Source organism: Carcharodon carcharias, chromosome 3 (genome assembly GCF_017639515.1).
Source record: "Carcharodon carcharias isolate sCarCar2 chromosome 3, sCarCar2.pri, whole genome shotgun sequence".
Lineage (NCBI taxonomy): Eukaryota > Metazoa > Chordata > Chondrichthyes > Lamniformes > Lamnidae > Carcharodon > Carcharodon carcharias.
Window position 1 is genome coordinate 139,017,404 of NC_054469.1, and position 144,179 is coordinate 139,161,582.

The following is a 144,179-nucleotide window of genomic DNA, read 5'->3' on the forward strand; positions in this document are numbered from 1 at the left end:
GGCCTAGCCTGTTACGTCCACATCCTGTGAATGAATAAAAAAAAATCCACTCCCTCCACCACCGACACATAGTGGCAGCAGAGTGTACCAGCTACAAGATGCACTGCAGGAATTCACCAAGCCTCCTTAGGCAGCACCTTCCAAACCCATGACCACTACCATCTAGAAGGACAAGGGCAGCAGATACATGGGAACACCACCACCTAGAAGTTCCCCTCCAAGCCACTCACTATTCTGACTTCATTGTTGCTAGGTCAAGTCCTAGAATTCCCTCCTTTATAGAACAGTGGGTGTATCTACATGACAGCTGTGGCTGCAGTGCACCACTACCTTCTCAAGGGCAATTATGGATGGGCAAAAAATGCTGGCTTAGCCAGCAACACGCACATCCCTTGAATGAATTAAAAAAATACGTGGGCAATTTGCTGAAAAGTGCAGAAACAATAGAGCAGTAGCAGTAAGGGATTTCAAATACCTGAATAACTGGGATAAAATCAGTGTAAACGGTACAAAGAATGCAGCATTTTTAAAATGCATTTAGGAGAACTTTTCTTTAGCCAGTATGTAGTAAGTCCAACAAGACAAGGGATAATTCTGGTTCAGTTTTAGAAAATGAAGCTGAGCAGGTTGAATGGGTACCACTGGGAGAGCACTTTGTCAGTGGTAATCATAATTCAGTTAGACTTAGCATAATTATGGGAAAGGACAAAGACCAAGGGAAGAATGTTCCCCCTGGCAGGTGGGGGTAGGCACGGACCTGATTGGGGGCGTGCCATCATTTTACGTGGGCAGGCCAATTAAGGCCCTCCCAGAGTGACGAGCGCCTGGAAGCACTGTGCGCTCCCTGTGCGGGTGGCGGGGGGGGATTCTCTGAGTCGGGGCCCGACGTCACCCCGCATCATTTTACACTTTGGAGAGCGGGCCCCGCTCCCGCTCGCCAAGCCAAAAATTCTGGCCCAAGAGTAAAAGTTCTAAATTGAGGAAAGACCAATTTTACATAGTTTAGATCTGATTTACCAAAAGTGCACTGGATACAGTTACTTGAAGGTAGATCACTGTCAGAGAAATATTCAAAGAGCAGATAGAGACAGTTCAGAAAATACATGTCACAAGAAAAAGGGCGGGATTCACAAATCTAGCGGCTCCCTGGATATTAAAGAGCAAACAGAATAGGATAAGTCAAAAAGGGAAGGTTATGTCATATATCAAGAGCTCAATATTGCAGGTAACATAGATGAGTGTGGAAAGTAAAGGGGTGAAAATAAAAAGTAAATTAGGAAAACAAAACAGTGGGCATGAAAAAATATTGACAAGTAAATTCAAGGAAAGCGCAAAGATCTTTTAGAAATATATAAAGAGCAAGAGGATAACTCAGGGAAGAGTTGCATTGATTAGAGACCAAAATGGCAATTTGTGTGTGGGGGTTAGGGGAGGGCATAGTTCGTAATGAATATTTTGTGCCTGCCTTCACAAAAGAGGGAAGCACTGTAGACATTTAGTGAAAGAGCAGGGGCAGGATTTTCCTGTCAATAAGCGGCTGGGGGGTGGGTGGTGGGCGGGGGGGGTGGGGCTGCTCGCTGATGTGTAAAATGATGTGCAGTGATGTTAGGGGGAACTCCTGACATCACTGTGCCCCATTTAAATTTTCAGGAAGGCGGGGACCCAGGAAAATCATTTGCGCACCCGCTGACCTGCCAATGGCCAATTGAGGCCATTGACAGGGACAATTAAGTAATTAAAGGACCTGCCTGTCCAACCTTAAGGTTGGCGGGCAGGCCAGGAGCCCCGGCAGGAACTAGAAAAAGCATGAAACCTCATCCACGGGCGTGAGGAGTTTCATGTAAGTTTTAAAAAATTTTAAAAAGGTTTTGTAAAAATTATGGACATGTCCCAATTCATGTGATATTGTCACATGAGGGGACATGTTAGGGAAATTTTATTTTTCTATTTTTAGGTTTTTAACATTTTGAGCCGATCTCCCTAAGGCTGCACTTAGCCTCAGGGAGATGAGTGCGCTCTTTCATGCGCATGCACGAAAGAGTGCACTCTCAATTTTGGGATTCCCCCCACCCGCACAGGGCGCGCATAGCGCTTTTGTGGGGATGTTGCGCTGGGCGGGCCTTAATTGGCCCGCCCACATAAAATGGCACCGTGCTTCCGATTGGGGGCACTGATAGGAAACCCAATTTTGTGCGCCCACCCATCAACTCCCTGCACCGCCACCTCCCCCCCCCCCCCAACCCCTTCACCCCCCCTGGAACGGGGGGAAAATTCAGCCCCAGGGATGTGAAATAGCGTATGGGATACACATAGTGAGAGAAGAAATACTAAGGTATTTAGGCATCTTTGAAAGTGGATAAATTGCCAGGCCTGAATGAAATGTATCCCAGGCTGCAAAGGGAAACAAAACAGGAAATAACAGAAGCTCAGACCATCATTTTTTAATCCTGTTTGGTTACAGGTGTGGTGCCAGAGGACACTAACATTCTACCATTGTTTAGAAAGTGTAGAAGGGATAGGCTGAGTAATTAACAATCAGTCAGCCTAACCTCAGTGGTAGACAAATTATTTCTGAAATTTATAAATAGTCATTGAGAAAGATATGGATTTATCGAGGGCAGGCAGGATGGATTTGTTAAAGGAAGGTCATATCTGACAAACTTGTTTGACTTTTTTAAGGAGGTAACAATCAAGGTAGCTCATTTGATGCAGTTTACATGAACTTTAGCAAGTTTTTTGACAAGGTCTCATATGGAAGACAGGCCAAAAAGTAAGAGCTTATAGGATCCAAGGAAAATGTCATGCTGATTCCAAAATTGGCTCAGCGGCAGAAAACACAGGGTAATGGTTGACAGGTACTTTTGTGACTAGAATATTATTTCCAGTGGGGTTCCTTTGCTTTTCTTGGTATGTATCAGAGACTTAGGCTTAAATGTAGAGGGCATGATTAAGAAATTTGCAAATGATACAAAAAATGATTATGTGGTTGATAGACTGCAGGGAGATATCAATAGACTGGTCAGGCAGACAAAAAAGTGGCAAATGGTATTCAATTTGGAGAAATATGGGGTAATACAGCTGGGGAGAGCAAACTAGACAAGGGAACACACAATAAATGGGAGAATAATGAGAGGTGTAGAGGAACAGAGGGGCATTGGAATGCATGTCCACAGGCTGCTGAAGGTAGCAGGACAGGTAGATTTGGTGATTAAGAAGGCATATGGGATAAAAAACTGCGGATGCTGGAAATACAAAACAAAAACAGAATTACCTGGAAAAACTCAGCAGGTCTGGCAGCATTGGCGGAGAAGAAAAGAGTTGACGTTTCGAGTCCTCATGACCCTTCAACAGAACTAGGTGAATCCAAGGAAGGGGTGAAGTTAGTTGAGGCATATAATGTTAGAAAAGGGAAGTTATCTTAGAACTATATGAAAGACTAGACCACAGCTGAAGCTGAGCATCCAGTTTTGGCCATCACATTGCAGGAAGGATGTGATCACATGGAGATGATAAAGAGATTTACGAGAATGCTGCAAGAATGGAGAATGTTAGCTGAGGCAAGATTTGATAGGCTAGGTCTACTCCAGTGTTCAGTTCGCTCTCAGTTGACTTTTTGCTCTCTTTCAGTCATGCTTTGCCCTCTGTCAGTTGCCGTTTAGCTCTCTCAGTCTTTCTTAAGTTTTCTCTCAGTGGGTATGTAGCTTAGTCTTGGTCAATGTTTAATTTTGTCTCATTCAATTGTTAGTTCTCTCAAAGTGTAGCCCTTCCACAGTGAGTACGTAGCTTTCTCCCATTCATTTTACACTTTCTGTCAGTTTATTTTTACTCTCTTGCAATAGATGTTCTGCTCTCTCAGTTGCTGCTTAGCTTTCTCCCAGTCTTTGTGTAGATCATGTTTAACTGTATTTCAGTCAGTGTGAGCCTCTTGCTAGATGTGCAGATCTCTGTCAGTCACTTGGGCCAGAATTTTGCCCTTGACGGGCGGGCGGGCTTGACTGACTCGGTGGCGGGCGGGCAGCCGATTGCCGCTGCCGAAATGGGCCGCGTTGCTATTTTCCGCCAGCGGGCCAGTTAAGGCCCGCCCAGCGGGTTAGCGACTCCCGTGGAGAATGGGAAAATAGTCTTACGGGTGGGCATGCTCAGACCACCAGTTCCAATGCTTGAGGCAGTGCACCATGGCTACTCGGGGAGAGAGAGAGGCAGCTGTGGTTCCACAGCAGCATGAGCAGGAGGAGGGGGGGCAGGCTGTAGGAGAGGCCAGCGGGTGGCCACAGAGCCCCTCGCTTCTCTGATGCCTGCCTTGCTGTCCTCCTCCAAGAGGTGTCCAGCTGTCAGGATATATTGTATCTGGCTGATGGGAGGAGGAGGGCCCCCCCATGTCACCAGGCAGGCTTGGGAGGAGGTTGGTGACACTGTTAGTGTCCATGATGATGTGCGCGCACAGGCACCCAGGGCCGCAAGAGATTCAATGATTTGCTGTGTTCTGGAAGGGTGAGTACCATGTCAGCCTTGGCCATTTCACCCAGCAGGTAGCCTTAACCTTTGAGCACCCCCACCACCACCCACCCCCCCCACTTGCTCCCACCACCCTCGTCCCCCCCCCCCCCCCCCCCCCCACCCCCCCCGCCACACCCCCCACCACCGCCCCACATCTTGCTGTCATTACTGCATTGGGCATTTGGCACGCTGGGTGGGCAAACAGATAGTGACCATGCTTACATCAGCCTTCGTGGTTGAGGAGAAGATGGGTTCTCCCCGCAGCATATGTTGGTGTTTTTCGTATTTGAGTAGTCTGGGGGCAACCTGCAGGAAAGGCAGCTAGACACACACTCAGAACTCCAACACATGTCTTATTGATGGTGATGAGATGGTACAAGGTGTGCCTAAGGTGTTGTGGCCAAGTGCCATCTGCGCCTCCTTCCCATGGGTGCTAAGACCCGTGCGTTATTCAAAATGATGGATGCTGAATGTGTCCAAGGTGTCCACTGGGGGAGGGGGTTGGGAGCAGCCATACTATCTTCTGGGGACTGATCACCAGTAGTGTGGACAGGAGCTGCTGGAGGGCTCAGATGGGCCACTGTGGTTGGGGTGCGGCGTGCGCATGCAGAGTACATGAGCAAGCAGCCCTAATAAATCCTCTTCTCTGTTTTGCAGACAAAAACTGAACACAATCAGCGGGAGTGCCACAGGACTGGAGGTGGGTATGCCCTGCTCCAGTGCCTCACAACATTTGAGGAGCAGGCCATGGAGCTGGGCAGGAGTCAGGAGACCAGGGCGGCAGGTGGCGGTGAGGCTGGGGTCCAGCGGCCAGGTGTTTGAGGCCCACAGTCCCATCCACTCTATCTGCCCACCATCCAAAGCACTGATGGTTGCTGCAATCGTTAATGCAGCAACACTGCTCATTCACAGTCTGATACACTCTGATGTGTGGATCATACACAAAGGTCCCACGTCCCCTTGAGGATTCGCGTCTCCACCACTTTCCAAAGTTACCTTATCCATTTGTGATCACTATCCCCATGGCCTAACATGCCAGGGCATCGCTGCTGCACATCCAAAGACTTACTGCATCTTAGGAGGGTTTGTACCTCCACCACCCTTTCAGCCAGTGTGTCCCACATTACTCTGTCCAAAAGGTCCTCAGCACCTCACCTGTCAATCTCATGGGACTCAACTTAAATAAATGCCACCACGTTAGTCATCCCTGCACCAAGGGGAAATGTTGCCTTCTGCCAACTCGGTATATGCTCCTCCTAACGGTGTGAAGGTCAATAATGTGACCTGTCAATCTCCTGTGATCTACGGCAAATGTTGCAAGTGTTTGCGATGTTTCCTCAGCCCCGCAACTATCCAGGCGGCATGCATCCAGGTCAGGAACCTCTGCACTCTCCCCACTCTGATGGTACATAACATGCCACGTGGCATTCCTGAGGCCATCTGACCAGCCTGTCTGTATGCACGTCTAATGGTTGACTCTTTCCCTACCCACCAATGCTCGTCTCTATAGGGTCTTGAAGGATGAGCGACTTATGAGGGTGGGTGGAAAAGGCTGAAAGGTTTAACTGACTGTACGCTAACTGATGCACTGTCCTTGTTGTTAATTTCAGCATCACCACAACATGACTGCGCCCAACGATCCCGCAGCACCCCCTCCATACCTGAGGCCCTACATGTGCAAATTGCGGCACGTCATTTCAGCCAGCCAGGCACCAGCGCAGACACAAACACCTCAGTGGGGAATTTACCGTTGGCAAGTGTCGCAGGTCACAGTGGAGAGGGCACATCATGATCGCAGGAGGAGATGGTAGGGACTGAGAGTGCCGATGGCACCAGAAGCCAGAGGGCTGCATGGGACGAGGCACATGCTGAGTCCGGCACTGGTGACGTGCCTCTGGAGTTGTCACCAATGCAGCAGCTGCAGGACAAGCGTCAGGAAGTGCGTTTGCATCTGGCAGGGTTGCATGAGGGTGTGCTTCAGTTGGTCTCTGCGATGGAGTAGTCCAGGCAGAGTGCACGTGAAGGCATGAACCTCAGGGCAGAGCTTCAGGCTTCCTCCACTGAGAGATTGGCGACTCTCTTGGAGAGGGGGTTCGATCGGATGGAACATCTCATGATTAGGATACGCTCTGAATCTGCAAGCCCTCACAGCAGTACTGGCCATGGGTGGTCATTCCCATTGTGGGTGATGTGGGCACCAAGCGTCGGTGCTCGGTGCCCCTGCATCTGCGGTGAGCAGGGAGGTCCAATTGGACCTCACGTTGGTGCAGCAGCTGCCTGTCGTTGCTGCGACATCCTCTCAGGGTGCTCCGGATGAGGGCAGCAGCTTCTCCATCCCTCTGCCAGTCAACATTGCTTCCGTTGAGGCTGTGACAACTGGGGAGGTGCCAGTTCTGGAAGTGGCCACTCCCTCCCAGATGGGGCCATCACACGCACCACGGGCCAGAGGATAACCGCCAAGGTCATCGAGGCCAATAGGACAGCAGAGTCAGCAGGCTGTCTCACAAGCCACTCCGAGCGATGGGGTGACACCAAGATGTAGCACCGGGAAATGTAAGCATAAGGCACGTTAGGCACTCCACGGGTATGCCACTGGTGATTTTGTGCTGGCCTTAGAATAGGCAATAATATACTTAAGTTTGCAGTAGAGATGTTTCTGTTATATGTTGGATATAATAAAGTCCACTTTTCTGACCATGACTGAGGGTGTTTCCTTTGTGCTTCCTTTGTCTTTTTCACATATTTATCATGAGTGTTTGAGTGGACATTGATGTTTCTGTACTAAGCCCTTAGTTGCAGCTGATGAGGTGGAAGATGTAGCACCTAAGTGCCACGTGTGGAAGCACCAGGCAATGCTGGTCCTGCTGATCAAGGTGTGTGGGGCTAGCTGAAGGTTCATTGGATTAAACTGTCCCAGGTGTCCCTGCCTCCTTGGTGTAGTAGCGGGTTGGCATGCTGCCCCTCATCCTCGCCCTGTGATTCCTCATCCTCTGAGTCACTGCTGGATTCATCATGTGCAGCCTTATCCACTGCCTCAAGGTCTTCATCGTCAACTGCATCCCCCCTTTCCAGGGCAAGATTGTGCAGAGCGCAGCATGCTACCACTATCACAGAGATGCAATCTGCAGGGCACTGGAGTGCGCCCCCGAGAGGTCCAGGCAACGGAAGCGCATCTTGGGAAGACCGATGGTTCTCTCCACCATAGCCTTTGTGGTGCCGTGGCTCCTGTTGTAGTGATCCTCAGCTTCTGTTCTTGAATAGCGGAAAGGTGTCATGAGCCACCTTCTGTTGGGATATCCCTTGTCACCTACCAGCCAAACATCCATCGAGCTGGAGCACTGAAGAGCCCCGGCACCTGGGAGTGTCTGAGGACGTAGGCATCGTGGGAGCTGCCTGGGTACCTTGCACAGACTTGCAGAATCAGCATCCTGTGGTCAATCACTATCTGCACGTTCATGGAGTGGAATCCCTTCCTATTGACGAAGGCACCGGGCTCACCTGCTGGCGCATTGATGGTCACATGTGTACAGCCTATTGCATCCTGGATGCGGGGGAGGCCTCTGGCTCGCTGAGCCTGACTTGCCTGGTCGCAGCGGAAGTGGATGAAGGTCAATGCTCATCTCAACAGGCCGTCAGTAACAGAGTGTACAGCTGATTGGGAGACACTGCAAAGATCGCCCACCGAGCCCTGGAAGGAGCCAGAGGCATAGAAGTGGAGGGCAACTGTGAGCTTCAGAGCCGCTGACATGGGGCATCCACACACGCAGTTAGGGGAGATCTCAGGGCCAATCATCTGACAGATATAGTTGACTGTCTCCCTTGAGAGTCGGAGCATCCTTTGGCACTGCACCTCAGTCATATTGAGGTAGCTGCTTCGCCACCTGTATATCCTGGCAGTGGCGTCTTCTGCGGCCCCTTGCACCTTGGACAACCTCTTGGCCCTGTGCCCCTTGTGCCTGCGCCTGGCCTCCCAAAGGTGGCTCCCCTGGAGGCTGATTGTCCATTCCTGGCCTCCTCCTTATTCTATCCCTCCCTTCCTCCTCAGAGGAGCTGCCTGCAGTGGCGATGTCAGAACCCATACCCCCAGGCTAAATGGAGGCCTTGGAAAGCTGCAGGCCCGATTACTGTCTGCAGACTGGTTTCAAAGTACACAAGAAGCTCTTGGAAATCGATGTGAACTATTAACAATCACACAGGCAACTTTCAAACACTTTCTGCAATTAAAACTTTATGTAAAACATGAACAACCCCTCTGAGTCCACATATCCCGCCAGTGCATGAGTTTTATTTAAAAATCTCCTACCCACCTGCCTGTTGGGCCTGTGGGCCGACCCGAAGTTCGCACGGGCCCCTCAAAATCCTCGACAATTGGCAAGTTAAGGGCCTTAACGAGGCCTTTAATTAATGGCGGGCATGCCCGCTGACCGAAATATCGCGATGCCGCGCGCTGACATCGGGACACTCGCATGACGTCAGCGCGTGACATTTTAAGTGCTGACGCGTGGGCTCCACCCCCCCGCACACCAGCCAGAAGATTCTGCCCCAATGTAGTAATGTTTTAAAAACACAATTTCTCTGCTTACTGCCCAAAGCAGGTGATGATTCAGAGGAGAGTCCAAGTTAGTCTATTGCTTGGTTTGCCTAAAATGCCCTACATGATGATAACCAAAATTATTGGCTTCAGAAATAAGTTTATAAATAACAAAAACATTTATGTATTTGAGAGAGGGAATCACCAGGTCAGGTATATGTCGTTCTTTTGCTTTGTTGCCATCATATCAATCATGGACAATGCATCTGTGGCAGGCAGGTTGTAAGGATGAGGTCAAGTATGTTTTTCCCTCTTGTTGCTTCCTTCACCACCTGCTACAGACCCAGTCTAGCAGCTATGTCCTTTAGGACTCAGCCAGCTCAGTCTGTAGTGATGATACTGAGCCACTTTCAGTGATGGACATTGAAGTCCCCCACCTAGAGTACGTTCTGTGCCCTTGTCACCCTCAGTGATTCCTCCAAGTGATGTTCAACATGGAGGATCACTGATTCAGCAGGTGGTTTCCTTGCCCATGTTTGACTTGATGCCATGAGACTTCAAGGGGTCCAGAGTTGATGTGGAGGACACCTAAGGCAACTCCCTACTGACTGTATACCACTGTGCTGCCACCTCTGCAGGGTCTGTCCTGCCAGTGAGACAAGGCATACCCACGGATGGTGATGGTGGAGTCTGGGACATTATCTGTCAGGTATGATTCCGTGAGGATGACTATCTCAGGCTGTTGCTTGACTAGCCGGTGAGACAACCCTCCCAATTTTGGCACTAGCTCCTAGATGTTAATAAGGAGGACTTTGCAGGGTCAACAGGGCTGAGTTTGCAGTTGTCATTTCCGGTTCCTTGGTCAATGCCGGGTAGTCTGTCGGTTTAATTCCTTTTTTCACATTTTGTAGCGGTTTGATACAATTGAGTGCTTGCTAGTCTGTTTCACAGGGCAGTTAAGAGTTAGCCACGTTGCTATGGGTCTGGAGTCACAAATAGACCAGGTAAGGATGGCAGATTCCCTTCCAGGTGAACCAGGTGGGTTTTTTTACAACAATCAACAATGGTTTCATGGTCATCATTAGACTTTTAATTCCAAATTTTTATTAAATTCAAATTCCACCAGCTGCCTTGGTGGTATTCGAACCCAGGTCCCCAGAGAATTATCCTGGATACCTCTGGCCTACTAACCCAGCAACAATACCACTACACCATCACTTACCCTAGAATGTTAGTGGATGGGGTACCAAACAAGTGAGCTGCTCTGTCCTGGATGTTTCTTGAGTATTGTTGGAGCTGCACAAATCCAGACAAGTGGTGAGTATCCATCACACTCCTGACTTGTGCCTTGTCGATGGTGGACAGGCTTTGGGGAGTCAGGAGGTGAGTTACTCACTGCAGGATTCCTAGCCTCTGACCTGCTCTTTTAGCCACAGTATTTATATCTCAGTCAGTGTGAGCCTCTTGCTAGATGTGCATATCTCTATCAGTCACTTGGTGTAGTAATGTTTTAAAAACACAATTTCTCTGCTTCCTGCCCAAAGCAGGTGATGATTCAGAGGAGAGTCCAAGTTATTCTATTGCTTGATTTGCTTAGTTTGTCCTCCATGTTGATAACTAAAATTATTGGCTTCAGAAATAAGTTTATAAATAACAAAAACGTTTGTGTGTGAGAGAGAGGGAATCCCCAGGTCAGATATATGTCGTTCTGTTGCTTTGGTGTCATTACATCAATTGTTCTCCACAAAGAGACTCCAGATTTAGCTGAATATTGAAGAAATGGAACACAAATTCCGTAAAGGAAGAATGGCACACTTGTGAAAAAAAGATTTTTTTTGGAAAATTTTGACATTATCTAGGCTACTAACTCACTGAACAAAACATATTTGTTTTAGCAATCTAGTGGAAAACAGTTTAGATAGAAAGAATTAACAATAGTTTTACCTAAGTTTATGGCTTGAATCTTCTGGCCAGCTTGTGGGGGTGGGCCCCACACGCCGACGCATAAAATGACACGCGATGATGTCGGGCATGCGATTCGACGTCACCGCGCGTCATACTGATCTTCAGTTCGGCGGGCGCGCACCGGAGTCGGCTCCACGCCTGCTGAACTGTCAAAGGCCTATTAAGGTCATTTAAATACCAATTGTAATAATTAACAGGGCTGCCCATTCAACCTTAAGGTTGGCGGGCAGGCAAAGAACCCAGGCAGCCTTCGCATTTATCATGAAACCTCATCTACGGGCGGGATGAGGTTTCACGAAAGCTTTATAAATCAAAAATTTTTTAATTAAAATTCATTGACATGTCCCAGCTCATGTGACACTGTCACATGAGGGGACATGTCTGAATTATTTTTTCTATTCTTGTTTTGAAGTGTTCAAAATGAAAATAATCTCCCTGAGGGAGTTCCATGTCTCAGGGAGATTTCTTTGCTCTTTTGCATGCCCACACCCGCACCCCCCCTGACCCCCACTCTCGCCCAGCCCGCACAACAGGGAGAAAATTCTCCCCTATGTTACAAGGCACTTTAAAATTTGAATAGAATCCCCTATAGGCAAAAAGCAAGTAAGTAGAACACAAAACCCAGAGAAAATACTTGGCATTCCAAATGTTACATGATTTCCTACTCTTAGAATCAAAGGAACTGGTAAGTGGAGATGCCTTTAGGAAAATTTTAATCCCCTGGCTCCCTCAATTGGCACCCGGAATGGGGGAGGGATTCGAATACATAATGATAGAATTATAAAAACCATCTGTCAACAGTCCACAACACGATCTTATCACTGACCTGAGGAAAGCTGGGCTTTATCATGTACCTGGTACATAGACTTATGTAAAAATATCAAGAACTGGTATCAGTTTCTGCATTTGTGTGTTATATAATGAGACATGACAAAAAGAAAATTATTTTTAAGATACTAGACAAGAGCTAGATTTTAAAAAAATCTTTTACATGAGATACTGAAAATGTTCAATGACTTAAGCATACAGTTCCATCCCATAATGATATTTTATCTTTAGCATTTAATTCTTAACTATATTGTTATATTGCAACATTTTCCTGTTCTTTCTGAAATGTGGTAACTTAAGCTGTGGTAAGGGCCAACCAGCATCCTGCTACCATGCCAAAGTGACCATTCTTCATGAATAAGTTTAAAGAATGAATGGCGGCTATCTATTCAACTTAAGTAGCTAGCATATAGCAGATACCTGTACTCGCCACAACCAATGTTCAGGCCAAGGGTTACAGATAACAATTATTATCATTATATTATACCATATATATAGTGCTATTCCAGTAAGAATTTCAGACCTCATTCTAGAAGTACCAGCACTACTTTTGCTTTTCAAATTCAAATGGAGGTGTTGAAATTGTAAATATTCCAAATCTACACCATACAACATTCACAACTTGTTCAACCACAAAGGCAGAGAGACTCAATGACAAGTTATTTAAAAACAAAGCTGTAAGGGATGGACAAGAAGTCCTCTTGTAAATTGGAGACTAAAGCCTCTATAGCAATAGTCTGAACATTCACAAGAAATAGTCCGCTGGGCTTAAAGCCTGTGTCAATGGGCCTCTGAGGAAGGGTACCCCTGTTGAGTTGCTATATATTCCATTGTAGGCTGCAATATTGTGAAGCCTCCCTGTGTGATTGAAGAGATGTGACTAATGGACTCTTCCACTTTTGGTCGAATTCTGAAGGGTACTTCAGACAAAGCTTAGTGTCAAACCTGCTCAGCCATCGTCTTCTTTAAGCGAACTCTATGAGGCCTGAATCCATTGGAGCCGTGGTAGGTAATGAACTTCGTTGGGCCAATAGGACTTGAGTACAAAAATCAAAACTGAAACTCCAGTGCAGTACTGAAGGAAGTACTGGACTGTCAGAGGCTCCATCTTTCATATGAGACATTAAACTGAGGCCTTGCCTGCCCTGTCAGACAGATGTGAAAGATCCCATGGCACTCAAAGAAGAACAGCAGAGTTATCCCTGGTGTCCTGATCAATAATTATCCCACAAGCAACATCACAGAAACAGATTATCTGGTCATTATCACATTGCTGATTGTGGGAACTTGTTGTATGCCAATTGACTACCGAGTTCCCTACATTACAGCAGTGCCTACACTTCAAAAGTCCTTCATTGGCTGGAAAGTGCTTTGGCATGTCCTCTGATCATTAAAGGTATTGTGTAAATGTAAGTCTTTATTTTATTTCAATAAGTTTCTGCTCATCCTCCACTACCTCCTTTGGTACCAGAGGATGGTCCTTTTCCCCTCACTTCTTGCAACATTAGCTGCTTGATCAATAAGGTGCTATTGTCCGGGAACTTTGACCTCATGCAAATGTGTCACAGGATGGGCATCTGTTTGTGTGTGGCTGTGAACCATGTGTATGCAGTCATGGAGACCACTTGCAGGACACCATTTACCCCCAGTTGGGGAAAAGAAATTTCCAGGTTTTCAATAGAAAGGATTGTTAATCAAAGATCCCTGTTGACAATTGGAGATATACTAGGCATTAACCAAAATGTCCTGTTCTGACCATTGTCCTGCTTTACTAGTGCCGGCTATATACCATTACGCACGAACGATATTAATGGGCTCAGTTTCATTGTTTATTCTTGGCACTGTAGTTTGCTGTTATGCCAAATCAAATACAATAAGTAGCTGTGGTTTTGGGGTATTGGTCCCTGCTTGTTTAACTCAAGAGACAAATTGGCACCAAGCTTTATTACCGAGTCAGACATTTTCTTTCATGGCAGGATGAACATTTCAACTGGGATAAATTAAAAATCTGTTTCATATTACCAGTGAATTCCTCACCAATGTGAGTTTGAGTTCAGGAGCTGGAGGAAATCCCTACAGGAAATAGTCCGATTACACTACAACCACAGGCACAAAAATAAACAAAAGGAGACATAGTTGATAAATTGTACATTAAATCTATGCTGACTTTCCTTAACTAATCCACACATGTCCAAATGACTGTTAATTTTGCCCTGGATTATACTTCAATTATCCTTATATAGACCAGGATAGTAATAGTGTAAAGGGCAGAGAGGGGAACAAGTTTCCGTAGTGTGTTCAGGGGAATTTTCTTGATCAGTACTTTTCCAGCTGAATGAGGCAGGCATTGCTAGAAATGGTTCTGGTGAATGAGGTGGGTCAAGCGAATCAAGTGTCAGCCGAGCAACACTTAGGGAACTGTAACCAAAAGGTTTAGGTTTGCCATGGAGAGGACATGGATCAATCTGGAATAAGGATGCTTAATTTTAGGAGGGCCAATTCCAGTAGGGTGAGAACGCATCTGAACGAGGTAAATTGGAATTGAAGATTGGCAGACAAAACTGTCACAGAATCACAAAATTATTATGGTGCAGAAAGAGGCTATTTGGCCCATTGTGTCTGTACCGGCTCTCTGAATGAGCAATCAACCAGTACTATTCATAGATCGCTCCCTCCGGGACACCCTGGTCCACTCCTCCATCACCCCCTACTCCTCAACCCCCTCCTATGGCACAACCCCTTGCCCACGCAAAAGATGCAACACCTGCCCCTTCACTTCCTCTCTCCTCACCGTCCAAGGACCCAAACACTCCTTTCAAGTGAAGCAGCATTTCACTTGCATTTCCCCCAACTTAGTCTACTGCATTCGTTGCTCCCAATGTGGTCTCCTCTACATTGGAGAGACCAAACGTAAACTGGGTGACCGCTTTGCAGAACACCTGCGGTCTGTCCGCAAGAATGACCCAAACCTCCCTGTCGCTTGCCATTTCAACACTCCACCCTGCTCTCTTGCCCACATGTCTGTCCTTGGCTTGCTGCATTGTTCCAGTGAAGCCCAACGCAAACTGGAGGAACAACACCTCATCTTCCGACTAGGGACTTTACAGCCTTCCGGACTGAATATTGAATTCAACAACTTTAGGTCGTGAGTCCCCACCCCCATCCCCACCCCCTTTCTGTTTCCCCCCTTTTTTTTTTCCCAATAAATTATAAAGATTTTCCTTTTCCCACCTATTTCCATTATATAAAATAAAAAAAAAACCCACTAGAGCTATACCTTGAGTGCCCTACCATCCATTCTTAATTAGCACATTCGTTTAGATAATATCACCAACTTTAACTTTAACACCTATGTGTTCTATTGTACTATTGTTGTTGACATCTTTTGATGATCTGCTTCTATCACTGCTTGTTTGTCGCTACAACCACACCAACCCCCTCCACCTCTCTGTCTCTCTATCTCTCCGCCCCCCACACACACACCTTAAACCAGCTTATATTTCAGCTCTTTCCTGGACTCGAACTCAAGTTCTGTCGAAGGGTCATGAGGACTCGAAACGTCAACTCTTTTCTTCTCCGCCGATGCTGCCAGACCTGCTGAGTTTTTCCAGGTAATTCTGTTTTTGTTTTGGATTTCCAGCATCCGCAGTTTTTTTGTTTTTTTTTTTTTCTTTAGTACTATTCCCCTGCCTTCTTCCCGTAATCTTGCACGTTCTTGCTTTTCAGATAACAGTTTAATTTTAGAGTTGTACCCTTTATTTTATATTGTCTCTCCATGCTCTTTCTATCAAAATGAATCACTTCAAACTTCTCTGCAATGAACTTCATCTGCCACCTGTCTGCCCATTCCACCAAATTGTTTGTGTCACTTTGAAATGCTACACTATCCTCCTCACAGCTCACAATGCTTTCAAGTTTTGTATCATCTGTAAACTTTGAAATTGCACATTGTACACCAAGGTCTAGGTCATTAATTTTTTTTTATTCATTCACGGGAAGTGGGCTTCGTTGGCTAGGCCAGCATTTATTGTCCATCCCTAATTACCCTTGAGAAGGTGATGGTGGGCTGCCTTCTTGAACTGTTGCAGTCCATGTGGTGTAGGTACACCCACAGTGCTGTTAGGCAGGGAGTTCTAGGATTTTGACCCAGTGACAGTGAAGGAACGACAATACATTTCCAAGTCAGGATAGTGAATAGCTTGGAGGAGAACTTCTAGGTGGTGGTGTTCCCATTTATGCTGTCCTTGACCTTCTAGATGGTAGTGATCATGGGTTTGTAAGGTGCTGTCTAAGGAGGTTTGCTGAGTTCCTGCAGCATGCACCTTGTATCTTGTAGAAGGTACCCACTGCTGCCACTGTGTGTTGGTGGTGGAGGGAGTCAATGTTTGTGGATGCAGTGTCAATCAAGTGGGCTTCTTTGTCCTGGATGGCGTCAAGCTTCTTGAGTGTTGTTGGAGCTGTACTCATCCAGGCAAGTGGGGAATATTCCATCACACTTCTGACTTGTGCCTTGTAGGCTTTGGGGAGTCAGGAGGTGAGTTACTCACCACAGGATTCCTAGATTCTAGCCTGCTCTTGCAGCCACAGTATTTACATGGCTGGTCCAGTTCAGTTTCTGGTCAATGGATACTGAGGAAAGTAAGGATGGAAATTATGGAGGGACTGGCCTTAACCTTCCAATCTTCCTTAAATACAGGAGTGGTGCCAGAAGACTGGAGAAGTGCAACAGTTAAACTATTGTTCAATAAAGGGTGCAAGACCAAACCCAATAACTTGGGGGTGGAAAGCTTTTAGAAATGATCATCTGGAACAAGAGTAATGGTCACTTGGACAAATGTGGGTTAATTAAGGAAAGCCAGCACGGTTTTGTTAAAGGCAAACTGTGTTTAACTAACTTGATGGAGTTTTTGATGAGATAACATAGAGGGTTGATGAGGGTAATGTGGTTCATGTAGTGTAAATGGACTTCCAGGCGGCTTTTGATAAAGTTCCACATGATAGACATGTCAGCAAAGTTTTAGCCCAGGGCATAAAAGTAAAAGTTGCAGCAATAGTATGTAGTTGGCTGACTGACGAGAGAGAAAGTGTAGTGGTGAACAGTTGTTTTTCAGAATGGAGGAAGATACGTAGTGGGATTCCCCGGCGATCTGTACTCGCACCACTGCTTCTCTTGCTACACATTAATGACCTAGGGCAGGATTTTCTGGTCCGCCAGCAGTGGGCATTGTCGCGGGCAGGACGACAACATTTGGAGAACTGAGAAAATTAATTTTCTTTTAGCCACTCTCCAAATTTTCCGGTCCTGCCCGTGATGATACCTTCTACTGGTGGCACAGGAAAATCCCAGCCCTAGGTTGGGGTGTGTAGAGCACAATTTCAAAATTAGCATATGATACAAAACTTGAAGGAGGATAGTGATAGACTTCAAGAGTACACAGACAGGCTGCTTGAATGGGTGGATATGTGGCAGATCACATTTAATGCAGAGGAGAGTGAAGTGATAAATTTTGTAGGAAGAATGAGGAGAGGCAACATGAAATAGTGGGTACAATTCTAAAGAGGTGCAGGAGCTGTGAGTATATGTGCACAAATAATTAAAGGTGGCAGGGCATGTTGAGAAAGCGGTTAGTAGGCAGATGGAATCCTTTGTAAATAGAAGCATAGTGTACAAAAGGAAGAAAGTTATGGTGAACCTTTATTAACAACTGGTTCAGCCTAAATTAGAGTATTTTGTGTCTAATTTAGGGCCCCACACTTTTAGAGAGGATGCAAAAAAGATTTATGAGAATGGTTCTGTTGTGGTGTCTCACGGTTTGCTGCCACCATATATGTTGAGGGTCTTGATGTAGACTTCAAGGGATCTGTCTCTATACAATCTATGCTAAGCAAGATATTGAGTCTGATGAGGGTTCTGGTCGATCACAATTACATGAAGTTTATTATAACTGTACACAGCTCTCACAGGCCTTGATCTACTCTGGGCTCTAACAGTTACATAAACTGATTACTTGACTATATGCCTGACTCATAAGGTATACATGAAGTCTTACTGATACAGAGTCACAGTCAGTAGTGAACATCTGCAGTAGAGATCACAGGCAATAGTGAACATCTGACATGGAGGCTGTACCTTTTATCTTCCAGCCTTACACATGGTGATGTCATATTGGCATCACTATGCAGCTTCTCAAAAGTACATGTCATTGTCTGCACACAATATCACAATAGTTTCCAGGGATGAGTGACTTCACTTAGATAGATAGATAGATTGGAGAAGCTGGGGTTGTGCTCCCTAGAAAAGAGAAGGTTGAGCTAAGATTTCATTGAGGTGTTCAAAATGATGAGGTGCCCAGACAGTAAAGAGTGAGAAACTTCCCATTAGTGAAGCGGTTGAGAACCAGACAACCCGATTTAAGGAGAAAGGCAAAAGAACCAAAGGCTTCATATGGAAAATCTTATCTGACACAGCATTTGAATTGGATCTGGAATGCACTGTCTGACAGGGTGTTGGAGACAGATTCAAACGTGGTTTCAAAAGGCTATTGGGTAATTATCTGAAAAGAAATAAATTGCGGGTGTACAGGGAAAGTCGGGGAGAGTGGGAATAGCTGAGTTACTCTTGCAGAGCTGGCACAGGCATGATGGGCCAAATAGCCCCTTCTGTACTGTAACCTAACTATTCTATGATCCTATGATTCTATAAGTCTGATAAAATATGTTAGAGGTTTACATTAAGATATATCTTTTTCCTCTAGAAATATTGTCACCCAATTCTCTCAACACATCTCAATTATACAAGCAGTATTTGGCATGCCTCCAGATGATTTAGTGCCTTAATCAATAATCATGGCGAACAGAAAATGACCATTCAGTATGCACCAGGACTGATACTTGTTTCCTTATTTTCCAGTTTGCAGGAGGATTTGCAGACAAGCAATTCCACATCGGCACATTAGATCATTCTATTAGATCATGGTTAATCTGCACCTTAACTCCATTTACCTGCTTTTACTTCATATGTCTTGATATCCTAACCTAACAAAAATCTATAGACAGACAGGGAGGAGTTCAGAAATCATAACAAAGGCCGCTTACAACTTTGTGATCATGAACTCTATAAGACATGCACAATGAACAGGATGCACTGTTTGGAATCCAGGAGTTGGTCACTAAGTTTGAGTTAGGTTGTCAGCTTGTGCATTTCTATAAGCATATCAATGCTGGCTTAGAAACAAAAAGTCATAGCAGGATGTGAAGGAGTATCATTTCAGGATAGCCACAAAGAGAATGAAACTGCAACTGCTGCTGCCATCACAATGCATTGTGTACACATAATTCAAGCTGATACCTTAAGGTACTGGAAATGTTGCTAAAAGCCACATTTAGCTATGCATTGACACACATATAGACATACAAATGAAAAAGATCTTATAAAATTTGAAAGATATGTGTTATGATAGTACAGGAAATGCAATGCAGCATGAAATAGGTCTTGTTGAATGATCCTACTAATAATCCACTCATGTCTACATCACAGGAAAATGCTGCACATAAGAATCAAAACGAGCACCAATAGGGGCAGTAACATAATGTCCTTTATTTTACCTCCCCCTGCCAGGATTGTTGTTGGCAGGGGGTCATGTAAAATACAGCAGGTGAATACCCCACCAAATTCCCGCCCACCCCTGAGCTCGCACCCATTATATAGTGTGGAGGGGGGCGGGTGGGGGGTGGTGGTGGCGGAGGGGGCCAGTGCTTGCCATATTTAAAGAAATAATCAAGGGTCAGTTGGGCTTGTCTGATGATGACCATGAAACCATTGTCAATTGTCTTAAAAACCCACTTGGTTCACTAATGCCCTTTAGGGAAGGAAATCTGCCATCTTTACCTGTGACTCCAGTCCCTGCCCCTCTGAACAAGCGCAATTAGGGTTGGCCAATAAATCCTGTCCCAGCCAGCGATGCCCACATCCCAAGAATGAATTAAAAAATATAATAAAAAACCCCTGGACCCAGCCTGAAACAGACATTAGGCTTTTTGCATATTTAAATAAAGGGTTTAATTCTGACAGGCCTCCTTTACCAAATTGGGCAGCTCTGAATGCAGCTGGCGCCAGGTCAGCAGAGCTCAAGAAAATCATGTCTACATTCAATCTACCCCGTGGCCCTTAAAGGGGCTGCCACAGGCCAAAAAGGGTAAGTTTTAAAAAATGATTTATCTCAGATATGAGTGTTTTACCCAGCTCCACATTCCCACATCTGGATTGCCGCCTCAAAAACCCTTCCCTCCCTCTCCTGATCATCCTTGTTGCCTTCCCCAGATTACTCCTCCTCTTATAAAACACATCTGAGAGCCATTGCTGGTGAACAGTGACCCAAAATGCCTATGGTCTTCGCGGACAAGCTGCCTGGGGATTCCCAGCAGGCTTCTGCACCTTGCTGGTGCACTGTAATTGTGACTAGAAACTTAGGGCAGGAGCTTGGGTTTTGGGTCAGGACTCCAATGTGAGGATTGAGTGGGAGTCCTGACCCTGCACTGCGGCAAGAGGGTGTGCTCGCCATCCAATTAAGGATGGGGGGTGGGCTCTTGAAGCTGGAGGGCCAATAGGAGCTGCAGTCTGCCATGTCAGGTAAGGAAGAGAGAGGGCGCTTCCATCCTGAGGCACCCTCTGAACAACTTTTAAAACTTTTAAATTAAAAATGACCCCAGCCACTGGACCACCAAATTGGTGGCCGTGGGGGCGGGGCAGGTGGGGATGAGCCACCCCTACAAGGCAGCCTGTGGCCAGAGCTCCACCCAGGGAGCAGCCAGGGCCTCAAAACCTGGAGCACTGACCTCCTGCCTACCATTAGGAGGCTGCCTAGAGACAACCAATCTAGGTCCTGTTGCCATAGGGGCCCACAGGTTAACTTGAAAATTTCAGACAGCCTCTGATAATTGACCTTCATTAGTGTTACCTAATTTGATTGACTACCTGTCTTGTGTGGGTGGTACCCTTTCTGCATCTGATACAACCTCTGGGAAAATGGTTAGGAATGGTGCTGGCAATCTCACATACTAGTTGGCAGTGTGCATTTTAACGCCTGCCTGCCACCATATCCGCCCTCGCCTTATGGGGGTGAAATTTCTGCCCTTAGTTTTAGGTGAGCCTCAAGCTTATCAATTCTACCTCAGGGCAGCTGGTGCCATATCTCTCCTGGCATTCAGATGCTGTGCCCATTTCTGGATCAAGGCTGCGATTAAGTCTGAAGTCAAATTGCTCCAGTGGAACTCAAACCAAGCCTTGTTGAGCAGGCTTTTGGTAAATGCTACATTTGAATACTTCTATCCCCATGCTCCTGGTTGAGAGAAGGCAGGTCGAACAGTCGTTGGTTAGTCTAGATTTATCCTGCTTTTGTGGCTAGAACACACCATGATACTTTTCTTCATAGTCAATCAGATGTCAGCGTCATCACTGTACTGGAACAACTTTCCTCTATGTTGATGTGTTAGATTTTAACACAATGTATATTTATGTAGCGCCTTTAACATAATGAAATGTCCCAAGGCTCTTAACAGGAGCATTACAAAACAAAGTATGACACTGAGCCACATAAGGAGATGCTAGATCAGATGGCCAAAGGATTAGTCAAACAGGTAGGTTTTTAGAAGTGCCTCAAAGGAAGTAAGCAATATGGAGAGGGGGAGAGGTGTAGGGATGGCATTTCAGATCTTGGAACCAAGGCAACTGAAGGCATTGATACCAATTGTAATATAATAATGGGCGGACTTCTCCCATCCGGGACTAAGCCCCATGGCGGCGATGGGGGTGGGGAGCATCGCCGGCTGTGGAGGCCAACAAGAAACCACGCCATATCTTCTGGCCCCTAGGTAATTAATAATGCATCTGGGGGTTTCACGCCATCTTCCGTTGCAGGGCAGGTTTGATGCCATGCGTCCCGCCGTTATACCAGGGCACCATATTTAAAAGGCACCAGACATCCACAATGTCAGACCAAAAATGGAGAGATATCTGCAAGGCCATCTGCCAGCCCCGCTCTGAAATTTAGTGAAGCCTCCCTTCATTTCCTCCTCGACCATGTCGAGGTGCAGGGGAATGTACTCTATCCGCCCGACAGGAGGAGGAGACCAAGCAGGGATACCAATGCTGCAGGGGCATAGCTGGCCAATGACATCGGTGTCCGGGGGTACACAAGAGGTCAGCAACACAGCGTCAGAAAAGGATGAACGACCTTATTCGCTCTGCCAGGGTAAGCCTCATCAGATCGACACATAAACCACAAAGACTCCAATATGCCAGTGTCCAAGGCTAAATGGTAATGGCATATCCTGCCTCACACCCTACCTCAGTGCATCCACATGGTGGTGAAGTGCCCACTGTGCCTTCCTCACCCTTCAGCAGGCATGGAACTCTGCATAGAAAGGGGCTGGGTGTTGATTGAGGGTGAAGGAGAGGAACTGGCTTATGCACAGAAGCAACCAGCAACCTCTGCAAATCAGATGCCTGTCTGAGCTTTCCCTTTGAATGAGGATGGGCTTAGCACTCTTGAGTGAGCTGGTCCACAACCCTTCTGCCCAGTTTGCATCAGTAATGATGTGCCACAAAAGTGGACTAACTTACGAGGGGAGGTATGATAAATGCACTAATTTCCACTGCTCCAATCCATGCAACAAGCAATTCCCCTCAAACGTGTTCTCTTCTTTGAGCAAGAGAAGCTCTGTCACAATTGCCAAGAGATACGCCAGGAGGGAATGGAAGAGGAGAGCTCCCCATTTGTACAGGCATCACAACGGTCACTTGCACCCTCCACCAGCTCAGGAACACACACCTCAGTGGGTATTAGTGCTAGATTAGGAAGGGTCTCACAGTCAGGTGATCGCTGCAGCAGGACTCGTATTGGCGGCAGGAGGAGACAGCTTCAGCTGAGCTTCTTGGCTTTCGGAGGACTTGCTGGGATAGAGGCATCTGTGAGCTTCGAGTCAGATGATGAGCCTCTGGAATCGGCTTCCAGCTCAGGGTGGAGAGTCAGCAGAAGGCGAGGGAACATCATGCAGAACAGTTGGAAGCCCTCAATAGAGTGGCACATGAGTCAGAGGCGTGCATCCGCCTGCTTTCTGATGAAGTGGTTCCCATATGTCCGAACTTCAACATCCCCATGGGGAGGATGGTAGACGCCATGGAGACCCTCTTCCAGCAGAAAGCCCAGTTTCTGCTGGAGATGCATGCAGACCTACACTCCATTGCCGTTGCCATGGATGAGTTCATGCAGTGGCTATGCAAGAGGGAAACAGGGAACCCTCCAGGTGTCCCTTCCCCTCAAGGAGTCAGGCCAAGGCCCTCGGGCATCCAAAGGAAGGAGGAGAAATAGCTGGACATCCATGGGCCATCCACTCAGGACTCTCAGAGGTTGATGCTCCCTCTGACTCCCCTTTGCCTGTGACCCCTTCAACCTCATCCTCTGTCACTGTGGAGGGAGCAGCTGGCCCACATGGGGACAGCTAAATTAAGTCAGGGGCCTCCAGACCTCAACTCTTCAAAAGATGGCCGCCGAAGGCATCAAAGGCATGGGTCAAACAACTCCACAGGCAGCCTACACTCCTCCTGCGGATGTCAGGGTAGCACGTAGAAGAAATGGTAGGCAATGTAAAATCAAAATAATTTGATCTCAAGTGGTTTCACGGGTGAACACTGTCACTGTAATAGCTACAAATATATCCATTCTCACCAAATAATACCTACTTTTGTCATTCAGCATCATTATATAAGCTTCGCAAGACCACCGCCCCCACCACAGTGTCTTGTGTAAGCACTCTCCCACACACACGGAGCTTCATCCATCACACTCATCTTAATGTCCTGAGAACTTTCAATGCTGCCTGGGGCTCTCTTTCAATGTCCATCTGAGCTGAGCTGCATCTCCACCCATCCACTGATCACACTCCCATGCAGCACCTGTGCCCGTCCAATACAAGGCTCATTCCATATAGCAAAGATGGCAGTAGTCAGGTTTCTAATGATCTCCCCCACCATTTCCCCTCCCCTAGTCACCCATGTCCTTTCCCCCATAACAATAGACCCCCTGGCATGATCTTCAACCTCCCCACTGTCATCTTCCAGCCCAAACCCTTCTCATTCCAGCATGTCTAGATGAATGTGCATGTTCCCTACCTTCCAGAGAACCCTACCCCGGTCCACATTGAACTCCCTGACCTCCTCCTTTCCACCCCCTCGATCTGTGTTTGCCTCCATATCCCCACCAACCATCCTTGCCACTCCCACTCTTTCTACCATTACCGACACACTCCAACACACTCCTGACTGGTCCCCCACAGTCTATTCTCTGTAAACTTGAGGTCATCCAAAGCTCAGCTTTCTGTGTTTAAACACACGGCAAATCTCATTTCCATATCACCCCTGTGCTCGCTGACGTACATTGGCTTCTGGTCAAGCAACTTCTCGACTTTAAAATTCTTATCATTGTTTTCAAATCCCTCCATGCGCCTCTCTATCCCTGTAATCTTGTCCAGACCCATAGCCCTCAAAGGTATTTGCGCTCCTCTAATTCTGGTCTCTTGTGCATTCCCAATTATAGGCCGGAATTCTCCCATGCCCTCGCCAGTGGGATCAATGGTGGGCGGGGAGTGGGGGCAGATTTTGGCAAGAGGCCCAAAATTTGGTTGCACGTCAGAGTGAATTACCAACCCCTCCTACCACGCACACCCTCAGTTTGCTCCCCAGGAAGCAGCCATTGACTCCCCAAAGCCCTCCCTTGCATGTTCACCTGGCAATCTCACCCCCCACCAACACTTTCCTCTCACTTACTCCTTCCTCCAGTCTCATTCCTTCCTCACCCCATGCTTGCTTTTTCCCCCGGACACATTAACCCCCTCTGAACTCCCTTCCTTAAACCTTTCTCACTTCTTACACTTACCTCCCCACTTGCACCATTCTTTCCCCTTCACCATCCCCCTTCCGAAATCCCTCTGCCTTCCCACCTTCAACTCCCCACCACCTTCACCGCACCCCCATCCTCACTCCTCCCTGACACCCTTGACGTCCCCCCTCATCTTCACTCCCCCCCAAACCTTCCTCTCCCTTTCAGACCTAAATATTCCTCTTCACTGCCCCCCTCACCGCATCCTTACCAGCCCACGGCGAAGATCCAAAGCCTCAGTGAAGACGAAGCTACTGCATGGAGACCTTGCACCTTCCGAGAGCGGCTTCATGGAGGAGCCATGTGCATGAGGATCCACCCACCATGTGATGCCACGTGTTCCTCCAGGATTCAGTAGCTGTAGGGCTCCAGCATCATCATCTCCTCGGATATCCGCGATCTGAGTAAGGCCCTAAAGGTAAGTCCTGACTTCTGCCCGTCGCACTTGTCCAGACGTGTTCTGGACCAGAATGTTTTCCCACTGGAATAACGGATAATAGGGCATGGGGGGAGTGATTCCGGTTGGGCAATAATTTGTATCCCATTAGCAGGACACAAATTGGCTTCACGCCGGCTTCCAGCGGGATTCGCGATCTGCCATGGTGGGCAACATCAGCAGATCCCGCTGATAATTCATGCTGATGTGCAACCAAATTTTGGGCCTCTTGCCGAATTTTAGTGGCACAATATATTTCCATATCTCATTTTTTCAAAACTGACATTTTAAAAAATTTTACAGGTTACTAAGTGTGTACACATGCTGTCTGGGATGTGCATGCTTCCAGATGTTTAGACTTCAGATCTTATGAAACTACATCTGGTTTTGACCTACTTCTATATCCCAGTACAGTATTTGCAATTGTGCACAAGATATTTTAATTACATTTTTTTATTCCAGTTTGTTATTGTCTAGCAATGTTAAAAATATTAATGTGCCAGGCAAATATGGACTAAGCTTTATGGTTATAATAAGATTGTATCATACAGTGCGTTTAAGAGAAAGCTGGACAAGTATATGAGAAGGGAAGAGAGGGTTACTGTGATAGATTTAGCTGAGGAAGGATAGGAGGCGGTTCAAGTGGAGCATAAGCACTGACATGGGTTGACTGGCCTGTCTCTGTGCCATTTATCTAATGAAATCCTACGTAATAATCAAAAGGGCATAGAATGGCAAATAATTTTGATATGGTTAAGGATACATAAAGAATGCTCTGAAACTTTTAAATATGCTCTTAAATTAAAATAACTTCTCTAATATGGCATATTAGAATTTGATTAGAATTCCTAGTCTGTGACTAGTTGGATTTGAAATTTGTGGTTCTGGGAAACTGGGCTTGAAAGGGGGACCTGTTGCTGCAATGAAATGTCCTGTAGGACAATATTGGATAGATGAGCTCCTACATGATCAAACTGAATGGTCGGAGAGGCACGAGGGGCTGAATGGCTCACCCCTGCTCCCTTGCTTAGGAAGTTGCTTATCTTATGATTTCTGATTATTATGCCTAAGCTATAAATTCGTGAAATTGGGCTCTGTAGCATCATTTGTGCCAGTGCCGCTGAAGACCGATAAACAGTTGGCCAGAATGTTTCAGGGCACAAGCACGGGCATGCCAAGCACGCCACAAACAGGAAGAGGATGGTGATGTCAAACAGCCTCTAATACAGATTTGCCACATAATCTGTCATTGTAATCACATAGGCCCAGTTACCACACTCTTCAAATCACTCTCAGGTGAACATGCGCTCAGCTACAAAAGGGACCTGACATTTGTGTTATTTAAAGGGCTAACCATCCAACTTACAGGTGATGTGTTTTTCATTTACTTTTGCTGGCGCAGAGGTAGTGGAAATACTTTGTTCAATATTCTTCGGAAGAGTTTTGCAAACATTTTGTATTTACAAGGGAATGGTACTGTTAACAAGGTTAACAAGAGGAATTGGTTGTCCTGTCAGGAGAAAGTCTGTGCGATTGTACATGCAGTCTCTCTTGGGCTGAAGAATGACTTGGATTGCAGCACAGACAGCAGAGAGGGGAAGCCATTCACAGACAGGGGAGAATGAGGGTCTCAATCGAAGACCCTACTCACCAAGAATCTTTATGGACCACTTCTCTTACCTCCTTGTCACATAGTAGCAGTATGTGATTTACTTGCCTTTCAACAAATAGGTGGTCACTGAACTGTGCCACTGCTCTAGCCTTACCTGTAGCCTCACAACAGGGCCAGAACAGCGCTGCTAGTGGCTGCCAAAGTCACTGTCACCTTCAATCTTTATGGCAGTGGATCCTCCCAGGCAGGAGCAGTAACATCTCACAACTTACTGTTCATTGGTGACAGTGGCCCTCTGCTTTCTGACTAACAGGAGAGAAGCAGGAGGAGAGAGCATGTGGATTTGCCAGGCTGGCGGCATTCCCAATAGTACAAGGTGCAAATGACTGCAAACATGTGGTACTGGAAGCCACACATGTTAATGGGGTGCAAGGGCTGCAAGGGCTACAATCCTATCAATGTCCAGTTGGTGTGTGACCATGATCAGAAGATCGTCTCAGTGAACACCTGCTGTCCTGTCAGCAGCCACGAATGCCTTAACCTAAGGCAGTCAGTCGTATCTGCCAAGAGCCAGAGGCTAGTGTTGGATGACAAAGGATATCCACCATATATGTGCCTAATGACTCCCCTCTGACATCTGATAATGTATGGACAGTGTGCCAATGGCAAGAGTCATGCAGCACCATGAAAGCCATGGAGCAAACCATTGGCTTCCTGAAGCAACAGTTCTGCTGACTGGACTGCATGGGGGTGGGGGGGCATATTCCATCAATCACCAGTGTGGGTGCCCAAGTTCATTGTGGTCTGCTGCATCCCCCACAATCTCACTATCATGAGGGTACAATCCTAGCTACCAGGCATTTAGATGCCAGCTCAGGAGTATGAGGAAGAGAAGAAAGAAGACAAGGCAGGAAGGAGACATCCAGGACTACTTCACTCTGGATGGGCTATTCCTGAGTAGATACTGAGACTCTGCTCCCTTAAATTATCATCCCAAGATTACAGTTGCCCCACAATTACCTACCTTTCAATCCCTCTGCTACGGACCATCATAGCCTCCTAAGCCAAAATTCTGAATTAAAAAAACTGACAAAAAAAATTCCTTAACAACCTTATCCAGCAATACTTTCAATAATACATTAAAAAACGCAACTATTCGCCCTTGTGTTTTCCCTTAATGTCTGTCTTGCAGGTACCCTTGCCTGTCCTAGTCCTATGCAGTGCTACCTCATTGGCTGCAGCATGGCTGCTGGAAGGTTGCTGACTTTCACTGTAAGATTGCAGATTTTCTTGCAGGACACCCTCGACCAGCTCTCGGCCTTGAGGGCACACGTTTAGGCTGCAGCACCTGAACATCGACAGCAGAAGCGTGGGCTGGCTGGCTGAGAAGCAACAGCAGGGGCACTGGGAGAGTGGCAGCGGTGGGATCATGAATGCGATCATCCTGAGAGAGGGCAGCAGATTCATACACCGCGGAACTACTAGCTTCCCTGAGGCAGAGCATTAGCAATCTTTGTAAACTATTGGAGGATAGATTTCTTGACTTCTGTGTGACCCTGCTTACCTCTTTGAGCACTGATGTCCACTAGGGGCTAATTGGTTTTCAAGGTCCATCCTGAGAAGAAAATGGGAGCAGGTGGCCAGGGAGGCCAGTTCCCAAAGTCTGACTCCAAGGACCTGGTTGAAAGAAGATCAATGACCTCTCACAGCTGGTCAAGGTCAGTGAATGCACCTTCACAGGACATCTCTGACCTACCACACTACCATCCTCTCACACTGCTCAATGCACCGCAACACCATCACTCATCCATCAGAAATCAGGACTCTTGCCTAACATTCAGGAATTTCACAACCCCCTGTGAAAACTAATGGTGGGATTTGAACTCATTCAATACCCATCATTTGCACAGGTTAAATGATGTCTCCCCTCCTTTCCATCTCCTAGACTGACACCTTCAGTGTCACATCAGAAACCTGGGAACCCCCGCTCTTGCCCTTTGCACCATTGCTTGTGCCTTTCCTTCTATCCGTTTTCCAGAGATAGCCTGTGTCAGGTTCTGTACAGTGAGTGCAGCTCCTCTTTAAAAGGGACAGGCTGCCTTTAAAAGGTGCATGTTAGCCATGTGTCATGGGAGTGATACATGTTGCTGGGCTACATGCTGAAATCACGTTTGCGTGCTGCCTGCCTCAACAGGACTGGGTGATTGAACATTACACTTGAACATGGGCCTGAATGAATGTTTTTCCCCACGTATCTATTTCCTCTGCTGCATACACACGATTGGATGCAGAAATAAGCCCTTTTTAAAACAATTACTTCTATTCAGTGACAGAGATGGTTTCATCAAGGCCAGCCCAAAACTGCCAGGGAGATGAAATTCTAAGTGTGCCCATCGGGGCATGGGCCAAATGCAAGGGCAGAAAATTTGTCCTTGATCTACTTTCAAAAAGCACCGCCTGGGATTTTCCACTTGGAGAACAGGAGGCTCGTGCTGTTCCGTGCTACCTTCTATTATGACAACAACATGTATTTATTAATAAAAAATCTGTAAATAAAAAGATGATATCAGTATAAGCGAACATGGGGGAGGATTTTCCCCTTGGGCGGGTGAGGTGGGTGGGCTCGGGAACTGGGCCTGGCTAATTAGTGGCCAGCCAGCGTGAAAGGCACGCAAAGAGCTTCAGTGCTGCCGGGGTGGGGGCGGGAGGAGCGCCTCAGGCACAGAGCTGCCTCAGGGAGCTAAAATAAACATTTTACGTATGATATATACATGTTCCCATGTGTGACTCAGTCACATGAAGAGGGACATGAAAAAAGGATGTTAAAAATGTTTTATTGTTTTATTTAGTAAATGTTGGGAACCTCATCCCGCCTGTGGACGAGGTTTCGTTAATAATGCAAAAGCCACCAGGTCTATTTGTCCTCCTGCCAACTGAACAGTTGAGCGGGCAGTGAAAAATGCAACTTTATTAATTACTTTAGGGCCTTAATAGGCTTCTAAATTGTCGGTGGGCACGCTGCTGCCTTTCGCATGGCTCACCAACCAAAAGACCATGAGAGTGTGCGATGACATTGTGACGCTTGCCTGACAGCATCGTGCACTATTTTACTCTCATTCAGGTTGGGCGCGCACCAGCCTGTGGGACGAGAAATTCGGCCCATGAAGGTGTTGGATTGTTGTAGAAAACTCAGTTGATTCACCCTTGACCTTTAAGGGAGGAAAGCCACTGCCCTTACCCAGTGTGGCCTGTATGTACCTCTAGTCTAACACCAATATGCAACTAAAATCAAGAAAGTCCCATTGATATTTTATTAATACATCAAGAGCAAGAAGATACCTAAGGAAAGAGTAGAGCCTATTAGAGATCAGAAATGTAACCTGAAGGTGGAAGATCTGAGCATGGTTCTGATTGAATACTTTTTTCTGGATTTTTGCCTGGAAAAGGTTGAAAATTCTAAGTCCCACCCCCGAACCCAGCATTTCCCATCTTCGTGGGGGGTGGGACTGGAGTTGGGCTGGAGTTCACGCATGTGCGATTCTGGAGGCAGCTGGCCATTTAAATCACCAGCTGCCTCCACTGAAGTGGGGTTTTCAAAGAACAGGAGGGTGGAATATGGGGTGTGCAAAATAGAATAGATAAGAGGAGGTCTTAACTTATATTAAGTATGGATAAGTAGGGTACCACTTTGGAGAGATTAGATACATCTTTGGATAGGATCCTTGGACACCTTTGGGAGAGGTGAGACACCTTTTGGGATTGCTAAAGTGAACATTATTATGCACTTTTTATGCACAAAATAATTGAATCTGTCAAGCTGTCAACGAGCTGTCCGCTTATTGAGCAGCTTTTAAAGAGCTGTCCAGCTGACAAGGAACTGTTCAACCGTCAAGGAATTGCTAAAGAGCTGTCCAGCTGTCAAACTTGTCAAAGTTATCCAGTAAGTGTCAAAGCTGTCAAAGCTATCCAGGAAATATCAAAGTTGTTAAGAAACTATGCAAGGATACTAGATGAGTTGGCATGGAGGGGGGTAAGGACAAAGGGTGGTGGGTGGGAGGCATGGGTTGGTATAGGTTGGCCTGGAAGGGCAGAGGGAGCATGTGGGAGTTTGAGGGGTGAGGGCAGGAGGAATGTTTTTTGTTTTATTATTACTTTTTATTTATTTAAACACAGTGCCAGGGCACAGAGGCAGGTCTCCACACTTGAAAGCCGCTGCACTCATTCCGGCAAACCAGAGCTGGGACGAAAACCTGGGCCTTTGCGCCTGCCTTCACAACAGAGGAGGTAATGCAGCCATTTTGGGTTTGGGGAGGAGAAGTGTGAAGTATTGGATGGGATAAATGTGGCGAGAAAGGAAATATTAAGGGGGCTAGCAGCATTGACAATAAATAAATCACTAAACCTGGATGAAATGCATCCCAGGCTGTTAAGAGACGCTAGGAAGGAAATAGTGGAGACTATTATTTTCCAATCTTCTCTGGCAACAGGCGTGGTAGAGGGAATGGAGAATTGCTAACCTGGTGTGGGTATTTAAAAATGGGGAAAGGGTTAGACCAAGTAATTACAGATCAGTAAGTACGACCTTGGCAGTAGACAACTTATTGGAAAAACATCTGAGGGACAGTACTAACCATCATTCAGAAAGGCATGGGTTTATTAAGAGAAGGTCATGTCTGACTGCAAGAGCAAAATACTGTTCTGAAAAGAAGTTAATCATCTGAAATGTTAACTCTGCTTCTCTCTCAACAGATCCTGCCTGATGTGCTGAGTATTTCCAGCCATTTTTGTTTTTATTTCATGTCTGGCCCTCTCCTTAACTTGACTGAATGTTTAAGGAGTTAAGGAGAGGGCCAATGGAGGTAGTATGTTTGTTGTAGTACACGTAGATTGCACTAAGTATTTCACTTGGTAGACTGATCAGAGAAGTAAAAGCCCATGAAATTCAAGGGAAAGTAACAAGTTGGATCCAAAATTGTTTCAGTGGCAGGAATCTAAGGGTAATTGTTGAAGGGTGTTTTTGTGACTGGAATATTGTTTTTATTGGGGTTCTGCAGCACTCAGTACTAAGTCTCTTGTTTTTCATGATAGCAATGATTTGGACTTAAAGACAGGGGCCATGAGTAAGAAGTTTGCATTGGGGAGGGCAAACAAGACAAGGGAGTACACAATAAATGGTAAATAACAAAAGGCAAGGCTGAAGCATTTGCAACCACCTTCAGCCAGAAGTGTCAAGTGGATGATCCACCTCATCCATCTATTGAAGAAGAATAAGAAAATTATAGCAAGGAATTTACAGAATTTAGAACCAAAAAGGCTGAATTCATGGAGAGCTGTAGAACTGGAGAAGGTTACAAAAATTGGGAGGGACGAGGCCACAGCAGATTTAAACACGAGGATGAGCATTTTAAATGTCAGGCATTAAGGGCTCAGAGCCAATATAGATCAACAAGTGCACGGGTGACGGTTTAGTGGGACTAGGTGCAAGACAGGATGTGATTGGGGGAATTGTGAATGTGCTGAAGTTTAATGAGTGTGGATGAGGGGAAGCTGACCGGGAGGGAACTGGAATAGTTAAGGCTGGAGATGACAAAGGCATGAATAGAGGTTTCAGCAGCAATGAGATGAGGTGAGTGCAGAGGCAGGCAATGTCATGGAGTTGGAAGTAGGGAGTCTATGTGAAAAAGAGGATAGGAGGTGGAAAATTCAGCACAGGACCAAATCATAAAAGATTATAAAAAGTCCAGTTAATTCTAAAACAGTGCTCAGGGAAGGGGTTGACATCAACAGTAAGGGTAGGGAGTTTGTGGCAGGGATTGAAGACCAATGCTTAACTGGAGGAAATAGCAGTATATTGAGGATCGGTTATTGGACAAACAGTCTGGTAACATAAGCAATGGAGGTGTTAAAAGAGGGGTGTATATGGAAAGCTGGTTATAGAATGAGAAGATGTATATCATCATGGCTTAGCGACTGCTTTAACAGTTTGTGAATATGCAGAACTTTGCATGGCAATGTGCCTGGTGTTTGCTGTTTGCCACATTTAATGCGACACAGGCAATTCATTGGCATGGCAGCTGTACGGAGATGTGGACATGCCTATGCATTTTGAAAGTACATGAACAGTTTTTAGGATTTTGTACATTCTTCCTGTGTGATGCTTCACCAAGCATGCAGTAAATTCTTGTCAGCATGCATTGCGAAAGGCAAAATTCTGATTTTTCTAATTTGTTTGTGGGATTTGTGCATCCCTGGTAAGGCCAGCATTTATTGTCCCAAAGAGCCTTGAGCAGGTTTTGAACTGCTGCAGTCCATGTGGTGTAGGTACATCCACAGTGCTGTTAGAGAGGGAGTTCCAGGATTTTAACCTGGCGACAGTGAAGGAGTCATAGAGTCATAGAGTTTTACAGCACGGAAAGAGGCCCTTCGGCCCATCGCATCCGCTCCGGTCATCAAGCCCCATCTAATCCCATTTTCCAGCACTTTGCCCGTAGCCTTGTATGCTATGGAATTTCAAGTGTTCATCTAGTGTTCATCTTCTTTAATGTTTTGAGGGTTCCCGCCTCTACCACTCTTTCAGGCAGAGTTCCAGATACACCCCAACCTCTGGGTGAAAAAAAATTTCCTCAAATCCCCTCTAAACCTCCTGCTCCTTAGCTTAAATTTATGCCCCCTGGTTATTGGCCCCACCACTAAGAGAAAAAGTTTCTTCCTGTCTACCCTATCTATACCCCTCATAATTTTATATACCTCAATCAGGTCCCCCCTCAGCCTTCTCTGCTCTAAGGGAAACAACCCCAGCTTATCTAGTCTCTCTTCACAGCTGAAATGCTCCAGCCTAGGCAACATCCTGGTGAATCGCCTCTGCACGCTCTCTAGTGCGATCACATTCTTCCTATAGTGTGGTGATCAGAACTGCACATTGTACTCCAGGTGTGGCCTAGCTAATGTTTAATACAGCTTCATCATAACCTCCCTGCTCTTGTATTCGGTGCATTGACTAATAAAGGCAAATATCCCAAATGCCTTCACAACCACCTTATTTACCTGTCCTGCTATCTTCAAGGATCTATGGACATGCATACCAAGGTTCCTCTGATCCTCTGTACTTCCTAAGGCCCTACTATTCATTGTGTACTCCCTTGACTTGTTAGTCCTCCCAAAATGCATCACCTCACACTTTTCAGGATTAAATTCCATTTGCCACTGTTCTACCCATCTGACCAGCCTGTCTATATCATCTTGTAGTCTAAGGCTTTCCTCCTCGATATTTACCACACCAACAATTTTTGTGTCATCTGCAACCTTACAGATCATACCTCCTACATTCATGTCTAGATCATTAGTGAACACTACAAACAACAAGGGGCCCAGCTCCTCACACAGATTGCCACTTTGGTCCTAATGGGCCCTACTCTTTCCTGGTTATTCTCTTGCCCCTAATATACTTCTAAAACGCCTTTGGATTTTCCTTTATTTTAGCCGCCAGTGTTTATTCATGCCCCCTCTTTGCTTTCCTAATTTCCTTTTTAAGTAGCCCCCTGCACTTCCTATATTCCTCTAGGGCTTCCACTGTTTTGAGTCCTCAGTATCTATCATAAGCTTCCCTTTTTTCCCTTATCCTATCCTGTAAATTCCTTGACATCCAGGGCTCTCTGAACTTGTTGGTCCCACCCTTCATCTTTACGGGAACATGTTGGCCCTGCACTCTCACTATTTCCTGTTTGAGTGATTCTCAATACCCTAATGTAGATTTTCTTACAAGTAGCTGCTCTCAGTCCACTTTGGCCAGATCCTGTCTTATCATATTAAAATCGACCTTCCCTCAATTCAGGACTTTTATTTTCAGCCCACCTTTGCCCTTTTCCATAACTACCTTAAATCTTACTGAGTTATGGTCACTATCAACAAAATATTCCCCCACTGACACTTCTACAACTTGCCCGGCTTCATTCCCTAAAATTAGGTCCAGCACTACCTCTCTGTCATGAAACAATTAATGTATATAATGTTATTGGAAATTATTTTTTTAAAGAGGCTTAGTCTGTGGGTGTGCCTGTGTGTGTCTTAATTGGATTAAAGCCAGCTAGTCTGGGTGCTTTGTCATATAGTAGTTTTGAGATATAAACTGAGGTAGAGGTAAAATTGTGTTTTGTCGAATAGAGCATTCAAGAGTGAGAGTGAAATCTTGCACCTAGCTCGGAGACACCAAGCAATATGTTTATATTACTAATAAAATTGGTACTATGAAAGGGGTTTTATTGTTAGAAGAGGTGGAGTTCAAAGACCCTGGCGATACAATGAAAATTTACATTCAAAGAGAAGTGCTGGGTATAACCTGAGGGGAGATGGTGTGTGCAGGGCAGAGGTATTTAACATCAAAGCAGCTGTAAACCTACAACTGTCTGCAAAGGAACCAAATTGAAAGGAACCTCATTTTGAATTCATAAAGTTAAAATGTTTTACTTGGTATCTGTTTAAGTCTATTGGTTATTGTTGCCTTAATGGAGATTAATTTGGGAATTTGTCAAAAGTTATGATAGTAGTCATTTTTAGCCACTTGTGTGTGTTTAATTTGTTGTAACTTAATAAATGTTTCATTTAGTTTGATATAAAAACCTCTCGAGAACTGATGTTCTTATTCCTGAATTTAGAGCTGCAACTCAAAATATACCAATTGAAAATATAGGTTATGACAGTTGTTTAAAGTTTCCCTCTGGGATTTTAACTAAACCAGCCTTTACAAACTGCTGTGTCATAACAATTGGGGGCTTATCTGGGATAAACTTTATAATTCCTTGATTTGTTTGGAATTGATGAATCTTAAACTTACAAGTACGAGGAGCACTTTGAATTCAGGAGTTGGTGAGGTATTTTAGAAGTGGTGAGACTGCAAGGTGGTTCTGGCAATTGCAATGACTTGTCTGGGAGTAGAAGATATAACTCTGATTGGGTTGGAAAACATAACGAAAAGTAAGTTAACAGAGTTGGCAGATAAGTTAAAATTGGGGTTACCTGAGGGTGCTAGGAAATCAGATATAGTTAAAAGTACAGCACAGCATCTACTGTTGGAAGTGAAACCAGACACTAGTGAGTCACAGTTGGAGGTGGCGAGATTTTAGTTACAAATGAAGATGCTTGAATTTGAAAAGCCAAGGAACTGAAAAAGCTTGAATTAGAAGCAAAGGACAGCAAAATGACATTTGTAAGGGAACAGGTAGAAAGGCAGGAGAGAGAAAGAAAACAGGAAAGGGAATTAGAAATTGTGAGATAGAGAAGGCGGAAAGAGAAAGAGAGAGAGAGAGAATTTCAACTGAAAATGTTAGCAGTTAAAAAAGAGACACCAGGAGTGAGGAAGGACTTCTCTCCAGAATAGAACCCAATGGGGAGATTCTTAAATTTGTACAAGCTCTTCCAAAGTTTGAGGAAGAAGATTTGAAGCATTCTTTATTTCATTTGAGAAGCTAGCTAAACAGATGAAATGGCCACAGGAAAACTGGATGTTATTATTACAGTCTAAGTTAGTGTGTAGGGAGCATGAGGTATATGCTTCGCTATCAGAAGAAATGTCGGTAAATTATGATGTGGTGAAAAAGGCTATTTTGAGTGCATATGAGTTGGTTCCTGAAGCATACAGGCAGAAATTTAGGAATATAAGAAAACAGCCTGGGCAAACTTATATTGAGTTTGAAAGAGTAAAACAAAGTAATTTTGACCGGTGGATACCGATGCTAAAGATAGTGACAACCTATGTAGCTCTTAGGGAAGTAATTCTTTTGGAAGAATTTAAAGATTCAATTCCTTTGTTAGTGAGAACTCATGTGGAGAATCAGAGGGTTGAATATGTAAGACAAGCGGCAGATGATGATTATGAGTTAGTTCATAGAACTAAATCTTTTTATTGTCACCCTTTTGAATTGGAAAAGGTTAAAAAGTGGAAGGAAGCGAGGTTGTCAGGGAAGAGGAGTAGCTAGAAGTTCTCAGGAAGTTTTTTTCTCAGAATAAAAAGGAAGGTGTTGAAGGTAGAAATGACATTCATAAATTGAGGTGTTTTCATTTTAATGAAGCAAGGCACAAAAAGTCAGTGTGTTGGATATTGCAGGAAAAATCTGTTGGAATTATTGGGGTACAGAAAAGCTCTGGAAGTAAAAGTACTGTGGCTTTTGAGGTTCAGGCACAGAAACCAGTGATTTGTGTATAGGTGAAACAGGGAGAATCAATGAAAGGTAAAGAAGTGGGAATGTGTTCACAGTTTACTCAAGAGAATTCTGAGGAGCAGGTTGCAGAAATGTTTAAAGATTTTGTGTGTGAAGAGAAAATCTTTCCATGTGAAGAAGGTGGAGTAGGTTAAGATGTTAGAATTTTAAGAGATACAGGTGCTAGTCAATCGTTAATGTTGTGGGATAGTGATATTTGTTGTTCAAAGGGAGTGTTGCAGGAGCAAGTAATAATAAATGGGTTTCATGGAGATGCTAAACCTATCCCATTGTGGAAAGTAAATTTAAAGAGCAAATGGAAGACAGGTGAAATTATACTTGGAGTGATGGAAAAATTGCCCATTGCAGGGGTTCAATTTATTCTGGGTAATGATATAGGTGGATCGCAAATGTGGGAGATGCCTATGGTAGTTGAGCATCCTGTAGAAGTATCTTCAACAGAAGTGCTACAGAAGGAACATCCTGGCTTGTTTTCTGATTGTGTTGCAATGAGGTCAAAGGCTCATAGGGACAAACAAAATAAGCAGGCAGTTCAAAGGCAAGAAGAAGGTGTCGAAATCCAATTAGCTGGCACTAGCTAATGTTTGATAGCATTGTTCAGGAAGAAAGAATTTAGCTGAAGTGTTTAATTCAAGGAGGTTAGTGGAGTTACAGAAAAATGATTTGCAATTAAAGCAGTTATATCAGAAAGCTTATTCAGAAACCAAAGCAAAATCTATTCCAGTATATTATTACCTGTGGGGAGATATTTTAATGAGTAAGTGGAGGTCGAATCATGTCTCAACAAATGAAAGCTGAAGGGAGGTGCATCAGATTGTTATCCCATTAGGGCCAAGAAATGAGATCCCGAGGATTGCTCATGAAATTCCAATAGGGGGACTTTTAGGAATTAGGAAAATACAGGAAAAGATACAGAGGCTTTTTTTTTGGCCAGGATTGCATAGGGATGTAGTCAAATTCCGTAGAACCTGTCATACATGTCAAGTAACAAGAAAATCAAAGCAGTGATTAAGGCTGCACCTTTAATCCCATTACCAGCATTTGGAGAAACTTTTTACCAGGGTCTTGATTGATTGTGTAAAACCCATCCCTAAGACTAAAAGTGGAAATTAGTATCTACTGACAAGAACAGATGTGACTATCGCTTTCCTGAAGCGATACCTTTAAGAAATATTACAAATAAGAAAATTGTAGAGGAGTTAATTACATTTTTTACAAGATATGGGGTGGAATTTTCTGAGCTCGCTGGTGGCGGGCGTGATAGGTGGCGTGTATGGAAAATATGGCAGGACCCACTTCACGACAGCGTGAGGGCAGGATGCAATCTTCCGCTCAGCCTGCCGATGGGGGCCGAGTTTCCCACCATTGGTCACCGAGTAGCTAATTATAAGACATTAGCTTGTAATTAAAAGGCCATCCCGCCAGGCTCTTGGAATCCTGCCGGATCCTCCGTCCACGTGGGTCAGAAAGCATGTCGACGTGTTTCACAACAGCACACAGGCGGCCATCACTTTGGGGAAACTGAAGTGAGTAAGCAGCACCGTTCTCCACAGCTCGCCTGTTAGCAGGCCTCAGGGGTGCCGGGGGTGGGAAGCAACTGATACCCGGTCCCACAGGAGACTGCTGAGGGGCGGGGTATCTGGGGGCAAGTGATGGCCAGCCACGGAGGCAACTGCTGAGGGGTGGGTGGGTGGAGTGGTCAAGCGCTGCCCCGGCGCTGCAGATAATCAAGGTGGGCGGGCAGGGTAACCGAGGGGAGTGGCCACGCATTAGGGACAACTGTATAAACTGACCATTCCTCTGCAACTGAGACAGATCAGGTGCAGCCACAGTGATATGATTGGGATCGGGCTCCTAGCCTGCCTGCTCATGCAAGCAACACGGAGGCACCAAAGGGCCGTCAAGCGCTCCATATCCTACTCCCCATGCGCCCCCCCCCCCCCCCCCCCCCCCACCCCCCCACCCAACCCCGCCTTCAGCACCTCTGCCCTTCAAGAGCTGGTGCACAGCATCACTGGTCACAGATGCTGGTGTGATGGGGGCCAGCCCCAACTTAAAGATGCAGAGAGCACACGGACGGAATGAGAGAACTCTGTGGCGCCTGCCCACTACATTCTGGCAGCAATAACTAGCACTACCGAGGTGCAGACATCAGTAATGTTTCCAGAGAGTGTGAGGCTGGACCATCACTATGGTCTGAAGGCCGCACAGAGCACAGGAAAGAGGCCTTGGACTGAGGCAAGTTACTTTTATCTTATTAAAAACAAAAAAACTGCTGATGCTGGAAATCCAAAACAAAAACAGAATTACCTGGAAAAACTCAGCAGGTCTGGCAGCATCGGCGGAGAAGAAAAGGGTTGACGTTTCGAGTCCTCATGACCCTTCGACAGAACTTGACAGTTCTGTCGAAGGGTCATGAGGACTCGAAACGTCAACCCTTTTCTTCTCCGCCGATGCTGCCAGACCTGCTGAGTTTTTCCAGGTAATTCTGTTTTTGTTCCTTTTATCTTATGCAGAAAGGTTTCACATCTGAGTGACATGAAAACTGCTCATCAGAACAAGGAGCCATAGGCAGGGTGATACCCTTGGGAGTTTATTGACAATAGTGAACATTATGTACAAGTGATTAACACCTGTGCCCAGGCTGTGCGACTAATTCCCCTTAACTTTCCTAAACCTGCCGCTACAGCTTGGTGCTCCCTGGACATCCACAGCAGAGGTGGAAGCAACCTGCTGACTGTGACACCCTGTTTGTGCTGACTTTGGAGGGTGTCCTCTGGTGGGCTGAGACTTGGAGGGTACCGGCCTGCTTTCAGAGTCCTGCTGTGCGGCAGTGGCACCCTCCTCAGTTTATGAAGCTGGATCTGCGGAAGTCACAGGAAGAGGGGAGTCAAATGGGCTGGTCACTCCCAGAGTCACCTGGGTGGATGGCCTCAGAGTGTGCACCTGCTGATCTTCCTCCTAATGGGTGCCCGAGGGCCCCTGGCTGACTCCGTGAGCAGAAGGTGTGGCTGGAGTGAGATCGAGTTGCCCAGCACCCCTCTCGCGTACACACTGTTGGAGGCCAACTATGGTGTCAGCGATGGAGTTGAGCCTGCGCAACTGTGCAGAAATGATGACCTGCACCAAGGTCCCCATGGTGGCTGCCATTCTGCCAGTGTTGACCTCGGTGCATTGCAATGCCGGTGCTATCATCTCAGCCTGAAGACGGATGAACTCCTCCATCGTGCCTTGCAATCTGAGGAGTGAAACGGACATCCCTTCCTGATGCTCCCAAACTTGCCTTTGCAGCCCCAGCAACTGTGACATGATCGAGTCCAGGGGCTCGTCATCTGACTTGGACTCAGCAACCTTCTGGCCTCCAGCAGTCCTCCGAGTGTGGGGACCTGGGAAGTCCCTGCCTTCACCTGCTGTGGATCAGACTGTGTGATGTGCTTACCAGATTGTGATCCCAAGGTTGCTCCAAAGCTAGGTCCCACTGAGGCGTGTGTCTGTGCGCTGGTGGAGGGTGTGGGTGAGCGCTGTGACAGGACTTCAGGGAGGTTGCCTTCAGATTCCTCTTCAGAGGTTTCTTCAGCGCTTGATTGGAGGCTCTGCGTTGTGGACTTTGTCGGCAGTTTCCCAGATGTCCTGCGAAAACAAGGGGAGATAATTAGTACATGACAGTGGCCTGTGAAACAGGGCATATCACTCACAGCCTGGTTGTCTGATGGATGTTGCACTGCTGGATCCTCACTTGGTAGAGCAGCACCGGCCTCACCGTCTGCACAGGACTGGTTCTGGTCATCGCCGGCCAGCTGGATGTTTTCAAATCTGTCAGAGCTTTGATTTCCGGCATCCCTCCACCTGCCTGCGACCTTTCTCTCCTGTTGTGAGCCAGTTCATCCTGTATGGATAGAGGTAGAGAGAGTGCATCATGACGCCTACTGGGCTAGATGATAAGTATGCATGGCTTGTGTGGATGGTGAGTGGTCCCATGGATGAGACAAGGACAATGCTAGTGAGTGTGAGAGAGTGAATAGTGATGTTCCTTGCACTGGCAGTGAGTGAGATTCCTGTGGGTGTGTGATGGGTTTGTGAGAGTGAGAGTTGGGAGTGATGAAAAGAGTGACTTACCCTGGCGGAATGGAAGAGATCATTCAGCCTTTTGCTGCACTGGGTGGCTGTGCTCTTCTGAAGGGTGTTGGCACTGACCACTGCTGCCACTGCTTCCCACGCCAGGTTGGTGACATTGCTGCTCATCTTGCGGCCAGAGCGGGGAGTAGAGCACCTCCTGGCGGGCCTCCACGGCATCTAGCAGTTGCTCGAGGGACCTTTCATTGAAGCGGGGGGGGCTGCAGTCTTTTTTGCCTTTGCTAGCCATGTCTCCCAGGCAGCAGTGGTGAGCTGGTGGCGATGAGCGCTTTGCTGGTGGCTGCCTTTTAAAATGGCAGCCGGGGAGATGCAATAGTGGGGTGATGGCGAGTGGGCGAATGGCAGCCCGCTCATCATGGAAATGGTGTGTTTCACAGGAATTAATATATAATGAGGCTGGCTTGGGAAGATACGGCGTGAAAGCCCGCCACTTTCATTGGCGGGTAGGACACCATTTTACCTACCGCTACAGCACTTAGTGCAATTCAGGGAAAATGTAGCCCATGGTTTACCTAAGGAAACGCAATCAGGTCAGGGTACAAATTTTATTTCACAGCCCTTTAAAGAAGTAATGAACAGTTTGGGGAAAAAACAATTTAAGTCAACAGCTTATCAATCGGAGTTACTGGGAGCTTTGGAAAGATTGAATCAAATTAAAACTATGATGTTAGGATTATCCACAGGATTGGGATACAGGAATTCTTTTTTTGTTATTTGCTAAGAGACTCTCCTAATGCATCAGTTGGTTTTAGGCACTTTGAACTAGTTTATAGTCATGAGGTAGGGGGACCACTGAAATTGATTCATGAGAAATTGGTGGGTCAAAATTCAGAAACTATTCTCCTGGATTATGTATCAAATTTCAGAAAACAATGAACACGGCATGTGAGTTGGCTGGGGAACATTTAAAGATGTCACAGCAAGTGATGAAAGTGAAGGCAGATAAGAAAGCTAAAACTCACACTTATGTTTCTGGGGAGAAAGTTCTAGTTTTGTTACCAGTACTAGATGATTAATTAAATGCAAGATTTAGTGCGCCTTACAGGATTGAAAAGAAATTGAGTGAAGTAAATTATTTAATAAATACTCCAGAAAGAAGAAAGAATCAGAGGCTATGTCATGTAAATATGCTTAAAATGTACTTTGACAGGGAAGAGGAACAAAGAGAGATATAATGATGGCGGATGATAAGAAAGAGGTAGAACTGCAGGACTCTGAAATTGATTTTCCTCCAAATTGGATAATGAGGGGGTGCTTGAAAATTTAAATGAAATATTGAGTTACCTTCCAAACAAGTATCAAAGTGATTTGGAAAAGCTATTGCAGTCACACAAACCTATTTCTGGAAATACATTGGGAAAGACAAATTTAGCTGTACATGATGTGTCTGTAGAAATTTCATCTTCAATAAGGCAACATACTTATAGATTAAATCAGGCAAAAGAAATTGATTTCATGCTTCAAAATGATATCATTGAGTATAGTTGCAGTAACTGGAGTTCGCCAATTGTACTGGTCCCGAAACCAAATGGAACACAAAGATTGTGTGTGGACTATCGAAAAGTGAATGCGGTGACAACAGCAGATTCATATCCTATACCATGGTTGGAGGATTGCATTGAGAAAGTGGAAAAATCAAAATTTATCACAGATTGCCTTGCTAAAAGGGTATGGCAGGTTCCGTTGTCAGAGAGAGCAAAGGAGATATCAGCTTTTGTAATGCCAAGTGGACTATAGTAGTTTAAAGCCATGCCATTTGGTATGAAGAATGCGCCTGCGACATTTCAAAGACTGACAAACAAAGTAATTCTGGGTCTAAGCAATTGTGCTGTTTATATTGATGATCTAATTGTTTTCAGTCAGACATGTAACAGTAACTGGAAGAATTGTATATTCAACTATAAGAAGCTAAATTGTTGATTAACTTGGCTAAAAGTCAATTTGCAAAAGCGCAAGTTATGTATCTAAGCTATACCATTGGACATGGTAAGGTGTCTCCAAGAGATGCGAAAGTCAAGGCTATCGTGGATTTCCCAGTGCCTACATCAAAACGAGAAGTTTTGAGATTTCTAGGTTTAGTGGGTTTTACTGGAAATTTGTACCAAATTTTAGCCCAAGTGGTTGCTCCACTGACTGAACTATTAAAAAAGAACAAGAAGTTTCAATGGACATAGGAGTGTCAGAAGTCATTTGATAGTTTGAAAACTTTATTAACTACGACACCAGTTTTGGCAGTACCCAATTATGCCAAGCAATTCAAGTTGGCCTTTGAAGCTAGTGATATAGGCATTGGGGCTGTACTGTTACAAGAAGATGACACTGTAATTGAAAAACTGATAGGGTATTTTTCGCGGAAGCTGAATGTACAACAGAGAAGATATTCAATGATCGCAAAAGAGATTTTGGGTTTGGTGTTAGCATAGCAGCATTTTGAAATTTATGCTCCAAACACTTTATCAAAAACAATTGTTTCTGCAGACCATAATCCTTTGAAGTTTTTGGACAAATTTCGAAAGAAAAGTGCAAGGATTTTCAGGCGGAGTCTATTATTACAACCATTTAACCTATGGAGTATACATTGCTGGAAGAGAAAATCTGTTCACTGGTGTGTTATCAAGAGTTTGAAGCTTAAAGGAAAATTGGACAGTTTAAAAAACCTGGGCGCTGAACTGGAGTGATTTCTGTTGATACGAAGGACTTGTGTGTGTATATATATATATATATATATATTGTTATGTTAATGCATGCACCTGGTAATGTAATAGAGTAATAAGCATAGGAGATAGTGTGAGATAGGTTCTTAAAAAATGAAGCCATCTTTTAGAATTATGACAGTTCATTTCTCAATAGGAAGGGGGTTGTCATGAAGCTATCAATGTATATAATGTTATTGTAAATTATTTTTTTTTAAATAGAGGTTTAGCCTGTGGGCGTATCTGTGTGTGTCTTAAATGGATTAAAGCCAGCTAGTCTGGGTGCTGGATGTAAACAGAGGTAGACATTTGCATTTTGTTGAACAGAGCATTCAAGAATGGGAGTGCAATTTTGCACCTAGCTAGCTTAGAAACACCAAGCAATATGTTTATATTACTAATAAAATTGGTACTATGAAAGAGGTTTTATTGTTAGAAGAGGTGGAGATCAAAGGGCCTGGTGTACAAAGAAAAATTGCATTGAAAGAGAAGTGCTGGGTATAACCAAAGGGGAGCTTGTGTGTGAAGAGCAGAGACATGTAACGTCAAAGCGGCTGTAAGCCTACAATTGTCTGCCAAAGGAACCTAATTGAAAGGAACTTCATATTGAATTTATAAAGTGAAAATGCTTTGCCTGATGTCTGGTTAAGTCTGTTGGTTATTGTTGCCTTAGTGGAGATTAATTTGGGAATTTGTTAAAAGTTGTGATAGTAGTAATTTGTAGTCATGTGTATGTGTTTAATTTGCTGTAACTTAATAAATATTTAATTTAGTTTGATATAAAAACCTCTCAAGAACTGATGGTCTTATTCCTGAGTTTAGAGCTGCAACTCAAAACATACCAATTGAAAATATAGGTTATAACAGTTGTTTAAAGTTTCCCTCTGGGATTTTAAATAACTTAGCCTTTAGAAACTGCTGTGTCATAACACCCTCTTCCTACGTGCTCTCTTAAGAAGCTCTCCTGGATACATTTTAAGAATTCCACCCCCTCTAAGCCTTTTAAACTTTGCCTTTTGCAGTTAATATTGGGGAAGTTGAAATCCCCTTCTTTATTACCCTGTTATTTTTTCCACTTCTTTGAGATTTGCCCACATATCTGCCCTTCTATCTCTCCCTGACTGTTTGGGGAAATCTAATGTACACTCTCAGCAATACAACTGCCCCAATTTTGTTTTTAAGTTCTACCCATATGGCCTCATTTGAGGAACTTTCTAAGATATCATCCCTCCTTATTGCAGTAATTGACTCCATGGTCAAAATTACGACGCCACCTCCTCTTTTACACCAACCCCCCCATTTCATTGAAGATTCTATACCTTGGAATATTGAGCTGCCAGTCCTGCCCCTCCCTTAACCATGTCTCCAGGATAGCAATGATGTCATATCCCCTTACGTTAATCAACACCCTCAACTCATCTGCCTCACACACAAGACTCCTTGCATTAAAGTAAGTGCCATCCAGCCTTGCCATGCTTCCTTGTGCCTTAACTATGTGCTGGTCCTGCTTTTCAATCTGCTACCTGGCTCCCTAAATTCTCAATGCAGGACCTCATCCTTCTTTCTACCTATGTCGTTGGTACCAATGTGAACCACGGCCCCTGACTGTTTGCTCTCCCCCTTCAGAATGCCCTGCAACCATTCAGTGACATCCTTGACCCTGGCCCCAGGGAGGTAACACATCATCCTGGAGTCAACTTCTGTGGCTGCAGAAATGCCTGCCTGTATCCTTCACTATTGAGTCTCCTACCACTATTGCTTTTCCTCTCTTTCTCCACCCTCCTTGTGCAGCTGGGCTCTGGCTGCACTCCCCAGAGGAACTGTCACTCTCACTGTTTTCCAACACAGAAAAACTGTTCTTGAGTGAGATGCACTCTGGGGCTTTCCTGACTACGTACCTGCCTTCCTTCTTCTGACTGCTGGTCACCCATTCCTTCTCTGACTGCACTTCCTTAAGCTGCGGGGTGACCACGCCTAAAAATGTGCTATCCACTTAACTCTCACCCTCATGGATGCATTGCTGCGCCTCCAGCCGACACTCAAGCTCTGAAACCCGGCACTCAAGCTAGTCAAACTGCTGGCACTTCCTGAAGATGTAGTCATCCAGACTGCAAGGTGCATCTAAAACTTCCCACATTCTGGAGGCTGTGCAACACACGGGACTGAGCTCCCTTGCCATACCTTTAGATAAAATACTTTTACCCTAACTTTAAGCCAAGTTGAAAATTATTTATGCTTCTTTCTTTTTTTAATAAATGGCTAGAACTCTTATCTTCCCTTAATGTAGCTTTAAAATGGAGAAAAACACCTTAACCCCTACCTACCAATCAGCTCTCTGCTTTGCGCTGATGTTACTTTCTTCAGCCCTTTTGAAATCTGGCAGAGTTCCCGTTGGGCCTAGCTGCTGCTCCGACTGGCTCGATCTGGGCCTCAACCCTCAGGGTTTTATTGAGAAGCTCTGCTTGCGCCGTTCACCCCCAGGTTCGCTCAGCTCCCACTGCTGCTCCGGCTGGCTTCTAATAGCAATTATAGTCCCAAGTCAGTGTGGTGTGGTGGTTTTGAGAGGAACTTACAGGCGTTGCTGTTCCCATCATCTACTGCCCTTGTCCTTCTATGCAATAGAGGTCACGGACTAAGAAAGCACAGGTGAAAAAGCATCGGTGAGTTTCTACAATACATTTTGTAGATGGTACACACTGATGTCACTGTGAAATGATGATGGATGAAGTGAAGATTTAAGCTGGTGGATGGGCAGTTGATCAAGTGGGCTGCTTTGGTCTGGATGGTGTTGAGCTTCTTGACTGTTGTTGCAACTGCATTAATCCAGGCAAGTGGGAAGTATTCCACACACGTCAGACTTGTACCTTGTAGAAGGTGGAAAAACTTTGGGTATTCAAGAATTGAGTCATGTGCAGTACAACATCCAACATATGACCTACTCTTGTTGCCATTGTATTTATACGGCTGGTCCAACTAAGCTTCTGGTTAACGGTGACTGTCAGGATGTTAATCATTGGTGATTCAGCAATTGGTAATGCAATTGAATGTCAAGGACGGGTGGTTAGATTCTGTCTTATTGGAGATGGTCATTGCCTGCCATTTGTGTGGTGTAAATGCTCATAAGATCATAAGACCATAAGAAATAGGAGCAACAGTAGGCCATTTGGTCCATCAAGCCTGCTCCACTATTCAATGAGAATATGGCTGATCTGATTTTGGCCTTAATTCCTCTTTCTGCCTGTCCCCCATAACCCTTGAGTCCCTTGTAGATAAGAACTCTGTCAAACTCAGCCTCGAATAGATTTAATGACCCAGCCTCCACTGCTCCCTGGAAAGGAATTCCAAAGATTAATGACCTAGAACAAATTCCTCCTCATCTATGTCTTGAATGGGAGACCCCTTATCTTTAAACTGTGCCACCTAGTTCTAGATTCCCCCATGAGGGGAAATATCATCTCAGCATCTACTCTATAAAACCCCCTTAGAACCTTATATGTTTCAATAGGATCACCTCTTATTCTAAACTCCAATGAGTATAGACCCATCCTGCTCTCGCTTTCCCAATAAGACAACCTCTTTTTCCCAGCAAGCAGCCAAGTGAACCTTCTCTGAACTGCTTCCAATGCAACTATATCCCTCCTTAGGTATGGAATCTAAACTGTACACAATACTTTAGGCGTGGTCTCACCAATGCTCTGTACAGCAATCATTCTTACTCTTATACTCCATCCCCCTTAAAATAAAGGCTGACATTCCATTTGTCTGTTCTGTTGAAGGGTCATGAGGACTCGAAACATCAACACTTTTTTTCTCCACCGATGCTACCAGACCTGCTGAGTTTTTCCAGGTAATTCTGTTTTTGTTTTGGATTTCCAGCATCCGCAGTTTTTTGTTTTTATTCCACTTGTCTTCCTAATTACTTGCATGCCAACTTTCTGTGATTCATGTATGAGGACAACCAAATCTCTCTGTACTGCAGCATTATACAGTCTCTATCCTTTCAAATAATATTCTGCTTTTGCATTCTTCTTCCCAAGGTGCACAACTTTATAGTTGCTCACATTACACTCCATTTGCCAAACTTTTGCCCACTTCCTTATCCTATCTATATCCTTATAATCTTCGCAGCATCATGCTTCTTTAGTTTCAATTTGATACCACCCTTAACTTAATTAGTTAGCCCTTCATCAGCCCAAACCTGAATGTTTGAGTGTTTGAGAAGTTACGAATGGAACTGAATTCTGTGCAATTATCAGCAAACATCTCGCTTCTGGCTTTTGATGGAGAGAAGATCATTGATGAAGCAGCTGAAGTTGATTGGGCTGAGAACATTGACTTGAGGAACTCCTGCAGTGATGTCCTGGACCTGAGATGATTGACCTCCAACAACCATCTTCCTTTGTGCTAGATATGACCTTAATCAGCTCCTTGAAGCTGTACCTGGTTAAGTGCTGCCTTGATGTCAAGGGCAATCACTCTCACCTCACCTCAGGAATTCAACACTTTTGTACGTACTTGGACTGGGGTTGTATTGAGATCTCATGCCAAGTGGCCTGGCAGGACCCAAACTGAGCATTGGTGTGCATGTTATTGCTGTGTAAATGTCACTTGATAGCATTATCAATGACACTTTCCATCATTCTGCTTATAATTATGGATTAGACAGATGGGATAGTAAGTGGCTGGATTGGACCTGGGAAATTTTCCATGTTGTCAGCTAGATGCCAGTGTTGTAGCTGTACTGGAACAGCTTGGCTAGCGGTGTTGCTTGTACTGGAATACAGCTTTTCAGCACTACAGCCTAGATGCTGTTGGGGTTCATAGTCTCTGTTGGATCCAGTGTGCTCAGCTGTTTCTTGACTTCACATAGGGTGAATCAAATTGGCTGAAGTCTGGCATATGTGGTGCTGGAGACCTCAGGAAGAGGTTGAGATTGATCATTAACTTGGCACTTCTGGCTGAAGATAGATGCAAATTCTTTATTTTGGACTTTTGGACTCACAGGCTGGACTAACCCATCATTGAAAGTGGGGATATTTGTGGAACCTTCTCCTCCGATTAATTTTAATTTTCCACCACCATTCACAACTGAATGTGATAGCACAGCAGAGCTCTAATATGATCCATTGATTATGGGATCACCTAACTCTACATCTAGCATGCTACTTCCACTGTTAGGAAGTTTGTGGTCCTATGATGTAGTTTCATCGGGTAATTTTACTCATTTTTAGGTGCTTGGTGCTGCTCCTGGCCTGCTCTTTTATACTCTGCATTGAACCAGGGTTAAACCCCTGGCTTGATGGTAATGGTACAATGAGGGATATGCCAGCCTATGAGGTTACAGATTGTGTTTGAACACAATCCTTCTGCTGCTGATGTCCCACAACTCCTCACAGGTTGGTAAGGGCAAGGTCAAGTAGATTTCTCCCTCATGTTGGTTCTCTCACCACCTGCCACAGGCCCAGTCTGGTTGCTATGTCCTTCAGGACTCAGCCAGCTCACTCAGTAGTGGTGTTACTGAGCCATCCTTGGCGATGGATTCTGAAGTACTCCAAACAGAATAGATTCTATCCTCAGTGCTTCCACTAGGTGGTGTTCAACATGATGGCTACTTATCTATCAGTTGAAGGAGAGCAGTGGATGGTAATCAGCAGGAGGTGTTCTTGCCCATGTTTGACCTGGTGCCATGAGACCTTAATGGGTTCTGGAGATGTTGTTGAGGACTCACAAGGCCACTGCTTCATGACTCCAAACTACTGTGCTGTCACCACTGGTGGGCCTGCCCTGCTGGTGGAACAGGACATACTCAGGGATGGTGAGGGAGGAGTCTGAGATGTTGGACAAATGGTAAGATTTGAAGAAAATGACTATGTCAGGCTAGTCTGAAGGACAGTGCTCGAATTTTGGCTTAAGCCCCCAGACGTTAGTGAGGAAGACCTTTCAGGGTTGACTGAAATGAGTGTGGCTTTGTCGTGTCAAGAGCCTAGATTTACACTGTGGGCATACATCCAGTTTTATTCTTAAATGGCTTTTCCGTAGTGGTTTTACACAACTGAGTGGCTTGTTAGGTCATTTTGGAGGGCAGTTAAAATGTTTAAAAAAAGTGAAGCACTAACCATGGCAACCTGCTAGCATAGGTGAGACAGCATTTAGTCATCTCCATCCAGCTTGCTCGGGTGTTGACCTTCTCTGGAAAGTAGTCCCTGCAGCTCCATTAAAATCTAATGACTACAGCCAGAATTTTACGTGCAGGTGGGCGCGCGCCTGATCCGAATGGGTGTGAAATCGTAGGAGATAGTGTCAGACAAGCATCCCGACGTCATCATGCACTCACGCAATATTTCACTTGGCAGGCGCTCGCTAAAGTCAGAAGAGCGCCCGCCGACAATTAAGAGGGCAATTATGCTCATTAATGGCGCAACTGTCAGCAATCTTTTGTGGCCCGTCCAACCTTACGGTTGGTGCACATGCCAATTGGCCAGGCAGGTTTTACATTTTTGATGAAACCTCATCCAAGGGTGGAAAGAAATCTCCGTTAGGATTTAAAATAAAAATAAATATCTGGGGACATTTTTTAATGAGATCTGCTTTCAGGTGTTTGATTGTGCTGCATGAACATTTTTTGCAGCTTTTTTGGGCTTTCTTTTATTATTTGCAGGTCTGCAGCTCCCTGAGGCATCTGTCTGCCTTCAGGGAATTCACTGGAAATGCTCACCAGCACCCATGGTGATGTCAGCGACTGCCCTCTTCCTGCCCCCACTGGCAGTGCTGAGCCTTTCTCAACCCGCATTTCATGTTGGCTGGCGGTTAATTGGCCAGCAAGGATAAGATCGCGGTTGGGGGCTGATTGCAGGCAGGATCACACTTCTCGTCCACTTCTGGCCCTGCCGATTGTGTGTGCCCAATGAGTTCTGGCCTACATTTCCCTCTGGATACTCCTTCAATAAGATCTTCAAAGGCATTTAATTGAATGAAGCTGCTCTGATGCAAGCCTTTGCAGTGATTCTCCCTTTCTTTATTAAAAGGACAGGTTTAATGGTGACCAGAGCCCTTTTAGACCTGCTGGAACTAGATAAACCCACGCACTGACCCTGGTGCAAACCCAACATATTAACCGCTGTGTGCCTCGGTTGTCCCAATAATATCTTAATGAGCTGACCTTGCACAATGCAAAGACAAATTTGCGCTTGTCACAAATGTGCACTGTGCCCAAACGGTAGGTGTCCCAGTGCCCTTACACTTTGAGCTCATTGTCAGCCCCAGCATTTGAAAATAGATTAAAAACAAAAAACTGCAGATGCTGGAAATCCAAAACAAAAACAAAAATACCTGGAAAAACTCAGCAGGTCTGACTGCATCCACGGAGAGGAGCACAGTTAACGTTTTGAGTCAGAATTCTGTTGAAGGGTCATTCGGACTCGAAATGTTAACTGTGCTCCTCTCCGTGGATGCTGCCAGACCTGCTGAGTCTTTCCGGGTATTCTTGTTTTTGTTTTGAAAATAGATTCATGTTTTGATCAAGACGCTTTATCAACTGAAGGATTTTCTGTGCCTTTCCAGTATTTTTTGCTTTTAACTCAGATTTCTAGAATTCCCAGCTTTCCTTCGCACCAAACAAAGAGCTGCAGTGGCAGAGATTGATTTGATGGATTAGTGCTCCTCTGGCAGTGATTTATACAGGCACAGAAGTTAAAGAACTCTGCACAATGTTCTATCAAGTTTACTAATTTATAAAATTAACTTCCAGCTTTTTGAATTGCTACATGTTTTACCAGATATTCCAGATTTCTTTTCTGAGCTGGATTCACAAGAGCTGTTGCCAGCATGTGGCAGTGACCTTTGGTGATAGCACTGAGAAGCATGAATTTCAATAGTAGGGAGTCAACATGAAAAACAGAACAAAGCTCAGGGGATCCATATTGAGGGTTACTATGCATTCACAGTAGGGTAAGAATAAGGATTCACATTCTCCCAGTTATTTCCTTAGTTTCTCAATGATGTGAAGAACAGTCAATTGTGAATTTGTATTCTGACATACATTCTGCAGAAAAGTGAAATGTTATGTGGTCAGTATTGCTTGTTCTTCCTAGTTATGTGCTCAAGGAAACAGCTTTTCAGCTGAATTACCTGTTTTGTTGGATAAGTGCAAGTGCCATTGTTATGCATTTACATGCAAGGTTTGCCTAAATACTATACCTTTCTTCTCTTTGCTTTGAATGAATACTCGCTTCTAGGAGGTCTTGGCCTTAGGCAGTTGACCTGGATGAATAAAACCATGAGAAAAATGCAACACCTAGGAGATTTCAGTAAACACTAGAACCATTTCGCCTTAATCTGGAGTGAAATGCTAGGAATGCGCGGGCTAGTGATGATGTCTGTATGTCTGACTAAATCTATTTTCTCAGGGTAAGGCAGTGGCTGGGAATGAGGCCAATTGCTTGACATTAACCTTAAAATGATCAGCCAAATGGAGATTATAGCCACTGGGAACTTTGCATTTTCTGTTGGGCACTCTGGAAACAAGGAACCCTTCATCGTGAAGTCAGACAAATACCTCAGATTGCTTTAATGCTACCTTTTCCACTTTTCAGTTTATATGGCATACGCGTTTTTTCCATTTGCACTACACAGCCTGAGAGGCCCATGATTACAGTAACTTGGCAGGGAAAAAAAAATAACTTCACATTTATTTATGCTCCTTTAGATCAGTGGAAGTAACTTGCTTGCTCTCAACAGATGCAAATTGCTTTCATAGAAGGATGGGATAACTGATTTTAAATATTGTCATTAGGGGCTGGACTTGTGGAGGGAAGAAATTGGACATCTATACGGCCATTTTTTTAGGTATGGAATATGGTGAACAAAGTCAAAAATCGGGTTGTCAACTCAAGTGCCCAATTGAACATTGAGTTACACCTCATGCAAAATGGAATAGGACACCTTTTAGTCACAGGGGACAGGCTGATTTGGTTACTCAAATCAGGGCCCAGATATGTACCAATGGTTTTAGGACCCTGATGTGAATTGGCAATTAGATGGAGTTTTGATGGTGCAAGTACCAACTAGTTCTTCTAGGTCTAAAGCAACTTAATCAGCAGTTCTTAATGTTCTTGTATTTTGCGAAACCAGAAGAAGCCGGAAGAATGCTCCTCCTTACTCCACAACTGTGGTCCAAAGGCTGTTGCCTGCTTGATATCTGACCTTGTCATTTAAAGCAGACAAGGTGCAGTGTCAAACTTGGCATGGGCCTTAAACCAGCACAAACCAATAATTAGCTACTGGAGTTCTACTTCAATTCTATATATGGAGACATGAGAAATTTTTGCCCTGATATTAATAGGGACCTCAGGAGAGCCCACAATTGGGCAAAGAACAGACAAGGCTGAGAATATGGAGACCCTTTACTTATCCCTTCATGAGATGTAGATATCACTGGCAAGGCCAGCATTTGTTGCCAATCCCAATTGCCCTTGAACTGAGTGGCTTGCCAGGCTGCTTTAGAGGGCAGGTAAGAGTCAACCATATTGCTGTGGGTCTGGAATCATACGTAGACCAGTCCAGGTAAGGATGGCAGATTTCCCTAAAGTGCATTAGTGATCCAGATGGGTTTTTTTTATGACAATCAATGATAACTTCTTGGTTCCTATTACTGAGACTAATTTTATATTCCAGATTTATTAACTGAATTTAAATTCGATCAGCTACCATGGTGGGATTTGAACTCATGTCCCAAAGCATTAGCCCAGGCCTCTGGATTATTAGTTCAGTGATATTACCACAAAACCATTGTCCCCAATTGTAATAGAAGGACTTTGTGAAAATATTGTTGGCTTGTCTCTATCCAAGGAGTCAGCCAATTTGATAGCCTGTCTGAATCCCAGGCTGGAAGGAAAACTAGGGATAGGTGGCCTCAAATGGGACCCAGTGGGGAAGTAGCACATTATCATTGAGCTGATGAGCTGTGGACAGTAACAGCGGACTGGAATATCAGGGCACTAGGATGCCAGCAATGACTCTCAAGGAAGTAATAAAGGGATGGAGGAATTGACCAGGAAAGGGGCAATTTGAACCGGAGTTATTGAGGGACGTAGCAGTCTGTGTTCTTTGAACATGGGTTTAGCGGGCTGATCACTCTTAGTCATCTCAGCTCCACTTGAAGATAAGTATATTTTAAATTTTACTTTGTTGATTGTGACCTAATATGTGTTTACATATACACCTGCTTTTCCTGAGTTCAGCTGCCACCTTTTGTCTCAGGCAAAAGCATTTCTACAGAGGTGACCTCAGCAGTTGGTAGATTCCTTTGTTGCACATGCAAGAGCCCCAAGTCATGTTTAAGGCCTGTGCTGCACACAAATCTTTTGGCCTTTACCAGTATGGTGGACCCCCTCATTATGAACCTGCACTTCCTGTCATCATATTGGAAGCCTAGGAGGCAATTTAATGATAGGAAAACAAGCACTGCATGGCTGAATTTCTAGACCTGCAACTTTTGTTGAGTTTTGCTTTTAAAATCTTTTATTGCTAACTATCCTCCTCCTGTGCATGTTTCAACAGACATTGCTGCATGTGCATTGACTGCCTTCATTGTGATATCTTCATCACTTAAAACAAGCCACATTTTTATAATGCTTCTCAGGTAGAAGATCACTTAGGGCATCTTACATAGGGAGAAAAGAATGGCAAGCAGGAAATGATGGGAATTAATTGAAAGACAATTGAAACGATAGATTTTAAAGTGATTTTTGAAAGGGAGAAAGAGGCAGTAGGATAAATTGGTGAGTTTCCAAAATCAGGATTATACTCGATGAAGGATGATCCATTAGCAGAGGCAACAGGAAATGTATAAGGTTGAATCATTGAAAGAGTGGCCACTTGTCACAACTACACATGATCCTTCTGGGATCAAAGGCTATTTGCCTTTTGAATCCTAGCCCCAATGTAGTAAACTTTAAAGTTTGGAAAATCAATGTGAACGTGGGCAATTTTTCAACATGCGCTGCCAACATGCACCTGGACTGCAAAAGCAGAGAATTTACTCTTAAATGCTTCACAAGCAGGAATATAAAGGCAGGAGTTGCTAACAGTGGATGGGTAGGGCGCAAAAGGGACTACAACTGGATTAGAAGAGAACGCTGATGAAAGTATGTCGTTTCATGGCCCAAGAGCAGTTTGGTACCTATTCTCCTGGGTCCCTCTCACTCACAGACCCTGAGACTCTATCCCCTCCAATTTTCATCAATCCCCTAATATGTACAGATTCAGCATGCTCCTCAACAACCACAATGCCCCAAACACCCCATGGCAGCTCAGCTGGAACTCAGAACTGTAGCCCCTCCCCACCTACTCCCAGGAACCTCCCTGTGCCCTCAAACCTCTAAACCATATTCCCAGTAGTCATTAATCTAGGATTCTCCCATATCCTAGGTAGAATGTTTCTGTCTATTGTTACTGAAACACAGGGTACCCAGATCCTTGGACCACCTCAAAGTACTGCTAGACCCTAAGATTACATGCTAATACAGTTACACCTGAATTCCACTATTCAAATGCTCTCAGATCTCTGGGCTGACTTGAATGCTGATAAATCTGCATCTCAGATAAGATTACTTGGCATAATGCCTTTCCCTTTTATAAGACTTCCAATTCACCGTGACCAACAGAGCTGGAATCCTGTGATTATATATAAACAAATGATAGAATCCTTAGCAATTAAAGAGCAGGCATTCTGATTGTCAGGCCATAAACCTGTCAAGTTCTGTACCCTTCCCAGTTCCCCAGGACATTGAGCAGGGAGGTGCACATTTCTTAGACCTGACCAATTACAATCCAGCTTTGGAGGCAATTCTGTGGATGCCTCCAACCTACCTTGAGAAATTTGCTCACCTTGTCTTTACTAGAGCCAGTAGATCTTACGCCTTTTCAGAACAGTTGTGGGTCCCTATTTGTAGAGAGAAGGCCTCAGCTTTTAAGAGGAGTGGCCAGAAGGTAAAAGGAAAGTTTAAAAACTCGTTGACATCTCTTCGGCCTGTTTCTGGACTTGGGTTCCCCTTTTGGAAATCCTGCCTTCTCTGATCCAACATTTCAATATTATTGAGGCCTCTGGTAGCCTATGATAGGCAGCCTGAATGCTGCTAAAAAAACTGAGTTAAAATGCTGTAATTCTATTCAGAGCAGAGTCAGCAGTGTCAGTATCTACTGCCCTTGACATCAAGGCAGCTTTTGACAAGTGTGATATCAAATAGCCCTAGCAAAACTGGAGTGAAAAGGAATCGGGGTGGGCGGGGGGCGGGGGATCACTCCACTGGTTGGAGTCATACTTAGCTCAAAGAAAGGTAGTTGTGGTTGTTGGAGGTCAATAGTCTCAGTCCCAGGACATCACTGCAGGAGTTCCTCAGGGTAGTGTCCTAGGCCCAACCATCTTCAGCTGCTTCATCTTCCCTCCATCATAAGATCAGAAATGGGGATGTTTGCTGATGATTGCACAATGTTCAGCATCGTTCATGACTCCTCAGATACTCGAGCAGTCCATGTGTATATGCAGCAAGACTTGGACAACATTCGGGCTTGAATTGATAAGTGGCAATTTACGTTTGCACCACTGAAGTGCCAGACAAAGACCATCTCCAGCAAGAGAGAATCCAACCATCTGCCCTTGACATTCAATGGAATTACCATTCCTGGATCCCCCATTATCAATATCCTGGGGGTTGTCATTGACCTGAAACTGTGGCTACAAAAGCAGGTCAATATTCTGAGGTGAGTAACTAATCTCCTGACTCCAAAAAGCTTGGCCATCATCTGCAAGGCACAAGTCAGACGCGTGAGGGAATAATCTCCACTTGCCTGGATGAGTGCAACTCCCACAACACTCAGGAAGCTCGACACATTCTGGGAAAAAAACAACACGCTTGATTGGCACCCCATCCACCACTGTAAACATCCACTTCCCCCGTCACTGACGCACAGTGGCAGCAGTGCGTACCATCTACAAAATGCACTCCAGCAACTCACCAAGGCTCCTATAACAGTACCTTCCAAACCCATGACCTCTACCACATAAAAGGACAAAGGCAGCAGATGCATGGGAACACTACCACCTGTAAGACACCTCCCCTCCACGCTCGCCATCCCCCCACCCCACCCCCCACAGACACACAAGCCACACACCATCCTAACCTGGAAATATATCACTGTTCCTTCACTGTCGCTGGGTCAAAATCCTGGAACTCCCTCCCTAATGGCATTGTGGGTGTACCTACACCACATGGACTGCAGCAGTTCAAGAAGGTGGCTCACTACCACCTTTGCAAGGGCAATTAAGGATGGAAAACAAAAAGTGCTGGCCAAGCCAGGTATGCCCACCTCCCATGAATGAATAAAAAAAAAAGTGGGAATAGGGTTGATGGGCAGAAGGTTGGCCTCATGGACTAGATGAACTCAGAAGAGGCCATGAGAGGAATTAGGAGAGAAAATAGAGAAATATACAAGTTCAGTGCTAGGGCAGGAGGATCTTTACAGGAAGTTTGGCCTGTTGGCTGGTGGAAGGGAAGAAGGCAGCAGAAGCAACTGATTGGATAGTTTTGATCTTAGTGACAAAGAAATGTATTAGCTCCTTGCACTGATTGTTGGAGATGAGCGTGGAGGAGATAAGGGAGAGAGGTTTAAAAAGATGCTCTGCAGTTGAGTTTCAGCCAAATATTTTGTGCCACCTCAGGACTATTTTATTCCTGTCATTTTGGTTTTTCATATATGCTCTTGGTCATCAAAAACTATCAACACATGGACTTCACAGTTCCTATGTGCCATAGTTTGGGAAGAATTGCTTTCCAAGATTTCCATGGTTTCTTCCACTTGTTGAGTTAAATGTCACATGTCAGGAGTGCTTCCACTTGTTGCTTGTTTGAATTTCTGCAAAATGAATGCATTAATTTAATATGGCAACATCAGGCTCTAAATGAGTGCAGCTTTCAAAGTGTGGAGTGAAATGGCAGGAGCTGCACTGCTACTTGGACATGGGATGGGGATGTGTTGGTTGCCTCCTCCCTTTTCCTTCTTTCTCCTCCTGCCCCTCAGCTGGTTGCCATATTGCTGGTGACATGGCTCTGTTCTTTTGATGGCAACTTGTTCAGCGTTTATCGGACCACCACTTGCTCTGCCAACCACTGCAAGGTGCCTCCAATGTGGTCCAGAGAGTGGAGTGGATGTATTGGGGGGTAGCTTTCCCAGTCAAGCGGATGCTGGTTTCAATGTTTTAATGGAGTAAAGCCCTGAAATTGATGTTGGATTCTGATGACATCCTTCCCTCTTCTGGCTTTCCCTGGGACAGAATTGAAGTTGAATGGGGAACCCCCTTGGACCTGTCAGATAAGTAATTAAGGCAGTTAATATGTCAATTAAAACCTGCTTTAAGTGTAATTCTTGATTACCCAGCCAGACGTTCTGCTTCCCAACATGTCAGCCACTTGTCTGGGCCAACAAGGCGAGTGTACAGTGGGAAAATCTTCTTCACTGAAACTTAAAAAGCTGGGAAGACTTTGATCAGTTACATCGAACAGCTCCAGCCATGGCCGGGTGAGAGGCTCCTATTCAAAGCATTTCTTTTCTCAGCAACTGCTTTTCACTGCTTGACAGGTGATTGCCAACTTCTTGGAAGACACTTCATCTGACCAGCATTTCACTCACATTCAGCTGCACTTCCTTGCTACCACTGGGGATCAGCTTATGTAGCTCTACCTTACATCTCTGATGAGGGACAAGAGCATAAGGAACAATAGCACCAATAGTTTCAGAAGCAGCAGGAGCAAGACCACTAACAGCAGCTCCCTCCACCTCAGCTATATGCCCCTTCACAGGGTAGATGGGATGTACACAGAGGATCCAGCTGGAAGAAGGTGACACCACCAACACTTGGTCTATAGGCAGAGGATCAACTCTCTCAACACGTGTGAGCACCAGTGTCTCAGAAGAGTCAGGCTTTCATGCCAGGTTGTTACTGACACCTGCAACCTCCGTGTGAGTATTGGCTGTTCAGGTGGCGATGCGAGGTGCTTACAGGGAGAGGGATAAGTGGAACTCCAAGGTGTGTTTTCATAGAAACATAGAAAATAGGAGCAGGAGTAGGCCATTCGGCCCTTCGAGCCTGCTCCACCATTCATTTTGATCATGGCTGATCATCCAACTCAATAGCCTGCTCCCGCATTCTGCCCATATCCTTTTATCCCTTTCGCCCCAAGAGCTATACCTAACTCCATCTTGAAAACATATAATGTTTTGGCCTCAACTACTTTCTGTGGTAGCGAATTACACAGGTTCACCACTCTCTGGGTGAAGAAATTTCTCCTCATCTCAGCACTAAATGGTCTACCCCGTATCCTCAGACTGTGACCCCTGGTTCTGGACTCCCCCACCATCGGGGACATCCTTCCTGCATCTACCCTGTCTAGCCCTGTTAGAATTTTATAGGTTTCTATGAGATCCCCCCTCATTCTTTTGAACTCCAGCGAATATAATCCTAACCGACTCAATCTCTCCTCATATGTCAGTCCCGCCATCCCAGGAATCAGTCTGGTAAACCTTCGTCCTGTCCTGGGGAATGCTGTGCAGGTGAATGCTGGAAAAGTCAGAGTGTGGGGTTTGGCACCTGAAATTTGTTACACCACTCAATTTCTCACTCTCTTGAGGTCCAGGATCCTCTTGGTCCACTGTCTCTAGGTTGTAGGTACCACACTCCTGCTGTCCAATTGCTCAGCCATTTCTATCCACACCTGCTTGGTTGGAGAAGTTGTCCTATTCGCCCCGCCCTTGGAAGAGCTCATCCTGCTGCGGCGCCCCCAGATCCTGCAGTAGGGCCTCCAGGTAAGAGTGAGGGACTTGAGGAGCAGACTTCCAAGGTCGCCTCTCTATTCCCACGTGTGCTGAAGCTTCAAGAATCCAAGTGCTGTTGAACCCTTGTAACACATGTCATGGTCCCTTTAATTAGAAAAACCTTCCTTTGACAGAGTAGGCGCCTTATCTCATTTGCTTTCCCTAATTAGTCAGGGAGCCCAGAAGTGAGATGCTCATGCAGGTTCTCTGGGAAAGGCCATCTGCAAAGCCAGCACATTAGGAAATTTGGTTCCCAACCTGAAAATGCTCCCCGCAGGAACTAATTGCTGATGATTCTGCCCATTTTTTTCAGCCCCCCAATGGCCTGTTTGATCACATTTTGCATGGGTGCATAGCTTTCATTACATGCATTCTACCTTTGTGTGCGTGGGTTGTGCAGCACAGTGAGTATAGCCCTTGTGGCCTATAAGCCACCCTTTTCTTTGTTGTGGTGACTCAAATGCAAATGGAACAGCAGTCTGTCTCAGGATGAAGACATCATGACTGCTGCCAGGATACTGGGCACTGACCTGCATGATAAGCATAAAGTGCATGCAGTCAATAGGAACCCTGCAGCATAGGGAAACCTGGCATGAGAGAATGAATCATATTTAGCTCACTTGAAATATAGAGCCTTAGTGACTTACCTTATTCAATGATGGATGGCACACTGGGAAATGTTGCAAATATCATCTACTCCAGCCTGGGAGATGTCAGAGGCATAAAAGCTCATCAATTCATTGTCCACCATCACAGACACTGGCAATGCCATCCTTGCTCTGCTTTGCGGTTGCAGTTGTGGTAACCAGTGGCAGATTTCACTGAGGGCATTCTTATTGAAGCAGTGATGTCTGACACATTGTTCCTCATTGAGGTTTAGGTCAGAAAATTGCTCTCTGAAGATTATAGGTGGATGTGACGTACTGCTGAAACCCCTTCCCCCCCTCCCCCTCCTCTCTCTTCTAGCAGCCTGTTCTACTCCATGTTACCTCTGCTCTTTCTCCCTGTCACATTGTATTCCAAAGGAAATGCAAACTACTGCATCCATGACTGGGAACAACTGGCTTGTGCAGAATCCTTGAAGTCTGAACAATGTCTTTTAGTATGTATCACATTAGTCCCTGTAGACTTTAATAATTTTAAAGAGCTCTAGAAACCCCTACACATTTCTACAACTGTAGCAAAAGCCAGTAGTAATTAATCAGCAACGAACATGTAAGTAATTGATGATGCCTTTAAAATAACACTGGTGGGGAGGCCTTCACACTGCTGAATGTGTGTTCATCTATATGTGTTTAAGCAAAGACATTAACTCGAGTGTTGAGCTCCATACAGCAGTACTGGTGTCAAATCAGCATTGCTGATGATGATTTGCCTACTCTGCAAATTTCTGACTGGTGCACCCTGCATATTTTAACACCCTCACCAAAATGGTGTCCAGCTCAGCTCACACTGGAAATGTGTGTTTGCATGCCCGGACACCAAAATGGCACTAAAGGTGCTGTAAAACCGGGCACTAAGGAATCAAATTTCGTGGCCTGCAAGTGGAGAGCCCACTTCTACCGATATCCAGAAAACTTTTCCTCATTTGCTCCCAGGTTTGCCAAGTCCCGGCTTCTGCAACCTTCTTCCACACAGCTTGCACTACTGTCCTTATAGAAAGATTACTCACTGCCCATAAGAGAACCTGCCCTGCCCCATCTCCCAAAGCAGGGGCTTCCAGGTTTTCGGAAAACAATGAGGCAGTTTGCCCATGTTACTCCTAACCATGATTCAGCAACAGCGTTGCTGCTTGACACACCTATCACAGCTTTAATGATCAGCACCTTCCCAAAAGCCCAGCTGACTGGTCCAAATGTGCTCTTGGCAGCTCATCAACTTGCAGGCCTGATTCTGTGCACGTGTGTTCCAGGCATATGGTGGACTTAATATTACAAAATCTGGAGTGCCACACCCCCACACTATGGGTGCCAGATTGACAATGCCACAGACATTCTTATACACAAGCTTTGCCATGGTTTCTAAAGCAGTTCCGTTTTGCCTGTTATAAATCCACATATACTGAAGAAGATTAGCTGTCCTTTCCAACAACAGCTTGAATTTAAATAGTGCCTTTAACATAATAAAACATTCCAATGTCTTCATCATATTGTGCTCCCATATATGCACAAATTGTTCAGCTGTTTCCTGTTGCAGGTTTCCATAGCTTATCGGCACATTCATTTATAAATGCTGAATCTTTCTCTTTATATGGTATTCTTTTGAGATGACAGCCTCACTCCCTTTTTTTCCTTTAAGACTTACCATATTAGACAGCAGTGGTTATAACAGCAGGACATATGTGACCCTCTTGGCTGAGCAAAATAAAAAGAAACAGATCCCCATATCATGTTCTGCAGTGTGCAGTTCCCATCGAGATCATCATATATCTTAGTGACTTTTTTTGATGTCACCACATTTCTTCTATACATCTCATGTAGCAACAACACACTGGGGACAGGGATGATCTGGAACATGAACCCATCTGCTGGGGGTGAATCATGAACACATCTCATGGGGAAGGTTTCTGGAGCTGCAGGGGTGGATCACATTAGGGGCTGAGGCAGGTCACGTATTTTTGGGCACCTCCACTAAGCTTGCTGATCATGAACTAATCTTGCAAGATGTCGTGTGCCTATGCTTTCTCCTCTTAGATTCTGAAACTATGATTCATTGCTGCTGAATCTGGTTGAAAGTATTTTCAATGAAAGTCCTGGGAAATGATTTTCTGCCAACCTTCCCCACCCTCATCACTACTTATTCTTGGGGGTATTTGCTTTATGCAAGCTTCCAAATTGACCTTGGCTGAACCCCACCCTTTACTAAGGTGTTTTAAATATTTTTGTAGGTACCAGGTGGGTCTAGTAACTGGGAATTGGCACTCACTCCATAATAGGGCAGGGCAGTCATGTGCTGTTTGAAGGTCTGTATAACAGCAATAACTGGCAGCGCATGGAAAGCCTGCTAGCTACTGTCGGTAACAGCAACTGAATACATTCCAAACAGAAAGTGCAGCCATATTGTATCGCACTTGTCTTTGCTGAGGTCCCAGGAGGTTAGTGACTTTCCCTTTACATATTCTGATTTGTAGGGGTAGCCCCACAACCTGTAACCATCAGTTTCTGAGTGCCTGTCTGGCAGAGCTCCAGAAAGGTGTTGGAGGAAGTGTTAAGGCACCACTCCCATTTTAATTTCATCGATTTTCAATGCTCCCACATGTTTATATAGGGATTCCTCTGGAATTGCAGATCTAGTGCAAAGAGGTTTTTGTCTCCCTTTCCCTTTGTTGAATGCACTGGAAATTGGAATACATGGCATATTTGAATGAGATCAATTTGGCTCCCATATTTTGTTACAAATTGATTCCTGCATTAGGTTTAATTCCTAGGGAATGCATTATTTTCAAAATATTTTTGAAAGGCAATTTTAATCCTGCCCACCCAATGTAAACTGGATGGGCGAGTGGTTAAAATCCCAAGTGGGATTTATCTGCTGAGGTCCTGCTGTCTTTCCACAGGTTCTGAATTTAACTGGCTCTCCTGGAAGCATATCCACCAGCAACTAGAGAGGTTCTTCTTTAATTTATGTAGACTGGACTCCGATGGTACATTTCAACAACAACAATGACTTGCATTTATATAGCACCTTTAACGTAAAACATCCCAAGGTATTTCAGTGAGACCTTAGCCTAGTTTTTGACTGATGCTTGCAGAAACAGAAGAGGAACATAAAGGAAGTAAGTGCTGGCTACAATATGTTCCTAAAAATGGTGGCAGTGCATTACAAATGTTGTTTGAATAGAATTTCTGTCTGAGGCAGAAAAATTACTATTAGCTATGAACTTGAGGAGGCCCTCAGCTTTGCCTTTTTATGCACTCCACCCCTCTGATTTTGAGAATAATGTTTTCAAAGAAATTGAAGAGATTGGCATTACTGAACTCTTCTTTCCTTTGGGTTTTTCTACCTTTTGTTGCATGGCGCTTTCTCCAATAAACAGAGGACTGAATGGAGGCATTAGAAGTTTGAAAACACAGGCAGTAACACCCGAATGTGCATCCTGGATCTGAGCTCTCGACGTGAGCAAATGATCTTACAGTGTGCATGTAGGTTTTCTTAGAGGTTCATCTGTTAGGGTTTATGGGGAACACTGTGGTCCCAATTTTTAGTTGCAGCACAAAAACGTGTCCTGCTGCAGTTGGGGCACCTGTGTGAAGTTACAGAAGAGCCATGTGGTTGTCTGAGTTGCTTGTGAGTGAAGCAGCCAAAGTGTTAAGAGGAAACACCTAATGGCATACAAACTTTACACCCCTCTACTCGGTATAAGGAAATGTTCGGTAGCCTTATGTTGGCAAAGTTCTCAGATTAGCAAACCTATTTCTTACTTCCACTGGTTTTCCTGGGCATTCGCTATTCCTGCCACATCTCCCCACAGCTTACTCCATGTCCCTATGAGAAAGATGCTATCCCAAACAGGCAACCCTCCTTTTGTCCAGTTTCTGAAACAACAGCTCTATATCTGCATCTGTGTGGTTCCTGCCTGTCACTGCGTTATTTCCAAAATAAATGCATATTTCGGCTGCAATAAGAATTCTCCTCTTTAGGTGGCCACTCCAGTTCCTTTAAGTGTTGCAGGAGCCCCCAAAATTTCACCCATCTTATCAAACTAGTGGGAACCCTGATATCAACCAGGTGCTCAGTCTGAATATTAAATTCGGACTCACTCCAGAAATTCTGTAGGGCCAGCCATGCCCTGGCTTAAGCATTCTGGTTTAAAAAAAAGTTAGCAACAGAAAATCTGCCCTACTAATCTCTTTCCATACTGAAGTTGATCTTCTACAAGGCTCCATACAGTTTAGATTGGCAGAATTGAATAAACATGTGGCTGGATTGAGCCAGTGTGTCGCCACTTGTGTCGACATGGTGTCTCAGATCCAGGCCACACATTGTGCTACTTCTGCCCACGATGTTTCTTTGCCAAACCTCGCCTGAGGACCTTCAGGTAATGCAGCAATGGAGAAATCATCCACTCAGCTTGGACACGCTCCAGTGCTGTTGGCCATACCAGGCTCCCAGACGGGGAGTGCCGCCAACTAACAGTCTTCATACTAGTCGCAGCATTAGATTCAAGCTTAGTAACTGAGCATGAGGCTTAGACAGGGCAAAGATTGATAGTAGAGGAATATAATAACATGGGATAGACAAATATTTTTGCTTGCATTTTTATTTCATATTTAATGGCTGTAAAGTGATATTACATACTGCAAGGAACATTTTTTCCAAAATCACTCAGGCCCTCAGAAACCTGCAGGATATTATTTAGTACATCACTATTCTCAGTGCAACAGTATAATCATTATTTGCACAGAGCATTACTTAATAATATTTACATCTATTTAGTGGCATGATTAGATAAGTTTAATAGGTGGGCTGTGGAATATTTTCCCCCTTATTATCTGGCCAACCTAAAATGATTCCATCCAAGATTATTGAAAGCAGGACATACATTTATATAGCACCTTTCATAACTTTCCATGGCATTCAGTTAATGGAGTACTTTTCCAAGTGTGGGCACCGTTGTGATGTAGAAAATGAAGGAAGAAATGCATTGATTGGGCAGTTTCACCTACTCTCAATAAAACTGGTCTGATTAGAAGTAGGTACGTAGACAATATCTGCTCATTTTTAAAAATGAATCCGCAGTTGCTATCAGACAAAGAAAAAAAAAGAAAAAAATCTTTTATAACTGTGGATAAAGAAGTCCTTTCTGCATGATTTGGAGTGAAATTGCAAATTCATTTTTTATAAACACACACATTATTTTGTTACACTTAATGTCAAGGAAATCCTCCCAGCCCCACGTTCTTAAAATCTATTTACTGTGTTACGACTGGGTCAGGAGAGGTGAAATGGTTCCTTCCTTTCCCAATCTTCATTTGATAATAACAATGCTTTTTAATTTAAAAGGATATACTTGCTATTCCTGTAAGTGTTTAACTGTTTACATGCTGTGATCATAAAAGGACCAATCAGACAGGTTTTCTTGAGCTTAACAAAGTAGAGGTTAGTCTTATCGTACTTACACTGATCTGGGTAAAATAATAAAATATGCACCAACTTTCACATGTACACACATAGTTGGAGGGCCCACACATGCAATACAAATTACAGAGTGAGGAGTGTTAGGCTGTTTGGATCCAGGAGTAAAAGGAATATATGGTCAGTGACTCTGCTGGTCAGATGCTCCTTCAGTGGTCGTGATGTTTTGATTTAAAGTTTTGGCTGGTTAATTTGGTTGTTCCTCTGGAGATAGTAAGGTTGAGCAGAATTTCTCTTTTAAAAGGTCTCTGTTTGCTGTAGGTCTGCCTCTGGCTGGTCTTAATCGGCAAACAGGGCTCACAGCCTGCCAGGAAGGGTGGAGAGAGGGCAAGGCTCAATACCTTCAGCTGCTGATCCTCAGTTCATCAGCATCAAGTCTCTACAAAATGTCTTATTACATGCAAAAAGTTTGCTGGTCATGTGACTTGCTCTCTCTACTATCAGGTGCGGGAGTTCAAATAAGGCTGTTGTTCATGCATTCCAAGAGGTGGCTTGATTGGCACATGTCTTCAAAGTTGCCTCATGCCCCAAGTGATTAGATTTAATGTCCCATCTCCAACAGTTGAATCTCAGATGCTTGTATTAATACCTTGTTCGTGGCACAGGAGATAGGGGACAGAATTTTATGCCTCGTGTGCAGGCCATGGGCCCGACCCTATTGGGCATAAAATTGCACAAGAAGACATCAGGTGAGCGTCCTGACGTCATCCTGCACGCGCGCTATCTTCAGGTCGGCGGGCGCATGTGAGTGTTGGAGCTGGACCTGCCATTAATTAAAAGATCATTTAAGGCCATTAAAAAGCCAATGGATCCTGATTTTACGTTGTTCGTATGATTTTGTGCTCATCGCATGGGAAAAACTAGCAGGCGGGCTGCCTACATTTTGCAAAACCTCATCCAAGGGAGGGATAAAAAGGGTCAGCAGCATTTGCCAGTGTGAGTAGTGAGGAGTCTCAGAGATAGATTGCTGCTGGTTGCTTATTTGAACTTAGCAGCTTCATCTCAGTTCTGAGCTTTATTCTCAAGCATTTCCAGGCTTCATTTTAGGACTCATTGGTGTCTCCAAGACCCTCAGAAGATTTTGACTGTCGAGACCCTTCCAGGTATCAGACAGCCTTCTATTACCCTGGTAATAGGGATTGTGGTCTCCACTGGAGACACCTCCTCTGAGGAGGAAGAGTGGGGCAGAAGGGAGAGGAGGCCAGGTGTCCCAATGCAGCTTCCAGGGGAGAGACCTGTGGGAGGCACGAGGGGTGCATGGCCAGCAGGAAGTCCAAGGCAGAAGGGGCCGCGAAAGACGCCATTATCCTGCTGCCAGGGTTTACAGGCTGCGATGCAGCTATATCAATGTGTCCGAGGTGCAAAGTCAAAGGAGGCTTTGCCTCTCCAGGGAGACAGTGGCCTCCATTTGTGAGATTATTGGGCCTGAGATCAGCTCCGACTGTGTGGGTGGGTACCCGATGCCAGTGGCTCTGAAGGTCACAGGGGCCCTCAACTTTTTTGCCTCTGGCTTTTTCTAGGGCGCAGTGGGGGATCTTTGTGGAGTCTCCCAATCAGCTGTCCACAGCTGCGTCAAGCTGGTGACAGAAGTTCTGTTTAGGCGGGTAATGACATTTATTCATTTCCATATGGACAGCCAGGCTGAGCAAGCCAGAGGCTTTGCAGTGATTGCTGGTTTCCCCCGCATCCAGGGTACAATAGACTGCACACCTGTGGCTATCAGGGTGCCAGTGGGTCAGCCGGGTGCCTTCGTCAACAGGAAAGGATTCCACTTGATGAACATCCAGATACTTTGTGACCATGAGATGCAGATTCTGCAAGTTTGTGCAAGATACCCTGGCAGCTCCCATGATGCATGCACCCTAAGACACTCCCAGGTGCCGAGGCTCTTCAGTGCCCCAGCCCGACTGGATGGATGGCTGCTGGGTGACAAGGGCTATCCATTGAAAAGGTGGCTCATGATGCCTCTCCACCCCCAAGAACAGAGGCAGGGCAGCATTATAATAGGAGTCCTGCCTCCACAAGGGCAGTGATAGAAAGGACCATTGGTCTTCTGAAGATGCACTTCCAATGCCTGGATCGTTCAGCGGGTGCCCTACAATACCCCCAGAACAGGTGTCACTGATAGTGGTTGCATGCTGCGCTCTTCACAATCTGGCACTGGCAAGGGGGGGGACCCACTGGAGGAAGAGGATCTTGAGGCAGCTCCACAGGCCACAGGGGATGAATCCAGTAGTGAGTCAGAAGAGGAGCAGGGTGAGGAGAACTCTGAGAGCATGGAGGCAGGGACAGCAGGGACAACTTGATCCAACATTCCTTTAGGTCGGCTACCAAAGATCTGTTTCCACCTCATGCCAGGGCTGCCGCCTCCATCCTGGATGTCTGAAGTGACCCTTTCCTTTGAACCCAAAGTCCACTCAGTGCCTGTAATAAAGTTTAGAGCCACCAACATCCAGCATTACATATTGGCATACCCTGCACCAAGAAAAATGAAGTATACTCAGGCCATTGTGACAAAAACAAAATTTATGTAATTTTCACACTCAAAACAAATTAACATCACCATCTCTGGTGTTCATTTCCACACCAGTAAACATATAAACAAAACATTACAAATGAGAAGATCACTCATGACCAGTCCCTCTTGTGCTCATGGTGTCTTAAACTTATCTCGGTGCCCCCACCCACCCCCTCGCTGGTAGTGGACTTGGAGACAGCCTGCTGACTCTGCTGTCCTGTTGGCCTTGATGACCTTGGCAGTCGTCCTCTGGCCAGTGGAGCCTGTGCTGGCCCCACCTGTGATGGAGCGGCCAGTGCCATGGCTGACATCTCCCCAGTCATTGCAGCCTCATCAGATACCACGGTCACTGACAGAGGGGTGGAGGAGCTGCTGCTGTCACCCAGAGCGCCCTGAGAGGAGCCCGCACGGATGACAGCCAGCTTGTGTGCCAATGTGAGGCCGCTCTGAACCTCCCTGTTTGCCATTGATGGACAGGCACCTAGCTGGGATACTGGGTGCCTCATCCAACTCCCACACTGGCAATGACCACCTGAGGTCATTGTCTGTATGAGGGCTTGCAGGTCCAAGTGAAACCCCAGGAACCCCTAATTCCATCCCTGTAGCTGCCTCGCCATGAGTGTTGCCATTCTCTCAATGGAGGAGGCAGTGCACTCAGCCATGAGGGTCAACGCAGTGCTCATGTCTGCTTGGACTTCTCCACAACATATCCTCACGCATATCCCCATGGATCTCCGCCAGATTTTCCCGCACATTCTGCTGGACATCCAGGATCTGCTGCCTAATGGACGACTCCAGAGGCTCATCATCAGCCTTCAACTGAGCATCATCCTGGTCGCCAGCAGTCCTCTGACTGCTGGTGCCCTGGGCACTCCCTTCCTCCACCTGCCCTCAAGTGAGTGTGAAGTGCCCTCACCACCCTGCACTGACATTCTAGCCGAAGATCTAATGCCCACCCAGGTGCTAGTATCTGCGCTGATGCCTGATTCAGAGAACGGGTGTGATGCAGGTGCAGTGGAAGACCGGTGGTCCTCTGACATCAGGGGTGGGTCTTCAGGGTCCTGTGAATGAGTGCATTCTGGCAAATCTAAGGGAGAACAACAACATGTCATTAGTTAAAATCATCACACTATCTCTGTGCATGTTAGGCACCCTGATGACACAATGGAGATTTGCATCATGGTGCCATCGTCCTTCAATGATCAATGGGGACTCCAGGTTTGAAGCTTCCATCAATGAACAGACTACGTAAGAATGTTTGCATCATCCGAAACTCTCATCTCTGTGCACTGCACTCTTACCTTCGTCTGACACCGCAGCCTCTCCATGACCAGCTCCAAGGCGTCCTTCTCAAATCTGGTCAATATTAGAAGGTTTGGGAGGCCTCCCCCTCTCCGTGACCTCTCTGATTGGTTATGGCTCATCTTCTCCTGAAAAGGCAGAGGAACATTTATTCATCCACTCTCTGCCTGTAGTGCTATTGTAGCCTGGCCAACCCAGGTGAGGAGCACCTCGCAGGGCACTTCCGAGTCGTGACCCTCAGCAAGGCACTCAGTCCAAGCAGCCAGGGTCACCCCCTTGGCCAGCTCCGGTTTCATTGACAGTTGGCACTCAGACTCTGACACCCCTGAGCCAGCCCTTAACACTTCTCCATGCTGATCCATGCCAACATGGTACTCACCTTTCCCGAGTGCAGCAGGTCATTGAACCTCTTAGCGACACTGCACCCATGTGTGCCGCACAACGTTGTGGCTGCTGACTTCGGCTGCTAGCCCTCCCTAAGCTTATTTTGTCAGGTGCAGTAGCCTCCTCATTCCATCTCTGGGGATGAGGATGTCCCTCCTGGCAGCCACCTCCTCCAACAGCACCATGAGGCACTCATCTGAAAATCGGGGTGAGCAGAGTGCCCACTCGGCCTGCCTTCCCGCCTGCCATCTCCAGCTGCTGTTGAGGCCATAGCTTCAGTCTCCAGAATGCAGAATATGATTCTTCCCTGGCAGCCTCTGCCATTTTTAAACTGTCAGCCAGGTCGCCATTGGACCCGGTGTCCGACAGGCCCCCTCCCCTTCCCAACCACTGGGAAGACGCATTTCACGCTGGGCAGGCGTGAAATCGTGGCTGTGGGCCGATCATGGCCGGGACCTGTTTCCTGGCCGGTCCCGGGGCCACCAATTGTGTGCGCCCGCCAGGGGAACAGTTCAGGCCAGGGTCTTTCTCATTCCTCAGGGGCTCACTGTCTCTGGTGGGGTCTTCCATGACCCTCAGTCTCCATCCCAATGAAGTGGATTATGGTCTGTATAGTAATGCAAGTTGGGGCAGTCAGTTTTCGCTGTTATTTCCAGTCATCTTTTACAGGCTGTTGTCTTAAAAATTCTACTCTTAAAAGTTCAAATTCAAGTTTCCATCCAATAAATTAAAAAATCACTACCTTCATGACGTCTGTCAATGCTTACTCATCAAAACTGATATAAAAATGAATCTGAAAATAAATATATATATATTCTAAAAATAAACTCATGGCCTGAAGCTTATGCTCCTCACCACAGCCCCCCTCCCTGCCACCTCAGGTGGGTTTTTAGTTGAGGGTTGTGGTGGGGGGGTGGGGGAGTATGAAATCCTCTCTGGGTTCCCACCCACCCCAACTTTGCAGCAATTTTATGCTGGGGTAGTCAAGGCCTCGGACAAAAAGTCCGCTCTTGCCCCAGTTGAGGCCCTTAAGTGCCAATTACTGGCCACTTGAAGGCAATTTCCCAGCTAGACTCAATGTTTAGGCTGGCGGGCTGTTTGAAGTTCTGTGGGGGAAACCGAAGAATAAAGAAAGTTAGATCCCAAGGCAGGAAAGTGTGGGGCGGGGTGGAGGGGGGGGGTGTGGTTGGGGGGTTGCGTCCATCAAGAGTCCATATCTGACTGGAGACGACCTCCCCTTAAGGTCTGGTGCCCTACGGACCTACTGCAGGCACCAATCAAATTGGCTGGCAGCTCTCCAAGGTGGGACTTCCTCCCAAGTGAGGTGGAAGTCCAGCCTACTGCCAATCAATGTTCAACTGCGCGTAAAATGGCTGTAGAGCAGCTGGAGTTAGCAGGCATGTGTTCTAAAAATTAAAACATATTTTTTTCTTTTCCTGACACTGTTACAGTCTCCATAGAGGCTGATAACTTTTAAAAAGGGATCAAAACTTCCAGTTATTAGCTGAAAGAATGACCTGGCAAGATTTCACATTTTAAAACTTTTACTGTAACAAATGACTAAAAAAAGTACTATTAACTAAACACTATTTTCTTTTTGTAGGCAAGTATACCTTAACTACAGAAAGTGACATTCCCCTTGTATAATTATCACCCAGAGTACTCTCAACAGAATCACAGTCTTTTCAGTAAACAGTTGCTCCCTGCTTCTAATAGGTTTTGGTATTCCTCTTTCATCGAGTAGTAACCTCAGGTACTTTCCTCAGTTTTTGGAGAGTTTCCTAAATGCACCATCACTGGTAAAGCCTGTTCTAATGATTCTTCTTTCCCCTTGGCTCTGCCAGAAGAAATTTCACAGAATTGATAGAAAACTATAGGATGTGTCCCTTTGACAAAACATCAACTCCCCCCGACCCTGCATCTGGCTGTGGTAACTCACAAAGCCAAGCAACATTTTTTCCCTGCTAACCACATAGAAGCTCTGCTGTCTGTCTGAGATATTAACTGATTTATGGAAAAGCCTGTAACCTGATCTCAAAAATGGCTTCCTCTGTTCTCTTCCCCATGGCAGCATGAAACTCATTAACCTTATTTCTATGTAGAAATGTGAATTAGCTACCCTTGACCTCAACTCCTTTTCATCTTAGAAGTGAATTGACCATTTACAGCACAACTGTTTACAATCCAATAACTTCAACACCTTTCTGTTTCTTTGGGAGAATCAGAGTCTACTCATCACAATCTAGAAACTGTTGCTATTGTCTCTAATCATAAATACCTTGCACATACTTCTCAGTAAAACAATCTAAAACTTCCTTTGATCTCTAATAATCAAACTGCCCAGGCTTACTGTCAAGCAAAACAAGTCACGTTTCCCCTAAATTCAAAGCTACAGTCCCAAAATATGATAATTTTATAAACATCATAATTGTAACAACAGCGTGTAAGGACCTATCATCATGAATGAATTGTGCCTGTCTAGTTTTCTACTTTTTGTCAGTTATGTTATGAACAGGTAAAACTTAGGGGGTAATTTTAATGACCTGCCTGTTTTACACACAGTCTGATTGCATCCGTTCCCTGCTGTTTGGGTCAGGTTAAAACAATCCACTTCTGTGTTTTGTAATGCTAGCTTTTGGTGCTGGGAAGCAGCTGAGAGAGATACCACATCATATATGTATTAACAAAAACAAGGGGAGAATCTTCCGCTCCTAGCCTAAGTTCTGTGGTGGGAGTGGGAAGTCGGAGTGACTTCCGTTGGTGAACGGGGTGGGTGATTACATGCAAATGTGCGTATGGTTCACGTCGAGCCTCATGGCGGGGCAGACAGGAAGTTGGCTGCCCCGCCGTCATGTCCAGACGCCATATCTAAAAGGCACCCGGGCAGCCTTTCATTAACGGCACCGGAGAGAGAGAAGACGGGAGGTGGGATGGCTGAGCTCCGATCCCTCACTCCAGTTAAGCAACAGACTACTGAGCTGGCAGGCTAGGATAAAGACTGTGCCTGTGCCAAGGGCGAGGTTAGCCTCTTCCAAGAATCTAGTGAGGAAGCATGCGTTATTCCGAGAACTTCGGAAAATCAAGGTGATTGATGCATGCAATGTTTGAGCCAGCCAAGGCAGTCACTCGTTCTATCTTTTCTCCATTCTTCCTCTGGAAGCAACCATAGAAAAGTTGCTGGAGATTCAGAGAGATGCATGGGAACTTCAATCAGAGCTGTCAGAGGCCCTCAACAGCGTGTCACGAGAGGTGGAGGAATCTGTCTGCATGCTCTCTGATGTCATGGCTTTGGCATGTGAGTGCATGAAAGAATCAATGAGGAGGATGGTGGATGCCATGGAAACCCAGGTCCAGCAGAACACACAGTTCCTGTTGGATATGCGCTCGGAACTGCACTTCATCGCTATAGCTGTGGGTGTGTTTCAGCAGTGGCTAGGCAAGGTGGGAACGGGGCACCTCAATCTCCCTTCAAGTGCCCCTTTTCCTCAAAGAGGGGCCCTCAGGCACCCAAAGAGAGGCAGAGCATCAGGTGGACACCCTGAAGGCATCGACCCAGGACAGCCCAAGGGTATCCAGGTGTTCCCAATCCCCTCTGCCTGTGACCCCATCAGCTCCAGCTGCGCTAGATCACAAAGGGTGCACCTGCTCCTGAGCAGGAGACCCAAAGCAGGCTGAGGCTCTCCAGGCCTCAGATCTCCAAAGGATGCCTGCCAAAGTTATCACAGGTATAGTAGTCAGTGGGCTGCCCCCACCTCTACTTTGGATGTTGGGCACACACCCAGATGAAGTGATAGAGTTAGAAAAATTAAGAAGTTTCAAACGAACACTTTTGGTACGGGTCTACAATCATTGTACATAGTTTTATACTTACAAATATATATTAGCTTTCACTGATTGGCAGTCTCCTGGATTCATTCCTGCTGCTAGTTGTTTTAATTGCCACGTGCACTGCCCCCCTTTCAGATAAAGGGCATCTTAGAGGACCAAGGATGGGTGTTTGTCCACCTATTACATGCCTGTGCATGGAGACATCATTCTTTGACAAGCGTGATGAGAGCCATGTGTGAGAAGGTGCCCACTCACACTTTTCCGCTTGCCTGCACAGCACTCGAGACTCTATAGAGAGACCTTTGCCTTGTCACAATAGAATAGATTCCTTGTCAAGCAGGTCCACTCCCTGGGAGGATGGAGGGGGAGTCAGGAATTGGCTGCCAGTCATCTGCATGCCTCTGTAGGTATCCACCTCCCTCCCTCCCTTTATCCCTAACTCTGACTGGAGCCGATGGTCAGTGTCTCAGAGTGAACAGCAGCTCTACACCTTGCTGGGATCTCATTGTAATGAGAAGCCTCTGGGCCAGACCTGCTGGTGTGTGGGCTTCTCCATACAGTGAGAATTTCAAAAAACAAAGCTCACATACTGTCTCCCCATGATTAATAGGGTGTCCTTTAGCTGTCCAGTTGTGCTGACCTTCAGCTCCATCCACCCGAGCTGACCCTCCTCCCACTTGGCTGTTTTGCAGTTGGACGTCGAGGGTGCTGCCTTGCTGCTGAGCTGCCTTTCTCTCGTGATGACTCGTGTCACTTTTCAAACTGTCTCCACCAGCTTTTACCCAGCCCCTGTCATCCACCAACTTCCCCCCATCACCAGTGAACCCCTCCCAATGTGACCTTGATTCTCCCATCTTAACCCTTGACTGTCCCTCCGTCACCCTAGACCCTATAACTATTAACCTGGACATTCCTTCCCTCTCATGATTAGCCCACACCAGTCACAGTGCCCTTGCCCACCCTGATCCTGCCTACTCCTGTCATCCATGCCACCATTCTTGTCCCCCTCAATGACCCTCCTAATGAGAACTACACCCACTATACTCACACCCTGAATCTCTCACCCGGCTGCATTCCACTTCCCTCCTCACTGTCACTGCCCCTTCATTCCATCAATACCCTCAGTTCTCCCTCCAAGACTCCAATGACCCCTCCCTATACAACACTCCGCTCTTCACCTCTCACAGCCACCTTCTCTGCTCACACACCCCTCTCCCCGCTTACACCCACCCCATTATTTGTGCCTTCAATGCCGCCTCTCTCTTCGAGCGTTCAATCCCTCTCTCTTTGAGCATTCAACCACCCCCTCTCTCTTTGTACCTTCAATCCCCCCATCCCCCTTGTGTACCATCACCTGTGGTCCCCACCAATAGTGCTGATAGCGTCAACTGAGAGCTAAGTCCTATAAGTTTTCCTCGCCAGGTACACACTACATTTGTTAAGCTGGGTAACTGAGCAGCAGAAGTTTCCGCTGGCAGGGCGGAAGATTTGACACAAGTTTCCAGTCTATTGTCCTAGTAATGAGCATCCACGAGATGCAAAATGGGTTCCTGACGATCTTCAGTGGGAAAGTTGACCTGTTATTAACCCACCGTATAAGTTGGGAGAACACGATTCCGATCTGATTTCCCGACGTTAGGAAACTGATTTTTCGACTCATGCCACATCTCCTGCCCCTGCTTGCCACAGTTCCTGCTGATGGTGGGAGGGGTCAATCCCGCTCAAGCTGTCCAATGAATGGATTCCATGGCTTCAATATTTCTGGACTTATTTTGGGTTATCCAAATAACAAGGAGAAAAATTAATCATAGCCGAATCATTCAACAAATGTCATTAAATAGGAGCGAATAATATTAAGTACTCTTGTGCAACCACAATCGATAAAGCAGTAAAATATACTTAGACTGTGCTTATCAGAGAGCTTCTCCAGTGACTTGATGCACAAATGCACTGCTCAATGTGCTCTTGAATCTACAGTACAGGAAGGTTCTACTTCGCTGAGCGCAACTAGGCCTCCTGTATTAGGAAGGGGGAAAATCAGAGGGTGTCCTGTTTCAAATCACTATCTAATGATCAGAAGGGTGCATTTGTGTGGACGTGAGAGCAGGGTTAGGTAAGGTTGTGATTGCCAAAGCTCTAGGATTGCTCTGGAACTGTCAAGAATTAAAGATTAATCTTTAGCACACTGCTGCAACCAACCCAAGAGAAATATCTTAAGGGCAATAACAGTGATGTTTATATTTTTTAAAAATTTGAAAAATTGTTTATCTATTATAGAAATGTCAAACATGGCGAAAAGCAGGCTGTTTGATTGACAGTCACGAATCATCTAATCAGGTAATGAAGAGTCTGCAGGGAACTGCACTTAACATGGATCAGCCATAGAGAGCAGGAAAAATTCTAGTAAATACTAAAGTGAATTTACAACTTTTAGGTCTCCTTACCTAAGAAAGGATATACTTGCAATAGAAGGAGTACAGCGAAGGTTCACCAGACTGGTTCCTGGGATGGCAGAGTTGTCATATGAGGAGTAATTGGGCCAACTCGGCCTGTTTTCACTGAGGTTTAGAAGGATGAGAGGTTTCTCATTGAACCATATAAAATCCTGACAGGGCTGGACAGACTGGATGCAGGGATGATATTTTCTCTGGCTGAGGGGTCTAGAACAAGGGGTCACAGTCTCAGTATATGGGGTAGGCCATTTCGGACTGAGATGAGGAAAAACTTCTTCACTTAGAGGATGGTGAACCTGTGGAATTCTTTATCAGAGAAGGCTATGGAGGCCAGGTCACTGAATATATTTAAGAAGGAAATAGATTTCTAGGGAAAATTTTTCTCCCTGTTAGGGAGGAAAAGTGCGAAAGCGGGCGCCATTTTACGTGGGCAGGCCATTTATGGCCCACCCAGTGTGACCTCTGCTCGGAAGTGCTATGCGCTCCCTGTGCAGGCGGGTGGGGGGGGTGATTCCCTCAGCCGGGTGTGTGCCCTTTCGCGCTTGTGAACGAAAGAGCACATTGACCTCCCTGAGCTTAAGTGCTGCCTTGGGGAGATCAGCTCCAAATTTAAAAATGTTAAAGAGAAGAAAACAAAATTTCCCTGACATGGCCCCTCATGTGACACTGTCGCATGAGCTGAGACATGTCCATCTTCACCCCGCCCGTGGATGAGGTTTCATGCTTTTTCTGAAGCCTGCCAGGGCTCCTGGCCTGCTCACCAACCCTAAGGTTGGATGGGCAGGTCCATTAATTACGTTAAGTACTTTTTAAATAGCCTCAATTGGCCGTTGACAGGTTGGCGGGTGCACAGCTGATTTGGCTGCGCCCCACTGACCTGAAAATTGAAGTGACGCGGGGTGACGTTGGGAGTTCCGCCTGACATCATCCCACATAACTTTACATGTCAATGAGCGTGCCCCGCCCCCGCTCGCCAACCGGAAGATCCTGCCTTATGTGTCTATTCAGACTGGCATGAAAGACCAGGTACCGCGAGGATGGGCATGTTGGGTGACCATCTGCGAGAAAATGCAGTCAGGTAGTTTGAAGCTCTTGATCATAGGATGACACCCTTAGGAATATGTCCAACCAGAGTTGGCAGCCATAGCTGTGATACTTCCCATGGTAATAAATTCTGCTGACTGCTTAAGCACATACATGAAGAATAGTTGGTTCAGGAAGGCGACTGGCACACAGGGAACTGCATATAACATGAATCAACCATAGAGAGCAGGAAAAATGCTAGTAAATATTAAAATGACTTTACAACTCTTAGGTGGGACTGTGGGAGTTTAAGATCTCCCCTATGAGACAGTAGCAAATGCAAATAAGCTGGTATCACTGCAAGTACTGAAGGAAACTTTTACTTCCTCTGTACTTCAAACTAAACAGTTTAAGTCTATTCATTTTTCTTTTTTTAATCCAACTGCATGGGAGGCCATTACCTTTGCCTGATTGCTCTCTATTATTGAACACAGTTGAAGGTTACACTCTAGTGAATGGTTTGACTGCAGAATTCATTTCCTTTAAGATGAGCTGTTGATGTCACAGGAAGAGCTGTCAAATTGTGTGGCAGCCAAACAGTGACTATGCTGGGCTCCAGACCATGGAATAGAAGTAGAAAAAAGAGGTGGGAGGTGGGGGGAAGCTAAAGTTGGAATTATTCTCAAAAAATTAAACATTTGAAATTTGAATTTTTCAAAATTTCCAACAGTTCACTACCACATTTTCAATTGTTCACTTTCTGGGATGGAGAGGTGGATTGGCAGTCACTAATAGTTATCATGCTATTAAAAAAAGCAGTTATGCTATTATTACTAGACTTAAATTCCTGTAATGTGTTTAATGGGAAATTAATGTGCAAATACAGCAACACTACGAAAGTTAAAGGGAGGTTATGAATGAAAGGCTATTTCTGTGAATTTAGCAGCAGAGTTGCCCAAATTGTTGTGGCAATTCTCAAATCACAGACTACTCCTCACCTTAAATTGCTGGCACATTAAAAACAGCATGCATTGTTCACACATTGTTATTTTGTCAGCAAACTTTGGGCCAATCTTTTTTTTAACGAACAAAATGGATCCAAAAAGACAGCAGGTTTAAATGTTAGAGTATTGATATTTCTAGAAGTTGCACCATTTACTTTGCACTTAGAAGCAAAAACCCTACTTTCCACTATTTACATGATGCAGACTTATGTGTGGTTTTGCTTAGTCCACAGAATTACCAAGAAATGTGCAGTGTTTGTATGTGGTGGCTTGTCTACAAACTTGGAAAGAACTGTGCACAGACAGGAGGTTTTACTTTCTGCCCACTACTTGTCTTGCTTGTATTTGTTTGCTATCGCTGAAGAAATAAACATGTTGAAAGCTATTTTTTATGTTATGTGCATTCTGTAACTGCTACTACTGCTATATAATATTGGATTTTGCCCGATGCAGCTTATGCTCTGCTTCTTGTTGGATATTTTTGGACATAAGCACACATTGAGGTAATTTCCCATTCTGTCTGGTTTAAATTGGTTCAGTCGGGACTGGTTATATTTCTAGTCCAGATCTGACTCCAGTCTCTACTATACCAAATCTCTTAGCTGAATTTTAATAAGAGCATCCCCAATTTCCCCTCTTCCCCTGTAGGCAAGTAGCTCATTTTGAGGTATGGTTCCAATGCCTCGGCAGTCCTCTGCTACTATTTTTCATGTTCGAGTTTAAACAGTGCGTATTGGCTTGCTTGTTGAGCATAGAGCCACACAGGAAGCCAAAACCTTTCTTTATCAAAACCTGAACATGTCAGTTTTCCAATAAGGTGGAGGTAAGGGTCAGGGTGGAGGTGTGCATGGATTGGGAGGGATGCAGTCACCGGAACCCAATCAAAAGCAAGAACTCTGGCTAATTTTTTTTCCCATCCCATGGAGACAGGAATGGTGATTTGGAGCAGTATCGCCATTGCAACAGGGGTAGGTTATTCAGCCCCTCAAGCCTGTTCCACATTTCATTTCGTTCAAGGCTGATCAGTATCCGAACTTGACTTACTGGTCTTGATTTTCTATCCCTTAATACTTTCACCTAACAAAAATCTATCAACTTCAGTTTTAAAATTTTCAATTGACTTAGCTTCAATAACATTTTGAGAGAAGTTTCCAGATTTTCACTACCTTTTGTATATGGGGTAGTACTTTCTGATATCACCCCTGAATGGCCTCATTTTAACTTTAAGGCTATGGCCCTTTGTCCTGGCTGAGGACAATACATTTAGAATAGACAAGGATTGAACATGAACTTTCATGGTTCATATGCCTCAGTAGTACAGCTGATGGTGTATTTACCCACTGAAACCTTGCATACACATCCACCTGAAAACTGGGGGGAACTAAACAACAGCTTCCGAAGAAGAGTCATGTGGACTCGAGGTGTTGGTTCTATTTTTCTCTCCGTGGATGCTGTTAAATCTGCTGAGTTTTTCCAATTTTTCTGTTTTTGCTTCAGCTTCCAAACACTGACGTGCCCCTTCAAAAATGGTCAATTCAAAAACAGACCTGAATATAAATCCTATGGCGCATGAGGACAAGAAGTTAGATTGAAAGTGCAATAGGACATGAGCTTTTCATAACTTAAGTTGCAGATCCATTTCATTTCTTAGTGTGGGGTAAACCTACAGCTTGCAATAATATTGAATGAGTAGTTTGTGATAGATGGATGTGTATGACATTGTTTTTCTATGGGTGTGGCTTCCCTAGAAATTTTTCATGTGGAACTGATTAATAATTACCATATTAACAAAGCAAAAGTGGTTTATCTACTTTCTTTAGATCTGCAGTTTTTGCACATACTTCCTCCCCTTAACATGTTGAATATGTGCTGGAATAAGGTTCCTCAGGCGCTAGCTACCATCCAATACCCGTTGGGGGGGGGAAGTGCGGGAGTGGGTGCGGGCGGGCGCACCTCCGATCGGTGTCCCCAATCGGGAGCGTGCCATCATTTTACGTGGGTGGGCCAATTAAGGCCCGCCCAGTGTGACGTCCTGCTATGCATTCCCTGTGGGGCAGGGAGGATTCTGTCAGCCGAGAGTGCACTCTTTCACGAATGGGCACGAAAGCCTCAGGGAGATCTGCGCGCTCTAGGTGCTGCCTCAGGGAGATCGGCTCCGAATTAAAATTTGCAATAAAAATGATAGGAAAATTTCCCTGACATGTCCTCTCATGTGAAACTGTCACATGAGTTGGGACATGTCCATAACTTTAACTGAAACCTTTATTAAAAATGTAAATACCCTCATGAAACCTCATCCCGCCCATGAATGAGGTTTCATGTTTCTCTGAAGCCCACCAGGGCTCCCGGCCTGTCCGCCAACCTTAAGGTTGGACAGGCAGGTCAATTAATGATTTTAATTAGTGTCTCAATGTTTTCAATAGACAGTTAACTCGGCTGCACCCCCTGCTGACCTGAAAATGGAAATGATGCCGGGTGACGTTGGGAGTTCCACCTGACATCATTCCATGTCATTTTACGCGTGGGCGAGCAGTCCCCGCTCCCACTCGCTGACTGGAAGATCCTACCCTATGAAACTGCCTTTTTAAAATTCATTTATGGGATGTGGGCTTCGCTGGCTAGGCCAGCATTTATTGCCCATCCCTAATTGAGAAGGTGGCGGTGAGCTGCCTTCTTGAACCGCTGCAGCCCCTGTGGTGTAGGTACACCCACAGTGCTGCCAGAGAGATAGTGTTCCCATGTATTTGCTGCCCTTGTCTTGCATATTGGCAGCAAATGCTGGGAGACTGTTCTGACACTTGAGATCAGAACAAAATCATGTGCCCACTCCAGGGGTAATTACACAGCAATCTGGAGCAGGAGCTCAGGAATGGTGAGACTATTTGCAACATTGCTATTGCCACCTCTCCTAAGACTAGTGAGCTCAGCGTGGATTGGTATCAAACCTGGAATGTTGCCAGCCTGTGCAGCTCAGACACCCTTTGGTATATTTACTGAGCCATTGGGGAATTTTCTATGCAGTGCAGCAATTAGCAGGACAGTTATCAGCAGCCAAAATGACTGAAAGGTTTCAATTAGACCTTTGTGTCTTTCAGTCAATTTCATCCTGCTAACACCTCTAATTACGTTGGTATATATTTGGGCAAAGTAGAAATAAACAAAGATCACAAATTACATTCAGCAGTTTAAGGTAAAACTGATACATTGGCTGCCTCATTTGCTCTCCAGTCTGCCAACATGCTGGAGTTTTGGCCACTATTTCTCATACAGCTCCTTACAGTATTCTGGTTATTCCTTAGTTATACTTCATGTTTTGACACATAACAGTTCACATCTGTTGCAAGTGTGGCCAGGTGCTTCCCTATTGTAATTTTACTAACTGTACAAATGAAACATTGGCAAACAATTCACTGACTTTCTATTATTAATGCTGTGGCATTTAAATATAACTGAAACACAAATGGGCCATGCAACTTGACATCTAGTCAGGTCAATGTCTCAGTTTTAAGCCACTGCAATCAAAGCAAAAACAACTATAAAAAATAATGTTTATAACTGCAATACTTTTGTACAGCCATCTGAATTGAATACTGTGAAATTACAACACAGAAACAGGTTATTCAGGCCAGCTGGCCAATGCCAGTGTTTATGCACCACTCAAGCCTCCTTCTACCTTAAGATAAAATCAAAAAACTGCGGATGCTGAAAATCCAAAACAAAAACAAAAATAAAAATACCTGGAAAAACTCAGCAGGTCTGACAGCATCTGCGGAGAGGAATACGGTTAACATTTCGAGTCACTGGAAGTGAAGCTCAACGCAAACTGGAGGAACAGCATCTCATCTTCCGACTAAGCACTTTACAGCCTTCCGGCAGGAATATTAAGTTCAACAACTTTAGATCATGAACTCTCTCCTCCATCCCCACCCCCTTTCCAATCCCCCTTTTTTCCAATAATTTATATAGATTTTTCTTTACCCACCTATTTCCATTATTTTTAAATGTATTTCCATCCATTGTTTTATCTCTACCTTTTAGCCTATTTCGATCCCTTCCCCCCACCCCACCCCCGCTAGGGCTATCTGTACCTGCTTGTCCTGCTTTCTACCCTTATTGTCACCTATTAGCACATTCCTTAGATAATATCACACTGTCAACACCTCTGTCCTTTTGTCTATGACATCTTTTGGTGATCTCCACCTATCACTGGCCCGCTATCCAGGTCTACTTGTCCCCACCCACCCCCCCACCCCCCCCCCCCCGCCCCCCCCACCACCACCTTAAACCAGCTTATATTTCACCTCTCTTCTATTTTTCCTTAGTTCTGTTGAAGAGTCATACGGACTCGAAATGTTAACTGTATTCCTCTCCACAGATGCTGTCAGACCTCCTTCTACCTTACTGCATCTCACCTTATCAGCATAATCTTCTATTTCTTTCTCCCTTATGTAGCTTCATCTTAAACGGAGCACATGGTCTTAGTGCAGAGGCACTGTGGCTCTTTGGGCATAGCATGACCTGTAGTAAATTGGTCCATGCCAACTTCCATGGAAACCTTGGAGCCTGGTGGGTAGCAGTGTGATATCTTGTGGTTGCAGGTTGCTTTCGGGGGCCCAATTGGAAAACAGTCCCCAGAAAGTGTGGGCACGGGGTGGGTGGCGCAGTTTTGGGGGGGTGGGTGGATGTCTTGTAAAAGGATAAAATTATATACTCTGTTTTGTAGTGAATTGCCTATAGCTTCACAGCATTGATATGAATCTTTAGAGGTTGATGCATTTAAAAAAGCGCCCAGGAACTTTCACCTGGAACTAGTTAAGAAAGGAACGTCCCAGATTATTTCCCCAATTGGCCTGGGTTTTTAATCTGCCTTTTTCATCCCTCCCTGGAGATTACATGGTTTTGTGTGGGTGTGGACTGTTTGTATTGAGATTTAAAAGGCATTACAGCTATGTTGGACAGGCTAGATGGACCTGGCGTCTCTGCATGTTTGTATAAAAGGTGGGGGGTTACGTAACCCACAACCCTTGACCCTTAATGATAGTACAGGGGATCTCAGAAGCATTTAAGGGAGTGAGAGACAGAGATACTGGAAGCAATTCCCACCCCCCACCCCCACCCCACAGTGGTATTATCTTTAGACTCTGTATTTTTTATTCTATTTATTACTCATTCTTTCCCTCACACACAGGGCAGAATTCTGTTGACATGCCTGGGGTTTTGCCTCCAACTCGAGAGCCAGAGAGAGACCCGTGCTGCCTCTTTTTGGGAAGGCCCACTGAACTACAAGCCAATCAGGCAGTAGCAAAAACACACTGAACACTTTAGACTTACAGCACTTGAGATGAGAGTTTTGTCACTGCAATACCATGAATCCAAATGAGCAAACCCAGGCAAGTCTCACAACAAAATAAAGCTGGAGTGTTTACACATAGAGCAGGTTTTTCAGTTCGGCGTGTGGGCACGATCAGCCAGGCCAGCTGTGGGCCTTCCCCTGGAATCAAGACACCAGAGGCAGAAGGCTGGCATACCGAGAACTGCTAGCCAATCAGAGGCTGGTGCTCTTGTGCTCAGCAGTGCCACTAGGGAGGCTGTAGTTGATGCTTGGAGGACAGGCACTGGAGTCCCACGATTGTGGAGCGACCCAGACTACAGCTAAGTAATATGGGGGGGGGGGGGAGCTTTCAGCGAGCTCCCCTCTTCCTGATATCTGGTCCCTCGATCAGGCACTGAGTGCCTTTGATTGAGGGACCCTCCGCGTCCCCCTACCTGGCCGGAGGTGACAAGCTGACCACAGTTTTAGTTGCTTCACATGCTGCATAGCAACAGGCCTGCCTACAGCTGGGTTAATATCAGCAGTAGTGGGATGAGGCCCTTGAGTAGTCGTTAGTTGGTTAAGGGCCTTAATTGGCAGTGGGGCGGGAAGGTCGGCCATGGGCTTCCTGCCCAGAACTCAATTCTGGTGGAGACGGGACCCAGGAACCTTTCACCTGGGACTAGTTATGATCACTAAAGAGATAGGAAAGGAACTTCCCAGATTATTTCCCCAATTGGCCTGGGTTTTTATCTGCCTTTTTCATCCCTCCCTGGAGATTACATGGTTTTGTGTGGGTGTGGACTGTTTGTATTGAGATTTAAAAGGCATTACAGCTATGTTGGACAAGCTAGATGGACCTGGCAGAGACGGGAAGCACCACCATGCTTAATTAAATGCCCTTCCTATGTCTAAGCTTGTCTCCAGAGAGAGCAAAAGCTTCCACTCACAGGTTCTTACTGTAGTATGGTGTGCTGGAGTGTCCTACCCTTATAAGCTCTGTTTCAAGAGGTGTCTTGCTGCTAGAATTGTAAAATCTGTTTTTTCTCTCTGCTCCTCTGGGCAACAAAGAGACAGAACCGACTGTCAAGCCTTAACTGAGCATTCCACAGTACCTGGATCAAACAACTGTACACTGGCAAGCAACATCATAGATAAATGCTCCCTACAGAGCTTAGTTAATGAGTTACAGGCACTGAATGAAGCACAGGGCATATGCAAAGAGGAGCAAGTTCTGGCAGAATTGCAGGTGCCCCCACCATTACTGGCTCAAGGGCTTGATTGAAGTCTCCTTAATCAGCAAGAAATTGGACCTCAGAGGATCTGCTTGCAAATAGAGCACAGTAGCTCAGCATCAACATTTCATGCTGCCATGTTAAGAATGCCAAGCAGCCTTTGGAGTTCAATAAACACCAGATAACAGAAAGCTTTGACAGCGATATTGCTGCGCAGCAGTATGAACTGACACAGATCTCTGGCCATGTCGACTGAAGTCTCTGTATCAACAAGGGCTTGCAAGCATGATGGAGCTATCTCTCAGAGTAATTCCACATTCGTAGCACCCATTTGTTCAATGCAATCACTCTTAATCAGCCACATAGCATGTAGATTCAGGCTGCATACCAAACCAAGCGGCATCTGTAGCTGCAGGGCCATCCAGCACAATGAGGCACTAGGACCACCTTAATCACTAAAGATAAACACCTGACACACAACAGATAATCACTTGTCTTCACAATGTGGAAAATTGTAAAAGAAACAAACTGTTACAATGCAGCAGACACACACTGTACACTTTTATACTAAGAGGTAGGGTCAAGGGAATACATATTAAAGGCACCTGTACTGTACATGTAAAGACAATACATGTCAATTTACAAAACTCAGGGAAGCTGACAGCTCATAAAACAATATACAACCATGAAGCTGTGCTAGAGGAGGGTTATGTCCAAGGCCATTGTTGAAAACGGACTGAGTAAATTAAATTCCTTTTTATTATATTGCATTTCAGATTTTTTTTCAGGTTTCTTGGATCTTATTTAAAAAAGAGGATTTATTATTCTGACAGGCCAAAAGGGCCTTAATGTGGGCTCATCTCCACTGAGCTGTAAAAACCATAGAACTAGTTTTCTTAAAGCCATGCTGCAGAGTGGTAACAGAAACAGGTCACCTGACCGTAGCAAAAAAGCACTGAACACTTTAGACCTACAACACATGAGGTGAGAGTTTTGTCACTGCAATACCTTGAATCCAGATGAACAAACCCAGGCAAGCCTCACAATGAAATAAAGCTGGAATGTTTACACATGGAGCAGCATTTTGAGTTCGGTGTGTGGGCACGGTCGGTGGGCCCAAGAGTGGCTGGGAAATGGGCCGCAGCCAGTGATTGGCCCCCGACTGTGATTTCACGTGGGCTGGCCAATTAAGGGGCAGCCAGCATAAAAGGCGCGCTGAAATGCTCATCCCTGCCGGGGTGGGAGCTGGAGGAGGGCAAGTGCTGAAGTCAGAGCGGGCGTGGGGAGCGATCACAGAAAGCTCCCTGAAGTCAGGGAGAGAGCTGCCTCAGGGAGCTGAAGAACCCAAAAACCATAAATAAAGATTTTAAAATGCTGAATAAAATGGCCACACATCACCTAAATATATGGATGCTGAAAATTCTGTCCAAACATTTTTATCTTTTTTTTAATTAACCTTGGAAACCTCACCCCATCCTTGGGTGAGGCTTCCTCAAAGAGGCAAAGGCTGTCTGGCCAATTCACCTGCCGCCCAATTCGCCTGCCCGCCAACCGTAACGTTGGACAGGCAACAAAAAATCCCCGGTAATTGCAAAATTAGTGGCCTTAGTAGGCCTCTTAAGTGTTGGCAAGCATGCTGCCGACTCTAGCGTGTGCTCGCTGACTGAAATATCGCGTGATGACGTCGGGGTCCGCGCCCAATGTCATCATTCGCCATTTCAGGCTCGAGCCATACTGTTCCTTTAACCTCTGGACACTTAGGTTACCATTGCAACAAACTGTACTGAAGTAGAAGTTTTCTATTAACCTTTATGCCCTAACAAAGCATTACACAGTAAGAGTAGGATTTGGACAAAACAAATGGTGCAAGTTGAGGATAATTCTAGCTGGGGTTGTTCAAACATGAGTACTTGCCCTGAATGTGCAGTGACCCCATGGAATTTGTGTCCTTAAATCTGTATACTGTGAAATCTATAATATTGAAGATGCATATTTGGTGCAATCAAGATGTAAAGGGAAGACTTTGGGACAGGACCCAGCTACAATTGGTTCCAGCCCTGTTTTAGAATTCCTATGGTTTCCTGTGATGGGAGGTCAGTAACCCATTACAATCTAATGCAGCGACATACTTTTGCTTGAAGGTAGGATTCCCACTGAGAAATCTATCATGCATGGTGAAGAAACCTGATTGAGGAAAACACTTCGGGCTAAGCCAGCGTTGGAGGGGTGGACAGAAGTTTCACAGTCCCACAAGGAAGGAAATCTTGCCAGTAACCTATTGCCAATTTCATGCCTCATTCTATGGGTCATGGACAGGACTTTCAGCCAACTGGTGACACCCTCCCAGTCTTGTTAAATTAAATACAAATTAGGAAATGTGCATTGATGCTTTTATGGCCAGTACCTCCAGCTTAATGAAATTCGCTACTGGGTTAGGTAAATATGCTTTCCTGGTTAATCTTTACATCCTGCCTGTAAAGTTTCCACTTGCTACGGCTATATTGGGTCAGCTTCCATCTTCCACATCTCCTCTTGTCTCCAGCTGACTTCCTTTTGGCATTTGGGGGTCAAAATTCAACATATTAGAAATGTGTGGCATAGACCTGCTTGTTGACAGATATGTAGAATTGGTGAAGGGTTGGAAAATCTGAAGTTTTTCTCTTATTATCCGCATGATATGAACTACATAGTCAGTTTATCAAACAATTTTGAACCAAATGCAAGAGTTTATCATATTTCAGCACTTCAAGAAGCTGAACCTGAAGTTCTTGATCCCTTTAAATAACAATGTCAGAACTTAATGGTTGCAGCGGGGAGCCCATCAACTGATTGGAAAACTGATGGCCACTCCACATGCCTACTTTTGGCATGCCCAATGGGATTAAGTGCTTAACTACATACCATCAGGCTTCCCGGCTCTTGCAAGATGATTTAGCTACTGGAAAACCTGGTGGGGCATGGATGTCCCAGTCAGAGGCTGGCAGACCTCCAGTACTGGCAGCATCACCTGGAGCACTGGCCACTGCCAGTATCACAGTGCAGCCTGCACCAGGGTTCGTCATTGGAGCCCCAAGACACAGGTGAGTGGAGTGGTTGACAGGAAAGCCTCAGCGACGGGGTGAGGGGGGTCAATTTGAAGGGCAGGGGGAACTCTTACTTTAGGTCCCTTCATTCCCACTGGCAAGTGCCTCTGTCAGGCACGGAGTGCTTGGCAAGGAGGGATCATCTCCCAGCCAGGCCTCAGGATATTCCGCTGCTGCTTGAATACCAGCATTGGCTGGGAGAGTCGCTTAAGTGGCCCTTATCTGAGCATTTAAGGGCCTCATTTGACCTCCGGTGGGCGGAAGATCATTTTCAATCCTTGCTGCACCTGATTTAATCAGAGGGAGGTGGGATGGTGGCAACATCTCAGCCCTGTGCCTTCCTACCCAATCACATACATAACTCCGACCTCTGCAACTATACTTTTTGGAGGGTGGGCATAAGATTCTGCCCAAAGTTTTTACCACTATGGTACATTGAGCAGAAACTTAAGATGCAGGGTGAAGAAAAGAACCCCTGTTAAATAAAATAATGTTTAACATTAAAAATTAAAAAGCTTCAGAAACTAGTTACTAATTTCCAAAGCATGTTAAGTCAAGCAAAATTATATTTTCTCAGAACTTTGCCCTGCCATTGTCCTTTTGCCAACTATACCTAAATCTGTCCAGGTCTGTTTGCCTGTCCTTTAGGATTGTCAGGAAATACTTAGTTCGGGGACACGGAGAGATCAGAGAAATGGAAACTTACCTTTTAATCTATGAAACAGAAAAGCAGGGAAGGCTTTCTGTGTTCTCTGTGTTATGGCTACTGTAATTATATGAGATTGCTCCTTTGATCTTCCAATTCCGGATGTGTGGTATCAGAAGATCAGAGAAATAATTGGGAGTTAGTCATAAACAATATTGTAAATGAGATAACATTGTGTTGAAAAGTGACTTAAGGGAGACTTGCACCTTTATTATATGGGTGTGAATTTTGATAATAGTCAAATTGCAGAACTGTGAAAATTAGAACCGATAACTTAAAGTCAAAATATCAGCTGACCTCACCTAGGTTAAAAATAAAAACAGAAAATGCTGGAAAAACTCAGCAGGTCTGGCAGCATCTGTGGAAAGAGAAACAGTTAACGTTTAGAGTCCATATGTACTCTGCTGCTGCTGCTTGAATACCAGCATTGGCTGGGAGAGTCCCTTAAATGGCCCTTATCTGAGCATTTGAGGGCCTCATTTGACCTCCGGTGGGTGGAAGATCATCTTCAAGCCTTGCTGTACCGGACTTGATTGGAGGGAGGTGGAATGGTCTATATGGACTCGAAACGTTAACTCTGTTTCTCTCTCCATAGATGCTGCCAGCCTTGATGAGTTTTTCCACCATTTTCTGTTGTTAGTTCAGATTCCCAGCATCAGCAGTATTTTGCTTTTATTTTATATTTACGCTCCATATAAAGCTGCATCCCTCCTGTATGGAAACAGTTGATTCTACATGTACATTTTCTACAGTCAAGAGACCATCTCCAAGATGGGGAAGACATTCAACACCTTGAAGAAGCTTTCCAAGGAAAGTAACTACAGTGGTCTAAAGTGCAATGTTTCCCAAACTTAATCCCGATGTGACTCTGTTTTAATGCCCCAGACAGTTAGTTGTTGAGTGGGCAGTGCTCTTCAGTTGCAGGATGGTGCCAAAATAAAACTGAACAGCAGGAAAGTAACCTTTGCTACTTTATTATGAAAGTGTACACTGACTTTACACACATGACAATCATGTGTTTTTAACTTTAATCTATTTTGTGAAAATGTTGCCTTACTCACTGGGCCTAATGAGCCACATGGACATGCATGTTGTACCACAGTCTCTCAAAATCTGGCAGTGTGGGTGATAATGCACATCTAATCTCTAATGTGTCATCTCTGAGGCTGCCTGTGTTAAGCTTTTCCACTGCCCTTGCATGAACTGTGATCCAGAAAAAAAAAATCAGGCAACACATGGCAGACACTGAGACTGGTTGTGCAAAGCTTGCTCACTCCCCTCCCCTTCCAGTGAAGTGCATCCCAAAAAAAACAGGTGCATTATCATGGGACTTTGGAGCTGGTCCAGGATGTTCCAGACAGAATCTGCACAGCCGCCATAACAGCCTTGGAGCTCATGACCCCAAAATGTCATCCTGCAACCCTACTGGATGAGGGTGGGGGGGGGGGGGATGGCTAGTGGGGGGAGATGGTGCGACCCACAATTTGGAAACCCCTTCCATAATGGCATGATGGCAACATAAATGTCAATATTGTCCTTAAATAGCTGTGGGTTAATGCGCCAGATTTCTACCTTCCCTTGCCTGGTCACATTTGTTTCTGTCTATTGCACTATTGGAATTAGCAATGGGAAATGAACCAGAGCAGATAAAAGAAATAAAATTAAGGGATTATTTAGGCAATAGTGACCATAATATATCCTTTAAGATGATTATAGAGAAGAACATAAAATTATGAAAACCAGATTGGATAAAAGCTGATTTTGAGGGGCTGAAAATAGAACTTGGAGAAACAAAATTGGGAACAATATTGGCAAACAGTGGGAGAGAAAAACAATGGGAAACATTTAAAAGAATGTTCCACAGAGTGCAAGGAAATATATATTCCACTAGAAGAAAAGAATGAACTAAACATCGATGAGACTCCATAGATGAATAAAAGCATAAGGGACCCATTGAGGGTTAGGAAAAAGGCCTACATTAATTATATAGACAGCAGAGGTATGCAAGATAAGAGAGAATATGAATAGATTAGGAGGGAAGTAAAAAAAATAGGAAGGCATAAAGGAACACAAAACAAAATTGTAAAATATTTTACAGACACATCAATGAAAAGGATTGAAGACTGCAATGGGAAAAGAACTGTTATGGGATAGACAGGATAATATCACAGGAGGACATCAATAAACTTGCAGAATGGGAAAATAATAGGGAAATGAAGTTCAACACAGATACATGTGAGGTAGTATATTTCAGTCGGAAAAGTAGTGAGGTCATTTATTGCTTGGAAGGTGCAAGTCATAATTATTCACCTCCAGACTTTGGAGACTTGGAAGCTGGGCTACCTCTTGCAATAGAGCATGACAGGGAGCATGAAAGAAGACACCATAAAGCTGGACAAGCTGTAAGAGGAGGAGGAGGAGGAGTAAGATACTCCACGGGAGGCCATATCAACCATGGTATTCAGGGAGTACTTCTCCTACCTCAATCTTGGTGATGAACAATGGATGAGGCATCTTCGCTTTGCAAAGAGGTTGTTGCTGAGATTCTTCAGCTGTTGTAGTCACCAACCAAGGGCTGGACAGCACTGCCTGTGGCCTTCTAATCACTGTCACTCTCAAGCTCAATGCAACCAGCTCCTTTCAGGCTGTAACAGGTGACATTAGCAGCATTTTACAGCAAAAGTGCACTGATGTATCAGAGAGGTCACTGCTACACCAACGGAAATGATTAATCTCCTTCCCTGTTGCCAATGAGAAACAGGAAAAGTGAGTATGAGGTTTTGCTCATTAGACAGGCTTCCCCATGCTATTGACTGCACACACAAGGCCTTCTGTGCTCCCCATGAGAACTCTGCAGTCTTTATCAGTAGACTTCCTGAGCCAGCACTTTCCAAATCCATGACTACTACCATCTAGACAGACAAGGGCAGCAAATACATGGGAACACCACCACCTGGAAGTTCCCCTCCAAGCCACTCACCATCCTGACTTGGAAATATATCACTGTTCCTTCACTGTCGCTGGGTCAAAATCCTGGGACTCCCCCCCAACAGCACTGTGGGTATACCTACACTACATGGACTGCAGCAGTTCAAGAAGGCAGCTCACCACCACCTTCTCAAGGGCAATTAGAGATGGGCAATAAATGCTGGCTTAGCCAGCAATGTTCGCATCCCATGAATGAATAAGAAAAAAAGTAGAAAGGGATTGGTGTGTTACAGATCACTCAGGGAGTGCGAGGTGCTGTAGTAACATGCACTTTTTACTTGCATGTTGTAGCCTGGAGCTATGGGTAGTGAAGGTAGAGGCTCCAGTGTTCTTTCCATCACATGGCTAATCAGGAGTCTCTTCCACTTTTAGCACCTATAATTGGTGAGAGTGGAAGGATTTTCAGGTTGATAATTAACCTGATTGGCCACATTATGAATGCACCTTCCTTGGCCATCAAGTACTGGGTTAGAGCTTGAACCCAGAGCTTTTTGCTTAAAGGCAGGGTTGCTATTCACTGCATCACCAGACCTCCTAGAAAGGGATTGCACTCTCTCAGTGTTCCACTGATTTGAAAGCACAGTCACTGTATCATGCATGTCTCTGCTCACAATGCTGACAGCAGTCATGCCTCCTTCATTCTCTTCTGACCCCTTATGCTCCCCATATTCCAGCAAGACCTCCAAGTTAAAAGCTGCCAGTGGTTGACAAGAGTTGGTCCTGCTTGACATGGCTCATAACTCCAGTTAGTGTATCTTGTATACCAGCCCAGCAGGAGTACAGTGAAAGCCATACTGCCATCAGATCAAATAGGCAATTGGCATCCTCAAATAATGTTTACGCTGCTTGAATCTTCAAGAGGACCACCGAGTGCACCAGCTTTGTGGTTGTCTGCTGCATACTTCACACCGTGAGGGGCCAGTCTTACCACTCTGCCTGCCAGCTGACAAACTGAGGAAGAAAGGTTGCAACTTTTTCTGCCATGGCTGCATATGAACATCTCACTGAGGAGAACTTCCACTAACCGCAACTGCATCTCATTCACCACACTCCTTGCTTTTTCTCTTTCAATACCATCACCTCATCCTCTTTCTGAAAGCAATTATTGGTGCTTCCTTCACTTAGTTGCAGAAATAAAAAAGAAATGCAAAATCAAATCCAAATTTATGGAAGCAATGATTACTTTTTGTATGCAAAATGAAGCTAATTAAAAGCAAAATACTGCGTATGTTGAAAATCTGAACTAAAAACAGAAAATGTGTGTAGCAACTGAAGGTACAGCCTCTCCTGTCTGTCAGGTGTCATGTGATGTCCTTGGAGGCTCTGACCAATGAACCCTAAGCATGGGAAAACTGGGGGTTGGGGTTTCCTGACGAAAATCCTGATCGAGCATGTAGCACCTAAAAAGCTCTCTGTAATAAAGTTTATCTGTTTATTGTTGAAACCTGTCTGCTCCGTCAAGTTATTTGGCGACGAGGGTAAAATAGCTCCGATGCTGCATCTCGCCTTGTTACGTGAGTACACTGAATCTTAAGAAAAGGAAAGACTGCTCACCAGTCATGTCCACTCTTCAGCAGAATCAATCCATATGATGCGACTATGGAAGACTGGAGTTAGTATGTAGAGCACCTTGGTTTTTATTTCATAGCGAATGAAATTACCACGGAAGAAAAGCAGAAAGCCACCCTTTGGAGTGCATGTGATAGTAAGGCACACAATCTCATTTGCAGCCTGACACCCCAATCGTGCCCAACTCTAAGTTCTTTAATAAATTAGTGGATCTCATGAACATGCATTTCCAGCCGAAGCCATCTGTAATAATGCCATGTCTTAAATTTAATTCCAGAGTTAGGGCCCCGGGAGATTCCTTCCTATGTAGCGAACCTGAAACAGTTTACAGAACACTGCGACTCCGGGGACACAATAAATGATATATGCTGTGGGACTGATTTGTTTGTGGAGTTCAGAACAACGCAGTTCAGTGCCATTTACTCACTGAGGGCAACATCGACTTTAAGCGCGTCCTAGAAATCTCCCTCGCCATGGAAAGTGCTGCATTAGACTCACAGGCTTTGCAACACATACAACATATAATGGAGAGTCTTTTGCAAGGACTTCCCCGAGTGGTAGTATACCTAGATGAAGTCCTGATCACAGGGCCAACTGAAACTGAATACTTGGCCAATGTGGACGAGGCACTAAGCAGGTCCCTGGAAGCTGGTGTATGGTTAAAGAAGGAAAAGTGCACATTTCAAGTGCCAGAAGTTACTTACCTGGGTCACAAGGTGGATGCCATGGGTTTGCATCTGGCAGAAGAGAAAGTTCGGACAATAAAGGATGTGTCCTCACCGTCCGATGTAACTGAACTCAAGTCTTTCCTGGATATGATCAACTACTATAGCTGCTTCTTGCCTAATTTATCAACTGTGTTGGCACCATTACACTTGTTGTTAATCATCATTGGTTCTGGAATTCACAACAGGAAGAAGCCTTTGTGAAAGTAAAGAAACTATTGCATTCGTTGTGTTTATTGATACACTACATCGATAGAGTTGATAATAACGTGATGCCCGTCCTTACAGTGTGGGAACTGTGTTATCACATAGAATGGAAGATGGATCAGAAAGGCCCATTGGCTATGTCTCAAGAACTCCACAGCTGAGAACGGTTGTTTCCAACTAGAAAAGGAAGGTTTATCGGTGGTATTCGAAGTGAAGAAATTCCACCAATACCTTCATGGATGACTTTTCACCATTGTGTCGGATCATAAACCGTTAATGGGTTTATTCAGTGAAGATAAGGCCGTTTTGCCAATAGTATCAGCAAGAATTCAATGTTGAGCTCTCATATTATCTGCATATGAGTATGCCTTTATGCTCCGTTCTGGCTTACATTTTGAAAATGTGGACGCACTCAGTTATCTCCCGTTACCAGATAACATTTTACATGCTCCAGTGCCACAAGAAGTTGTGCTATTACTGAATTTCTTGGATTCTTCACCTGTGTGTGTGAAGCAAATTAGAAATTGGATGAACAGAGATCCAATATTGTTGAAAGTCAGAGACCCTTGTTTTGCAAGGATGGTCAGATTCACCTGTATCTGAAGAGTTGAGACTATTCCATTCCATGCTAGAAAAACATTTAAGTTGTCAAGATGGCATTTTGTTCTGAGGATCAAGAGTTGTCTTCCCTTCACAAGGTAGAGAACCACTCTTGACAGAGCTTCACAGTGCGCATCCAGGCACATTAAAGATGAAAATGTTTGCACAAAGCTATGCCTGGTGGCCAGGCATTGACAGTGACATTGAAAGAATGGTCAAGCACCGTCTGCATTGCCAGCAACAACAGAAGTTGCCTGTTTCAGCTCCCCTGCATCCATGGGAGTGACCTGGTCAACCCTGAGTTAGACTACATATCAATTATGTAGGACCATTCTTAGGTACCATGTTTTTTGTTGATCGTAGATGCATATTCTAAATGGATGGATGTATACGAAGTCAAATCACCAACATCGAGCGCAACTACCGAGGAGCTGCGTCACTATTATAGCATACACGGCCTACCTGAAATCGTCATTTCTAATAATGGTACAGCCTTTACCAGCACAGAGTTTCAGAGATTCATGAATTGGAATGGAATCAGACATATTAAGGCAGCTCCATATCGTCCCTCATCAAATAGTTCAGCCAAAAGAAATGTGCAAACTTTTAAATCTGGAATGAAGAGGTTATCGGAAGGTACTATAGAAACTTGACTTGCCCGCTTTCTTCTCAGTTATCGTACAATGCCACATTTGACTATGAGTTCAAAACTGTCTGAATTATTGATGAAATGCCGCCTACATACAAGGCTAAGTCTGGTGTTTCAAATTTAGAGGGCAAGGTAGAGAGGAATCAGGGTCATCAAAACAATTTTGATGAAAAAGTTGAGTCATTAAGTTTTTCCCTACATTGAACCATCGTGTGTGGCACACTGCTATTTGCACTCTCTGCCTGCGGTACTTCCTTGCAGGCTAAGGACATCATTTCCCTGGGGGTGGATTTCGCATTTCCATGATATACACAGCAAAGCTCACACATTCAGTGTAGATGACACAGCATTCATGCAAAATTTTGGAATCTTTTTGGGTTCCTGAAATCATTGTCTCAGAGACTGGTCCATTATCTTTCCAAGTACAAGTAGAAGGTACAATCGGATGTAAGCACATAGATCATATTCATGTTAGAAAGACATTCCAACAACCAATTATTCCGCCTGTGATTAACTTCGAATCGTCAATTCCCGAGGTGACAGATCAACCTAGAATAGACATGCTCAATGAGTCTGTGCAGTTGCCAGACCTAGAACTGCTACTTTCTAATGATGTGTCTTGTGCTGCAGTTCCCGATCATATCGATCCTGTTCAGGATCATCAAGTGGTAGAGCTACACTACTGCTCGTCAGAATAAGGAGCCATAGGCAGGGAGACTTTCTTGGCAGTTTATTTACAATAGTGAACACTGTGTACAAGCAATTAACACCCATGCCCAGCCTGTGCAACTACATATTCCTAATGCTTGGCCTAAATAGCCAAGTGGTTATGGTACTGGGCTTGTAACCCCAAGATCCAGAGTTCAAATCTCACAATGGCAAACTATGAAATAATGTAACTTCATCTGAATAGGAACAGATGGAAATGTGTTTGTACTCGAAAGAGTTACATATTCCTAACCCTGCCACTACAAATTGGTGCTCTCCGGACATTAACGGCTGAGGTGGAGGCAGCCTGCTGACTGCTGTGCCCTGTTTGTGATGACCTTGATGAGTGCCCTCTGGAGGGTCAAGACCTGTAAGGCCCTGGCCTGCATTTGTGGTCCTGCTGTGTGGCAGTGTCACCCTCCTTGGTCTGTGGAGCTGGAGCTGATGGGATCACAGGAAGAGGGGATTCAGATGGGCCAGACACTCCTGGAGTCACCTGGGTGGATAGCCCTGGGGTATGCCCTTGCTGATTCTCCTCCTTATAGGTGCTCGAGGGCCCCTGGCTGTCTCCTTGAGGAGAAGGGGAAGGTGGAGTGAGATCGAGTTGCCCTACACCTCACTTGTGTTGACACTGCTGGAGGCCAACAATGGCATCAGTGATGAGTTCAGCCCACGCAGAAGTGCAGGACTGATGCCCTGGACCAAGATCTCCATGGCGGCTGCCATCCTGCCACTGTTGACTTTGATGCATTGGCATGCTGGCACTATCACATCTGGAGGCAGGCATACTCCTCCATCTTGCCTAGAAATCTGAGGAGTGCAGCAGATACCCCTTCCTGATATTTCTGAGCTTGCCTTTGTAGAGTGAAGCAGGGTAAAAGAGGACACATCACTCATAGCATGGTTGCAAGTTTCACCACTTGGTAGAACACCACCGGCCTCATCGCCAGCACAGGAAGAGTCCAGATCTTCGCTGGCCAGCTGGATGGCTCAATTTTCCAAGTCTGTTAGGACCTTGACATCGGGAATTCCTCCAGCAGTCTACAACCTCTCCCTCATGTTGTGTGCCAGCTTGTCCTGCAAGAATACAGATGGAGAGAGTGTAAGCAGGACTCCTGCCAGGCCAGATGATAAGTATGTCCGGATTGTGTGGGTGATAAGTGCTCCCATGGACAGGATGAAGACAATGAAGGTGTGTGTGAGAGAGTGAATGGTAATGCCCCTTGAACTGGCAGTGAGTGAGGGCCCTGTGAATGTGTGATGGGTTTGTGAGTGTGTGAGTTGAGAGGGATGAAAAGAGTGACTTACCCTGGCAGAACAGAGGAGATTATTCATCCTCTTTCGGCACTGGCTGCCCTCTTTTGCAAGGTGTTGGTGTTAACCACTGCTGCTACTGCCTCCCAAGATGGATTGATGATTTTTTGCCCATCCTGCAGCCAGAATGAGGGTAGCTTTTCTGGGCTATTTCTTCTTTGCTGCAGTCCTGTGCTGCAAGCACTTAGAGGTGCGCATGCAGCTGCACATTAAATATGGCGCCAGGTGTAAGGAAGCGGTGAGGTGATGGTGTGGCGGGTGAATAAGAGACCAGCCATCATCAAAACAGCATGTTTCCTGGGAATGCATTATTAATGAGGAAAGATTGGGATGATATGGCATTGAATCTTGCCGTTGTGGCCAGTGAACTTTCTTTGCCTTGCCCGCTACATCACTTAGTGCAAATCTGGGACGATTCCGCCCTTAGTGTCTATCTTTTATACAACTTTTCTTATTCTGGTACTCTGAAGTGGTTCTTCCCCAGTGGCTAGAGCTTGGGACACCGAAAGCTGTTGAGTTCCATTGAGCAGATTCTCCTTCCCCAAACCCGCTCGCACATCTCTGTAGGCCCCCAATCCCTCCCCATGCAAAACTCTCGACTTATCTGAATTGGGTGGCCATGTCCTCTTTATCCTGGGGACTCATTGCAGTCCCAGCAGTGGTTCTAACCTGGTTCTAACACTGCTGGGTTCAGATTGGCTGGCAGGTCTGGAGGGTGGAACTTGCTCTCACTAAGGAGCATAGGTCCAATTCTCATCTCATAAAGGCTGCCCGGAGCTCAGGCTGTGGGTCAATCTTGTTTAAAGTTTCTGAACTTCAGAGGTGAGGTTAGAATGACCACCCTTGACATCAAGGCAGCATTTGACAGAGCGTGGCATCAAGGAGCCTTAGCAAAACTGGAGTCAATGGGAATCAGGGGGAAAATTCTCCGCTGGTGGGAGTCATACCTAGCCCAAAGGAAGATGGTTGTGGTTGTTGGAGATCGATCATGTCAGTTCCAGGACATCACTGCAGGAGTTCCTCAGGGTAGTGTCCTAGACCCAACCATCTTCAGCTGCTTCATCAATGACCTTCCTTCCATCATAAAGTCAGGAGTGGGAATGTTCACTGATGATTGCACAATGTTCAGCACCATTCGCGACTTCTTAGATACTGAAGCAGTCCATGTCCACGTGCAACTAGACTTGGACGATATCCAGGCTTAGGCTGACATGTGTCAAGTAACATTTGCGCCACACAAATGTCAGGCAATGACCATCTCCAACAAGAGAAAATCTAACAATCACCCCTTGACATTCAATGGCATTACCATCAAGGCAAATAGGTCGGTAGGTCAGTAGGGAAGTAAATAGCTAGGTAATTGGGTTATTGAAAAATCATCATGGTGACAGCTGTTGAATTGTGATGACAATATAAATAAAACAAACAACTATAATTCATAACATAGTTATAGATAATCATTAAAATAAAAATAAAGTACAAAAGAAATAAAAGGATTGCAGAATTATGATCATTTCAATACACAAATAATTGCACATATGTGACGAAATGCAGGTCTCCTAAATTTACAGAACGAAAATGTAAAGTCGATTGCACTATACGTTTTGTATTAAAGTTCATAGTTCATATGTCACCAGGCTGAGTTAATTAAATTCTCAATCTAGTTATGCTTGTATACCTCCCATATCTCATGTGAACTTCCATAATGCCTTATATTAATATTATTATGTTGGCCAACATTGCCATGTTTGATTTAATGATGTTTTAGTTTTATTTGAGTCAGAAAATTTATGATAGCAATAAAGGTTACTGAGCACCATGCAAGACAACGAATGTAACTCTAGTTGTAGAGAAGACATCAGAGCCTATTACACTGAGCAATCACCATTTATGGATGAGCTGTGCATAACTCCATTCACTGTCAGTGCGGCCTCCTGTGATATCAGTATGTGAATGTATTCTTTGTTCAACATCTGTTGCACTTACATACCTATAACCCGCTGAATCAAGGACAGATAAAGAGTATGGTCCTCAAAAGCTCAGCCGACAAAATCCCAAATGGAAAATAAATGTCCTTTCTTTCTCTGAAGGTTGTGCAATGTGATCTTTGAATCTTCCTTTTTATTTATTATTACTGGCCATGATCACAGCCACCAGTAGCAGATTTCAGGATTGTCAGGAAGATATAATAATGTTATTGGAATTTACTGTGAGATAGTGGTATCTGTGTCTATATCTGTGTTTGTGAGAGACTTAATTGGATTAAAGGAAGCTGGTTTGAAGGCTTTGATGTATTAGAAGATAAGCTAGATTTGAGATGTTAAGTGGGTAAACCTGGGGAAGTTTCGAATGTAAGGTGTAAAAGGAACATTTACTTTCTTAAATAAACCAGGCTAGATTGTTTTCAAAGGAGTGGAAAAATGTGTCACCTAGCCAGGTGAAGTTTAGAAACAGTGGCCGGGATTTTCCAGCTCTGTTGTGGGCAGGACCCGCCACAAGCGAGGCGGTGACTCAGCCAGCAGTCCATTTACTTGTGGCGGGACCGGAGGATCCCGGCGGTGGAGGCGGGACAGGAAAATCCCACCCAGTGTGTTTATTTTCCCCCAAAGATTACTGGTAAAATTAGTACTGTAAGAGATTTTTATTATCAGAGAGGTAAAGTCTAAAGACATAGTGAAACAAAGGGAAATTGAATTCAAAGGGGAAAATATGTGAAGGCTGTATGTAAGGGTAGGAATTCTAATATCTAACAAGTGTGAAACACCTTCAGCATCTAAGCCTCAAGCTGCTGTCTACAAAGAACTGAAGTTAAGGAAACTCACTTTGAATTGTATTTTTCAGGGTAACATGTTTCTTTGCCTGGGTCTTTTAAAATCTATGTGCCTTAACTGTTGCCATAACAAAAGTATAACTGGGAGTTAGATTAATTAGGAGATTTAGAAGTTATTATAGTTGTAATTTGTAGATCTATGTATGTACTTAAAATCATTTCTCATTTTAATAACTGTTTAAAATAGTTTTGCAAAAACCTATAATGCTTGGTGGGTCTTATAATCACTGAATTCAAAGCATCTCAAAATGCTCAAATTGCAAAAATAGTTGTTGCAGTTGTCTCATGTTTCCCTCTGGGTTTTGAACAACTCAGTATTTACCATCAACTGTGCCATAACAGGATTATCTGGTGCTTTTAAAATCATCCTGAACAGATTAAGGATCTTAATCTGAACAAGATCCTTTGCAACTTTTCTATCCAAATGCAATGAAACCTTATTTTTTGACATGTCTATATGAACTACTGATCATGAAGTCAAGCACATAGACAATGTTTGTCAACAATGAAGGGACTGCTTTCATTTCTCCTGTTAAAGATGCCACCACTTTTTACTTTGTATCTGGGAAGTGTATGGAGTTTTACCTGAGTACTGTACTTCTTTGATACAGGGTTCCACTTTAATTCATTGGCCTCATAATGAAGAACTGGAATGGTCTATTTAGTATAGACTTCCTTAGGGCTGAATTTTTACTCCTAACTCAGGTGTGCAGAATTGGAAAATTTCTTGGCTCTCCAAACCCAACTTGGAAGTAACTGCCTCGAGCTGCTAGATTTTCATTCTGGGGGCAAGGAACGGGTTCTAGCTGGGCCCAGAAACAGTGCTGAGGAGGGCTGTTTAAAAGGCCTACCTAAGTGCTCTGGATCTTCATCCCAGTTGTAATAAGAACAGTAAAACAAAAAACAGCCCTCTAGCTCTAACCATTCACACACTCTATTACCCACACACACTCCACATTCCCCATCCATGCCAACTCATTCCACCTCATTCCCCCAACCCACCACCCTTTGCTTCCACAATTCACCCAGCACCCACCATGGGTAGACCTCAGGGACCATGCTGAGATGAAATAAAATAAGTATCTATTACAGACTTCACCATATTGAAAGAAACATTTACATTGATAAAAGCCCATTCAATATATTTAAACCCCTCGAAGCACTTAATCCATTATAAAAATAAACTTTTCCTTCAAGTACATAATCCCTTATAAAACGAGCATACCCTTCAAATACTTAATCCCTTCTAAAAACAAACATTTTTATTCATAGCTCTGCATCAAAGATAGCTAATTCCTTTATGATGACTTAAGCCTGTCAATTAAACTGTGAATTTACAGGCCGCTCTCCCCCACCCACTGTGATAATGATAGATTGTGGAAGCAGTCAAGCAGTGCTAATTCTATAATGATAGTCCTCAGGCTTATTTCAACAAACAGCTAACACTGTTGCAAGCACTAACATTTTTCAATTACAGACTTTTTTCCCCCAAAAATTTAAAGAGCAAGAGATTTAAATGACTTGACAATTTGGCAATTCCATACACCTTATCCACCTTTTATGCATATTCATGTCTGCTCAATCCCAAATGATACCTGACCTCACCCAAAGGGTACCTGACTGTCCCCAAACCACACCTTACCTCTCCAAAGAGCTCCATGAGGTTTAGACATTTTCCTCAAAGGTGTAAAGCCCATGAGTCATGTTTCAGAAAGCTAGCAGATGAAAATTGCTTCTGTTTGTAGGCATCTGCACTTCTAAATGTGCAGCTCCCTCCACGAACCGCAGATGTGTGAAATACTTGTTCTAACCTCCATCCCCCCCCCACCCCCCACCGGGTGCTGGTGGGTGCTGGATACAGGGGCAGGGCAGGGACCATTTTGACTAAGGCATGGAACCATTCAGGCTTTGTGAAAATCCAGGTCTTCTGGTAGATCTGATTTTAGCCTCACCAAAAAAAAGTTGATTTGCACAGTTTCATTTAAGGTATCATGTTATGGCCTTGTAGGTCACTCAAGGTTTGAGCTCAGGGCCCGTTGAATGAAATTGCTGTAATAGAGAGAATTGTTGACCTAGCAAGATATTCATAATCTTTTGGAATGCTTATTCTTACCATGGTTGTTTTAAAAATATTGGCCCCTTTTTTCTTTCAACTTCCTAATATTTTCTTTTCCCAAGACTGATTCGGTGTTGCCAGTGTTTGGTTGCAGCTTGTTGTTACTTTTGCATGGTTTTGTTTACTTTTGCTCACAGTTTGGATTGCTTTACTACCATTGAATAGTGTATATTATTACCTGAATACAAGACGAGAAAGCTTTGCATCTGGACACCTGGGCCAGGATTTTTCAGATGATAGAGTTTCCCTTCCTGCCACCTGAGGGGTTGGAGGTGAACACGTTGCAGAATGAGCATTAATTGACTTGAGGTAAGTGTGGGGTCTCAGGGCAGGGAGGGGAGGTGAGGATCAGAGTGGGTGGACAGAGGGGAGTGAGGGTGTTGTTGGAGAGGTTGGGGGGCTGGAGCTAGACCTTTTGGGTGGGCGGTGCCTGATGTTGAAAGGAGGTTGTTGATGGGGGTACACCCTTCCGCCCCCTGAATCATACCCGAGAATTATCACTTTCCAGGCTTTCTCCTGCTCCCAAACTCCTCCCGCCAGCCTGAAATTTGAGGCTGGGTGGGAAATGGCCCTTAGGTGGTCATTAATTGGCCATTTAAGGGCCTCAATTGTGGCAAAGGCAGGCGGGCCAGACTTGCATTCGTAAAATTGCAGAGAGGTTGGAGCAAGTAAGAGCCCAGTGGGGAGCCACCTGAAGAATTTTACAGCCACCTCCTGCCTGTAAACCTGCTGGCGGGGGAATGTAAAATTCTGACCCTGAGGCTTAGATCATTGCTGATAGGCTTTAAAGGAGCTTTATGGTATAGTGCAAGGTTTGGATGGATGTTCACATGATGGTGTCACAAAGACCTGGATCGGTCACCCTGCTGATCTCAGATGTGCTGCTGTGGAATGGCATCAGGCAAAGCCCAGGCAGCTTTCTTTCACTATCAGAAGGAAAGCTCAAAGGGGGAGTTGTCATTAGACTTTTACAGAGCTGCTGATGGCTGAAACTGGTAGAAACTCGGGGGAGCAATTGGTTTAAGTGGTCTAGGTTCGCTGGAATGTACACTGAACTAAAAATTAAAAGTAATCTATTCAACTCTATTAATTTTGGAGATAAAAATTCAGCAATTCATTTTACAATTCAGGAATTATTATGAACAAAGTCTCTGTGTATTCCTTACTGTTTTGTCTGGAGCCCCTTCACTCAACGGGAATAATATTGACCTTCCAAAATAGTGTAAAACAGGCAATCAGTAGTGAATTGGCAATCCATTTTATATCTTTAACCATTTTTATTCGCATTACCTCCTGGAAGCTGAAGGAGCTCTTTTTGTTTATTTAAGGCCCTCATATGAATTTACTAAAATGTTCCAAAAAGCACCATTTTTTAAAATAAAGAAGATATCCAAGGGCATCGGTGATATCTTATACTTAAAGACTAGCACTGAGTAACGCAACAGGGCTGGATTTTGCCCTAGGCATACCCCAGCTGGGTGGACTGTGCCTGCTGTACTACTGTTGTTGCCGGTGTGAGCTGCATTTGCTTTCTCCTCTGAAACATCTTAGAACAGGTTTTGTCAGTATTGAGGAAATTTAAAAGGTGCAGAAAAAATCATTTTCCCTCCTATCCAGCTGTGGTTCTATTACTGCAGATCTAATGAAACAGTGCAGGTTAGCGGTAGTGTCACATGAGCGTTTGGATGTCACACCCACTGCTAACCTGTCAATAGGAGGGGAGTCCAGGCTACCAATTTTAACCCCGCTCCAACAGGCAGCAAAGGAAAAGGTCATGGGTTAAAATTTAAAAAAAAAATCAAGATCCTGCCTCCTAACCTCCACACTGGTCACCCTAAAATTCACAGTAGCAATTCAGATACTAGATGAGGCTTAGTCCAAAAGCAGACTATGCCCCATTTAGGATTCAAAGTTTATGGTCAGATGATGTAATTGGCATTATAGTGTAATCTTAATGTTCACATTGAGCTATCCCACATTACCTACTGCTCAGACAAGGCAGAAGGAACTGGCTGGTGAGAAGAAGTTCAGGTAAGTTTTGAAACTTTCCCTCTCTTTGAAATCCTTCTGGGACAAAAGGAGCAGGAAGGCTTTCCTGAACCCTGCATAGAGTCTTTCCACACCCACCCACCACCACACCTCCCCATAAAAATCAAGGCCCAGGCCCCAGAATTATATAGTCCACAGTGCAATGGATGACAATGTTCACTAAGTGTGGAAAATTAGTTAGTATGGTGTGAAGTCAACCTATATTTATATATGATAAAAAACAAATGCAAGTTGTATACACTTACTAAATTATTTATTTTGGCAGTGCATCATATCTCCTTTAATTTTGTCTATTTTTATAGTTTGCTGTGGGAAACGGTATTTAAAATGTTTGACTGCATGCTTTGGCCTGTTTTCATAAGACCTTATCTGTCAAAAACGTAAACTATGTCTGAAGTAAATTCCATATGATAGCACCTGTCCAAGAATCAGTAAGAAGATACATGACAGTGTGGGGAAATAATCCTATTTAGAATCAACAGCTGGTTTCCTGTTTAATTTTTGACACTTAGCTGTGCTCTGCTTTGGTTTATACAGGAGCATTTTTCAAGACAAAACAGGTCCACTGAATTCACTTATCTCATGCTACAGAAATTGTAAACTGCTTGAAGGTGAGCAGGCAGTAACTTCTATCACATTTACACACATCTCCTTTATGGAAATATAGCTAACAGCCTTACAATGGTGACTATGATCATTTATTTAGGAGTGTGAAAATGTAAAACTCACAAGCGCTTTTTAATCTAATAGTCTTCCTCACAAGCGAAATAATATAAACCAATGCATTGGTAATGATGACATATTTAATTCCTTCCATAAAAGATCACTTTTAAGTGTTAAATGTACTCTGTTAATGGGTTAGGACACAAAGTGATAAGTTTCTCTGGTCACATATGTGCATTGACATCAGTAACGTAACAGCGATATTTCCGCTGATTGCTATGGTTAGCAAAATTGTCAGCGTGTTTTAAAAGAAAGTATTTATAATTTCACTAGAAATTCTGACCAATGGAAATCTTCAAAAGGCATTTGCCGTGCCAGTACACACAGTGAATTTTTACCCCATTGTGGTGGATGGCAGATTTGTCAAATAGCTGAAGACTTATAACCACAACGGTCAATGGAGCGGAACTATGTAAAAGATCAAAGTTGAGATGGTGGGTCTGTACAGGGAGGATGATGAATAGAAAAGTGAGAACAAGCATACTGGCACAGTAAGATACAAGCAAAATACTGCAGATCCTGGAAATCTGAAACAAAAACAAAAATTGCTGGAAAAACTCAGCAGGTCTGACAGCATCTGTGGAGAGGAAGACAGAGTTAATGTTTTGAGTCCATAAGACTCTTCATCAAAACTGGTACGACTAGCTGATTGTGTGAGTGAAAACATGATCATGGGAAAGAGCTAAACCGACTTACTTCAGAAATCATGTTAAAGAAATGAACATTTAACTGAAACATTTGTGAGCTATGTACTATGGGTGGGATTTTGTTGTACTAGTGTGGGTTCCAATAGTGGACCTGAAAGTAGGCACCACTTCTGCTTGAGGTGGGAATGGTTGGCCAGCTGCGATTACACAGCACAGACCACTTAACACTGTGGAGTTTAATAGCACTCTCTTGTGGCCATTTGTATATGTATGTATATAAGCAAAATGGAATAAACCAGTTTCAGTTGCGTATTAGAGCTCAATGGCCAGAATTTTACAGCCCCGTTCGCCCGGCGGGATATTTCGGTCCTGTCAAACTGAATGGAGATTTAAATGGCTCGCTGCATCCACCCGGTGCAGACAAGCCGCGGTGGGGCCATAAAATCCAGGCCAATGTCTGTACTCCAGTGTTTCTGTCCTGCAAAGATATCACAGTCTTTCAAAAAGAATAGGATTACGGATTCTCTAGCAGAACAGATTTGGTTGGAGAAGCTTCCAGCAAACCTGCAGGGCATCTGTGAGTTGTTTTTTTTGCTGGGGAATAGGCTTAAAAATCCAATCTTGGAGAAAAGACTGTTTGTAAATGTGGATGATGACATTCAAAAGTGGCTGAATGAACAGGTATTATTGGGTGACTGGGAGAGTATTGTCATGATTGAGTCATCCGGTGCATATGTTGAGCGGCTAGAGATGCGCTTCACTGCTAAAAATACCCTTGATGATCCTGATAATCCAGCTATTAATCAGTGGGTAAATGAAAAGGGGAACGTTTTCAATGGAAACAGACCCAGAATTGTTTGAAATGCTCAAGAATTTGCTTGAGCCTGCAAAGCCAAAAGACATGCTGCTGTCGGGCATTTTGTGTAAACTTGTGCAGCACAATAATCTCAAACTGTTGGGAATTGTAGAAAACTATCAATCTGGAACAAGGAATCAGTTGCCCAGTGAGGACATTGGAGAGTTAATTGTGGCTTTGAAAAAACTGTCCATTTATTGTAATTTTTCAAGAGACAGCGCTGTGGTACAGACTTGTGCGTGGTTTAAAAAGTGAACATGCTTGTTGTAATTTGCTGACATTGCCAAAGTTAACTTTCAATATAACTTGCCAAATAGCATTGTCCATAGACATGGTGGAATGTGACTCGAGAGAAGCCATAGTTAATAACTACAAGTTGTTTGCTGAAGTAAAGAAGCTGCAGCTGAGTAACCCAAAACCTGAACGACAGCAGTTAGTAGTAGCACTGGTACAACAAAGCCCTGTTATCAGTCCATGGACCAACATTGGACACAGAATTGCCCATTTGTGAGTGCTACAGCTGCAAGTAGAGAAGTCATTTTGCCAAAGCATGTCGAAAGAAGGTAACTGGAGAAAAAGCTGGCTGGAGGAAATGGCAGTCACTGCATACAGTTGTCGAACAGCTCTAGGACAATGAGGGATCAGTTGAGATCCATATGATCTGAAGCACAAGATGTCCAGTGGAAATTTTCAGGGAATTGTAGTCAAAGTAGAATGGGATGGAGCTCCAGTAAACATGGAGGTCGACATGTGGGCAACAGTTAACATGATCCTTGAATTGCTATATCATGAAAGGTTGAGTCAACATCAACTGTAGAAATTATGCATTGAAATATGGAGGAGAGAAAGTTCCCAGAATGGAAGGAATGTTGGTTCCAGTCACATACAAGGAATGATGGGCAAAATTACCCATCATTCTAGTGAAGGGAGAAAAACCAGCCTTGTTAGGAAGAAACTGGTTCGCAGCTCTTAAGTTAAACCGGACTGAGCTTTTTCTCATAGAAGTGAAATTCACATCACAAGAAAAACATGATCAGCAAGTACCCTCGGGTGTTTAGTGAAATCAGAAAATCAATTCAAGGATATAAGACCAACGTATGGGTTCAGAGGAATGTAAGACCAGTTTATTGCAGGCTTTGTCCAGTACCCTATGCTTTACAGGAAGATGTAGAGCAAGAGCTGAAAGGACTTGAGACTGAGAACACTCTCTCTAAACTAGGACAGAATAATTAAGCTACTCCCATAGTGATAGTACCAAAATCAGATGGCAGTGTAAGAATATGTGAAGATTACAAAGTAACCATAAATCAGGTTCCAGAATGTAATCCCCCCGATACTTTACCAAATTTGGAGGATCTGTTCACAATGTTGTCAGGAGGCCAGATTTTTTCAGTTAGATCTAACAAACGCCTGTCTGCAACTTAGGTGATGAATCAAAGTCATATTTGACTATTAATACATACATGGGTCTTTTCAGTTTCATTGGTGTTTCTTCAGCCCCGAAACCAAATTTTGCAAGGAATTCACGGAATCGTTTGCTATTTGGATGAAATACTTATTTCAACAACAACCAGACAGATCCATGATGACAGGCTGAAAAAGGTGTTCTAACATTTGGAAAAGCATGGCGTTCAGGCATAGCGACACACGTGTGAAATGTTTCAAAACTCTGTAGAATATCTGGGTCAAAGGGTAGACAAAGATGGGTTACATATTACCAAGAGTAAGGTTTAAACAGTAAGAAATGTGCACAAAATAGCTCTGAGCTCAGATCATTTTTTGGCTTAATGAATTGCTACTGTAAATTTATGCCAAATTTGGCAACCCTATTGCATCCATTGAATTAACTCTTGAGGAAGGGTGTTTTGTGGAATTGGGCAAAGGAGTGTGACAAAGCATTCCAGTTATGCAAAATAAATTGGTAGATGGTACAATGCTTGTACATTACGATGTGTCCAAAAAGATTAAGCTAGCATGTGATGCCTCTCCATACGGATTAGGTGCTGTGATCTCTCATGCATTGGATAATGGTGAGGAGAGACTGACTGCATTTGCCTCACGCACCCTCAGCACCAGTGAGTGAAACTATGCTCAGATAGAACATGAAGCATTGTCTTTGATTTTTGGAGTAAGAAATTTCATAAATTGGTTGTAGTTTCATGATCAAAACTGATCATGAGCCACTGACAGCTATTTTGAATCCAAAGTCTCCAGTACTCACTTTAGCTGTAGCCTGAATGCAGAGATGGGCTTTGATTTTGTCTGCTTTTCAGTATGACATTGAATACAGATAATCAGAAGATCATGGTAGTGCAGAAATGGTGTCTATATTATCATCACCATCAGAGGTACACCCCGACAGGGAGGAAGTATTTTTCTTTTCACGTGTAGGTGAGTTGCCAGTGACAGGAGATGACATTGATAGAACAATTCATAGGTACCATGTATTGGCAAGGGTGCAGAACTATATCACAAATGGATGGGCAACACAGATACTGGATGTAGAAATCAGGCCATTTTTATGTGTAAGAATGAGTTGTCAGTTGTTAAAGGTTTTGTTATGGGGGAGCCAAAGTTGTAATTCCTGAAAAGTATAGGTCACAGTTGCTATGTGATGTTCATGATCAACACTGGAGAATGAGTTTGACTAAGAGTCTAGCAAGGAGTTATCTTTGGTGGCAAGGGTTTGACAAGGATATGGAAGGATAGTGAAACAGTGTAGGGTATGCCAAGTGGTAGAAAAGAAGCCACCATCACTAGCTTTGCAACCATGGAAATGGCCAGCAGAGGCTGCACATCGATTTTGCAGAATTTGAAGGGCAACAGATCTTCATTGTGATAGATAACCATTTGAAGTGATTTGAGGGGTTTCCAATGAATTGAAACCAATTAGCAAATACTCTCAATATTTTGGGTAGTTTGTTTGCTGCTTATGAGTTCTTTTGTTTAACTTTTTCATTAAGGAGGGAGCAGTGTAATAGCACCCTCATATGACCATATGTGTAAGTATGTACATAAGCAAACTGGAATAAACCAGTTTCAGTTGGTATTAAAACTTTATGGGCAGAATTTTGCCCTCGGATGGCAGGCGGGCTCAACAGCTTGGCAGCAGACAGACAGCTGACCCCCGCCACCGAAATGGGGCCCACCGCCATTTTGAGTGGGCCAGTCAATTAAGGCCCGCCCAGTGGCTTGCCCGACAGGAAGCTCTATGCGCTTCCTATGCGGGGGTGGGGGGGGGGGGGAAATCCCCAGCTGTCAAAGTGCGCTCTTTCACGCATGCGTGCGAAAGAGCGCACTGCTCCCTGAGGCAAAGTCCTGTCTCAGGGAGATTTGTGAGAGGTAAGAAAAGTCAAAAAATAGAAGAATTAAAAAATTATTAATATATCCCCCTCAAGTGACAATGTCACATGAGATGGGAAATGTTAATAAAAACGACATAAACTTTACTAGACTTTTTAAAAATGGACATGAAATCTCATCCCGCCAGTGGATGAGGTTTCACGTATTATCAGAAGCCCACTGGGGCTCCTGGCCTGCCCGCCAGCCTTAAGGTTGGCCGGGCAGGTCTTTAATTATCTTAATTAACCTGTCAATGGACGACGTCGGGGGTTCTTCCCCACGTCATCCCGCGTCATTTTCCCGTTGGCGAGCGGGCCCCGCCCCCAAATCTCCGATCGGAAAATTCAGGCCTATGTGTGTGCTCCATGTTTCTGTTGCGCAAAGATATCACAAGAGGCACAGGGCCTGGCAAATTATGTGGTGGGGGACAGGTAGGAGGTTATCAAACCCACTGTCATCAAACTCACTGTCAGCTAATGGGGTCAGAAGTCTGGATGCTTTTTTTAAGTGGCACCCGGGCATGCCTTCTGTGCCTACAAGACAGCAGCATCTGCATTGCGGACTCTTACACAGGGCCCCAGGATCATCATTCTGAATTCTAGACTCAGTTTTCCACTCTGACACAGCACCTCAGGATCGTAGCTTCACCTCCAGACTCAGGTGGCACATGGTTCGGAGCAGACAATGTGTGGCCCCACAGTTCAGCAATGTCACCCTGCCAGTTCCTCCTGCAGGCAGCCCAGGAATGGCAGGAGGTGCTGTTCCCCATTGACATCATCAGATGATTCTCCCACTTGACCAAGGAAGCCTGTGCAGAGATTGCAGCAGAGATTAGCAGTCATGGGGTCCACAGGATCACCTGGCTCCAGTGCAGGAAGAGGGAAAATGACCTCTTCTGCACCACCAGGGTGAGTACAACACAGTGAGTTAGATCAGTGCGGCTCTCATGAGGGCAGCAACAATGTGTCTCAGCGAGGGGATGATGTGGGCAAGCAGATGAATGAAGTGTAAGGCACATTAGCAGATGTATCATGAGGCCTTAGTGTACGTGGGAAAGAATTTGCAGGCCCATTGAGCTGAAACTCATTCTCACCTTCTGTCTGTAGGAGAAAATGGCACATAGTGTCAAAGAGCATGCAAAGACTGATGAAGAAATGCCCAACATAAGGACGCTCACCAGCAAGGAGCAGACAGTGGAGCTAAGCAGAGAACAGAGGCAGCCTGGCAATCACAGATGTCGAAGCCTCAGAGTATGAACCATCACATTTTACCCCTGCACTCTCCATCAGCTCAGGCACCTCAGTGGGAAAGCGACCACAGTTAGATTTATGTTCACAACCTGGTGAGCATATCACAGACACGCCAGAGCAGCTGATGGAAGCTGTGACAGATCAAGGACCTGACAGTGGGAGGGCTATTGGGGGCCAGGCCCATGCTGGGCCCAATCTAATGACAGGCCTCTGGTCATGGCCACATGAAGCCAACTGGAGATGCAGTGACAGGTGGAGGAACATCTGGCGGATAGGAAGACATACACAGTGCATTCAGGCCATGAGTTCTAACATATCTCAGGTGGGTGAGCACTTCACTTCTCTTCACTTCACTGTCATTTGGAGAGCCAGGTGCAGCAAACTACTCAATGGCTGCTGGTCAAATGCTTAGAGCTGCATGCCATTGCTCTGGCCATGAGCTGTACTCAGCAGTGGCCAGGTAAGAGGAGTACGAGGTGCCTGGACTTCCCTCTAGGTGCCCCTCTTCCTTAGGTAGTGAGGGATTTACCATCACGCAGCTAGAGGGAGGAGAAGCGCCTCTTCTGGAATGTTTTTCAAGGCACTCAGAGTGTGAGCAGTTGGTCCTCAGCCCCCTCTGCCAGTGACTCTCGAGGCCTAAGAAGATGTACCTACACTTGTGCAGGAGCCCCTCAGCACGCTGGGATTCTCCTTGGATAATCAGAGGACAGCCACCAAGGTCATCACAGTCAATGGGTCATCGCACTCAGCAGGCCGTCTCCACCTCAGCTGTAGATGTCGGCATCACACCACATTGTAGTGACTGTGAGCATTAATGAAAGAGCTTTTTGGTGCACAATGGTTGCATGGCTGTTCAAATATTGTTTGCACTCCATGTTAGTGTGTGATTAAATAGTCTTGTTCACTTTATTCATTTATGGTGGATGGTCTTATTGTTGGGACCTGGTGGGCAGTGTGATCGCTTGCATAATAAGTTTCAAGCCTTTAGGGGTGAAGAGGGAGCATTGACTATAAAATGGATGGCATGACTTGTCAGAGTACACAGGAGGTTCATGTTGGGTGGAAATGCAGGGGTCCTGTGGGTGTAAGGCCTAAAGCTAAAGACACCATGCCTGCTGGAAAATGTTGAGAATGAGGAACTCACGGACTTCCCTCGCACATCTTTCCAGTACCCTGGCATCTGGTGCTGGAATCCCAACATGTAAGTCTGCCTGCTCTGATCCATCCTCCCCATCCTCTTCATTGGATGAGGAATATGGCTTCTCCAGATCCATTGTTAGAAAGGCTTCCCCCCACTGATGCGTGAGGTCGTGCAGTGTGCAGAAAATAACTATAATCCTCAATACTCTGAGGTGCATTTCGGAGAGCTCCAGCAGAAAGATCCAGGCAGCAGAACTTTATTTTCAGCAATGCAATGGTCTGCTCTATCGGAGCCCTTGTGGAATCATGAGATAGCACTCCTCGGCTGGAGCCCAAGGGTTTCTGATGGGTGTCATCAGCCAAGTCTTGAGTGGATAGTCCCTGTCACCCAGGATCAATCCATGCAGGCGTGAGAGGGCCTCGAGTAGCTGTGTCACCCTGGGAATGGCTAAGAATGCATGCATCATGAGAGCTTTCTGGAAACTGAGAACACACCTGGAGGATACGTCAGCTGTGGTCATGGAGCAATTGCACATTAATAGAGTTGAATCCTTTTCAGTTAATAAAGGTTGCAGACTGGCCCCAGAGAGCTCTAATCACCTCATGCGCATAGTCAATAACCCCCTGCACTTGTGGACAGACTGTGATGGCCTTGAACCCCACAAATCATTTGGCCTGACTCTCTGGATCCATTCTGAAGTCCAAAAACTCTCCAGCCCTCTTAAAGAGGGCATTGGTCACCTCTTTGATGGAAAAATGCACAGTTGCCAGAGATAGCTCACACGTTCCCCACAGAGGCCTATGGAGCCCTGGAAGAAGCCACTGCAATTTAATGCTGCAGTGACTTACTCCATAACTAACAATTAATAGGAAATAGTAATATGAAAGCAAAATACTGCAAATGCTGGAAATCTGAAGTAATTTTTTTGTTCTTAGTACAGAAGTGTAATGGCTAGAAAAAGTGAGCTAAAGTACAGGGGTGATTTTAACACTTTCTGTCCAGCAGACTCTGGGAAAGTAGGCAGTTAAAATCATGCAGGTTGCTTATCTGTTGGAAGGTATCCAGATTTTAATCAGCTCTACTAGGCAGCAAGTGCACCCAACTAAACCTGGTGGGGTCCTTTGTGTATAGGCATGTCAAGAATCAGTGACATCAATGAGACCTGACAGCAGTTTTAACGGTGGCCTGTGGCTTTCCCTCAAAATGGTGGGAAAGAGGAGCCAGGATCAGAAGAGGTTCCAATAGGTAATATTTCTTATTTTCCTTCACTTTACTTTGTCAACAAAGAGCACCACTTGTAGCAGTCGAAAGTGTCATTGATAATGCAGATGGAGATGGTTGGGCTGAGGACTTTACCCTGAAGGTGTCCTACAGGACTATCCTGGCATTGTATTGTCTCTGACAATCTCAGATATGACACCAATGACTAAAGGATTTTCTCCTTCAATCCATTTCCCCCCATTAATCCTAATGTTTCTGGGAACAAAGAGTGAGAAGGAGTCAGGAGCCAAGTAGTTCTGCTGAAACCTGAACTGAATGTTGGTCAACAGTTTATTGGTGAGCAGGTGTCATTACATGGCATTTTGATGATTCATCCATCACTTTGCTCATGATTGGGGGCAACCTGCTTCCTTTGGATCATATATATTTTGAAAATTACTCCATTGGAGCAAGCCAGAGGAATAAAAGATCCAGTGAACATATAAACTAACTATCCTTGATCCAATATGACTGTTACCTGTTACTTGTACAGTCCACGGTATAGTTTTCTCAATTGAGTGCCAGTCCATAGTGAGAGTTCACTGTATTGGGATTACCTAGGTCTTGTGCTGATCAACAGTGATAGGCCTTATGATTCTGCTCTCTAGCAAATATTTTTTAATGACTGGGTGGTCAGTTAGGTCACATGGAAAGTATTAAGAATGAACCACATGTCACAACAGGTTCTTTGAAGGACATGGATGAACCAATTCAGTTTTTCATGACAATCTGCAGGTTTTAATGATAATTCTTTCCAGCTGCTATTCCATAAGTGGCCAGATTTGTTGAATTTATTTTCACAACGTGCCATGAAGGGTTTGAGCTCCCAACATCTGGGTTGTGTACCATATCCACTAAACAACTGTTCTTAATATTTGCAAGTAATGTTTCCCAGCACCTTCAGAAGTTGAAAAATCTAAATGCACAAACAATACCCAGCTTTCGATGTGAAATTGCTTTTAGACCCGTTTAAAGAGAGCCCAGGTTCATAGAAAAAAGCCTGGTTATGTGGCAACTTCAGATGAGTAAACATGCTTTTCAGAGTAGAAACAGAAACCAGTGGCCCAGCCAACCCCTCTATGGAGATCTCTGCATGGAAAATCTGAGTGCAACTCTCAGAAGAACATTGGGTCCTCTCAGTGTGCTCTCTGGGCTTCTCCAACTGCCTGGCACCAACATTGAGTTTGATGGTGGGCTTTTCTAGTGCATTAATAAATGGGCTGTTATAATTTATGTTAGCTGCCACCAAGTTGATTTATGATATGTTATGGAGTAAAATTACAAAAAAGACAAGAAAGGTATATTTTGATTTCTCAAAACCGAATGAGCTGTTACATATTTTCCTACATGTTACTATTTCTTTTTCATTTATTAGTAATACATAAAGTTACACAAGCTGAAAATTAGAAAAGCATATTAGGTGCTTGCTGGCAGGCTGGGTTAAATTACTGGGTATATATTCTGCCATTTACTAATGTTAGCAAAATAAATTGGCATAAGTAGAAAGTTAAATTCCTGCATTGAGGTTTTGGTGACATTGATGAATAAAACAAAAACACGCCAGGTTATTGTTTTGCCTCCAGAACCTACCTTCAAAATCCAACAACGCTGATGGCAAAGGATGATCAAAAGTGACAATTTTTTCTAATTAGTACTAGTGCAAAATGGGCAATAGGAAATCTGCAGCCCGTTTTACGTTTCATAAGGAATGTAAAACTGGTCTCCTGATTTGCTAATGCTGCTGTTTGCACTGACTCTCCAAGATGAATTTCACCCCAGTGCAACCAAAGATTTTTGACATTTTTGAAAATTACTCCATTGGAGCAAGCCAGAGGAATAAAAGATCCAGTGAACATATAAACTAACTATCCTTGAGAAAATGTTTGCTTTACAAATGATAACATAAAACATTACACAAAACATAGGTGACTACAGTAATCAACAGATAGTTTGAAGCAGATTCTGGTTTGTCTAATATAATGTAATGCCAATCTAAGAAAAGCCATAATTACAGCAAAATAAAATGTGCAATACATGCGTATTTATATAAAAAATAGAGGTGGGAGAAGTGCCTCTGGCTAATCTGTCATAACATACCAATGCATAAAATGTGAAATCTCTTCCAAGTTATGACCTACTACACAGCTGTGTCAATTAAGGACAGAGCATGGCGTATCTTGAGGAAGTTATACAATGTTATATTTATTAAAGCACTGTTGGCTTGTTTTAGAGCACAGATGTTAGGGATACAATTAGTAATCTATAAGCCTGTATGAAAAGACCTTGGAGCTGATGTTTCTGAAATTGTCAAGGGATGTGTCTGCAACTGCTTGATAATGATAAAATGAAGACAACCAAAAATACAGAAATATTGAGGAAACCTTCTGTCGGCTAGATTCAGGACTCAAGTGCAGTGCTATCTTGCACAGCATTTAAATGGCCTGTCACCAGCGATGAACCTGCCATCATTCCAATCAATAGGTATGATAGTATACTTATATTCCATAAGATGCATCACTGTAGGGGAAGAATTGATCAAGCTGCTTTACGCATGTGCAGCTGATCTTGCCATGCACACAGAAAGCACAAACTCAAAATTTGTTGCTGACCCAAAAGTAGGGAGGTTTAGGAGACAGCAGGGAGAATTGTAAAGAACTTCAGAAAGGCAGCTGGATTAGAGGAATGGGAAGATAGGAGGCAAATGGAATTTAATGCAGAGAAATAGTGGCGATGCACTATGAGAAGAAATTCAAGATATTAGAGTATAGCTGCAGAGTATGGAGGAATATGAAAAAACCTCAACTGGAAATGTCAATTCAGATATACAATGTTATAAAGAGGCAATTGTTTTTTGTGTTTTATAAATAAAAGTGGAGATGCAAGAGGTTATGATAAATTTGCTCAAGGCAATATTTAATGTACAGAATATTCATAAGCAGCTTTGGGCACCCTTTTATAGCAAGGGCACATGGAAGCTACAGAGTATAGGGACATTCAATAGGACAATACCAGAGGTAAGAAAATATAGTCACGTGGGCAACTTGAGAGTCAAAAATGAGGAATCATCAATGTAAAATTGTTTCTTAGGGTAAAAATTTGTGGATGAATGCCCGACCTGCTTAAGCGTAAAATGGCGAATGTCCTGATGTCATCGGGCACTTGTGCAAATTGTGCAATATTTCGGTCGGCAGGCATTCATGAGAGTTGGCAGCGTGCCTGCTGACAATTAACAGGCTTATTAAGGCCATTAAAGTTGTAACTGAATTAAATTTTTCAATGCCCATCCAACCTTACAGTTGGCAGGCAGGCAAAAATGCCAAGCAGCCTTTGGAATTTTTAGGAAACCTAATCCACTGGCATGATGAGGTTTCCAACAACAATTAAAAATTAAATAAAATGTTTTAAACTTCATTCACAACATGTCCCTGCTCATGTGGCAGTGTCACATGAGGGGACATGTTTTTAACATTGCTAACTTCTTTATTTTTAATGTTACAAATCTTCAGCTCCCTGAGGCACAGGGAGTTTCATGCGCCTGTGCCCGAACTTCTGCGCTCACCCTCCTCCATCCTCCACCCCGGCAGCACTGAGCGCTGCTGCACGCTGGCTGCCCGTTGAGTGACCAGCCAGCGTTAAATTGATGTCGGGGCCCAGTCGCGGGTGGTAATCGGCTTTGCGACGACTCCAGGGCCCGCCTGCCGCGCCCAACCGACAAGGGAAAAATCCTGGCATTAAAGAATGATGTAAGGGGTTGAAAGAAGTTTCTTTATGGAGAGGTGATTAAAGCATAGTTTACTTTGTGACAAGGAACAACGGAGTAGGGATTGGGAGGAGTGATAATCATATGAAGCAATATACAGAATCATGGGGAAAGCAAGGAGTGGTGGGACTCGTTTTACCTTACTCTAATGAAAAGCCAGCACTGATGTAAGGTGCTGAGCGACTTCCTTCTAAGCTCTAAGCTTCGATTGTTAATAGTTTATTGTCTTTTGTTGGCAGGGAAAGAACTAGGATACCTATGAACCAAGTTGTCTGAAAATTATTGGCAAAAACTTAGGGCTGAATTTTAAACTGACAGAGTGGGCAAGTGTGTCTGATGGGCAGCGGGTTGTTGTGGGGGGGTGGGGCATTAAAGAAGCAAAAATTACCAGTGTTTTGCAAAGTAGGAACCCACCGACTTGCGCATTTAACTTGTGCATGCATGTTAACGCGAGTAAAACCCCTGTCTAACAGACAGAAACTGCGATTAGCATATGTTAGAAGGCACTTGATTGCATTTTAAACCTTGGATTCTAGCTTTCACAGCCAGCACATGGGTTTCCCTGACGGCCCAAAACCTGCCAGGTTCAATAAGATGAGAATACAGTGGGGATTGATGGGTCTGAGATTTGAGCAGGCTGGAAAGCCTTTAATTACTCAAACATGACAGTTGCTTCTTTGCCTAGGTGAAAGGCTTTTGCTCACAGGACTTGTTCTGAGAGTGTGCTTTCACTACTTTGGAGATGATTTCCAGTGCTTTGGAGTTCATTTCTGCTAATTTGGAGTTTTCTGTCTTTGATCTGCACTTCACAGCAGCATAGGAGCAGCTAATGCAACTTTACCTTGGATCTCCGATGAGGGACAAACATCATTAGCAAAAGTGCAGCAGCAACTTTTCCCTCGGATACCTGCTGCTCCATAGGACTGAGGGAAAGAACCCAGAGCTCCACCTCACAAGAAGTGTTACTCCTAGCACCACCCAGAAGGAAAAAAACAGTTCAGACCAGTACTCTTATTTCCCAGTTTTTACTGGTCTTCCATTTTAAGGCATACAAAACCAGTTTGGACCAGCATTCTTATTTCCCAATTTGCGCTGTTATTCCTTCTGGGCAACCCTAACCTTTCTTGACATGAATGAGCACCAGTACCTCACCAGCCTCGGTCTTTCTTGTACGGTAACACTTGCAGACTCTTGGAAGAAGACACCTGCCAAGTGATCTAACTGGGCATACATTGCCAATGGCCATCAAGGCCACTGCAGTCCTAAATTTCTTTTCCTTCAGTTCCTTCCAGCAATCTAGATCACTAGATCAGCAGCTGCTGGTGACATATGCAAAATCCCATAATCTGCTGCTCATAAATGCATTCCTAAGTGATGGCTACCATGATTGTCAGGACTGTCCTTATGTCCACTTTACTACTAATGAGGCCAGTCAGAATGAGAGGCCCCTTGAATTTGCTGTAGTGGCTGGATCCCTCCAGGTGCAGGGAGTGATGGGACGAAATCTTCTGCGCTTTTTCAGGCATTTGGGTCCTGACACCACTCGGGGTAATGGTGCAATGGTGCAACAGCAGGGGTGATTGTCCAAGAGGCTGACAAATTAGCAGGCTGCCTTCGCATTCACTGTCCAATTAAGAATGGGGGAGGCCTGAACAAGAATGTGGCCCACTGGCAGCTTGGCCAAGACAAGTGAATGCTGCAGAAGAAGGGAGAGACCTAGGGGCTGCTTCAAGTTGGAAGCATTCACAAAAGGCTCCAAAGTCACTTTAAAAAAAACAAGACCCAGAACTGCGGGGGTTCTCAGTGTGGAGGGAAAAACTCTCTATTAGAATGCCTGCAGCTGTGATTGAAACTCTTTGAGCCTTGCGACTCCCTGATACCAGCATTTCATTCAGCCTCTGATGGCCTACTCACATCAAAATGCTGCCTCCAAAACATTGCTGTCACACAGCATTAATATCCTGATACAGCATTAATATCAGAAATTGACGCTCGATTGAAACCTTATTACATTGAATACTGCCTGCCTCCGTTGAGCAGGTTGCTGATTCCAGTTGGCAGCCTGCCCTGGGAAATTCATCCAGAGAAGGGACCATGACAAGGAGCTATCCCAAAAGCATTTTCCAACATTTTCCTGTCTGTATGGAGTATGCCATGATTTTTTCATTCTGCAACAGTCAAGTGTCCCACAGATCTTCATATCACCAAACAGAGTGAGCAGTTGGTTCCTTGGAGAAAAGCAATACCCTCCAGGGACATGGCTGATGACACCTGTGAGGAGACCTATCACCGCCCAACAGGAAAGGCACAACAGGATCCACATGAAAAAAAGAGTGGTCAATAAGCTGGCCATTGTGATAGTGAAGAGGTGATTCCTGGACAGATCTGGGTGCATTCTTCAATATGCTCAAGAAAGGATGTCTGGCATGGTAGTGGTGAGGCGCACCTTGCACAATTTGGTGCAGCAGAGAGGATGGAGCTGCAGGAGGAGCAAAGCGATGTGTGCTCTGCACCTGATGGGGAGGAGGAGCAGAGGGAAGGGCTACAGGAGGAGCAGGAGAAGGAGGAGGAGCTTGATGTGGCCAGGGTACTTGCAACTGCTCACTTAACTGCCAGGGATGCCAAGGATGGAATCATTCAGGCAGGTTCACCTGAAGAAATGCGACCATATAGCACACAAATGCTGAACCCACTGTGTCTGCCCCCAGCCCAAAGCAGTCCCACAGTCAACAATCCATTCTTCTCACTGATACCCATTGTTCATCTTTTACTCTTGTCAAACCATTGTCCTCAAGGCTGAAGGCCACACGCTATGGGTAACAATGGGATTGACTAGACAATGGAGCTTTGAGGGGAAGTTTATACTGCATGAACATTGACAATAAAAGTGGCACTTTAACAAACTTTCAAACACCCAAGTGATTTCCCTTGTGAAACCATAAAGTCTTTCTTTTCCTTTTCCTATTACTTCTATGATGGTGCTAACCCTGTGACATCAGCAGTTCTTGAGGCAGGCTGCTTGCTCCACTGCTCTGACTGCTGAGATGCTCATGGCCAATGCCCTTTGGGTTTTGGGGCTAGTTAGGACCCTGCCAAAGACTGCCTCACTTGCATGTGTGCATGTGAAGACACATCAATCAGGACAGGAGGTAGCATGTGGGGTTTTGACTGAGGCAGGGGGCAAAGGGCAAGAGTGAGAATGGTTTGAACAGAGCCCCCACTTCAATGTCCCCAGTCTCCATATTCCCTTTCGTGGACCACCCACACTTCCCTGCTAGTGAAGAGCTGGTGAGATCATTGGTCAGGGCTAGTGTCCACTTGGTTGCCTACTGTTCCATGCAGGTGGTACTGTTTCCACAGTGCAACGGGCTGAGACAACATGGCACTTCTGCTAGAGAGATGGACTCCTCCAATCTCTCCAGTGGCACGCAATGTCTCTGGAAATGTTGACAGAACGTCATACATTTTCTGATGCTGCTCCAGAGTTATCCTCTTCATTGATGACCCCCGTGTCCATGAGCAGAGCTTGGACGGTCCTGCGCCTTCTGACGAGAACTCTCTACAAATGTTCCCTGTTTCCAATACCTGCTCCTGCTCACTTATGATAAGTGGTTATGCGATAACCCAACTAACTGCCTTGGGGGCCTCAGCGAGGCGTGTTTATTTGAGCCGATGGAGGCTGTATAAGTCATGTGATGGTGTTTCCTAACTGTGCACCGCCTCCTCTGGGCACCCTTCCTCTTTCTCCAGCACCAGCTCCTGAAGAACACCTGCAAGATTAGTGGCAGATGAATTAGAACTGACAATATGAATCATCATTGTGCAGATCATCATTTTTCATTGGTTGCTGACATCAAGCCAACATGAGTGGGTATGGCGCGCCAAGTGGCAGTTTGCTATCTAATGCAGTCACCAATGATGATGTATGCCAAAGCTCTGCTTGTCTCCAGTGTGTTGTCCTCAGCAGTGATATGGGTGGCTTTGGCTGGAGGGCCATCCCTGGTTCTCTGCCTCTCCCTGGTGTATTGCACTCTTTTTTCCTGCAAGAAGACAATGAAGAGAATTATAAGTGTGAGGAATGGATTGTGTGGAGAGGATGACTGTGAGGGATAATGGCACTAAAATGATGGTGAGTGATAGAAGGGGCTGTTCAATGGGGATTTGAGGAGGTGCAACAAAAAAGAGGAATGAGTGGAGCTGCAAGGTGTGTTGATCTGAGGAGTGCTGTGCAGGCAAAGGCTGGGGAAGTAAGACTGAGGGGGTTTGCACTATGGCATGTCATTCTCTTTTCCTGCCCTGATAAACTCACTGAAACCCTTGATTCACTGTATTTAAGAGAGAGGAACCTCGCTCCTGTTGCTCAACTCCTCAGCCATTTTCCAACCACGCCTGCCTGGTTTCAGAGACAGCTTTCTTCCTCCTGCCCACTGGGAACAACTCTGCAGGCCCTTATAGCCTTCAGCATGATGTCCAGAAATGCCTCAGAGAAACATGGTGGAGAGGGGAGCCTTCCCATTTTGAAACTCCATCACTCGATTTGTCTCTCAGTTGTCAGTTTTGAATACTTCAATTCTGCCCTTTATCTTTAACTACTGAGACTTCAACATATCACGTCTGCCTAATCCAATGGGTTAGAAAACCTGGAAGCAGGATGCTAATGCTGTGGCTCAGTTAAAGACTCCATGAATCTTTGAGTTCCTAACTTGTTGTGGACTCCCCCATTGTGAGAAGATCTGGATCTTAAAATTCAGCCCCTAAAGTCTATACTTATTGATCTTCAAGCAAAGGATATGAAATACGGCTCCATAAAGCACCTGGGTTTTTGGTGCTACTGGTGTCGTGTTGCCTCCATAATAGTGTCCGTGGTCTGCCCCCATATTTCTAGTGCTAGCCACATTGGATTTCATTTCAGTGAGAACATTATCAGTGCACAGGGATGGCCTACTGGAAGTATGCAGAATAAGCAGGTTATTAAGTGAGTCAGTGTGCAACACTGATTTGCTGCCAATGCAACCATTTTGCAGCACAACACTCCAGCTAACACCAGTTAACCTTGCATAGCTGAACATGTGTTCAACAGTGCTACTTAAAGGTTTGTTGCTGATTGATTTCTACAGGGCCTTGCTGAGATCAAAGAAGCAGTTCGTAGCTTTCAGTGTTGTTTAAAGTTGCAAAGCTCTATAGGGAGTGGTAGGACTTCGTCAGACTTCAAGAATTCTGCAGAAACCAGTTGCTCCTACACATCACTGCAATCGTTTCCATATCCCTTAGACTGCAACATGATAGGGAGAATGAGCAGAGATGACACAGAGCAGGACAAGCTGCTGGAAAAGGGAGGAGGAGGAGGAGGTTGAAGATGGACTCTCAGCAGAAGACCATATCCATCTGGGGTGCTCAGGGGGCAATTCTCTTTTTTTGAACCTCAGCAAGGAAAATTTTGTCAAACATCTCCATTTCATTTTAAGGACATTCTCATTGAAATTACCCCCTTTTTGCAACCACAACAGAAACCTCCAAGCAGGGCAACAATGGCATTGCCAGTTGCTATGTAGATGACCATTGCCATGAACTTTACTGCATTGGGTTCATTTCAGACTGGAGCATATGAAATTTGCAACATTTCCCAGTTTTCATCCACTGCTACCTTGAGTCTCTGTATTCCAAAAAAGAGTTGAAAACATTTCCTTCTGCCTTGCCAGAGAGAAACAGGTAGACTGAGCAGGTGAGTGAGGATTGCAAGCTTCCCCATGGTGTAGGGAACCATTATGTCAACTCTGAGATGTAAAAGTCGAACTGGGGTCTGCTTCCACAAAATACAGCTGCTGTGCAACCTTAAGCAGTATTCCACGCAGGTCACTGGGCATTCTTTAATTCAGCTACAGTTCTCTTTGCATTTGCATTTCAGTCACCATGAGAAACCAGAGGGTGGCTAATGGGCGACTTGGCCTATGACTCTGCCTGCAACCCTTACACATGCACATACACAGGTGTACAGCATGCATATAATGAAAGCCATGCTGCCAATGAAAGTGATATAGCAAGCCATTGGGTTGTTTAAACAATGCTTCCACTATCTGGACCACCCTGGAGTCCTACAGTACTCAGCAGAGCAGCAAGATTGATGATGGTCTGCTGTATGCTGCACAACCTCATTATCATGAGGACACAGTTCTTGTTGCCAACTCTACAGTGAGCAGCTGAGGAGGAGGGAGAGGAAGAGGAGGAAGAAGAGAAGGAGGAACAGTAGGAAGCGAGGAGGCAACCAACACGAGCGCTTTCTGACCAAGCTGTCTGCCATCATATTATTGGTCGCATGGAGCTAAAGCAGCGATGGTGATGTTTCTAATAATGTTCTATCTGTAGGCTATTACTCCAAAATTTCTCACCAGAAATTGGGATATTACAGCCATTGCAGTTATTGGTTTCATCATTGTAAACCAGAACATCCTTTTTGTAGGTAGGATTTGAGTTGAATAGCATCCTTAATAATTACATATTTCTGATGTAGTCTTATAGTCTGATGTTTATTAATCACTGAAGCAAGGCTGTCTGAAAGATGCTAACACAATTTCCACCGCTACATCATTAAATAAACAAAGCTTTCAAATTGTAGCCAGTTATTGTTGATATTAAAACTCTATTATAGTTTGCATACTCAGCACCTCTTGCTTCAAATCCTGTAATGTCTTCTCCTTCAAGTTCTTATCCAATTCCTTTTTGAAAGTTACTATTGAATCTATTAAGTGATGATAGGCGATGAGTTTTCATATTGTCCTGTTAAACATATTTTAAGCACAATAAATATCAAAAAGTTATAAAATGCAAAAATATTCACCTTGTTTTTTCTATGAACCATCCTTTGATTATTTAAGGCACTTCTCTGATGTTTAACATTTCTAGTAATGTTGATTAGAAATAGATCAACACCAAAATTTATCAATCTGGGACTCATTTTCTTGAATATCAACCTCAAGTCTAGGCAGCAATACTCCAAAAACCTAATGTAAAAATTGGGAACTTAGGAATTGAGAAATGGTTTGGGAATAAAAATCACAGGGAAGGCAATATACACCAAACACTATTTCAGCCCCAACTTCCTAAAGTGAAGCGTCCAATTATGGGAACCTTACTTTAGGAAGGACATGAAGGTTTTGGAGTTGGTACAGATGGGCTTTACTAGAATGGTTCCAAGGATGAGGGATTACAGTTACATGGATAGACTGGAGAAGCTAGTGTTGTTCTTCTTAGAGCAGAGAAAGCTCTGAGGAGATTTGATAGAGGTGTTGGATAAAAACTCTTAGGAGAAAACATTGCAGGGATTTGAGGCAAGAGGTGCTGAGTGACTAACTGCAATAGCCTTCAAAAGATCTTGATGAGCTGAATGGTCTCCCTCTGTGCTTTGCTATTCTGTGATCTTTTATGAGACTTTTATTAATATGTTGCCAAGAGTGGGCCATCCTGGTTCTTAACCTATTGAATATTAAATGCAGGTGTATTTACCAGGACACTTTCCAGAGCCAGGCATAAACCAGATTAGGTGGAGTGGCCATTACACTGAAGTGCAATGCATTGGGCCTGAACTTCCACGGAGTGGCAATCAGAGTCAGATTGTCACTCTGTTCCTAGTTTCTTACCTCGAAATCTAGCCAATCCTTCCACACCTGACCTTCTGACTCAAGTCGGGCGAGAACTGTGTAGTGCGGCGTGTTCTTGAGGCCTTGTGTCCAGTCAGAGGTCAGGGAGACATGCCCCCTTTTTTACAGCACTGGCTGCTGTAAAGCAGGTAAGTTTAAAGGTACAGCCACTTTCAGAAGCCAGGGAGAAGGTAAGTTTGCCAGTTAAATGGGTAGGATTGGAAGACGGGGGATTCGGTCGGTAGTTGAGGGTGGGGTTGCGGGGTTGGCCAGGATGGTCGGTGGTGGGGATCAGTTGGTTGGGGGGGGGGGTGGGGTGGAGGTTGGCCATTGGGTGCTGGGGGTTAGGTGGCCCGTGAGGGGATGGGGATCGGGTGGTCAGTGGTGGGGGTTTGGTTGGGGATATCGGAAAGTCAGTCTTGGGTGGGTCAGTTGATGGAAGGGGTCAGGTGGGGGGTTGGGTGTTCAGGGGGAGTTGGGTGGTCAGTAGATGGTGTTGGATGGTTCGGGGGGGTCTTCGTGTCGTCAGGGGGTTCGGGTGGCTGGTGGTCATTGGTGGGGTGGTGGGGGGTCAGACGTTCAGAGTGGGCTGAGTGGTCAGGGGGGGTGGGGGTTGGCTGGTCGGGGGAGAGTATGCAGGCCAGTGACACCTCCTGTATCCTCTCTAGTGAATTCCACACACTTGCATTGTCCTGCAACTAGAACAACTTTCACAGCATGATCTAACTCCCCTACATTCAGTCCACATGATCCATCTGGTAATGAGGCCTAGAACCCAAACTCCTGTCTGGTATCCCCTGCACTTGCACATTTATACTGCAATGAGTGCCACTTTGCAGTGACTACACCGTGTCCCCTACTGTTGTGGAGTACAGGAGGTCTTGGCCCTTTTGCGGCATTGGACACAGTTTCGCTTTTGGACTCCATGGCTGCTAACTTCTGCTGCAGTCTGCATCCAAGATACCTTAGGCTGGAGGGTCTCCTGCTGTCATCACTAGGAAGCAGGACCTCCTGCCATTCCCAAATGGCCTGGAGGAAAGCCTGCGGGGAGACATTGCTAGATTTTGGGGCCACTCGTTGTCTGTGCTGAGTTTTGTGTCCACTTTTGAATGGGGGGGGTGGTGACAGAAGGTAATCAGGTTCTGCAGCTGGGGAGTGAACGGCAACAGCATCAGGAGTCCAAATGTGGCAGATGGAGAGAGGGGTGGCAGCAATTCAAGGTCAAAGTCCAAATCTGAGACAGGCCGAATAATGATGCTGACTTGCAGAGAGTGGATGCCTATCTTGATGTCGTTCAAATATGGTGCCCAGACCTTTGACCCCATAAGACAGCAGTGGCTTTGGCAATTTCCTGTCCATCCCTGCCATTCAATTGGCCTGGCCCCTCAACTCTACACAACTGTGATTGCACCTGGCCTGCTACTGCAACTCCCAGAAGAAACCCCTCGCACTTCCGGTCCCGCTATCAGGACACTCGCTGCTGCAAAAGAATTCCACCCTTTGTCTTTCTAGTCTTGAAAGGAGACAACTGAAAGGGATGTTCTTTAATGTATATAAGATAGTAAATAGATAGTGTAGAAAAGGTAAACCCAGAACTCCACCTCACATTACAGGCTATAGGAATACATAAAGACGAATAAGCTCATGCTATCAAAAGGCAAATTTATGGCTCGTGGCAGGAAATTTTCTCCGATGGTGGGAACTAGGTGCTAGTGGATTGGACACCTGATTGAAGACAATGAAAAGGACGACTGAATGGGGGAATGAAAGGGGCAACTGATCTATTACTACCTGATTTTTGCCTCTGCCAAAAGTGAAAATATCCCACAATGAAAAATCAAGACATGGAATGTACTTTCTGGATTGGGATGAATGAGAGCGGAGGACGGATGGATGGGGATGTGATGCATCGAAAGAGAAGGATAAGTGGGCTCATAAGTAGCTGTGAAGAATGATGTAAGTGAATAGGTTTGAGAAGGCAGAAGGAGGGAGTGGGGTGATGCCAACAGTAGAATGTAGGTGAACATGCAATTTATTCGTATTTCTTGTTCTGGTTATTAAAGCACTTCCTGCACTGAGTGCCGGAATGTAGCATCATGCTCCTGCTGCTTATCTCTGGGGCTACCTCCAGCCATGACTTGTTTGTGGCTCCCAATGTTGGCGAAGATTATCTCCCTCTGACTCCTCACTGCCCCCAGCACCACATTAGGGGAGCTGTCACTGAAATGGGGCACAGACTTTGAGCGTCCTGAGTCCATTATTATGCCTTGCCTTCTCTTGCTTCTTACTCCAAGCTATGCCAAATTCCATCACTGGGTTGGCACTTGGCTCCCCCATCAAGCCCCTTGTGTGAAATTATAATGAGCTGTCCATGTTAAAATCCAATGACACATGCAGTAAAATTAGTTCTCTGTTTCCCAGACAATATTGGACACTCCCGTGCCCAATGTGCCTCCAAGTTACTAACAGGACCCTTGGGTTCTTTCTGGATAAATGATGTAGTTTAGGCAGAATGCTCTTTCTCATCCATACACTAAATTACTGGAGTCTCGACACCAACATCTGGGTCTCATCTGTAGCAAATGGCTTATTGGAAAATCACAGTTTTCTGTCCATTGACTTTAATCAAGGGAAAATCATGGGCTATATGTGCCTGAGGTTTTCTGATAAGTTGCCTCCTGCATATGAGACCCCCATTGGTGATGTGGGGTGTGGGAAATATTTTGCTGATTATGTATCTTATGATCTTGCTTACCAGGTTAAAATTATTATGCATAATTTGGAAGCATAACAGCATATTAAAAAATATTATTGCGGCTGTTTTTGACTTTATTTGTGGTCTACTCCCCCTTCCATAACCAAGGCCCAAATGTTCATTCCATTCACTACTGAAATGATGATAATAAAACTTTCTGGAAATGTTTTTTTCGGAAATTAAATTTAAGTCTTTTGCTGATCTAAAATTATTGTATTTCATCAATAGAATTGAACAAAAGAGTGAGTACATTTATTTTGAGGCCTTGGCCTAGAAACTCAATGGGACAGTATCCGTTTCTAGGCGCTATATGGATGCTGAAATCTCCAATTTGGCAGGTAGGTAGTGCACACTGATTATGAACTATATGTTTGTGACCTCCGCTCATATTTTTATGGACAGAAAAATAGTCATCCGGTGCCCACCCCTAAAAAGGTGTTAGAATCTTTACATATGCAAACACTGGGCTGGATTTTCCCAGCCCCTGAGATGTGGTTGGAGGTGGAAGGAGCAGGAAAATAGGTGGAACAAGTCGGGATGGCTCCCCGACACATTCCCGTTCCCGGGGGTCTTTCCTAGGGAATGAGGCTATGAGACTATATATATGAGGAATGAGACTATACAAGTAGTTAAGGCACAATTATGGGCAATTTTGCAGCGTCTCCAGAACTTCCACTAGCAAAGTGCCCCGCCAACCCCGCCACCTGTGGAGACTGCCAGCACATTGGAGGCAGCCTCCCTACAGCAGGCCAGTGGGCCATCAGAGATGGAGTCTCCATGCCCCAAACACAGGACCAATTCGAGGAAAGGCCGCATTTGGAGCTGTGTGCAATCCTATGGGAGAGTTTCCTCTCTATCCCATTGGCCCTACCACCTCTGAGAATGTTCAGTGCAGCCCTTCTGTGTTGTCCAACGAGTCTAACTCCACTCTGAGGTGCCCATGCAGAACCTGACCTGCTTCAGCAGCTCCCAGCTCTCCTAGTAGGGCTGCCAATGTCCCTGGGATGGCAGGCCTCTGATTGGACATCTATCATTAGAAGCCCATCGTCTCAATAGGACAGCGAGCTTGGAGATGGCAAATGAGGAGGCCACCTCCAGTGAAATAATGCTGCCGGTAAGTGTGGTCTTGGGAGCCCCATTTGGTCCCAAGCTTGGGGTCACAAAGGCTGTGGGAAAATCCAGCCCAAGGAGCCTACCATTTGTTTGAGGTCTCCTCTGCAATACTGTTTGCCTTGAGGCTGCCACTGCTGGGAGAATTTGGGAAAACAAGGTCTTTATGTGGCCTCATGTGTACTTGTTAAAAGGACCACTGCAGGCTGCCACCAAAAAATTATGTTTGCTAAAAATACTTAAGCAAATGTAAGGTGGGAGGAGCAGGTACGTTCCTCATGACTCCACTTTAAAACCGTGGGCTGCCGCCTGCAATCCATTGCTCTCCCCGCCGACCCCGATCACAATAGCAACCCCTCCAGGTCGCTGCCACAATCCTCCCTCTCTGATTGGCCAAGGCTACCCTCCCTTTCAACCCCACTCTTATTGCTCTCTGAGGGTCATCTTGACTGCCTTCCTTCTAATCACCTCTCTATTAATAGTCCCTCCAGCTCACCCATTTCTCCTGCCTGCTGCCCCAACTAGTAGGCACATCTCACCCAACCTTCCTTAGAGACTTACCTGAGGGACACTGTTGGCAATGCAGTAGCCTGGTCTTTGAGCCTTCTCTGGCAGGCTGTCTGGGAAAGACCATTAGGGATCTCCAGCTTGTTAGTTTGTTGTAACGAGGAACGAGACCTAAAAATAGTTGTGCCTAAAGCATTCTAATTCAGGTGCAGGAATAATAGGGAAGAATTTTACAGCCCTGCCGGTGGGTTTGCAGAAGGGGATGAGGGCCTGTAAAATTCCTTAGATGGACCTCCCACCACCATCCTGCCCACCCTGACCTGTCCACAATTTTACTGTGGGATGAGTGAATCCTAGGCCGACATGCCCACCTTTGTTCCAATTGAGGCTCTTAAGCGGGTAATTAATTTTTAGACAGGCAAAAGGTCAGCAGCGGGGTGTCGTCTGGAAAGTCATCCTGCTTGGGCTTCGGGAGGGGAGGGGAGAGCGCCTCCATCAATGGCCTTCTTTTGACATCGGGTACACCCTCCCCCCCACACAAGGTTTACAGGCTGCAGGAGCTTCCTCTAACCCTGGCCTCTCCACCTAGACCCCCACCCCTTCCCCTGCCCACCCTTCTGGGCCTCCCCTCTTTTCCCTGCCCTAAGATCTCTGCATTGACTGGCCCTGGACTCTGGGACTTACCCTCTGGAACAAAAATAGAAAATGCTGCATTCTGTTGGGCCAGCACCTCCATGGCATCCACCATACTTCCCATGGAGATCTCCATGCACGCACACGTGGGCATCATTTAATCAGAGACCGTGCGTCTGCATGCTCTGATTCATGTGCCACTTTGTTCAGGGCTGTGCACGGACACATGTTCACAGCAGGAGGAGGCAGGTTCAGCCGAGCTCCCTGGCATTTGAAGGACTACTGGGAAGAGGCATCTGTGAGGTCTGAGTCAGATGATGGGCCTCTGGGTGTGGCTTTCCAACTCATCGAGGAGATTGCAGACTCAGCAAGTCTGGAAGCATTTGTGGAGAGAGAAACAGAGTTAATGTTTTGAGTCCAATGTGACTTTTCTATAGACTCTGCAGCCCCACTCCTGGGCACTGCAATTTCTGGCGCTGTTGGGGGTACAGGTTGGATTGACAGCTTTCTGAGGCAGGATTTCCTCCCAAGCAAGGGGCAGAAATCCTTGGCAGAATTGTCCCAGGTTTACAACATGTGCGGTAGCGGGCAGGAAAGGAACTTTTTACCTGCCGGCTGCAATGGGGCTTTTCACACCGTAACCTCCCATTCCAGCCTCATTAATTATGCATTCCTGGGAAACACACCAGATCACTGGCAGGGTGGCCTCTGATTTGCCACTCTGCCATCACTTCAAGCCTTCAGTAAACTGGGTGCCATAGTTAAAGGCCGCCCCTGCATGGAGCTAGCACTCTTCAAGGGATAGGAAGCTGCTGGGAGCTGATGCTTGCCAAAGGAAGGAAACATGCTGCCCCCAGATTTAGTAATGCCCCACTTGAGCACTTACTGGACACAGTGGAGACCCACTGCAATGTCCTCTACCCCCACTCTGGGCGAAGACCAGCAAACAAGGTGACAAATCGAGCATGGGAGGTGGTGGCAGCAGTGGTCAGCGCCAATGCCCTGCAAAAGAGGACAGCAAGAAGAGGATGAATGGTCTCATCCGTTCCGCCAGGGTAAGTCACTAATCTCATCACTCTCAATTCACATACTCACAAACACTCACACATCCACAGGGATCTCACACCTCAAAGGAAAACACCACTAACTCTCACACACACCCTCACATCTCCATCAGGCTCATACCCGCTGGAGCTCGCATCCTCATCCCATCCATGGCTCCGCTCACCACACAAACACTCCATGCAGTGGCATGTGTTCTGCTCACACTCTCTGTGTCTGTTTCCATGTAGGAGAAGCTGTCTCACAACAGCAGGGAGAGGTCCCAGACTGGGGGTAGAGTGGCCCATATTAGAGCCTCACTCACTTTGAGGAGTGTGCCATCGTGCTGACTGGTGAGGACATGGACAGTGCCTGTGGTGACAGTGAGATCGACAGTAAACACCCACGTGAGGATTCTGCACCACATCATCCTTCTCTCAGCATATCTGTGAATGCTCTCCCTCCTACTTTTGACTCCGCTGCTGTGCACTAATTATCTCTACTTTGGTTCACAGGGAGCTCTGCCAAGTGACCGACACCCTCAGCCCAGCCAGTCCATCCACATCCTCAGCTCCAGCCAAGAGGAAGCCTCCTCCATTGGAAATAAGGAGCCTGGAAGACCCGTCACAGTGCTTACCCACATTCTGCACCAGTGCAGAGTCACACACTTCAGTGGGCTCAAATCTAGTGCAGGCTCGGGTTCACAATCTGGTGGTAACTGCATGAACACGTGTCCGCAGCAGGGGGAAGCAGGTTCAGCCCAACTCCCCGGCATTTGAAGGACTGCTGAGAAGAGGCACCTGTGAGGTCCGAGTCAGATGATGGGCCTCTGGGTTTGGCTTTCCAACTCATCGTGGAGAATCAGCAGAAGGTGGCCGAGCATCACGCAGAGTTGTTGAAAGTCCTGAACAGAGTGGCACATGAGTCAGAGGAGTGCGCCTGCATGCTCTCTGATTAAGTAGTGCCCACATGTGCGTGCATTGATGTCCCCATGGGAAGTATGGTGGATGCCATGGAGATGCTGGTCCAACGGAACGCAGATGCTCACAGACCTACACTCCATTGCGGCAGTCATGGGTGAGTTCCTGCAGTGGCAACGTGAGAGGGAAATGGGGCATCTTGACATCCCTCCAGTGCTCCTTCACATCAAGGAGTCAGACCAGGGACCTCAGGCACCTGAAGAGAGGAGGAGCAATATCTCTACACCCTGGGTCATCCACTCAGGAATCTCGGAGGTTGTTCTCTCCCTCTTAGTCCCCTTTGCCTGTGACCCCCTCAACCTTGTCCTTTGACACCACAGAAGGAGCAGCTGGCCCACAGGCGGACAGTCAAAGCAAGCCTGGGCCCTCAAGGCTTCGGCTCTCCAGAGAACTCACACCAAAGTCATCAGAGGCAACAGGACCAACCATTGCATAGACTGTCTCCACTCCTGTTGCAGATATAAGGGCAGCAACTAGAAATGTTATGTCTAGAAAAGTTAAGAATTTCTGATCACAAGTGGCTGCACGGAAAAACACATTTTGTCACTTTATAATCTGAAAGTATATTCACCTTCACTGGGTAATTGTAATGGTGTATTTTGGCTCCATTGACAAGCTTCACGATTCCTCCCCCTGCATCCGCTCCCCACCCTCCACCCATCACCCCCACACCCCCCTCGACCCCCTGCCCCCACTAGCAGTTCAACTGCACATAGCCAGACCATGAGTGATTGTGGAGGGACAAGTGTGCATGTGGTAAGGCCTTTTGGAGCCTCGTGCAAGCACTCTCCCACACATGTGGAGCCTTCACACTCCATCACACTCATATCATTGTCCTGAGTATTTTCAATGCTGCCTGCTGGGGGCTCTTTCAGTTGTCCATCTCAACTGACCTGTATCTCCGCCCACCCACTGATCACACTCCCATGCAGCACCTATACCCGCCCAACATGAGGCCCTGCTCACTTTTGATTTCAGAAACATGTTGGTTGCAAAGTATGATTTTAGCTACCCCGTCTTTTCCCCTCCCTCATCACTGTTGAACCGCCCCCTGACATCACCTTCCACCTCCCCACCGTCACCTACCAACCAGAACCCTTTTCTTTCCAGGATGCCCAGAATGTGCAGGTTCTCTAACTTCCTGAGAATCCCGCCCTCATCCACAGTGACCTCCCCAACCTCCTACTTCCCAACCCCAGTGTCCATGTCTGCCTCCGAGTCCCCACCAACCACCCTTGCCCTTCCTTCTACCGCTACCTTCTCACCTTAACCCTCCCACCCTACCAGCTCACTCTGTCTTCCCATACTCCCCATTTCCCCCCATGCCCACCCTCAGTTCACTCCCCAGGAGGCAGTCATCGACTCCACAGTCCCCTCCTTGCACATTTGCCTGGATATCCTCCCTCTTACTCCTTTGCCCACCCTTACTCCTTTGTGTACTCCCTCCTCCCCCGAACTCCTTCCTCCCCCTGGACTTCTTCGCCCCTCTGAACTCCCTCCTGCCCCTGGACTCCCTCGTCCCCTAGATTCTGTCTCCATCTAAACCCCATCCTCCCCACCCGAAGTCCTGTCCCCCTCTGAACTCCTTCTTTCCCCCCCAAAGTGCTGCCCCCTCCGAACTCCTTCCACCCTCAGAATTCCCTCCCTTATACCTTCCTCCTCCCTTATACCTAGCTCCTCAGATGCTGCATTCTCCCCCATTACACGCTCCTCTCCCATGCTCCCTTATCCCTCCCAGCCTGACCCCCAGACACTATTGTTGTCCCCTCCCAACCTCACCCACTGACACCATTGTTCCCCCCCTCCTAACATCACCACCCCACCGACACCATCAGTCCCCCCTTCCAACTTCACCCTCCCACCAGCCCCCCACCCTGGACCCAGTAAACCTTCCTCTCCCTGTCAAACCTAGACCTTTCTCTCTATCCCCTTGACAATCATCTGTAACAGCCCATTGCCAAAACTCTGATTCCCGAAGCAGACCCCAGACATCAACAGAGACCTCCTACCTACCGTGAGCTGTTTCATGGCAGAGCCATGTTCATGAGAATCCATGCTGCACATGTTCCTTCAGCAACTGGAACTGTGGGGCTCCAGCATCTTCTGCTCCTTGGATGTCTGCAACGTGAGCAAGGCCCTAACAGTAAATCCTGACTTCTGCACATCATACTTGTCCTGGGCTGGCGTTTTTTCCTGCCTTTGTGCCCGGATGATTCAGCGTGGGCGGTTTATTCCGGTTGGTAGGGCTTATAATTTGATGCAGATATATCAGAGAATCAGGATTGGGTCTCCAATTTCACCATTGTTACAGTCACTCTGCTTACTGCATGCAGGTATAGTGAAAGAATGACAAAATCTATATTTATACAGCACATTTCACAATGTCCCAAATCACCATACGGCCAACTAAGTACTTTTGAGTTGTGGTCACTGGTGTAATGGAGGCAATGTTATCAAATTGTGGACCAGGCCTGAGGAGATGAATGGTTTACTCCTGCTCCTAATATGTAAGTTTGTATGTCATTCTGGGGTGGATAGGACGAACTGAGCTAGATGGCCTTTGTAATCCTTAACGATCTTGCAAATAGAGAGTGGAATCATGGCTGGAGTTCTGTTCATTTTGTTGCTAATTTACTGTGAATGGGCTTTATGGGGAAAATGCCAGGTGCGTATCAGGCTCATAGTGAACCAATAACCTATTTTACACTGCACATGATTCTCAAGAGTCTTTTCCATTGATTTCAATCTTGTCATTTTGTCTACTTACCTGTTATCCCATTCTATCTTTCTGCTTTTTATGAATTTTTTGAGGTGTTGGAATATCATGATAAAGCAGTGTTACATAGTAGATATTGCAAATATATTGCAGTGAGAAGCAGCAATTAGCAGATACTTCGGGCTTTCTGATCAAGAACACACAGGGTGGGATTTTTCAACTCTGCCCGCCATCATGATCATCTGGTCTCGCCAAAAGCCATTGGACTTAGGGCTGGGCTGCTGAATCTCTCACAATTGGTCCCACCGTGAGAGGACTGGAAAATCCTGGCCACAGATACAATTGCGAATCATTCAGCCTTTGTCCTCTGGCCTCTTAAAAGTTGTGTTGCAGAGACATCTGAGGGCTTTAACGCTTTTCACTGAGAGTGAACCCCTATGTTGTTCAGTCATTCTACTTTGTTGCTCAGGAGTCATTTTATATTCCTACCCTGTGAAATTACTGATAAAATAGTATCTAATTACCTCCCTTTCATGAAATAATTATATTGAATAATATCATGCTCCTAGGCAGAAGAAAGTATTCTTCTACTTCTGCAGGATGGAAGAGATCTTGTGCAGTTTATCTAGGTTGCAAGTATTGAATCTTTCCCCCAAATATGAATGAACTGTCACCACATCCATATGGTGCAATATTCACAACATGTTAATGAGCGCTGAGGCAGTCACCAAAACCAATGTTTTTGTCTACACTGTGTTACAAATAACTAATGGGGTATTTTACTGTCAATTTAATAATAGTGCATGATGCTGTGAAAGTAAAATTTGTACTTTCTGGTTGTTTAATAGTCATGGTGGGATCACTTATAGGGTGCACACAAACTATCACTGCATTATATTGTTGCTGCTCTTACTATAAATGACTCATGCGGCATACCTATTGGACCGTATTTGTAACCAGATGCCAACAATGGGTGTTATCACTTTATTAGGATCTTTCTGTGATTGGTGAATTGATTGGTGAATCCTGAATGGGGAAAAATTATCATGCATGATTGAGGGGGAGGGTTAAAGTGGGGAAGAGGAATAAGGGGTCTGGAAACAGGAGAAGCACCGGGGCCCATGATTTCTCTCCCTGGCCCTGCTGTGGCCTCCAAGATCCCTCTTTTCCTCTACAAGTCTCAGTATCCTACCATTTATTGTGCACTCCGTTGCCTTGTTTGCCCTTCCCAAATGCATTACCTCACATTTCTCCGAGTGAATTCCATTTGTCACTTTGCTATCACTTGCCCAATCAATTGATATCTTCCAGCAGTCTACAGCTTTCTGCCTCACTTTCTACTATATAGCCAACTTTTATATTTTATGCAAACTTCTTAACATGACCTCTACATTTAAGTCTAAATCATTGGTATATACCATAAAAACAAGGGACTCAGTACTGAGCAAAGCAGAACCCCAGTGGAAACAGCCTTTCGGTTTACCATTCCCCTTTGCTTCCTGCTATTTGGCCAATTTTGGATCCAAATTCTCACTTTCCCTTGCATCTGATAACTTACATTTCTGACCAGTCTGCCATGTGTAACCTTGTCAAAACCTTGTTAAAATCCATGCTGAGCACATCAAATGCATTACCCTCATCATCAATTGTCCTTAAAAAATTCAATGAAGTTTCTTAGACAAGATCTTCCCTTTACAAATCCATGCTGACTAAATTTCATTAATCCATGCTTTTTGTGATGATGATTAATATTGTTGCTCATATTTTTGATCCAATAATTTGTCCACCACTGAAGTTAGGTGGCCTGGCTTGTAATTATCTGGTCAATTGCTTGCTCCCTTTTTAAACAACGGTATAATGTTAGAGCCCTCCAGTCCCCCAGCACCACACCTGTAATCAGGGAGGATTGAAAAATGATGGTCAGAGCCTCTGCTATTCGCCTCCCCAGCTTCTCATAACAGCCTGGGATATATTTCATCCGAGCCTGGTGATTTATCCAGTTGCAGAGATGCTGAAACCCTAAATATTTCCTCTCTGTTATGTTTATTCCATCCAATATTTCACACTCCTTCTCCTTAATCAAGATGTCTACACTGTTCACGAATGAAGGCTGAAGTAAAATATTAATGAGGAGCCATGCCCATATCTTCTGCCTTCATATGCAGGTTATCTATTTGGTCTCAAATAGGCTCTACTCTTTCGTTGGTTATCCTCCTGATCTTTATGTTTATAAAACGCCAAAGGTTTACCTTGAGTTTAGTTATCAATATTTTACCTGTCCTCACTTTGTTTTTTAATTTCTTTCAATTTCACTCCTGCACTTTCTGAACTCTCTCAGCTTTCTGCAGTATGAGTTCGGGCAAATGTTTTAGCTCAGTGGGAGTGCGTGCGCCCAACCCACTTGAGCATAAAATGATGTGTGTTGACGTCGGGCGAGTGTCCCAACGTCAATGCCCAATCGTGTGCTATTTCGGCTGGGGGGCCGCTGCCAGAATTGGCAGCGCGCTCGCTGACAATTAACAGACCTGTTAAGGCCTTTAAGAATCAATTAAGTTAAATTTTTCTCTGTCTGTCCAACCTTACGTTTGGTGGGCAGGCGAAAAGGCCAAGCTGCCTTTGCACTTTTTAGGAAACCTCATCCATGGGCGGAATGAGGTTTCCTAAAGCAAATAAAAATAAAATAAAAATTATAAAAATTTTAAAATTTAATTAATAACATGCACAGTACGAAGTTCATGCTCGTCCCGCTTGCCCTCTCCACCCTGCCCACACAGGCAGTACTGAGCGCTGCTGCTCGGATTTCACACTGGGTGGGCCTTAATTGGCCCGCCAGCGTGAAATCCTCTTCCGGCCTTGATCACGGTCGGCAGTCGGCTTCCCAATCACCCCTGCTGGCCCTTGCCGAGCCCATCCACCAAGGGCAAAATTCTGCTCTTGGTGTTGACATAAGCTTCCCTTTTTTACGTTATCTTGCCCCTATATATATCTTGACATCTAGCGGGTGTCTAGATTTGGAAGTCCCACCTTTTAGGAATTAGATCATTATTTTAAACCATATATTTTAATAAAAGCCAAATATAAGAACGCATCATAATTAATAAAAGACTACACCATATTATATCATGCATTCTAATCTAAAGCTATAATCGAGTTGCCCTGTATTCCGGAATAGCAAAGATCAGCATTTGACAGAAAAGATAACATATGCTTGCAATTAAATGCAGAACTAGATGGAATACAGTTGTTTAGTGTAGTCTTTAATATAAGGAAAATACTATTTTAATTAGTGAAGGATTAGAAAATCAGAATTTCTTTCTAAAATGCCACTTAAGCGTGACATTGGTTTCTATGTAACATCATAAAAGTGCAGAGCACACAAATTGTCAATGGTTCTTTGTCCATTTGCTTTGGTATGAATGAATTTAGAAGCTCCAATAAGTTTTTCTAGGAACCTATCAATCATCTGGAAATGCACAACGCATTTCTACATTGGCCTAGCAATAAACTGAATTCAAAGTTTCTTCTGATTGGAACTAGTCCAGGATTTACATGAGCTGTTGGGGCCCAATATGGAGATGAAACTTTCACTGCTGTATTTTGCAGACTATCTGCAGAAAAGGATATGAATGCAGTGTGTAAAGGCAGATAAAAAGGATGCACTAAGCCATTTCCTCAAGTTTTGAATTATGTAATTGAAAACTAGTCCTTACACCAATTCTGTATTTTTACCAATACTTCTAATCATACAGTCTCTCATGGTTGTTTGGGACATGCTAGCTTCCAGTGTATTACTTGATGCTGTTTTTAATCTAACTTATCCAAAGTCTCAGTGGTAAAACTATAAACTCTGGGTCAGAAGGTTCGGCATTTAAATCCCACTCCAGGGATTTGAGCACATAATCTGGGCTGACAATTTAGTGCAGTACTGAGGGCATGGTGCACTGTTGGAGATGCTGTATTTTGGTTGAGGTGTCAAACTGAAGCCTTGTATTCTCTCTCAAGTGGGCATAAAGATGTCATAACACCAATTGAAGAAGAGCAAGAATTCCTCAGTGCGATAATCAATATTCATCCTTCAACCTATAAAACTAAAACAGATTATATGGTTGTTATCACATTGCTGTTTATGGGAGTTTGCTGTGTGCAAGTTGGCTGCCATTTCCTTTTATTCATTCATGGGATATCAGCAGTGCTGGCATGGCCAGCATTTGTTGCCGATCCCTAATTGCCCTTGAGAAGGTGGAGGTGAGCTGCCTTCTTGAACCGCTGCAGTTCATGTGGTGGAGGTACACCCACAGTTCTATTCGGGAGGGAGTTCCAGGCTTTTGACCCAGCAAGAATGAAGGAACAGCGAACTGGAACAGGAACAGCAGGACAGTTCTAAATAAGGATGGTATGTCGCTTGAGGAGAACTTACAGGTGCTGGTGACCCCATGCATCTGCTGCTCAATTCTTCTAGGTATTAGAAGTTGTGTATTTGGAAGGTGCTGTTGAAGGAGTGTTCGTGATTTTTAAAAATATATTCCTTCATGGGATGCGGGCATTGCTGGCTAAGCCAGCATTTATTGGCCACCCCTAATTGCCCTTGAGAAGGTGGTGGTGTGCTGGCTTCTTGAACTGCTGCAGTCCAGGTGGTGTAGGTACACCCACAGTGCTGTTAGGAAGGGAGTTCCAGGGGCAGAATTTTCTGGTTGGCGGGGGTTGGAGCGGGAGCGGGCGTGGGCGGGTGTGGACCTGATTGCTGCCTGCAATTAGGCCCGCACCACCATTTAATGTGGGTGGGCCAATTAAGGCCCGCCCAGCATGAGTGGCGCACCCGAGGACAGCGGGAATGGGCGGGCGGCGGTGGGACTGCAATGACTGCAGTGTCCAATGGCGACCCGGTGGCCTGTTTAAAAAAGCTGCTGCAGCCTTGCAAAGACTGTCAAACCTGGCTGCTAGAAGGTCTCCCCAGAACACTGCTGGTGAGCAGGCCAGGCAGGAGGGTAGGGCGGGGGGACACTGTGTCCCTCGTTTTTCTGATGATTGCCTTGCTGCCCTCCTTGAGGAGGTAGCAGCGCGATGGGAGGTCCTGGCACCCCAGAACGGGCGGAGGAGGTCCCCCCGACCCCCCCCACCCCACATGACCAAATGTGCTTGGGAGGAGGTGGGGGAGATAGTGAGCTCCCGTGACTCGGTGCGACTCATGTGGATCCAGTGCCACAAGTGCTTCAATGACCCGGCAGGTGGGCTTCCCCCCACTGGCACCAGCCCCCATTGCCCCCCCCCAACAAAGTCTGCGTGTAGTGACTGCATTGAATCATTCACATCATGTGTCCTTCGCTGGATGGGCCAGCAGATATTGCCCATGCCTAGGTCACCCTGAGACGGTGGTGATGAGATGGGTTCTGCACCCACAGCATGTGGTACGGTGACACCCACATTACTGTTTTGGGGGCAAACTGGAGGATCTGCATCCAGGCGCAGTGGTGGAACTGCAGGACATGTCCAAGTCAGGGTGATGACATGCTGGGAGGGGAGCTTCAAGCTGACGGAGTACCAATTCTCTGCGTTCCATATACTTGCGCTTCCTTGCTATGGAAGATTAGACCGTGTGGTGCCTAATGTGATAATGTGATGTAGGCAGCATTTGGCCAAGGAGGGGGTGGAGGGTGGGGGGGGGTGGGGGTGGGTGGGGGTGGGGTGGCCGCAGGGAACAGGCCTGTCATCTTTGTGTGAGTGTTCGGCAGCAGTGGGGTGAAGAGACACTGAAGCCCTGCAATATCCCATCCTGGTTGGGGTGGGCTGTCCACGAAGAGAATCCAGGCACAATTAGCATGAATCAATGCTCTTCTCTCCTTTTGAGGAGAAGAATGCACAAAATGCCGTCAAGCGGGTGAAGACTGGCGAAGGGCCCGTGCAGTTAGTGATTCTCAGCCACTTCGAGCAGGAGGCCCTAGATCTGGAATGGCGCAATGCGCCCAGGTCCACCAGTGTCGGTGAGGCTGGGGTGCCACGGGCAGATAGGTTTGCCCAGCACTGAGTTCACCGTTGTTCTCTCAACAGTCATGGCAGTGCTGAATGTTCAGTGATTGAAGTTTGCAACATGGCTTGACCATTGCTTATGAAAGGATGAGTGCATAATGATCTGGGGGACAGGGATGCACATTGACATTGTCTCCACGCTAACTAATCAAATGTCCTTGTTCTTCCTTTCAGCATCAGCGGAGCAGGGCCGGGAGGAGGAGGCACAGGGGCCCCGTCTCACACCTGAGGGCCCTGAAGCCTCACCAGCATCACTGCATCTCTGCCAGGCAGGCACCAGCGCAGATACTAGCACCTCAGTGGGAATTAGAACATCGGCTAGTGCCCCGGGGCACAGCGGTGAGGGCACTTCACAGTCGCTGGACGGGCTGGCAGAGACAGAGGGTGCCCATGGCGCCAGCAGTCAGAGGATGTAGGGGACTAGGCACATGCTCAGTCAGTGACTGATGATGTGCCTCTGGAGTTGTCCGCGATGCAGCAAGTGCAGGAAATGCAGCCGGGTGTGTGGGAGCATCTGGGGGAGATACATGAGGCTATGCTTGGCTTGGTGTCCGTGGTGGAGGAGTCTATGTGGATGATCAGTGAAGCAATGAGCTACATGTCTGAGTGCCAAGGATTCCTCCATGGAGAGAGTGGTGACTCTCGTGGAGAGGCTACTTCAGGAGACCAATCAGGGCTTCCTAGGGATGCGTTCTGACTAGCAAGTCTCAAATCAACAGTGACATCAGTTGGTCAGTGCCAGTGTGGGAGATGTCCTCGGCACCAAGTTTCCCAGATTGGTGCCCATCCAACCACGATGAGCAGGGAGGTCTGAAGCAACCTCACGTTGACGCAGCAGCTGCCTGTCGTCTCTGTGGGCTCCTCTCAGGGCACTCCAGATGATGGCAGCACTCTTTTGTCCCTCTGCCAATGACCATTGTATCTGGTGAGGCTGCGATGACTAGGGTGATGCCAGCTGTGGAACTGGCAGCTCCCTCCTAGGCGGGGCCAGCACAGGCTCCATGGGCCAAAGGACGACCACCAAGGTCATCGAGGCCAACAGGACAGCAGAGTCAGCAGGCTGACTCAAATGCCACTCCCAGCAAGGGGGCAGCACCAAGATGTAGCACCCAGAAACGTAAACATAAAGTACTTTAGGCACACCGCGGGTTTAGCACTGGTGCTTTTGTGTTGGCCCGAGATGAGGTCTTTATGAGTTGCTTTGATTTTGAACACCATTGTCATTTTGTTTCCTAAAGTTCCTTTGCTTGTGATAGTCATGGCTGAGTGTACCTCTTTTCTTTTGCAGGTGGATGGTTTCTAAAAATGTTACAAGTGCTTTGTGAGACATTCAACCTTATTAACAAGACCCTTAGTTAATGTTCCTAACCTGGCAGATTTTGCATTTAGGTATCAAGTATGGAGCCTACAGCCCAGGTTGTGTTGGAGGTCCATATGTAGTGGGCTAGCTGAAGGTTTGTTGGATTAAAGCCTCCTGTGTGTCCCTGTCTCCCTGAAGTATACCCGGGTCAGCGTCTACCCCCTCAGCGTTTTCCTGTGTGTGCTCATCCTCGGACTCACTGCTGGACTCATCATGTGCAGCCGCAGCCACTGCATCGAAGTCTTCATCGTCCACTGTGTCCCCCCTTTCCAGCACAGGATTGTGGAGAGTGCAGCATGCTACCACTATCACCGAGACATGATCTAGGGGGTACTGGAGTGCGCCCCCTGAGCATCCAGGCATTGGAAGCGCATCTTGAGAAGACCGATGGCTCTCTCCACCACAGCCCTTGTGGTGCCGTGGCTCCTATTGTACCACTGCTCAGCTTCTGTTCTTGGATGGCCTTCTGAGGGGATTGTCACCCAGCAGCCATCCATCCAGCCGGGCTGGAGCATTGAAGAGCCCCGGTATCTGGGACAGTCTGAGAATGTAGGCATCGTGGGAGTTGCCTGGGTACCTTGCACAGACTTGCAGAATCAGCATCCTGTGGTCACACACTATCTGCACGTACATGGAGTGGAAGCCCTTCCTGTTGACGAAGGCACCAGGCTCACCTGCTGGCGCCTTGATGGTCACATGTGTGCAGTCTATTGCAACCTGGATGCGGGGGAATCCAGAAATTGCTGCAAAGCCTCTGGCTCACTGTGTCTGGCTTGCCTGGTCTCAGCAGAATTGGTTGAAGATCAATGTACGCTTGAACAGAGTGTCTGTCACCTGTTTGACACAAGTGTGGACAGCTGATTGGGAGTCACCGCAAAGATCACCCACCGAGCCCTGGAAGGAGCCAGGGGCATGGAAGTTGAGGGCAGCTGTGACCTTCAAAGTCACTGGCATGGAGTGTCCACCCACAAAGTTAGCGGAGATCTCAGGCCCTATCATCTGACAGATATAGTTGACTGTTTCCCTTGAAAGACGGAGACTTCTTTGGCACTGCACCACAGACACATTGAGGTAGCTGCTTCGCCGCCTGTATACCCTGGCAGCAGGATAGTGGCATCTTCTGCGGCCCCTTCCGCCTTGGATTACCTCTTGGCCCTGCACACATTGTGCCTGCACCTGTCCTCCCAAAGGTTGCTCCCCTGGGGGCTGAATGTGCACTCCTGGGCTCCTCCCCCTTCTAGCCCTCCCTTCCTCCTCAGAGGAGGTGCCTCTAGTGGACAGTTCAGCTCCCATTCCCAGGCTAAGTGAAGGCTTCCTGAAACCTGCCGGCCCAAAAAAGATTCCTCACTGCAGACTGCTGACCTGAAGGTTGTGAGTCCAGAGCAAGCAGCTGGTATACGTTTTGAAGTATTGCAGCTCACACAGGCAAGTATCAGTAACTTTGAAAAATAAATATTTGACTGAGCACACTCGCAACCCCAGTGAGCCCTCTTATCCCGTCCGTGGATGAGGTTTATACAAATATGTCCTATCTGCCTCCCCGTTGCACCCCATGCACCGATCTGAAGATCGCCTGGGCACTAAAAATCGCCATCAATTGGTGCCTCAAGGGCCTTAAGTGGCCCATTAATTAATGGCAGGTGCGCATCGGATATCATTGCGTACTTGCCCAACGAAATGTTGTGATGGTGCGCAGTGATGTTGGGACACTCGCCCGATGTCACTGCGGGTCATTTTATGAACAGGCCAACTGGAAAATTCTGCCCCAGGATTTTGACCCAGTGACAGTGAAGGATAAGTGATACAGTCCCAAGTCAGGATGGTGTGTGACTTGGAGGGGAACTTGCTGGCAGTTGTATTCCCATGCATCTGCTGCCCTTGTCCTTTTAGGTGGTAGAAGTCGTATGTCTGGAAGGCGCTGGCCAATGTTCCTTCGCAAGTTGCTGCAGTGCATTATATATGCCCAGTTTTGAATTGCTAGGTCTGTTGAA